Source organism: Myxocyprinus asiaticus, chromosome 23 (genome assembly GCF_019703515.2).
Source record: "Myxocyprinus asiaticus isolate MX2 ecotype Aquarium Trade chromosome 23, UBuf_Myxa_2, whole genome shotgun sequence".
In the NCBI taxonomy this organism is placed as follows: Eukaryota; Metazoa; Chordata; class Actinopteri; order Cypriniformes; family Catostomidae; genus Myxocyprinus; species Myxocyprinus asiaticus.
This window is the reverse complement of record NC_059366.1, coordinates 43,310,971-43,433,704: the sequence shown is the minus strand read 5'-3', so window position 1 is coordinate 43,433,704 and position 122,734 is coordinate 43,310,971. Positions and strand designations below refer to the sequence as shown.

The 122,734-nt window shown below is 38.8% G+C and overlaps 2 protein-coding genes across 4 annotated transcripts; both read left to right on the top strand.

Moving 5' to 3' along the window:
• Positions 1–6,825: 6,825 nt before the first annotated feature.
• On the top strand, positions 6,826–86,773 carry LOC127413528 (acyl-coenzyme A oxidase-like protein). Of its 3 annotated transcripts, XM_051650745.1 has the most exons (20): positions 6,826–6,982; positions 7,180–7,276; positions 10,098–10,184; positions 10,355–10,441; positions 10,775–10,873; positions 11,281–11,395; positions 12,022–12,108; positions 12,202–12,274; positions 14,215–14,347; positions 16,562–16,596; positions 25,535–25,651; positions 30,720–30,873; positions 33,700–33,789; positions 38,879–38,988; positions 39,614–39,725; positions 40,259–40,346; positions 43,414–43,484; positions 59,343–59,501; positions 63,801–63,902; positions 84,953–86,773. In XM_051650745.1, the coding sequence occupies exons 1-20, from the start codon at positions 6,894–6,896 to the stop codon at positions 85,127–85,129; spliced, it is 2,082 nt and encodes a 693-aa protein (XP_051506705.1). In that variant the 5' UTR covers positions 6,826–6,893; the 3' UTR covers positions 85,130–86,773. The 3 variants fall into 3 exon arrangements, with proteins under 3 accessions (XP_051506705.1, XP_051506706.1, XP_051506707.1); XM_051650746.1 differs by lacking the exon at positions 59,343–59,501; XM_051650747.1 differs by lacking the exon at positions 6,826–6,982 and having other exon boundaries at positions 7,252–7,276; positions 10,336–10,441.
• A 151-nt stretch (positions 86,774–86,924) lies between these two features.
• LOC127413563 (bcl-2-like protein 11) lies at positions 86,925–116,352 on the top strand. The gene is made up of 4 exons (XM_051650806.1): positions 86,925–88,428; positions 90,038–90,336; positions 97,170–97,306; positions 115,787–116,352. Exons 1-4 carry the CDS (start codon positions 88,412–88,414, stop codon positions 115,901–115,903), a joined length of 570 nt encoding a protein of 189 aa, XP_051506766.1. The 5' UTR covers positions 86,925–88,411; the 3' UTR covers positions 115,904–116,352.
• Positions 116,353–122,734: the final 6,382 nt, after the last annotated feature.

The following is a 122,734-nucleotide window of genomic DNA, read 5'->3' as shown; positions in this document are numbered from 1 at the left end:
ATCAGGCATGCTGTGCCCTCTTCTTCACCTGGTTCAACTTCACTGTCACCTACAGCCCGGTTCCAAGAAAACTAAGGCCAATGCTCTCTCCTGGCTCCATACCCCTGACCCACCTTCCAGCACTCCCGAGACCATTCTTCTGTCCTCCATATTTGTCCAGTAGTATTTAGACCGGGAGATCATGTCGGCTGCCACCCATCATGCCACCCATCTTGCCCTCAGGGGCGTTTATTCGATCCTGAGCACCTGTGTATTTAACTACTGGAACGGCTGCACTCCACACCCAGCATCAGTCACCCTGGGATCATGCGCACTCTGGAGCTGAGTCTACAAAAGTACTGGTGGCCCAACATGTCCGCTAAGGTGGTACGATATGTGCGGTCTTGCCCTGAGTGCACAACCACCAAAGTTCCATATTCCCTCCCTTATGGCAAGCTGCATCCTCTCCCTGTTCCTCGAAGTCCTTGGTCCCACGTTGGCATGGACTTTGTAACCAATCTCCATCCATCGGACCACAACACCTGCATCCTTGTGGCAGTAGACTGGTTCTCCAAGGCCTACCACCTAATACCCATCAGGAGGCTCCCTACAGCCCTGGAAACTGCGGAGGCCCTGTTCCACCACCTCTTCTGGAATTTCGGACTCCAAGAAGACAACGTCTCCAACCGTGGGCCTCAGTTCATCTCCAGAGTATGGCACGCCTTCTTCCGAACGTACCATCCAGGAGATCTCCCGGTTCCTGAGAACATACTGCCACAAGAACCAGGCGGAGTTGAGTTGGTTCCTCCCATGGGTGGAGTATGCCCAGAATTCTCTTTGGTACCAGTTCACCGGACTCACTGCCTTTCAATGTTTCCTGGGTTTCCAGCCACCACTCTTCCCATGGTCAGGTGAGCCCTCCGAAGTCCCCGCCATTGACCACTGGCTCAGGGAGAGGGAAAGGATGTGGAACACCACCCACGTACGGCTTCAGAGGGCAGTGAGGTGCACTAAGCTACATGCGGATGTCTGGTGGTCGGAAGCACCCAACTATCATCCAGGAGATTTGGTATGGCTGTCGACCCGGGACATCCGCCTCCACCTCCCTTCAAAAAAGTCCCCACTACATTGGCCCCTTTCCGATTACCTGACAAATAAATACTGTCACTTTTCAGCTACGGCTTCTCCCTCACTATAGAATCTCACCTTCCTTTTATGTGACATTGTTAAAACCCTCTCCCTCTTCCTTCACAGAGAATGGGGAACAGAATGCTCCTCCTCCACCGCTGCTCCTGGAGGATGGTCTGACGTACACAGTCCGGACTCTTCTGGACTCCAATCGTCATCAGGGTCGCCTCCAATATCTCGTGGATTGGGAAGGGTACAGTCCAGAGGAGCGGTCCTGGGTCTCCCGTGATGACGTCTTGGACCCAGCCCTCCTCACAGAGTTCCACCAAGCTCATCCAGATCATCCCGCACCTCGTCCATGGGATCGCCCGCGGCGTCAAGGAGTATGGGCCTCTGGAGATGTCCGTGGGAGGCTCTGTTACACTCTCCCCACCGAATTACATTAACCAGAAGCACCTCACCGGACTTCTAACTACACACACCTGTTCCCCATTCCTCTCCATCAAAGTTCTCTGTATATATAGCCCTCAGTTTTCTCAATTCTTTGTCAAGTTTTGGCATTGTTGTTTTTGATCACCTTCTTCCAAGTTAAGTGTTATCATTTATATAGTTTCTTCTAATTTTATTTGTATTGTTTCTCAGTTAATATTTTGTATCCCTGGATCATTTGTTTTTCTCTTTTAATTAAACTCCTGCATTTGGGTTCTTCACTCCTTGTCGTCAGTCACTCTGTTTCCTCCTCAACCTGAGACCTATGTTGATAATAAAAGTGAAGGTCACGCAACCTTTGAAACAACTGTAGATTCACTGTGGAAAACGTTTTAACAGGTAACCTTAAATCCGCCACCGGATGGATGGATGTAGATAGATAGATAGATAGATAGATTTTGCTTTACAAAGACAGGCAATCATGAGATTTATCACAATTTCCTCATTCTTTTGACATCTATAGTTTTTAACAGTAAATTTAATTTATAGTAAATTAACAGAAAAAATTTATTTGCATTTGTATGTGTGTGAAAGTGTTCATCCGTCCTGCAACAAAAAAACTTTTAAGAATTATTTACTTGTACTGAATCTTTGTAGTGGGTCCCTTGCAAGGGATCATCACATTTAGGGGCCCTTGGCATCAGAAAGTTTGAAAACCGCTGTTATAACTGTTATGGTTTTATGCTGAGATCATGCTGACCTGTGTTATGAGGCCAATAACTTATTTGTGTCTATTTGTGTCTGCTCAGGCGCCGGGCAGTGCCATTGATAAGCAGAGGAGGGGTAACCTTCTCATAGGTTCTCATAACCTTGATAGGAGAAAATGAAAACTTCATGCCACATCTTTAATGAACAGACACCATTATTGATTTGTAATATGAATATTATAATTTTATAGTAATAATATGACTGTCATATGATATAGTTGTATGGTCATGTAATTAATAATTTTATCATTTTTCTTTCAACACAAACCTGTACAAGTGTTATCTCTTTGAGCATTCCAATTCTTCATAACCAGACACACACAAAATATTAGAATTCAGCATTAGACAAAAAGTTGGCAACCTCTCACATGCTTTCCTGTAATTTATTGCCGTTTTTGGTGGAGATGCACAAAGCCATGGATAAATCCACAGTTACTCCATTGCATTTTGGCAAAGTTATCTGAAAATATATTCACAGATGTCTTACTTTATTTCAAACTTTAATGTTCCACACACAATCCTTTACCAAAAGTCTACATTTACTATATTTGCTTGATTTCAACAAAACTTCATTATAAATTGTTAATTTAATATTTAAAATGTACTTTAAGAGCATGTATATCTCATAAAACTTGACTTCATAATTGCAGAATCTAATTTATAAGCAAATTTTCAACTTGTTTAATATATACAAAAATGGAGGCCCACATTTTTGATAAAATGAATCTTTTCCAAACTTTTATGGTTCAAGCACGACTGGAGCTGAAGGGAAACGGATAACCAGGAACCTGGCCCCTTCAACATGGTTCCCCGAGATGGTAAGAGTGAGGGAAACAGTGATGTGAGAAATGGGAGTAAGTGTGGTACCACACAGGGTGCTGGCAGAGATAGGTTACTTAAGTGTGGTGACAGGGATGGACCATCTGGTGATGAGTTCAGAGTCTATGAAATTCCTTTCAGCCCCAGAGTCTACCAAGGTGAGAACAGAACGTAACTCACCCTTGATCTTAAGGCGAGCAGGTAATACAGTCTTGATTTCAGGGGATTTTGCCAGGGTTGACGTGCTCACCAATAACCCCTCATCTACTGGTGAGCATGGTCTTATAATGGGCAGTTGACCACTCTATGACCTGCCTCCCCACAGTACAAGCAGAGCCCATTGACCAGCCTTCTCTTTCGCTCTTGAGTGGATAGCCAAGCTCTCCCCACCTGCATGGGCTCCTCCGTGGAGCTGGATTCAGGGAAACTGGTAGGCCGAGGCAGACATGGAGGCAGAACAGTGGAAACTCTGGTGGTAACCTCAGCACAATGTCTGTGCCTCAACATCAAATGATTACCCGAAATGCCAGATCCACCAATCTGTCGAGACTCATGGGTAAATCGTGTGCATAGATCTCATCCTTGATGGAGTTGGAGAACCCACACAGGAACCGGTCCCACTGTGCCTGCCTGTTCCAATCACAGGAAACTGCCAAGGTACGGAAATCTATGGAGTAATCAGAGACAGACATCTTATCTTGACGAAGTTCAGACAGTTCTCTGGCAGCCTCCGTACCTGTGGCAGCCCAGTCAAACACCTTGCGTAGCTCCTCAGAGAAGGCCTGGAAGGAAGAGCAGCACGGTAGTTTCCTGTCCCAGACTGCCGTATCCCATTCATGAGCCCGTCTGGTGAGCAGAGAACCCACGAATGCTACCTTTGACTCTTCACTGGGAAAGGATGACGATTGAAGAGAAAATGAGAGAGAACACTGTTAGAGACTTGAGCATCAGGTCTTGGGCTCACCAGAATATGTTAAAGGTAAGTTGAGACAGGACTCGTGCAGCCTAGTAGGAGCTGTGACGGCAGGTGGTACAGCAACTGGGATGGCGGTAGTGGTAGAAGCTGTGGGTGGGGGACAGGCATTGGGAGAGATGCACAGATGTCGAAGGCGTGATGTGATCTCGGCTATCCGCTCCGCCATTTCCTCGAGAGCATGACTGGTCTGATTTAATTGAGTCTGCTGATGACCTAGGATTGCTCCCTGCTGGATAATGGCCTCCTGGAATGGAAAAACTCTCTGCTGGGTCCATTGTTGGCTGGTTTGTTAAGTCAGGAACAGATTCAGAAAGACCCAGTGATGCAGAGAGTAAAGTTCAAATGTTTAATGAAAAAAAAAAAAACACAAAAAATAATCCACAAGCAAAAAGTAGTCCAGAGGGTAGAAAAATAAAATTAAAACGCTGTCCAACAACAGAAAAAAACAAAAACAAACAAGGAATAATCCATTCGATGGATATTGCAAAGACGATTCTCAGTTCACAAAAAAAAAAAAAAAATCAAAAGAAAAGGCAAAAATCCAGGAGGCAGGAATATGGCGACTGGTAACGGGTAGTCAATCCACCAACAGGGAACAAAATCAATCGGGTAATTCACTCACTGGTATCTGCGGCGGGAATGAAAACTGGGCAGAGAACACACAAGGAACAGGGCATAACAGAGAGAACCAACAGGTGACAGAACGAGAACAACCGACTACCAAGAGAAACAAACCAGCACTGAAGACGAGACGAGCAGGGGAAGATATAGGGCAATGCCAACAAGGCACAGCTGAAACGAATTAACCCGTGAGCGGCGCAAATCAGCGTCGCCGTAGCAAAGCTAATCACCCGCTTACGAGTTAACAGGTAACACACAGGGAATACGTGAACACGCAGACACACAGAAAGAGTCAACATACCCAAACCATGACATATATATATATATATATATATATATATATATATATATATATATATATATATATATATATATATATATATACACACACACACCGATCAGCCACAACATTAAAACCACCTGCCTAATATTGTGTAGGTCCCCCTCGTGCCACCAAAACAGCGCCAACCCGCATCTCAGAACAGCATTCTGAGATGATATTCTTCTCACCATAATTATACAGAGTGGTTATCTGAGTTACCGTAGACTTTGTCAGTTCATATCAGTCTGACCATTCTCTGTTGACCTCTCTCTTCAACAAGGCATTTCCGTCACAGAACTGCCGCTCACTGGATGTTTTTTGTTTTTGTTCATCTGGCACCAACAATCATGCCACGGTCCAAATCACTGAGATCAAATGTTTTCCCCATTCTGATGGTTGATGTGAACATTAACTGAAGCTCCTGACCCATATCTGCATGATTTTATGCACTGCACTGCTGCCACATGATTGGCTGATTAGATAATCGCATGGATGATTGTTGGTGCCAGACGGGCTGGTTTGAGCATTCCTGTAACTGCTGATCTCATGGGATTTTCACACACAACAGTCTCTAGAATTTACTCAGAATGGTGCCAAAAACAAAAAACATCCAGTGAGGGGCAGTTCTGCAGACGGAAACGCCTTGTTGATGAGAGAGGTCAACAGAGAATGGCCAGACTGGTTCGAACTGACAAAGTCTACGGTAACTCAGATAACCGCTCTGTACAATTGTGGTGAGAAGAATATCATCTCAGAATGCTATTCTGAGATGCGGGTTGGTGCTGTTTTGGCAGCATGAGGGGGACCTACACAATATTAGGCAGGTGATTTTAATGATGTGGCTGATCGGCAGACCTTTGATATTAGAGCAAAAATCATATTCTTGATAATAATTTTTGTATTGTTTTCCTGTAAAAATATCTAAAAATCCTTAAAACAAGATCTATTTGACTAATCATGTTTTAGAAACAACACTGCATAAGATATTTAAGTTTTTCAGAGAATGTATTTTTGACGTGTATTTTGTCTTACTGTACAGGCAGAGTTTTTATAGTCAAAACAAGTGAAAAAATCTACCAGTGCTGAAGAAGTAATCCAGAGTATTTAGATTACGTTACTCACCTTGAGTAATCTAACAGAATACGTTACAAATTACATTTTACAGCATGTATTCTGTAATCTGTAGTGGAATACATTTCAAAAGTAACCCTCCCAACCCTGCATATATATATATATATATACTTATTTTTTTAATCTGCTTAATGAGCAAATTGTCAACTCATAATATTAATGACTTTTTTAAGTACATTTTTAATGTTTCCAATATCATAATTTTTTTAATGTACCTAATGACATCTAATTTATAATTTAAAAAAAGTATAACAAACCACAAATAAAAATCTACTTAAATCTAGTTTGAGCAAATTGTCAACTTGTTTTTTATATTTAGTTTTTTTTTTCTTCAAATGTACATTAAATATACTGTTAAATTCGTCTTTTCAAAAGTTTTGATTCACTACAAATTCATATATTAGACTTCCCACAAATAAACTACACCTTTACTGTATTATTTACATATAACCTCTTACTGTAATATATACAAATATTTTCCCTGTTATTTATTTATTTATTTATTTTATTTCGATCTTACTTCCTAGTTGATGCAATATGTTATGTAAGTTATGGCAATAAATATAAATAGTTTTTTTTTTCTTTCAAAAATACAAAAAGTTCGGAGTTGCCACGCAACACGATGACATCATCTAATCGCGGAAGTCGAATACAGTTAAGTGAACACACAGCGAAGTCATGTTGTTTTCATCCATGGATCAAATACAATCCACGAGCAGCAATGGCCAGATATCTGGATGGAGAATTCTGGGAGATTAAAGATGCCTTTCGGGAAGAGATTTCAAAGTGTGAACTGTTTCAGTCCAGCAGGTAGGAAAAACAAGAGTTTTCTTAAAACAAATGACAGGGAGACAGCTAACTTGTTAAACCGAATTAAATATATAACAGTCTCTAACCAACTAGACACTTGATGGAGGTATTGCACTGTTTGTTGCGATTTTTAAAATATTTAAATTCGTGTGACTTTTCATTTGAATCAACAAGTGTTCGTTTTTCCCCTCGAGCAGTTATGAACTGACTCTGGATCAGAATAGAGACCTGACTGCAGAAAGACTGCATTACATCATCAAACTACCACTGATGAGGAAACACCTCAAAAATCAGGTAGAAAGAAGAAAGTGCACTCTGCATGCTTCTCTTATACAAGTCTTAGTGGTACCATGGTATCAGATGGTAATTTGACGGTACTTTGTTACATACTATACTGAATGACTACCATATTCAAATACAATTGTTTTTGCATGACACTCTGAGATAGCTCAAAGCATATGATATTGCAATATCTAAAAAAATGCATGGTAGTGCCATGGTACATTTTCGTTACCTTTTGTCACTTGACATCTTATGGTATATTGTTATTATATGATATTGTAATACCATGGTTCATGTCAAAGAAGAAAAAAAGAAAAAAAAGGTATTGCCATGGAACTTGTGAAAAACAAACAAAACCAAAAACATAGTATAACTATGGTTTCATGTCCAAAAACATGGTATTACAATGGTGCTTGTAAAAAAACAAAATTTTACCATGGTACCATATCCCAAAAACATGGTATTGCCATGGTATAAACATGGTAGTACCATGGTACTACTTGTAAAAACATGGTATTGGCATGGTATAAACATAGTATTACCATGGTACTACTTGTAAAAACATGGTATTTCCATGGTACTACTTGTAAAAACATGGTATTGGTATGGTATAAACATGGTATTACCATGGTACTACTTGTAAAAACATGGTATTTCCATGATACTACTTGTAAAAACATGGTATTGGCATGGTATAAACATGGTATTACCATGGTACTACTTGTAAAAACATGGTATTTCCATGTTACTACTTGTAAAAACATGGTATTTCCATGGTACTACTTGTAAAAACATGGTATTTCCATGGTACTACTTGTAAAAACATGGTATTGCCATGGTATAAACATGGTATTACCATGGTACTACTTGTAAAAACATGGTATTGGCATGGCATAAACATGGTATTACCATGGTACTACTTGTAAAAACATGGTATTTCCATGGTACTAGTAAAAACATGGTATTGCTATGGAATAAACATGGTATTACCATGGTACTACTTGTAAAAACATGGTATTGCCATGGTACTACATGTAAAAACATGGTATTGCCATGGTATAAACATGGTATTACCATGACACTACTTGTAAAAACATGGTATTGGTATGGTATAAACATGGTATTACCATGGTACTACTTGTAAAAACATGGTATTTCCATGTTACTACTTGTATAAACATGGTATTTCCATGGTACTACTTGTAAAAACATGGTACTGGCATGGTATAAACATGGTATTACCATGGTACTACTTGTAAAAACATGGTATTTCCATGTTACTACTTGTAAAAATATGGTATTTCCATGGTACTACTTGTAAAAACATGGTATTTCCATGGTACTACTTGTAAAAACATGGTATTGCCATGGTATAAACATGGTATTACCATGGTACTACTTGTAAAAACATGGTATTGGCATGGTATAAACATGGTATTACCATGGTACTACTTGTAAAAACATGGTATTTCCATGGTACTAGTAAAAACATGGTATTGCTATGGAATAAACATGGTATTACCATGGTACTACTTGTAAAAACATGGTATTGCCATGGTACTACATGTAAAAACATGGTATTGCCATGGTATAAACATGGTATTACCATGACACTACTTGTAAAAACATGGTATTGGCATGGTATAAACATGGTATTACCATGGTACTACTTGTAAAAACATGGTATTTCCATGGTACTAGTAAAAACATGGTATTGCTATGGAATAAACATGGTATTACCATGGTACTACTTGTAAAAACATGGTATTGCCATGGTACTACATGTAAAAACATGGTATTGCCATGGTATAAACATGGTATTACCATGACACTACTTGTAAAAACATGGTATTGCCATGGTACTACTTATAAAAACATGGTACTGCCATGATATAAACATGGTATTACCATGGTACTAATTGTAAAAACATGGTATTTCCATGGTACTACTTAAAAAATCATGGTATTACCATGGTACTACATGTAAAAACATGGTATTGGCATGGTATAAAGAGGGTATTACCATGGTACTACTTGCAAAAACATGGTATTGCCATGGTATAAACAGGGTATTACCATGGTACTACTTGTAAAAACGTGGTATTTCCATGGTACTACCTGTAAAAACATGGTATTCCCATGGTATCATGTCCAAAAACATGGTACTACCATGGTACTTGAAATTGTTTTTTTATTACCATGGTGCTTAAAAAAACAAAAACCAAGGTATTACCTTGCTACCATGTCCAAAAACAATGTATTACCATGGTAACATGGGTGGCTCACAGGGTAGCACTGTCGCCTCACAGCAAGAAGTTCACAGGTCCTGGCTCAGCCTGGACCCTTTCTGTGAGGAGTTTGCATGTTCTCCCATATTCACGTGGATTTCCTTCGGGTGCTCCGGTTTCTCCCACAGTCCAAGACATGCAGGTTAAGTAAATTTGAGACTCTTAATTGCTTGTAGGTGTGAGTGAGTGTGTGAATGTGTTTGTCTGTGTGTGATATCCCTGTGATGGACTTGCCACCTGTCCAGGGTATTGCCCCGCCTTTGGCCCGAGACAACTGGGATAGGCTTCAGCACTAGGATAAGTGGCCATAGAAAATGGTTGGATGAATGGACCATGGTAACATATCCAAAAAAACATGGTATTGCCATGGTACCTGTAAAAACATGGTAGTACACTGGTACTTTTTGGAACTTATTGATAGTGTAATACCATGTAGTACTATGGTTCAGATAAAAAAAAAAAAACATGGTACCATGGTACTTATTGGTGCTTTTTAATGCAATATGCATTTAAAAGTCTCTTTTTATGCCTTTTGTTGAATTTAGCTTAAAGAAAAACAAAAAGGCTTTATAGCCAAGAGTCTGGGGATCACCGAACTCATCTGCACAGCGGACATGGCCACAGGAGTCAAGGTTATTATTTTCTACTATATTCTAGCATCTTTTCTTGCTTTTGTTTTCGATTATAACTGAATATGGAACTGTTCTGAAGTTAATTTGCATGTTGCATGCATGAGACTACACATTTGCATTTATTCCAAATGATGGTTGTTCATTTGAATAGTGCTTCCTGTAACCCTCAGCTCGGTGTTGTGTGTGGACTATATGGAGGTGCTGTTACTAATCTTGGGAGCCCGGAACAGAAGGTGAAATGGTATCAGCCGGTTTCAGTAAGTGCTTTACATGGACACACTTCAAAAGCATGCATAATGTACATCTCTATGCACAATAATGTTTGCATATCAAAGTCCTACTCATATTTGATGCTGTGTATTTGCTTATTGCAAATAAGTCTACAAATATTGATTTAAAGATGCACTGTGTAACGTTATCCACTCTAAAAAGTTTTACCCCCAAAGAAATCAGTTGAACTTTTGACAAATATCTTCAACATGAGATGAAGACTCAAAGTCGTAGACCACAGTCGCATCGGCCAGCTAAACATAAACAAAAAATTGTTGATGCCTTGATTTATCTTCTGTATGACTCCATGTCAATTGCAGGAGTTGGAGTTTACAGGCATGTTTGCAATGACTGAGAGAGGGCATGGTAGCAATGTACGGGGCATTCTTACCGAGGCTCGATACGATCAGTCCACACAGGTAATTGGTTATACTAAATATGATTCCAATACAAAAAATTAAAATTCTATCATCATTTAGTCACCGGCATGTCGTTCCAAACCCATATGCCTTTCTTTCGTTCTTCTGTGGAATGCAAAAATTTACATTTTAAAGTATGTTCTCGCTGCTCTTTTCCATGCAGTGAAAGCATATGGTGACTAGGGGCTGTCAAGCTCCAGAAAAGACAAAAAGTTCCATAAAAGAACAATAAAAGTAGTCCATTCAACAGAATTTATATTTTTGGTTGAACTGTTCCTTTGATTTAAGTACTGATTAAAATGATCTAATTTCTTGTGCTAGTCTCAAATCACTGTTCACAATATACTCTTAAAATACTTGAAATAGACACAGTTTTAAGCTGTTTTAAATGTATAATTCTTTCAAAGGAGTTTATTATCCACACACCTTCAGAAGATGCCCAGAAATTGTACATTGGGAACGCAGTGAAAGGAAACTATGCTGCTGTATTTGCTCAACTGGCTATAAATGGAGAATCTCATGGTAAGACTTGAATTATCGTGTCAGTTATCATACATTTTCATCACAACCTTAAATTTAGTTGCTCTGTTTGGCCATCATGTCTGTCATGTTCTAAACACCCCATTTGTACACAAAAAGCTATTTTTATAGATGCATACAGACTGATTTTTACATCAAATATGAAAGTGGTAATTGGTGGCAATTGTGGTATTTATGAGTTTGTCATTTGGAAAGCATAAACATATTTAATTTTGTTTGAAACATGTGCACAAATAGATGTTTAAAGAAAATGAGCGAATGAACCTGGATTTCAGTATGGATAAGAGAATGAACCTTTACCACTGTCTGAGAGCAAAAACCACTCAGATTTTTTTCAGAAAAAGAAAAATCCAGTATATTTATATTATTGCATGGAACAAGTGTGCACCGTTATTATAAGTGTGCAGAGGCTGATTCTGGTGAGATAATTTATTATGCTAATTTTGAGTGGCATATGTGTCATTCACTTTAAAATGAGATTTTTAAGTAGGCAAGCAAGAGTACACATTTCAGAAATGTACATTGAAGTACATTGACTCACTTTTATTAATTCTGTCTTTGTTACTTATGTCATCATTAACATACTTCTACATTTCCACCTATCCCAGGTCCCCACTGTTTTATTGTACCAATCCGTGATCAGAATGGAGTCATGTGGCCTGGAGTAACAGCGACTGACATGAAGCACAAGGAAGGTACTGTAACATCACAGTTTTTACAACACAGCCCATCTGAAGTTACTGATTTTCCAAATCTCACTGTTCTAATTGATATGTGTTTTTACATAGGTCTGCACGGGGTCGACAACGGCATTTTGATATTTGATAACGTACGGATACCACGAGAAAATCTGCTCAGAAAGTAAGTTAAATGTCAGAATTACTAACAATTGGGCATTATGAAAACTGCACATTTATTATTATACCATTATGCCCCACAGACTTTTGTAAGTGCTTGTGGTCTATGCTTATTTTCGGTGATCTTACAGAACAAAACAAAACAAAACAATACACAAAATAAAATAAAATAAAATAAAATTTTAGGGTTATGTTAGGGGTAACCATAAAGTTAACTCTATCCCTGACCCTAAATATTTGCATACAGAAACACAGACACTGGGGTACAGGTGACACAAGAAGATATGCTAGACTTTACTACAGAAATTAGCATTAGTTATCTCGTGAAATATACAGTATTGTGTGCTATACAGTAATGTAAGTTGAATAAAATAGAAATAAACTGTTCAACAATTGCAGTAGAAAGGGATGATAATAATATCTGCAATATGAAGTAAATAGTCAAATTAGAAAAAGCTAAGAAAAAGTGGAAATCTTTATTTATTGTGATCCGCTAGGGGTTTGTGATGGAACTGCAGGAAAATTTTTTGAGATTGCAATTAAATTGCCAATGCTAAATAAATTAAAATAATGTAATAAAAATTACATTTTATAAAAATAGAAAAACTATGAAACATATATTTCATTTAAGAAATAAATGTAAGCGGTAGCTCAGCGAGTATTGATGCTGACCACCACCCCTGGAGTCGTGAGTTCGAATCCCAGTGCGTGCTGAGTGACTCCAGCCAGGTCTCCTAAACAACCAAATTGGCCCGGTTGCTAGGGAGGGTAGAGTCACATGGGGTAACCTCCTCGTGGTCACGATCAGGGGTTCTTGCTGGTAAGTTGTGCGTGGATTGCGGAGAGTAGCATGAGCCTCCACCTGCTGTGAGTCTCCGCGGTGTCATGCTCAACGAGCCACATGATAAGATGCGCGGATTGACAGTCTCAGAAGCGGAGGCGACTGAGACTTGTCCTCCACCACCCGGATTGAGGTGAGTAAACGCGTCACCACGAGGACCTACTAAGTAGTAGGAACTGGGCATTCCAAATTGAGGAGAAAAAAGGGGATAAAAAAATAAAATAAATAAAAAAAAATGTAAGAAATGTAAAATGTAAATGCAAAAATTTATTTAAGAAATAAATGTAGGAAGTAAATTTAAATGTAAAATTCAAATGTTAAAATTATTTTAATAAGTAAATTTAAAGTGTAAATGTAAAACTTCCTTTATTAAATAAATGTATAAAGTAATTGTAAAACATACTTTAAATGTAAAATGTATATATAAATTATATATATATATATATATATATATATATATATATATATATATATATATATATATATATATATATATACACAATTAAATTTTTAAAGAAATAAATTTAATTAAATGTAAATGTAATATTTAAATGTTCAATTTATTTTTTAAGAAGTAAATGCAACATTTTAAGAAAGAAATGTAGGAAATAAATATCTTTTTTTTTTAAATAAATGTAAGAATGTAAAATTTAAAACTTAAATGTAAAAATTATTTTTTAAGAAATAAATGTAAAATGTAAATGTAAAACTTCCTTTGTTTAAGAAATAAATGTTAGTAAATTTATAATGTAAAACAACAACAATAATAATAAAAAAAACTCCAATTCTGTATTAAAAATATAGTCATCATTAATATTGATTATACTGTATATACTGAAAGTTCACCTTTACTTTCTACGGGGGGTACTTTAAGTAATTAATTTAGGTTGGGACTCCTGCACTATGTAGTAAAAACACTTTGAAGCACTTAGCACTGTAAATGACATCTAAAGTTATCAGGACACAACATGTAAAACATGCAGGATGTGTACAATGTATTTAATGTATAACTATATATAATTGTTCTAAATGAAAGTACAGTAGGAGGCTGCATGTATCTTATTAACTTACTGGTGGTCATTCTGTGTGTGTGTGTTGTGCAGGTTTGGTTCTGTATCAGCAGATGGTGTGTACTCGTCTCCTATCATCAGTAGAAGCAGTCGTTTCAATGCAATGCTCGCTGCACTGACACCCGCCCGGTTGGGTCTCGCCGTACAGGCAATGGCTGCAATGAAGGTCAGGAAACTCTTACACTCATCTGCCTCTACTCACATTCAACACACCTGTACTTGATCAATCCAGATTTATCTCAGTAATTAGTGTTATGAATCTGTAAACACAAATGGAAAGTATCAGACAGGATTAAACAATAGTGGAAGTTGTTCAGATTATGTTTATAACCTTGATCACTAAACTACTACACATTCCAGAAGTCTTAGCAGCACTTATTCAAATTACAGATTTACAAATGCAGCTAAACAATGATACACGATACACACAAGCCCTTCAGCACACAAGACAGCTGCTCTCCAGACCGACATCCGTAGTTTGCCAGTGTTTTACTTTGGATTAAACAAATAGTCAAGGTCAGAAAACCTAATGGCAACTGTCCTGATGTTAAAGGAATATTCCAGGTGCAAAACAAGTTAAGCTCAGTTGACAGCATTTGTGGAATAATGTTGATTACCACAAAAATTAATTTCGACCAGTACCTCCTTTTCTTTAATAATTGCAAAATGGAGGTGAATGGCCAATTTTTGAAGAGTTTAAAGTTAGAAATGTGAAGTTTATAATTTTATACAACTTACAAGCACTTACATAAATTCTTCTGTTAAAACTTGTGTATTATTTGAGCTGTATCATTTAAAATCTTAATTTTTGCGGTGGACTACTAAATTACAGAGATTAATGGGTTTACAGTGTTGTGATGTCATGGCAATGAAGTTGAAAAATGTGTATGTTGTTGTAAACTCTTCTTTTTCCAGCCTGATCTCATGAAATTTACGTGACCATGTCAACATTTTTGCAAACCAAAATTACATTCTGTATTACACGTTTGGCTGCAGTTTCCCAGTGAAATATCCAGCGGGGGGCGCCAAAAGCGACTGAAATGATAGGTGAACGTTAGATGGAGGTTTTAATGAGTAAAACATACCTCCCTAACCTAAAACTTTAGTCTAAACCATACCGATAGTGTCCAAAAAGCAAATGCAAAATAAAAAAGCAAATTTTCACACTTGAATAAGTGTGTAAATGTAGGTGGGTCTGTAATACAAGCGTTAAAATTGATAGTTTTTTAAATAATGCGTTAGAATAAAAGTGTTTCGATATCATAACATAGCAGTGAGTAACAGAGTGAAAAATAAGTGTTTGTAAAGTCATAATCAGCTGTTGTAATCGTGATTTGTTTGAAAGTAAATAAAATGCACAGTTGTTGCGCCTCTAGTGTTCATTTCACCAGAGAACGGCAGGAAAACTTAGAACACGGCGTGTAAAAGTCAGTTTGCAAAAATGTATATATAGTTACGTTCACTTCATTCTATGAGACTAGGTTGACATTTTTTCAGAACCTTTTACAAAGGTTAAAAAATTACATTTAGTCACATGTAGAATATTTTAATTTTTTTACATTGTATGAAATTAACCAAAGTTGTACAAGGACCTGGATTTTAAATGTCTGAAAAAATCAAATCATCAAACTAATGTATTGTTCTGACATTTTATTCAGTGTATAAAAGGTAGTGGACAATTACTTATTTAAAACCTCTAAATATGAACAACTGATGAGCGATAACAGACAATTTCACTGCTTTTAACATTATCTGCTGAGCTAACCTTCCCTCAGATTCATCCTTTGGGGTTGAAGCAATGTGCAATGGGACATGCATACTCTATAAAATATGAATTATTTAGAATAGACCTATCAATAGTAAATGTCAAGATTTTTGAGTAGAGTCGATTTCTTCAAAACCAGGAATCGGAATTGGAGTAGATTTAAAATTTTCTGGAATCAAACAGACCTAATGCTTCATCATGACCACAAGAGGGAGGCATGCACTTATTACTCAAGCACAGAAGGATTCTCATAGTTCAGACCTCTATCAGGAGTTCAGTTTGCATTCATCTCAACGGCAGTTGGAGCCACTGGAAGTGCACGGCATGCATGCTGCTATAATTGCTTATTGGCAATCCACAAAGAGTTTAACTACTTAAACATGAACAGTAGGTGAGCCCTGTGAGGCAGTGTGTACTATTTGACCATTTAAATTATTTTTCAAAATATCTTACCACGACAACTTAGGAGACTTTAGCAATGAATATACTACTTGAGAGTCCCCATAGAATTTCAGCATGCTATGTTATTTTATGTACCGGTAGTTAAAATATTGGTATTGCCGTAACTCCCATTGCCCAGTTTGGTAAATGTGTGTGTTTTTTCTCTACTTACAGTTGGGGCTCATCATAGCAGTACGCTACAGTCACAGGTATGAAAAGAAAAACTGGATGTTTTGCTCAGATTTTACCTTTTGATTGTTAAAACAGAAATCCTGTAAGATGTGGGGACCAGTCAATGAACCTTAAAGCAATATTCTGGGTTTAACACAAGTTAAGCTCAATTGACAGTATTTGTGACATAATGCTGATTACCAAAAAAAAAAAAAGAAAAAAGATTTTGATTCATCCCTCATTAATAATAATAAAAAAAAGGAAAAACAAAACAAAAAAAAAAACAAAAAACGAGGTTACAGTGAGGCACTTACATTTGTGCTCATAAGTTTGCATACCCTTGGAGAATTGGTAATATATGTACCATTTTTAAAGAAAACATTTATTTCTTATGGGATTCATATTCAACTGTAGGTTATAACAGAATGGCACAATCATAAAACAAACATGGCAACAAACGAAAAAATGAAATGACCCCTGTTCAAAAGTCTGCATACCCTTAGTTCTTAATACTGTGTATTGCCCCCTTTAGCATCAATGACAGCGTGCAGTCTTTTGTAATAGTTGTCTATGAGGCCCCAAATTCTTGCAGGTGGTATAGCTGCCCATTCGTCTTGGCAAAATGCCTCCAGGTCATGCAAAGTCTTTGGTCGTCTTGCATGAACCGCACGTTTGAGATCTCCCCAGAGTGGCTCGATGATATTAAGGTCAGGAGACTGTGATGGCCACTCCAGAACCTTCACCTTTTTCTGCTGTAACCACTGGAGGGTCAACTTGGCCTTGTGCTTAGGGTCATTGTCATGCTGGAAAGTCCAAGAGCATCCCATGCGCAGCTTTCGTGCAGACGAATGCAAATTGTCTGCCAGTATTTTCTGATAACATGCTGCATTCATCTTACCATCAGTTTTCACAAGATTCCCTGTGCCTTTAGAGCTCACACACCCCCAAAACATCAGTGAGCCACCATCATGCTTCACAGTGGGGATGGTATTCTTTTCACTATAGGCCTTGTTGACCCCTCTCCAAACATAGCGCTTATGGTTGTGACCATAAAGCTCTATTTTGGTCTCGTCACTCCAAATGACAGTGTGCCAGAAGCTGTGAGGCATGTCAAGGTGTTGTCGGGCATATTGTAACCGGGCTTTTTTGTGGCATTGGCGCAGTAAAGGCTTCTTTCTGGCAACTCGACCATGCAGCTCATTTTTGTTCAAGTATCTTCGTATTGTGCTCCTTGAAACAACCACACTGTCTTTTTCCAGAGCAGCCTGTATTTCTCCTGAGGTTACCTGTGGGTTTTTCTTTGTATCCTGAACAATTCTTCTGGCAGTTGTGGCTGAAATCTTTCTGGGTCTACCTGACCTTGGCTTGGTATCAGAGATCCCCGAATTTTCCACTTCTTAATAAGTGATTGAACAGTACTGACTGGCATTTTCAAGGCTTTGGATATCTTTTTATATCCTTTTCCATCTTTATAAAGTTTCATTACCTTGTTACGCAGGTCTTTTGACAGTTCTTTTCTGCTCCCCATGGCTCAGTATCTAGTCTGCTCAGTGCATCCACGTGAGAGCTAACAAACTCATTGACTATTTATACACAGACACTAATTGCAATTTAAAAAGCCACAGGTGTGTGAAATTAACCTTTAATTGCCATTTAAACCTGTGTGTGTCACCTTGTGTGTCTGTAACAAGGCCAAACATTCAAGGGTATGTAAACTTTTGATCAGGGCCATTTGGGTGATTTCTGTTATCATTATGATTTAAAAAGGAGCCAAACAACTATGTGATAATAAATGGCTTCATATGATCACTATCCTTAAATAAAAGACAGTTTCTTTGCATGATCAGTCATATTTTCAAAATCAATGCCAAAACTTCACAATTTCTGTAGGGTATACAGACTTTTGAGCACAACTGTACAATGGAAGTGAATGGGGCTGATTTTTGGAGGTTTTAAAGGTAGAAATGTGCTTATAATTTCAATAAATTAAAATGTATTTAAATATATACATTTACATGTATTAATAAAGCTTACTATTTTATATAAGGACCTGGATTAAATATTCTTTTAAAACTTGTGTATTATTTGAGCTGTGAAGTTGTATAAATGATTGTTTTAATGGTCAATTTAGGGTTACAGCATTATGTCGTCATCGCCCCATCACACTATAATCATGTTAACACACATATTGTTTACGTCTTGTGTCTATACTTTTGAAATGGCAAGTATTGTAACGTTTACAGATTGGCCTCATTCACTTCCATTTTAAGTGCCTCACTGTAATAGAGTTTTGCCTCTTTTTTTTTTTTTTTTTTTTTAAACAAAATAAGGGATGAGTCAACATTAATGTTTATGCTAATCAACATTATGCCACAAATGCTGACAGTTGAGCTTAACTTGTATTGAACCTGCATGGAATATTAGTTTAATAAACATACTAAATGATGATTTTATGAAAATCTAAAATTCGGAAAGGTCAGGGTTAGATTTATGGGATTGAAAATATCAATAGGTAACCATTACTTGGTCATAGTTTGGGGACAAAATGTTTTTATTTTATTTTTGTATAAAGCATTAATAATCTATGTTAACTTATCATTTAGATCGCAAAGTAAACATGGGTATGTGCGTTCGTGACAGATTCAAAATATTATGTGCCGCCACATTCAAACCCTTCTCTGTAATCATTTATCAGTATTTTATAGCCGCGCTTCTTCAACACAAAAATTTATATCAAAACTGTGTACAGAAGTTGCAAAAGCTATTTATGTGGTCATGGGGGAGACTGAATAAACAACAAACTTTAGAAATGAGAGAAAACAATCTGAGAGCGTGGTGACGTGTGGAGTGACTCCTCACCGCAGAGAACATCCCGTTCAGAGGGAGACTCGCAGCCACTCCTCCTCTGCTGCTCTCTGTCTTCCTCACATGTGGCTTTCTGTGTGTGTGTGTGTGTGTGTGTGTGTGTGTGTGTGTGTGTGTGTGCGTGCGTGTATGCATGTGTGCTATGCGTATGCGTGGGTGGCTGCAGGGTTGTTTCTGAAGATGGCATCCCCAAAGTGCAGAAAATAAAGGTAGAAAGGAAATGTTTGCTTTCTATAGTTGCAGGTTTTCCATTTGCAAAACACCTCTGTATGCCCACACACACTTTTCTGAGAAACAAAGAGCCATGACTTTGGTCCCAAAACATGTATGAGCATTCAGGCCCCAGCAGGTGTGATGTGTGATGGAGAAACCACACTTACTCATGCAGTTATCAGGTTATAAGCATTCACCACCACCACACCTCCTCTGGGGTTGAGTTTATTTTGTTACAAAAACACCACAAAACCCTTTTAATTGAGACTTTCTGAAAGGAAGGGTTTTAGATAAAATAGAAGACTTGACAATCAAACAGTCAGTAGTCAAACGTTGCTCCTAGATTTGTTTGCATGTGTTTATTGGTCAGTTGTAATGTTGGTGAAAAGTTGACTGTTATATTATATATATATATATATATATATATATATATATATATATATATATATATATATATATATATCATATATATACGTATATATACATATATATATATACATATATATACGTATATATATATATATATATATATATACATATATATACGTATATATATATATATATATATATATATATATATATATATATATATATGTATATATATATATATATATATATGTATATACGTATATACATATATATATATATATATATATATGTATATATATATATATATGTATATACGTGTATATATATATATATATATATATATATATATATATATATATATATACGTATATACATATATTATATATATATATATATATATATATATATATATATATATATATATATATATATATACGTATATACATATATATGTATATGTATATATACATATATATATGTATATGTATATATACATACATATATATATGTATATGTATATATACATATACAGGTGCATCTCAATAAATTAGAATGTCGTGGAAAAGTTCATTTATTTCAGTAATTCAACTCAAATTGTGAAACTCGTGTATTAAATAAATTCAATGCACACAGACTGAAGTAGTTTAAGTCTTTGGTTCTTTTAATTGTGATGATTTTGGCTCACATTTAACAAAAACCCACCAATTCACTATCTCAAAAAATTAGAATATGGTGACATGCCAATCAGCTAATCAACTCAAAACACCTGCAAAGTTTTCCTGAGCCTTCAAAATGGTCTCTCAGTTTGGTTCACTAGGCTACACAATCACCGGGAAGACTGCTGATCTGACAGTTGTCCAGAAGACAATCATTGACACCCTTCACAAGGAGCGTAAGCCACAAACATTCATTGCCAAAGAAGCTGGCTGTTCACAGAGTGCTGTATCCAAGCATGGTAACAGAAAGTTGAGTGGAAGGAAAAAGAGTGGAAGAAAAAGATGCACAACCAACCGAGAGAACCGCAGCCTTATGATTGTCAAGCAAAATCGATTCAAGAATTTGGGTGAACTTCACAAGGAATGGACTGAGGCTGGGGTCAAGGCATGTCAAGGAATTTGGCTACAGTTGTCGTATTCCTCTTGTTAAGCCACTCCTGAACCACAGACAATGTCAGAGGTGTCTTACCTGGGCTAAGGAGAAGAAGAACTGGACTGTTGCCCAGTGGTCCAAAGTCCTCTTTTCAGATGAGAGCAAGTTTTGTATTTCATTTGGAAACCAAGGTCCTAGAGTCTGGAGGAAGGGTGGAGAAGCTCATAGCCCAAGTTGCTCGAAGTCCAGTGTTAAGTTTCCACAGTCTGTGATGATTTGGGGTGCAATGTCATCTGCTGGTGTTGGTCCATCGTGTTTTTGAAAACCAAAGTCACTGCACCCGTTTACCAAGAAATTTTGGAGCACTTCAGGCTTCCTTCTGCTGACCAGCTTTTTAAAGATGCTGATTTCATTTTCCAGCAGGATTTGGCACCTGCCCACACTGCCAAAAGCACCAAAAGTTGGTTAAATGACCATGGTGTTGGTGTGCTTGACTGGCCAGCAAACTCCCCAGACCTGAACCCCATAGAGAATCTATGGGGTATTGTCAAGAGGAAAATGAGAAACAAGAGACCAAAAAATGCAGATGAGCTGAAGGCCACTGTCAAAGAAACCTGGGCTTCCATACCACCTCAGCAGTGCCACAAACTGATCACCTCCATGCCACACCGAATTGAGGCAGTAATTAAAGCAAAAGGAGCCCCTACCAAGTATTGAGTACATATACAGTAAATGAACATACTTTCCAGAAGCCCAACAATTCACTAAAAATGTTTTTTTTATTGGTCTTATGATGTATTCTAATTTTTTGAGATAGTGAATTGGTGGGTTTTTGTTAAATGTGAGCCAAAATCATCACAATTAAAAGAACCAAAGACTTAAACTACTTCAGTCTGTGTGCATTGAATTTATTTAATACATGAGTTTCACAATTTGAGTTGAATTACTGAAATAAATGAACTTTTCCACGACATTCTAATTTATTGAGATGCACCTGTACATATATATATATATATATATATATACATATATATCTATACACATATATATATATATATATATATATATATATATATATATATATATATATATATATATATAGATAGATAGATAGATATACATATACATATATACATATATATATATGTATATGTAGGTCAATGTACACATCTCCAAAAGCTACCTAAAATCAAAGAAATCAAAACTGACCTTGGATACTTTTCATAATGCACATTTCTGGTCTTATAGAGTGCAACAGTCTGGTTCCGGAAGTAAAAATCCCATAAATATTTTCCATAGAGGAATTAATTATTAATAGTGGAATCCACTATTAAACACAATTTTAAAAAAAGTGAAGAACTACACTACCCACGATCCTGAAGAGAAAGATCTACCAATCAGAGAATCGCAGCGAACAAAGTGCACTAAAAGAGCTCTGCAGTGACCGCCCACTCCCATTACGCACTGCGAATGATGTAATCAAGTCGGCCTCCCTACACTCAAACTACTTATATATTTGTATTAATCTGAATATTTTGCAATATACTTAAAAAATGTTATTTTTATACTTAAATTCAACAACCTTAAATAAATAGTTTTATCTTTTTTTATTAAAGGGGTTTGGAACATAACTAGGATAGTTCAACCAAAAATGAAGTTTCTGTAATCATTTATTCACTCTCATGTTGTTGTGTCTATGGGTTTATTTCTTCTGTGGAAAATAAAAGGATATGTTAGCCAGAATGCTAGGGACTGACAGCCTCATTCACCATTATGGAAGGGAATTTGAAGTCATTTAAATATTCTGGTTTCTAAACAGTTAAATGAACAATTCCTTAATAAATCTTTTTTTTTTTCTTCAATAGTAGTTAAGATGTTTTATTGATTTATTTGTTCTTAATGCCACTAAGTACAGCAAAATTCAATTCAATGAAAGGAATGATTTGTAGTTCAGTAAGTTTTTGATTCACTAAAAAGAGCTGGCTCATAAGATTCTTTCATTTGGTTGGAAGAGCTGTATGTTTTGCAGTGTGTAGATTCAAAAGAACCTGCTCATAAGAGTCATTCGTTCGGGGATCAGACTACACTGGTAGCGCTGTATGTTTTGCACTGTAGATTGAAAATAATTGATTCATGAGAGTCATTCGTTCAGAAATCAGACTACACTGGTAGTGCTGTATGTTTCGTGCTGTAATTTCAAAAGAACAGACTCATGAAAGAGTTATTCGCGCGGGAATCACACTACACTGACTGGTAGCATTGAATGTTTCACGCTGTAGATTTATAACAACCAATTCATGAGTCATTTGTTCAGGAATCAGAGTACACTGGTTGCACTGTATGTTTTGTAGTATAGATTCAAAAGAACCAACTCATAAGAGTAATTTGTTCATGAATCAGACTGCACTGGTTAAGCTGTAGATTTTGCGCTGTAGATTCAAAAGAACCAGTTCATTAGAGTCATTTGTTAGAGAATCAGAATTCTCTGGTCGTACTGTACGGAAATATTGCAGAATAGATTCAAAAGAACCGACTTATAGGAGTCATTTGTTCAGGAATCGGACTACCCTAGTAGCACTGTATGTTTTGCGCTGTAGATAGAAAAGGATTGATTCATGAGGGTCATTCGTTTGGGAATCTTACTACACTGGTCGTATGTTGGCGCTGTAGATTTAAAAGAACCGATTCATAAAAGAGTCATTCGTTCAGGAATCAAACTTCACTGGACGTGCTGTATGTTTCGTGCTGTAGATTCAAAAGAAGCGGCTCATATAAGTCATTCATTCAGGAATCAATCTACACTTGACGCTGTATGTTTTGAGCTGTAAATTCAAAAGAACCGACTCGTAAGAGTAATTTGTTCGGGAATCAGACTACACTAGACTCGCTGTATGTTGGTGCTGTAGATTTAATAGAATTGATTTGTTTAAAAGTAATTAGTTCAGGAATCAAACTACACTGGACGTGCTGGATGTTTCGTGCTGTTGATTCAAAAGAGCTGGCTCATAAGAGTCATTCGTTCGGGAATCAAACTACACTTGACGTTGTATGTTTTGAGCTGCAGATAAAAAAAAAAACGACTCATAAGAGTAATTCGTTCGGGAATCAGACTTTACTGGTAGTACTGTATTTTTTGCGCTGTAGATAAAATATTATTTTTTCAGAAGGGTCATTTGTTCGGGAATCAGACTGCAATGGTCACACTGGATGTTTTGCGTTGTAGATTCAAAAGATCCAGCTCATAAGAGTCATTTGTTCAGGAATCGGACTTCCCTGGTAGCGTTGTATGTTTTGTGCTTTAGATTGAAAATAATTGATTAATGAGAGTCATTAATTCTGGAATCTGACTACACTGGTCCACTGTATGTTTTGCGCTGTAGATTCAAAACAACCGGCTCATAAGAGTCATTTGATTATTTGTTTGGGAGTCGGACTGCAACGGTCACACTGTATGTTTTGCGCTGTAGATTCAAAACAGCCGACTCATAAGAGTCATTTGTTCGGGAATCAGACTGCACTGTTTTGCGCTGTAGATTAAAATACATGAAGGTGTCTGTTTTATTTTAAACAACCAGAAACAAACAATATATCTGCCTTCAAGAGGAGACACTCAGACTATAGATGATGTAAGTTGTGATAGGATTTCTGTGTGGGCTTCTCACCTTTAAAACCACACATACACACACAGTCATATACACACACACACACACACACACACACACAGTCACACACACACAGTCACACACACTCCCCTCGTCTGTTTTGTGGGGAAGCCACCTGCAGCATGTCAGATGTAGAGATACAGTTTGTGGTACTTCAAGGGTAACAGGTGTACACAGCTCAAGTGTAGTACCACAAGCCTGACTTCAGCAGAAACATGCAAACACACACAAGCAACAGACGGCCACCACAGATAGTCTTCTCTCTACACACTTGCAAAAACACACATACACACACACTTATTCATGCATACAAATACACACCGTTGCTGTGTGGTTAGTAAAGTGTCGTCGTCTGCTACAATCCAGGTGTGCTGTCGGATGTCTGACCCTTTGCTTTGAACCCTCTGTGTGTCTTTTTATATCTGATTATTTGTGACAATGATCAAGGTAAAAAGTATTTGAACACTTAAAATGAATGTTGCGTGTACAAGTTAAGCTCATCTGACAGCATTTGTTGATTTCCACAAATAATCATTTTAACTCGACCCTCATTTATTTAAAAAAAAAAAAAAAAAAAAGCAACAGTTGTTGTTACAGTGAGGTGCTTACAATGGAAGTGAATGGGGCCAGTGAATAAACATTAATATACACATGAGACGTGAACATCATACATGTTAACATGATTTTTTGTGTGATAATATCGCTTACTAACTTTATTTGTGTAAAGTTATAAGTACTAAAATCTCTCTACTCTACGCATCCGCTTTAACTTTCACAGTCGCAGACAGTTTGGTCCAAAGGACCATGATGAGGTGAAGATCATTGAGCACCAAACACAGCACCTGAGACTGATGCCACACCTGGCTGCTGCCCTCGCTCTCACCTTCACCACCAGGTAAAAACACTTCCTGTCCTCACCCAGATCATGTCCCCTCCCTCGTTAATCTTTTGGAGTGTAGGGGAGAATGGTGCTCATTGTCACTCTTTTTACTCCAGGGAATATTTCTCAAGGTTGGTTTTATTTTCAAAAGTAATTTTTTGCATAGCCACATACCTTAAAATCTCGACTACAAAAAAGTCATTGAACATTTCCACTGATACTGCCCAGGAAAAATACAGTTCACTGAACAAACACTGGCCTTTAGTGACAACTTGCCCCTATAGTGAGGCTGTTGAACTCTTCTGCTCTACAAAGCCAATCCGCAGTTGCTACACCATCACTGAAAGTTTCTTGATTGTCTAACCAAATGTGAATTAGCATATTTTCACACTCCATTGTCTCTCAATCTGAGTAAAGTTGGGACAAACCTGTCTGTCACTGGACAGATCATAGTCTAAGTGAGTGGTTCTTAACTGGTTTTGCTTGTTTTATGTTGGACGTCAAGTGGCGACCCAACATAGGAAAAAACTTAACCTGTATTTAATGTACCCAGGATTGGATTTTCTTTTATCTTGTATGGTTTTGTTCATGGTTTTCTTTTTTTTTTCAATGGATTTTCTCCCCAATTTTGGCATGCCCAATTCCCAATGCACTCTAAGTCCACGTGGTGGCGTAGTGACTCGCCTCAATCCGGGTGGTGGAGGATGAATCTCAGTTGCCTCCGTGTCTGAGACTGTCAATCCACGCATCTTATCACATGGCTTGTTGAGTGCGTTAGCGCAGAGACCTAGCGCGTGTGGAGGCTTCACGCTATTCTCCGCGGCATCCATGCACAACTCACCATGTGCCCCACCGAGAGCGAGATCCACATTATGGTGACCATGAGGAGGTTAACCCAACGTGACTCTAACCACCCTAGCAACCGGGCCAATTGGATGCTTAGAAAGCCTGACTGGAGTCGCTCAGCACGCCCTGGATTTGAACTTGTGACTCCAGGTGTGGTAGTCAGCGTCTTTACTTGCTGAGCTACCCAGGCCCCCTCATGATGGTTTTCAAGTATAAGGGCATGTGTCAAGTCACATTATTTTTACTGTTGATGTCATAAGTCTTGGAGGTCCAGACTTTAAAGCCCTTTTTGTACGTGGACTTATATTTACAGTGCAATGCCATACAAGCACAGGTTAAACCACGGATGGCTCCTCATTACGCTAGTGTTTCTAAAAATAATAAGAAAAAAATAATAAATAGTATTTGTTATGAAAAATATAGTAGCCTAAACACATTTAGAAACTTTTAACTACAACTGCCACAAGTCTAATAGATTCTACCCATTTTTGTCAAAATATCAGTTAAGGGTACTATTGTAAAATCATGATAAATTTTAGTAAGAAAACCCTTTATATTGGTGCACGGCACAGTGTTGCTCTTTTCCTCCTCAGTGCTTTTTAACATGTCGTGGCTGTCTACTCATCTTAAGAGGTCTGACTTCCTCCATAGCGCACTTGAAAATTCTTACTAGAATTCAAATGGGTCGCATCAGTTTTGAAGTCTGTGGCACGAACATACATGTACTTAGAAATCAAGTCTGCATAAAGTGCTGTACATGAGATTATCATTAAATTTGCCTCGACAGTATGAAATTTTGCTTGGTCGGCCACCAAAAAACTTTGAATGGAGGGAGAACCATGGCATTGTTCTTCCCCTGCTGTCCGTGACCCAATCCAAACAGACCTGTTACCCACCAGTTGAGAAACACTGGTCTAAGAGACTTGATTTCTGTTATATCTCTGTTTAATGAAATGTTTAGCTACTGTGTTTTGCCTTTGAATGAGTTGGCACATTTCTCTCTACACTGTTATCCAACACTTTAAAAAATGAAGGTTCCAATTTGAAACCAAAAGGATTTAAAGCCTTTTCCTTTGACATAATTTTATATTCTGTAGTTCTTTAGAATAACTTGGCCCTTGTCTTTGTACTTTAAAGAACCAAATTTGACAGAACCCAAGATGCTGATCTGAGGTCTTTATAAATGTAACATCAATAACTTTTTTAATCTCCAAAAGAAGGGTTATTTTCTGAATCTCATGAACTTTTTTAATCTCCAAGAAAAAGAAAAAAAAAAGTTATTTTCTGAACCTAAGGTGCTGCAAAGAACAATTAAAGAACCTTTATTTCTAAGAGTGCCAACGCAAGAAGTAGTTCTACTGGTGTCCACTTGAGGTCTCTATGTAATTCAGGTCAGTAGAACTTCTGAGTTTTTCAAAAACATTCTGAGAAATACCACAGGGGAAGAGGCGAAGGCAAAAAGGAGCTCAGATGCATCCTTCTGAGAAACCACTTCAGTCTTCACAAATATTTATTTAACACATCAGCACTCACATCTCAGGATTGTGTGTTTTAATTTGGAAAAAAAATCTGTACTCTTTTTAGTTGTTATAAGTAATTTTTACCTGATTTAACAGTCAGGTTGATTCAGTAATAATAAATAATATAGTAAAAATTATAATAAATATATATTAAATATTAAAAAAATATATAAAAATAAATATATTACATAAATAAATACATTTGACTTGACTTGCACATTTTTACAGTAGGTTACCTGACAAAGCATTATGTACAGTAAAAGTCCATGCAGAGAGAATTATTTTTTTTTTATTCAGATTTTTATTTACTGATACATACTGTAAATATGCCCTTTTTTAAATTGTATTAAATTAATTTAAAGTAAATAAAATCAGATTTTATCAGTAGCTAATAAAGAGCATGTTATTCTTTTTTTTCTTTTTCTCCCCCTTTCTCCCCAATTTGGAATGCCCAATTCCCAATGCGCTCTAGGGCCTCGTGGTGGCGTAGTGACTCACCTCAATCTGGGTGGCGGAAGACGAATCTCAACTGCCTCCGTGTCTGAGACCGTCAATCCACGCATCTTATCACGTGGCTTGTTGAGAGCGTTACCGCGGAGACGTAGCATGTGTGGAGGCTTCACGCTATTCTCCGCGGCATCCATGCACAACTCACCACGCGCCCCACCGAGAGCGTCAACCACATTACAGTGCATCCGGAAAGTATTCACAGCGCTTCACTTTTTCCACATTTTGTTATGTTACAGTCTTATTCCAAAATGGATTAAATTCATTATTTTCCTCAAAATTCTACAAACAATACCCCATAATGACAACATGAAAGAAGTTTGTTTGAAATCTTTGCAAATTTATTAAAAATAAAAAACAAAAAAAATCACATGTACATAAGTATTCACAGCCTTTGCTCAATACTTTGTTGAAGCACCTTTGGCACCAATGACAGCCTCAAGTGTTTTTGAGTATGATGCTACAAGCTTGGCACACCTATTTTTGGGCAGTTTCTCCCATTCTTCTTTGCAGGACCTCTCAAGCTCCATCAGGTTGGATGGGGAGCGTCGGTGCACAGCCATTTTCAGATCTCTCCAGAGATGTTCAATCGGGTTCAAGTCTGGGCTCTGGCTGGGCCACTCAAGGACATTCACGGAGTTGTCCTGGAGCCACTCCTTTGTTATCTTGGCTGTGTGCTTAGGGTCGTTGTCCTGTTGGAAGATGAACCTTCGCCACAGTCTGAGGTCCAGAGTGCTCTGGAGCAGGTTTTCATCAAGGATGTCTCTGTACATTGCTGCATTCATCTTTCCCTTGATCCTGACTAGTCTCCCAGTTCCTGCTGCTGAAAAACATCCCCACAGCATGATGCTGCCACCACCATACTTTGCTGTAGGGATGGTATTGGCCAGGTGATGAGTGGTGCCTGGTTTCCTCCAGACATGACGCTTGCCATTCAGGCCAAAGAGTTCAATCTTTGTTTCTCATGGTCTGACAGTCCTTCAGGTGCCTTTTGGCAAACTCCAAGCAGGCTGTCGTGTGCCTTTTACTGAGGAGTGGCTTTCGTCTGGCCACTCTACCATACAGGCCTGATTGGTGGAGTGCTGCAGAGATGGTTGTTCTTCTGGAAAGTTCTCCTCTCTCCACAGAGAAATGCTGGAGCTCTGTCAGAGTGACCATCGGGTTCTTGGTCACCTCCCTGACTAAGGCCCTTCTGCCCCGATCGCTCAGTTTGGCCAGGCGGCCAGCTCTAGGAAGAGTCCTAGTGGTTCCAAACTTCTTCCATTTACGGCTGATGGAGGCCACTGTGCTCATTGGGACCTTCGATGCTGTAGAAATTTTTCTGTACCCTTCCCCAGATCTGTGCCTCGATACAATCCTGTCTCGGAGGTCTACAGACAATTCCTTGGACTTCATGGCTTGGTTTGTGCTCTGACATGCACTGTTAACTGTGGGACCTTATGTAGACAGGTGTGTGCCTTCCAAATCATGTCCAATCAACTGAATTTACCACAGGTGGACTCCAATCAAGTTGTAGAAACATCTCAAGGATGATCAGTGGAAACAGGATGCACCTGAGCTCAATTTTGAGTGTCATGGCAAAGGCTGTGAATACTTATGTACATGTGATTTTTTTTCGTTTTTTATTTTTAATAAATTTGCAAAGATTTCAAACAAACTTCTTTCATGTTGTCATTATGGGGTATTGTTTGTAGAATTTTGAGGAAAATAATGAATTTAATCCATGTTGGAATAAGGCCGTAACATAACAAAATGTGGAAAAAGTGAAGCGCTGTGAATACTTTCCGGATGCACTGTATAGTGACCACGAGGAGGTTATCCCATATGACTCTACTCTCCCTAGCATCCGGGACAATTTGGTTGCTTAGGAGACCTGGCTGGAGTCACTCAGCACGCCCTGGATTTGAACCCAAGTGTGTAGGTGGTTGCCTGGGTGTTACTTAGGGTTTATGAGGGAGTTTTGAGTAGTTGCTTAGGCATTGCTAAATGGTTGCCAGGGTGTTCAGGGTGGTTGCTAGTTATTTACTTACTGGCCCAAGTCAAACATGAAATTTCGTCTCTAGATATGGTTCAGGTTTCCTCCTTCAGTTTTAGTCTATGGGATTTTTTCGCCCATTTGTCATCCACCAAGTGAAAATCATAACCTTTTAGAAGTCTTTTAGAGTGTACATTGTACATACAATATGTGTCTGTGTTTGTTCACTGTGTAGATACGCATCAGTTTTGATGGATGATGCGTTGTGTCAGGGTCAGGACCTTCAAAGCAACCGTGCTTTGCAAGCGCTTGTCGCTGGACTGAAAGCCTACAGCACGTGGGAGAACCTCGCTTGTCTGCAAGACTGTCGTGAGTGTACCGGCGGGATGGTGAGTGTGTGTCCCTTTACATGTTTACACAGACCTACACTGATAAATGACTAAGTTCAGGCATGAAACTCTGAATGAACTTGTTTTGTTAGCCAATCAGCTCACTTACATGCGTTATATTAAGCCAATCGGCTGGCACGTTGTAAGCTGAATAATCCTTTGATGTGTAATCGGGTAGCCAATCAACTTGCGTACTCTCGCTTTGCTTAACATTTAAATTTGCTCAGTTTGCAAGTGAGCCGGTTTCACTGCAGCGCGCTGCAAGAATTTGCTCTGAAACCATCCTCCTCCTCCCCAAATCGACTGGTAGAAGTGTCGTGCGTGCCGATACAATCAATGTTAATACTAGCCAAGATTTGTGTGTCAGTAGATGATTAATAATACTTACATTCTCCATAATTTAACGGCGCGTACATCCAAATACTGACAGGAACCATATTTTCCATGCGTATAAAAAGAGCACGTCACTGTCATAGAAATATGCCTGTCATTCAACAAGGATGCAATTAATGCACAAAAGAATATTAAGTTCATATTTCTATTCTTCAGATTCACTGCATACAGTCCATTTACACTGCTAACTTCTTATGAATGTGCTGTCTTTGTTTATATCACTGGTGCTTGACAGGGAATGGACTATATAGGACGCTGATGGTGCAATAACCGGAGAAGAACCTCAGAATTCAGTTGGACTTAAACCAGCCCATTAGCGCTTTGCTCATGCAATGTCGCCAAACCTACTTGCACCTAGATTTAGGGCATGCTTGCATGGAAATACCAAAACTTCATGGCCATTCCCAGTGACTTGCACTAGTGCTCTTTTTTTTAATTTTTTTTAAATGTAAATGTTTTATTTTGATATTTTTTTTGTTTTTTTTGCGATTAAAATTTTTTTATTGATTCAACCATTAAATATAAATAGCAGAACACACATATACAGAATCAGTATCCAACCACCACTATCCCCCCCCCCAATCCCCCACCCAACCCCCAACAAAACCCCAGTGGTCACACAACCATTGACACACAACAAAAATAAATAAATAAAATTAATTAAAATAAAATAAAATAAAATAAATAAAACTAAATCACACACATAAAACCCCTACACCTCTCTCTCCACTGTCCCTCCCCGAGAGCCCTCCAAAAAAGACAGATATCTGCCCCAATTCTTCACAAACATGTCTAGACTCACCAGTCTTCTGGATACCCCCTCCTCAAGAGCTGCCACTCTGGCCATCTCTGAACACCACTCCTGAAACGGGGGCGCTCCAGCTGACTTCCAACTCCTCAAAGTGATCTGTCTGGCGATCATAATACTAGTTAGGACCCAGTTTTTCATGTGCTTATTCTCCAAATTAATGACTGCCCCATCTCCTAAGATACAGAGTCTGGGGCAAAATAATATTTTGGAGGCCAAAACCTCGCACATAAAACTCTGAATCCTCATCCAAAATTCTTGCATCTTAACACATCCCCAAAAGACATGGGTTGTGTCTCCATCTTCTGATTGACATCGCCAGCAGGTGGGTGTGTCTTTAAGACCAAGCCTATGCAATCTAGAGGGGGTCCAATAGACTCTATGTAAAATCTTAAATTGCATGAGATGAACCCTTGCGTCTCTAGATGCAGATTTGACGTTTTTTAGAATCCCAGCCCACTCTCCCTCCTCCAATACCAAATTTAGATCTTTCTCCCATAATCTCTTAAGAGAAGTTGAAGTTCTGTCCCCCAGACTCAGAATTAGTAGGGAGTAATACACCAATGCCTCATGACCTTTTCTAAAAGCAGTAATCACCACTCCCAGAGTATCTGCCGCTTTAGGAGGGTGTAAACCACTCCCAAAAACAGTACAGAGCAGGTGGCGCAGCTGTAAATACTTATAGAACTGAGATCTAGGAATGATCTCAACACTCCATTCTCATATAGGTCACCGAGTGTAGTAACTCCCCTCCCAATACACTCTGACCAGCAAAAAGGTGACTTGTTGATGCATAATTTGGGGTTCAGCCATATGCTCGAGGCAACATTTAAAAAAATGTCCGAATTAAACAGTCTGGACACTTTTGTCCATACTGAGTTCAAGTGCGAGATAACGGGATGTAACTTAACTTCTCTGATTAATTTGATAGAAAGGCTCTGCAGTGGTGAAATAGGGGTAAGAACTTTCTATTCTATACAGAACCAGGGAGGGGCTCTCTCAGGTGGAAGCGACCAATGAGCCAAATGTCTGAGACCGAATGCATAATAATAAAATAAAATCTTGGGTAGGCCTAGCCCACCTTTGTCAATTGGCCTATGTAACTTATTGAAATGTAATTTGGGACGCTTACCATTCCAAATGAAGGACAAGAATCACATTGCTTGAAATAAGAGCGGGGGACATCTACAGGGAGAGACTGCAGCAAGTAATTGAATTTTGGAATACAATTCATTTTAATAACATTAACCTTCCCAATCATAGATAAATGTAATGAAGCCCACCTGCTCACATCGCTCGAAAACCGCTGTATTAAGGGGTCAAAATGAACTCTAACTAAATCACACAAATTTGCTGGAAATAAAATACCCAAATACTTAATGCCCTGTTTGGGCCACTGGAAAGCGCCCAGCTGGAAAGCCGCTCTAGTGCTCTTAAATTACAGCACCCTCTCTTAACCAGGTGCAAAGTTTCCAGCAACAATTAATTTGTCTGTCCACACTTATGTGATGAGGCACAATCACAGCCAATCCGAAGATATTTAATATTTAATAGACAGTTATGTGCAGTATGATTTCCTGATTGTCCGCAGCATTTACAAATGCACTGTGCTTGATTTTTCCCAGGGCTTCATGATGGAAAACCGAATCCCTTCTCTGAAGTGTGATTCTGATGTCTTTGTCACATTTGAGGGCGACAACATGGTCATGCTGCAGGTATTCATAAATATAACTAGAAGGGTATTTACACTTGGTCACTTCATGCTTTTTTACTGATCAGATAGCAATCTGATCACTTCAAGGAGGTGGTTTGAGACTCGTATTACTGATTCAGTAGTGTTTAAATGCATCAAAACGACTCCATTATTAATCCACTTTATTCAGTTTAATTTGTGAGGCACAGTTTATAATATTAAAAGACGAAACTCTGACAAATGTAAATGCATTTGGTTGTTCTGGCCACAAATGTAAAATTTACTCAGAAGTTTGAGAGCCCCAGATTGCCCGTGAACGAGCAGTCAAACGCAAACACGTATTGCCATATGGGGAATAAATGGCAAAATGTTGCTGCTCGGCATTAGCAGTATCACAGAAGTGAACTAATTACAGTACATATGCATACAGCGTGTGAATAGTAGATTGGATTTATGTCAGTTTTTAGGAGACACATTTAAGTGGTCAAGTGTATATGGATTGTGCATACCAAATCGGATAGCAATCTGACCGATCAAGTCCTCTAAATAGCCCCTAGATGACACCATCACAACAAATGCACTTACAGAACTGGGCAGCAAGTCTTGAGGAAAAGACAATCCCTTGATCACAAGGTTGTGACTTGTCCTACTTATTTTAGAGTTATTTTCTTGAAATAGTCCAATATCACATTTAAATACCCATGTTCAGACAAACAAGAGTGCATAAACAAAAAACACAGAATATTTACAAGATCATTGCTTGGAGGGGAAAATAGACAAGTGGCGATTCTTTTAATAATATAAACTGTGCCTCACAAACTAAATTAATGAAGGGAGTCATTTCGATGCATTTGCACACTATTTTATAAGCAATAATGTGTTTCAAGCATGGTTGCTGGTTATTAGACAACTGTTTTGGTAATTAGGACTTAATTTTATGCTGGTTGTGATAGTACTGTTTTGATAAGCATTGGATGCCAGTGAAAACAACATAAGACGACACACATGCAGACATAACACGCACACAGAGTCTAACAAAAGATCTGCATTCACAGCTGGCCGAAGCCTAAAGACATGTACTTTCTGCTGAAATTCAATTAGTTCCTTTATACCAAAATAAAGTCATGCAGTTGAATCCTGAGAAAGAGGCCTATGCTGTTGTCATTTTAGCACCAGAGAGTCTAAACCCCAATATTCAGATTAGCAGTTAATAAAAAAAGATTTCCTTAACTTTTACATTTGCTCAACTCTTGTCCAACTTGAATATTTGGTTACATTCTTGGTCTAAACTTTTAAACAATTTAATATGTACCTGATCTAACAGTCAGGGGTACGTTTCCCAAAAGCATCGTGTGCCAGCTATGGTTGCAAGTTCTGTCGTTACCAACATAGTTCAACGGTTTGGTGTTTCTCGAAACCGTAGTTCCAGCGAACATTCGCAAACAGCATCGCACAGTTGTGTGGTTGGAACTACAGCTCTGGACATCATTTGACTTCGCTGAGGCTCCTATATCTTTTATTTCATAGATATCTTTCATTCTGTCAACACTTTGACCATGTTTACATGCATTTAAGAAAGCAATTTATAGGGGGGCCGGGGTAGCTCAGCGAGTAAAGACGCTGACTATCACCCCTGGAGTTCATGAGTTCAAATCCAGGGTGTGCTGAGTGACTCCAGCCAGGTCTCCTAAGCAACCAAATTGGCCCGGTTGCTAGGGAGGGTAGAGTCACATGGGGTAACCTCCTCGTGGTCTCTATAATGTGGTTTGCTCTCAGTGGGGCGTGTGGTGAGTTGTGCGTGGATGCCGCAGAGAATAGCGTGAAGCCTCCACACATGCTATGTCTCCACAGTAACGAATATTTCTTCATCCTGTGTTGGTGCACTGAAACAAGCGTACATACCGTCTTCTGTATCAACAACACCAGGTAGCCCCGTGATGGCCGTGAATGCTGCCTTTTTTCTCTGAAGCGTGTGCACATTCACAGGAAAACATACACTGAATTATCAGACGATGTGGGGTTGGAGAGGGCATATACTGAATAGTTTGATAGATAATTCTGCTGACAAATGACAGAAATTCCCAATTCATCCGCGCTACACAGTTTCATTTTGCCTGTGGCTAGAGAGTGCAGAATTGTCAAAGCCTGTAACTGGGTTGTTTCGGTTCGTTGGAGAGTTAATCAACTTTGCAATAATGAAAACACTCTCGCGATTCAGATGATACCATTTTAAAAGGTCAATGTCAATATTAGATTGTTTATAAAATTATAATGTTATATTATTTAAATACATCCAACTCAATTGCGTTTCAAGCGATACCTTTTTAAAAGGTTTTTGTCATAATAATATTTAAAAAACATTGTTTTTAATGTGGATTGATGACAGAAGGCATACTTCGGATCATTTGTGAGTCACTCTTAGGGATTTAGAAGTCCTCAAGAAAACTTCTAAGCTGTCGTGGGTTTAGGAGCTACTTTTAGCGTTAAAGTGTTTCATAAATTACACTTAGATGAAAATTTTACGAGTCCTAAAATTAGAAGAGACACGCCCCTAACTTTTAAGAGTTGCTCCCAAATTTCCACGTTAGGAGCTACTTTTAGCCTTAAGATTTTTTTGGTGAATACAGGCCCAGATCAGAGTCAGCAAGTTGAAATCGAGAACTGGATCAGTCTGATTCGTGAACGAATCGTTCAAACTAGTTTTGTGTACGGGATCAATGGATTCAATTGGATTCATTAAAAAGATCATCCTTAAAAGAACGATTCGTTCATGAAGCGAACATTGTTGCTACTCACACAGATGTGCCATGGAGAGCTAGGGCAGATGTCGAGATTTATAGAGAATAAAGACTTAAATTTCAGTCCTTTCCTCATACAAAGCTATCGTTTGGCTTTAGAAGATTTAGATGTAATGCATGGGCAGCTTTATGATACTTTTATGGTGCTTTTATGCCTTGTTTGAAACTTGAAAGCTAAAGCCCCAAAAGACCAATACATTCTTTGTCATACAAGTTTGGAACAACATGAGGGTGAGTAAATGATGACCGAATTTTCCTTTTTGGGTAAACTATCCCTTTAATATCACAATGCTGGCCATTTCAAAGCATAATTTAATTATTATTATTTTTATTATTTTTTTGCTATCATAGTGAAAACTTTTATTTAATTACATAGGTGTGCTTCAAGCTAACCCAAAAAAAAAAAAAACAAAAAAAACATATGAAGGCATGTGATTGACTTTATTTTTGCTGTTAATGAGGGTTCAAACTCATTCTTGTGAGTAAAGTCACAAGAATGGTGAAAGGCTTTGCCAAGCAGCTACACTTTCTTGTCTCTCAGATTGGATCAACACCAGTCTTATGAAGGGTTTTCTTTTTTTTTTTTTTCTTTGTCTCCCAATTTGGAATGCCCAATTCCCAGTGCGCTTTTAAATCCTCGTGGTCGCGTGGTGATTCGCCTCAATCCGGGTGGTGGAGGACGAATCCCTGTTGCCTCCGCGTCTGAGACCATCAACCCGTGCATCTTATCATGTTGCTTGTTGAGCGCGTTGCCACGGAGACATAGCGCGTGTGGAGGCTTCACGCCATCCGCATCCGCGCTCAACTCACCACATGCCCCACCGAGAACGAACCACATTATAGCGATCACGAGGAGGTTACCCCATGTGACACTACCCTCCCTTGCAACCGGGCCAATCTGGTTGCTTAGGAGACCTGGCTGGAGTCACTCAGCACACCCTGGGATTCGAACTAGCGAACTCCAGGGGTGGTAGCCAGCATCTTTTACCACTGAGCTACCCAGGCCCCCAGTCTTATGAAGTTATTAAGAGATTTCAGCATCACCTCTCATGAGGATATTCAGCTCTAAATGTCATACAGATGACTCTTTCCTAAAAGGGTGTGTCCAATGTGGTTACTTGTTTAATAGGATGCAGAAGTGGTCTGTGCAGATGTGAAGACAGGAGTAAAAGGGGTTATTTGAAGTTGTGGCATAGTTAGGGTGAGATGTAGGGCAGAAACATACACAATGTTCATTTCACAAGTCATTTACTCTCTTTCTGCTGTTTAAAGTGTGATGTGCAGATTGTGTGATCCCAGGAGACATGCTAATGACTAAAGGGAGGTTCTTCTTACAATTAGAAAACTCCTTTACAGTAAAGACAGGGTGGAGTAGCTCAGTGTCTTAAAGTGGCCTGTACATGTTACTATAAGTGTGTCCCAAATCACACACTTCTGCACTAATCTATTCTATGCCATATTGTAGTGTAAGTAGTGCAAGTAGTGCCTATGTTTACACTGAAAATGCAACAAAAAGAAGTGTACTACGAGTACCCAGATGATGTACTTTTGTCATCTAAAAATGGAGTTTGGAATGACGCTTCATGCACTCAGCGGTCAGCTTTATTTAATCAACTTCTCAGCTCAAATAATACACGAGTTATAACAGAAGAATTAATGTAAGTGCTTTTATAAAATTATAAGCTTCACATTTCTGCATTTAAACCCTCCAAAAACTGGCCCCATTCACTTCCATTGTAAGTGCCTCACTGTAACATTAATTTTTGCTTTTTCTAAAGAAAGGGAGGGATGAGTCAAAATTAATTTCTGTGATAATCAACATTATGTCACAAATGCTGTCGATTGAGCTTAACTTGTATTGAACCTGTGATGTAAATGTGGTGTAAAAGTTATTTTTGACTTGAACAAAATGTGCCTTGTCATAAAAATGTCAAAATATCAGATACGTTTTGAAAACTTCACACATAGTCATGAGTGTCTAAAGGCGTCCTCTCTGTTTTATGGTTTTTGTGAACATAAACAGCAAAATGGCAACCTACATGTTGGTTACCCCACATGAGGGTGAGTAAATGATGAGAGAATTTTCATTTTTTGGAACTATCCCTTTTATTACTTTATACCCCAAATTTCAAGTCACTCTAGTAGGCTTTTTCTACAATCAGTATATTTTAAGTCACGTAAATGGACTAAAAGCATTTCAGTAACTGCAGGATTAGGCAAGATATTTTCACCTTATGGTGTAACTGAGCAGTTCAATTTAATGTTCATTTTGTCATTGAAACACCAAAGTCTTATGTTGTTGTATGTGTGCAGGTGGTGGTACGAGAGCTGCTGACCCAGCACACCAAACAGATGGGGAACAACTTGGTGATGGGACTGATCCAAAACTGGGCCACCTCAGCCACAGACAGCCTCAGAACCAGGTAAAACTGGAGCAGATAGACCGATTTTAAATAACTTAGCAAAACGAAAGAGAGAGGCTTGAATGGCCTTATTAAATCTCTAAATCATTTTTAGCACTGGATCGCTTAGGAGATTTGTATGTCAAAAAACAATATCATAAATCTAAGTGAAGCATGCACATCCAAAATACAGTTAGTACAGGTGCATTTAGCAATTTACCAGAGAAAACACAAAAATGTTGTCTAAAATTGACTTTTTTCTCTCACCACAATCTTCCAAAAGTCCAAACCTAAAACTCTATACAAAGTTTCCCATATCTTCTCTCTGTTTAGCCCTTCAGAACTGCCACAAACCAAACATTCAACCTTTAGAGATCTGCCTACCCTCAGTTGTTTACACCACAATTTGGTCACCAATTTAGCAATTTCACCTAAGAGGAAAATTTGCGAGGTGTACTTGTTTTCTGGCTTGCTGTTCACAGTATATTAACCAAAACTGATGATGATGATTTGCTGCGAGCTTGAATAGAATCAGTTTTTATTTTTCTAGATGTGATTTTGATAGTGGGTCTGTGACTGTATACAGTATGTCTTTGTCTGAGTGAGTTAATCTGTATTTATTTTGGCTATGTCTGTGTTGTTTCAGCTTTCTTGGCTTCAGCGTGGACAAAGTGGGAGACATGTCGTTCTTGCTGAAGGCTGTGAGCTACAGGGAAAGGGTGTTACAACGCAGTCTAGCTAGTCGACTTTACACTAAGGTCAGTGGATCTATGGGCCCCTCGAAAAACAACTGAAAACAAACACTATTTCCTCTCTGGGTTTTACTGCTGTTTATTTTAAACTTGTGGCAGATTGCGTGACATGTCGAAGTTGAAGATGCTGAAGTGTGACTTTAACTGCAAAATGCCTTAATTCAACTTTTATTGACTACAACAACCTGGTCTTACAGAATCACATTAATATACCTATACGTACTCTATGTATCACTGCAGTTTCCTTGTGAAATGAACACTAGAGGTGCTACAACAACAATGACTTTTATTCCCTTTCACACAAATCCAGAGTAAAACGGCAGATTATCAGTTAATAAACACATATTTCTACTGCAATCAAAAGTCATATGAACTCTCTTGAGCATATTATCTGAGTTATGTTATGCATATAAATGTTATAGCTCTTTCTGTGTCAGCTGTATTTCTCTTTATTTCTTCTTATTTATACAAGGCATTGCATTCCAACACTTATGTACACCCATATAGACCATTCAACTCTATTTTGTTCAATTGGGCAGGTAGAAAAAAACAAAGAAGAGTTTTTCAAGGCCTGGAACTCTTGTCTACATCATGTGACCACTTTGGCGATGGCACACATACATAGAGGTGAGAGATTGAGGAAATAAGTCTTCAACCTTTATATATGTTATTTGCAGTCAATGTTGTTACTTAGGTTTGCATGAATGTACATGTGCATATGTACAGTACATATAACACTCAATACATTTGCCAATACAAGTTAAGCTCAATTGACATCAGTTTGTCAATTGACTCGTCCCTCATTTGTTTAAAAAAAAAAAAAAAAAATCACAGTGACAGCAAGACATTTACAATGGAAGTGAATGGGGCCAGTCCAAAAAGGTTAATTTTATGCTAACTGTTTAAAAGTGTAGACACAAGATGTAAATCAGCATTAACATTATACATGTTAACATGATTTTAGTTTGAAAAAAATCCGGGAATTACTGGCGTTACAGCATTTACCAGATTACATGTTTTACTGGCGTTACATCGTCATGACAACAAAGCTTTAATATTGGATATAACTTTTCACAGAAAAGGCTAGTAAGTGATTTTATGACACTAAAATCATGTTAACATGTACAATGTTTATGTTTTGCGCCTAAACTTTTGAAACAGTGTGTATTTTAATGTTTACGGATTGGCTTCATTCAGCTCCACTGTAAGTGCCTCACTGTAACCCAGATTTTTGCCTTCTTTTTAATAAACAAGGGTCGAGTCAAAATATGTTTATACCTCAAATGCTTGTATAGAAGGGGGAACATTCCTTTAAACACCATGAACAAAACTATGTGGGGTAAAAGAAAATCTGAGTCAGTGCAACCCTCTATGGACACATTGGTGAAAGAATTGCTATTGGCTAGTAAATGTTTGTTTTTACTTTTTTCAAATTTGTCAGCATGCGAGCGTAATGCAACTGAATATGAAAAAAGATATCAAGAAAACCAAGAAGGGGGCATCTTCACATATTTGTACATAGTTTTCATATATATGATTTCACGCAATATAGTATGCAAGAGTGTATATTTTATTTCATATTTCACATTTTAGCTTTTTTTTAAATGACAAATGTCACATTCTATCAATTTGTATGATGTCATAAAATTGCTTTGATAATAATGATAGAAGCTGTTGTCACTGTTTGAAATTCATACATATTTTTAACACAAAATATTCTCTAGGTTGGAACCTAATAATGAAAACAGAATTCCACAGATAACAATAATTTAATAATTGTGTTATAAAAAAACAATTTAAGTGCTATTACTTTATATCAGAAGTACCATTTAAAAACATTAGGTTTATGGGGCAGGGCTTTGCATAAGTTGTTACCCCTGCATATATGCGGCATGAGCATATTTGTCAAATTCTTCAATATTAACAGTATTTGCTGAATTTATAATATTTCAGAATGTATGATTGTCCCTTTAAATATTTATATTTACACATTTATTACACTTAATACATTAATACGTTTTGTTGCATGTTTGTTTATATGCACTTGCACGATTTACATTGAGTTTACATTGATATGTATAGCAAGCGCTAAATTGGTACTTTCTCTTTAAGAGAACCGACAGCTCTGCAAGCAAGTGTTTGCGGTTGAAGGAGCACAGCACACATTAACAAGGGAGAACTTAAACAGTGTTTTTTAACCTTTTCTGTATGATTATGATCAATGTATGATTTTATGATCAATGTTGATTGTTATACATTTTGATAACCAACAGAGTGTAAATAACAGAAAGGATTTTAAAAGAGACATCAAATGAAAATGGGGTGTGTGGAACTCGTCTTTGGACTTAAATACTCAGAATGAGTCAAAGCAAACTTTTACTTTCATAATGTGTATGACCTACGTGTACAAATATTTATTGTACAATTTCTCAAATTCAAATCTATGAGCTCTTGTGTTTTGCAACAGTTACGTTTGAACAGACAGGGTTCCCACTCTTTTTAAGGCACTCGCAATGAGGACATGTTTTTGTGCAGTGAGTTATTGGCTACTGAGATTTTCTTTGAGTTTAAGAACATTTTTGTTTACTATAGTGCAATAATCAATTTCGGTATTGTATCGGGTTGCCACTTGATGTTCAATGTTAAATCTCTCTTCACTTTCTAATTCACTTTTGCACTCTGTAAGCAACAAAAACATATTGTGCATGCACAACCTCTGATGTGCAAGTGCATTTCCACGTGCTCAATGTTTGTCTGTATGTGTGCATGGTTTTGTGTCTAGATATTTTTTCCTCCCCTGATAGCAAATTTCCATTCTCTCACCCTCCTCCCACACTCTTTATATATATATATATATATATATATATGTACACACACACACACAGACAGAGAGCATGCACTAATTTTCTGTCAGATCGTGCTGATAACATTACGATGTGGGCTTCTTTTTTTTTTACACCTCACACAAGAGCCTTAGTCTAGTCTTTAAATTATTACATTCATACTTACTGTAATATTTATTATAAAACATGACAGCAGTCACAGAATATACAGTTCATTGTTCAATACCTCAAAACCTTTCTTTCAAAACAAAAAACACTTGGTTTGATATTGTTATGTTTTAGTTTGATATCTTTTTGTGTTTTAGTGAATTGAAATTAACTAATAAGTACATTGTTTTCACATTTTTGGATTCTCAGTCAGTCAAAGTAAATTCAAACACATTTTTTTATTATTCAGAGTATGGCATTAAATCAGGACAAATATGTAGATCTCTTTCCATCGGAAACTCCATCGGAAAACATTAAAATATTCCATACTAAAGCACTAATGCAAATAATTTGTTGTCCCTGTGTTTTGCATAAAGATCTTGCACCAACAAAACCCACTGTTAAGAGTTGTTATATGAACTTTCCTTCACAGAGGTCATGAAAAACGTTTTTTTTTTTTTTTTTTTTGGTGCAAGAAAACTTTACTAAAATTATAAGTGGACCTTAGGGGATATAATAAATAAATAAATAATACATGTTTGGTAGGAGAATGTTAGTCTCAGTCACCATTCACTTTAATTATATCTTTTTTTCCATACAACGAGACTAACATTCAGCCTGTCAGCATCTCATTTTTGGTGAACTCACTTTAATGCAGAACCCCATTCTAACTTCACTATCATATTCTGAATTTTTTTTAATAGTGACATTAGAGCAGTTCTCTCGGGCCATTCAAGAATGCCAAGTCAAAGGCGACCGTGCCCTGCTAGCCAAGGTATGTATGAAGCTATGTTTGTACTTTCTCTGGTACATGACACACTTTTAGTCTTTTGACTCATCAGTCGGTTCCAATGGAAATTTCTCAGATACTGCAGTTGCATCTTTGTGCCCACTTAAAGACAATAAGCTGATCTTTCATCATCACAGGGAGATTTCAGAGGATGCCATTCTTGACCACGTGTCTGGAAAAAGTTTGAACTGCAGAAAAATGCATCCCTTATGTTTGTGTCACTGTTTCTGTGGCCTCTGAGACAGGGGTCCAAAGTAACTCTTTCTCAACAGAGTGGGGGGCCAACACTAAATAACAGGTAAACAATCAAGAAAAGTAGATTTTTAAACTGTATTTTCTAAAGAAAATCTGAGTGGTGCTTGCCTGTGTAAAAGTCTCCAACATGTTGCTAAAGTGTTCTAGGTGGTTGCTTACTACACCAGGTCAAAAGAGCCCATCTCCAAATATGTAGGATATTCTGGTCTCTAGATATGGCTCAAGTCCCTCTTTTAATGCAAGTCTATGGGATGTTTTTATCTGTTTTATTGTCATTTAGAAATGTAATAGCATACTGTCCTCAACAAGTCGCATAATTTCATGGCTAATATTTTATGTACAATTTTGGGCCAAACTCAAGCTTTAATGGTCTTAAACACAAATCATTGGCCAGGAAATTAGCAAGAACTGAACAAATAGATAAAGTAACTTCGTATGGGATAGTTTTTCCCTTTGATTTCTTTAAATGTTTAAGCCTTGTGGGTAAACTTGCAGACAGCTTTTTACAGAAAGAAGAGTCAGTGTAGTTCCACTCAATGTTGATGGCTTCAAACAGTTGATGAGACCAAATATTCTCTATAGTGTTCAAATCTGGACTCTGACCAGGCCAAAACATGAGCCTGATGGACTTGTTCTCAAGCCACTGGTTGGTGGTCTTTGCAGTGTGGGCATGAGCATTGTCTTGTTAAAAAATAACATCTGATCGTTCCTCTTGAGGGAAGCAAGCCTTTTGCAATATTCTCCTGTACTCTTCCTCCATGCTTTACTGTGGTAAAGATGCATTCACTATTGTATTTCTCACCAGATCTTCGAAGACACCTCTCTGAAGCATCACCATGCAACTCAAATCGTGATTCACAGCTCTGCTGAACCACTTTGAATCAAACTTTCCATATTCTGTCAAAAACTTCATTCTGTCTTTGATGTTTTTCGAAGACAGCAATGGCTTTTTAACACAACAAAACCTGCATTAGATAACCTTCTGGTTACTGTTCTTCTCGAAAGAGTCTTGTTTTCTGAGGTCTTGAATTCTGCTGATCCTTCCTTCCTGGCAACATCACCTATTGTTTCAAAGCGTTGACCTATTCTCTTAATAGCTGATAGAGAAATAGGGCTTTTCTCTGTCTTTAGGGTCTTGTAAACTTCAGAATAGCTACAGTTGGTCTGATGCAGACCAGCTGTGCGGGTTCTGACAGCAACCCCTGCATGATATTCAGCTTTTTTTTGGAGCAGATTTTCTCACTAATTTACTTTGGGACACACAACACTGCATATTGTAGATCTCTACCTACTCTGTCACTCCTGGTCCATTTATGAGCTTGTTATCAGGCCTTTGATGGGCTGCATCAGGTGTGGCAGATCACCAACTAACGACTAATCTTTTGTTAAATTTTGTACACCCAGACGTGTTATTTTAATCTTTATCATGATTTTACCTTTGCGTACAAGAAGACTATATAATTGAATTTCCCTGTTTCCAGCTTTTTCCCCGAACAGTTCACTGCAGCAAAAGTTAATGAGCAAATGGTGGCACAGAAGAGCACCAGGAGTGCATTTGTTTAATTCTTGCCAATAATTAATGACCAGTGATTTGTTGTGGAGACCATTAAAAGCTTAATATTTTCCCATTTTGGGCTTGATCCAAATTGTTTATTTTTTGCCAAAGATTGTAGTCTTAAACATACAATTAAATAATATTTACACACTTTTTGCATAATTTGGCAAAATTACAGCTTAATTGGAAATAAAATAATTCTGCTCACAAGTGATAATTAACTTGCATGCTCTTCATTGACATGTACACTAACTTTTGAAAAAGGGGCAAAATTGTTTGGTGTGGTGGAAATGACGCCACAACTGTGGGACAGTTGTATTTTTTTTCTTTTTTAAATCAATAGAAATTATTTTCACACAATAAATATTGAAATGGTTTATGTTTGTTTCACTCTTTGTTTAGATTTTCATAATTTAAAATTGAAGGTCTGGGTCTGGGACAACACTAAAACATAAAAATTTATACAAAAGTATTTTTTAAAAGTCAATTTAAATGTGTCAAAGTTGACTGGTAATTTTCTAGTAACCATGACTGTGGTAGCCATGTTTTTTTTTGGCCAAAACCACGATTTTACTATAGTAATAATTTAGTAACCATGACTGTTGTAGCCATTTTTTTTGGCTAAAACCACGATTTTACTATAGTAATATTGCAGACTCTGGTAGCCATGTTTTTTTTGGACAAAACCACAATTTTACTATAGAAATATTGTAGTAACCATGACTGTAGTAGTCATGTTTTTTTGGCCAAAACCACGATTTTACTATAGTAATATTGCAGACTGTGGTAGCCATGTTTTTTTTGGCCAAAACCACGATTTTACTATAGTAATATTGTAGTAACCATGACTGTTGTAGCCATGTTTTTTTGGACAAAACCACAATTTTACTATAGTAATATTGCAGACTGTGGTAGCCATGTTTTTTTTTTGTGGCCAAAACCACAATTTTACTATAGAAATATTGTAGTAACCATGACTGTAGTAGACATGTTTATTTGGCCAAAACCATGATTTTACTATAGTAATACTGTGGGAACCATGACTGAAGTACCATGTCTTTTTTTCAGAAACGTCATGGTTACTTGTGTAACCTCCGTTCCCTGATGGAGGGAACGAGACGTTGTGTCAATGTAGTGACACTAGGGGTCACTCTTGGGAGCCCGAGACACCTCTGGTCTTTGATAAAAGGCCAATGAAAATTGGCGAGTGGTATTTGCATGCCACTCCCCCGGACATACGGGTATAAAAGGAGCTGGTATGCAACCACTCATTCAGGTTTTATGCTGAGGAGCCGATATAAGGTCCGGCCATTTCAGCGGATAGTTCAGCGTTGTGGCAGGAGGGACACAACGTCTCGTTCCCTCCATCAGGTAACCATGACGTTCCCTATCTGTCACTCTCTCGACGTTGTGTCGATGTAGTGACACTAGGGGTCCCTATACGAAATGCCACAATTGGCTGTAACTGTGTTACGTGAACTGGCGGTGTGTGGTGGGCAGACTACTGTGTGCCTCATAGCCAGCACACCAGGTCGACACGTAACCTCCCCCAACATAGTTATAAGTGTCGAATGGCCCTTTTTGGGGACAAGTCGACTACCCAAGAAATAGAGACAGGCTTAACCCAGTCATGGTCTCTTTTCCCCTTCTCTTTTTTCCACTCCCTAAAAAAGAAGGGGGATTATCCGACTGGGCCGCCAGGTCTAGTTGGGGGGTGTCCCTCCCAAGGGGAAGACACAGTGGAGACCACACCTCACCCAAAGAGAGGGGGGGATACGTCACATGGTCTTTCCAACCATGTGGAGAGTCTTCAAGGTAGATCCTGCCCAATGGGGGAGGAGTTACTACAAACATGGAGACTGGGGCAGAGGGGCTCTGCCAAAGGAAGACGCAGTTTGCCAGCAGGGAAACAAATTAGCAGAAGATATATATCGCATGGGGTTAGCCTTACAGGGAACCGCCACATGCGGAGCACCTACCCCAGAACAGGACTCTTAGTTAGCATGTGTACTGGGCCGGCAGCGAACCTCTCTGAAAACTCGACTGCCACAGGGCTCGGAGGAAGTCAACCAGGGAACAAACTTGTGAACACTACTGGGAATTAATGGCGCACGTCTTCAGCTCAAAAGGAAGTGGAAGGCGCTATGTGCAAGCGATACACCCGGCTGGCTATCCCGGGCTTATCCGCTTGTGTTGCATGCCACTGCCTGGGACGAAACCAGTTCCACCCGGAGGTTTTAGAACCTTGCAAAGGTGTTGGGTGTTGCCCAGCCCGCTGCTCTGCAAATGTCTGTTAGAGAGGCACCTCTGGCCAGGGCCCAGGAAGCCGCTACACCCCTGGTAGAATGGGGGGCGGCATGTCCTGGGCGAGATATGCCATAGTTATGGCGTCAATGAGCCAGTGGGCGATCCTCTGCTTGGAGAGCTGCTCAGAGATTCTAAAGCTCTGCGTGCGATCCAAATAGATGCGTAAAGCACTCACCGGAAACAGCAACGACAGGGCTGGGTCTGCCTCCTCCTGGGGCAGCACTTGCAGGTTCAACACCTGGTCCCTAAAAGGGGTGGTGGGAACTTTGGGCACATAGCCAGGTCGGGGTCTCAGGATCACATGAGAGTAACCTGGACCGAACTCCAGGCACGTTTCGCTGACAGAGAACGCTTGCAGGTCTCCTACCCTCTTGATGGAAGTGAGTGCAGTCAGGAGGGCAGTCTTCAAGGAGAGCCTTAAGCTCGGCTGACTGCAAAGGCTCAAAGGGGGCTCTCTGTAGACCCTGAAGAACTACAGAGAGGTCCCATGAGGGAACGAGGTGCGGTCGTCCTGGTAGCACCCTACTGGCCCACCCAGGCGTGGTTCTCGGACCTCACACTCCTCGCGACAGCTCCCCCCTGGCGAATTCCCCTGAGGAAGGACCTCAGTGCTAGCCCCAGTGCTAGCCGCGCTGGCCTCATATCCGTAGGTAGAAGGACCGAGGCGGGGAGCCTCTGGGGTGGCTTGCTTTCTTACGAAAGCAAGCCACGACTGCAACGTTGCCATGGTCATGTTCTCGCAATGAGAACATGAACCATCCACAAACGCTGCCTCCGTGTGGGTCGTGCCCAGACACGAAAGACAGCGATCATGACCACCAAGTTGAGCGATAACGACCGCAACCAGGAATCACACAATCGGAAAGGCATCTTTAAAAACACGTGTCTTTATAAAGACGTTCCGAGTGTGCCGCTCTTTTAGAGAAATATATACCCTTTTAGAGGAGAAAAAAGCTCTTTCAGAAAATATATTCTCTTGTTTTTCTGCCGAAGCGCCCAGGGGCGTTCTCTGCAGTGCACCAGTGCAGAGGAGGGAGAAGCCGCTGAAATGCACCGTCAGATCCAGCAGAGGTGAATGAACAGTAGGATTCAGCTCAATGAGCATGACCGTTCGGCTCCGAAGAGAAAATCTGAACGAGTGGTTGCATACCAGCTCCTTTTATACCCGTATGTCCGGTGGAGTGGCATGCAAATACCACTCGCCAATTTTCATTGGCCTTTTATCAAAGACCAGAGGTGTCTCAGGCTCCCAAGAGTGACCCCTAGTGTCACTACATCGACACAACGTCGAGTGAGTGACAGATAGGGAACTATGGTTTTACTATTGTGATACTGTGGTAACCATACAGTAAAAATGGTTTTACTATAGTAAAATAATTATAACCATGACTGTAGTACCCATGTCTTTTTTCAGAAACTATGGTTTTACTATAGTAATACTGTGGTAACCATTAATATAATTGTAACCATGACTGTAGTACCCATGGTAAATTTGGTGGTTACTAAATGGAATGGTAAAACTATGGTTATTGTAATAAAACTGTTGTTAATTTTCATAAGGGTTAACCATTTCTACAGTAGCCATAGTTGGACTGTGGTTTTTGTAGTAAAAACATAGTAAGCCCATAATTATTATTTTTATTACTATAGTTTTTGTTTTCCTGTGTTATTATTATAATTGAACTATGAATATAGTTAAAATATGGTTACTGTAGTAAAAACATGGTACATTTTGTGGTTGTTTTACTACAAATACCATATTTAAACTATAATTACTATAGTTAAACCAAGCTTTTGTGGTTACTATGGTTTTACTAAAATTACCCAGTGGTGGAAAAAGTACTAAATTTCCATCCTTAAGTAAAAGTACATGTACAGATGCCACACCAATTTATTACTTAAGTAAAAGTCATCCATTAAAATACTACCCAAATAAAAGTAAAAAAGTGCCTGGTTTTAAAAATTCTTAAGTATCAAAAAGGAAAAAGTAAATACTGCAAATTCAAGTCCATTAATCTTCTAAAATGCAACCCCATTCATGTAGTTATTTTTGAAGCCATATAATTGAGTCTCGCATGGGTAATATTGGATGCAGTAAGTCATAGTTCAGTGCAATAAGGAAAGCTGAGTGGCAGATGGATAAGGACAGGTTTTGAGCAGGACAGGCAGGAGACGATGTGAGGAACCCAAGTGCAGTTTGTTTACAAGTGAATATATTCCAGAACGTGAAATCCAAACGTGAAAACAAAACAAAACATAAACATGAATTTAACTAGACTAGACTTGACGAAGACTGAGGGTGCTTCTCATATATGAAATTGTGCATCCTTGTTTCCTTTACCTTGCTTCATTTCCTTGTTTCCTAACTCCACCCTCTTAGAAAATTAGTAAAGGATGGAAGGAAAGGAAATGAGGAGAGAGGAATCAAAGCAAGATGGATTTGTAAAATGAAATGTCCTTGCTCACTCGTGTGTCACTTCAGAGCGCGTTTTTGCGTAGCTGCAGTACCTCGGCATGCTTGCCTTTATGTTTTTGAAACTTTATTTAAATATTTTCATAATACATCTACGTAATTCAAGATGCACTGTTTTAGTAAATGACACTTAAGGCTTATTTAAATCGCAAAGGTGAAACATTAATTAAAACTGTTATGTGAGATGTGAAGGGGGAGGAGAATTTATGCGTGCGTCAGGTGCTTCAACCAAAAAGTGTTCGACATAAGATCCTCGCTCAAACGTCTTCGATAAGTGTCCTCGATCCTCGCCTCCTCGCGGTGCATTTAGAGAACTGGTACGTCCTTAATGATGGTGGACTTCAATAGTAAAAAACCGTTAAGTGTTCCATTTGGGATGTTACTACACTTTTTCATTTGGGACACAGCTCAGGAGACCAGGGTGGACCAGGCGAGTGGCCAGGAGCCTAGGGCGCTTCCGGCGGGAGGCCAGGAGACCAGGGCGGGCCCAGCGGGAGGCCAGGAGACTAGGGCGGACCAGGCGGACAGCTAGCTGACCAGGATGGATTCGGCAGATGGTCAGGAGACCAGGGCGGATCCGGAAAAAACGGCTTGGAGTGTGGCCTGACGAGGAGGACCTGGGCTATGGAACGTGGTCTGTGGAGCAGTTGCTGAGGAGACAGCGTGGCATGGCGAGGCTGACAAGCAAAGTCAATATACTCAGCCAAAGTCCGAATGAATTCTGAATGAATGTTAAATTTATATAGCACTTTTCTGACACTACACACAAAGCACTTTACACAGTGAACAGGGGACTCTCCTCAACCACCACCAGTGTGCAGCATCCACCTGGATGATGCAACAGAAGCCATAGTGCCCCAGTACACTCACCACACACCAGCTATTGGTGGAGAGGAGAGAGTAGAGATATAGAGCCAATTAATGGATGGGGATTATTAGGAGGCCATGATTTATAAGGGCCAATGGGGGGAATTTGGCCAGGACACCAGAGTTACACCCCTACTCTTTTCAAGAAGTGTCCTGGGATATTTTTAATGACCATAGAGAGTCAGGACCTCAGTTTAACATCTCATCTGAAGGACTGTGCCTTTTTACAGTATAGTGTCCCCATCACCATACTGGGGCATAATGACCCACACAGACCGGAGGGTGAGCACCCCCTGCTGGCCTTCCTAATACCTCTTCCAGCAGCAACCTTAGTTTTCCCCAGGAGGTCTCCCATCCAGGTATTGACCAAGCTCAACCCTGCTTAGCTTCAGTGGGCAACCAGTCTTGAGCTACAGGGTGTTATGGCTGCTGTTATATTCTGCCCCCAGGCATCAGAGAATAAAGGGGCTTGTTTATGCCTGCACGAAAAAAGTATTTGAGAGCCACCTCATTAAAATTGACCTTGCTGGCCAATGCGCAAAAGTACTCCACATAATCCTCTATGGGAAAATTTCCCCGACAAAGACAAATTAGAATAATTTATTTTGAACCAATGCTTCGGTGTGCTTATCAAACTGGCCAAGTCACGTGATTTCAGCAAATGAGGCTTCGTTACATCATACTGTTTCGGAACAGTTTCGAAATGTTTGCCATAACGCTTCGTTTTCAAATGTTTATTTCACAATCTGTCAAAGTATAAATATTTTTTAAATCTGTTTATACAAAACAAAGTGTTGTTTTAGAATAAAAAATAAAGAAATATATGGTTTGGTATTCAAAATAATTTTTAAAATAGTAATTTACAAAAAAATAAAAAATAAATAAATAAATAAAAAAAAAAGAGGCCAACTTAAGTATGAAGGTCTACATATTCTCCAAATATTCAGATTTGTTTATTTCAGGATATTGTAGACAACCATGAAAAATATATTACAAGTACAGGGGAGTAAATAATTTCCAATGCATTGTATTATTGCAGCTGCATATGACTCGTGTCTTCTCATTGCATTTACATGCCTGTGACCAGCAGATGTCCTTAGCCTACAGTGTTTTGAATACTTCGAAACAATGAATCATTTTACAAAGCAATTGGTTTCAATTGACTCAAAGTTTCGGAAAGCTTAGTTTCTGCCATCACTGACTAAGACTTAGACCTTGACTAAGACATGGACTTGACGGCCCCAAAATAAAAAATGACTTAGGAGCCATTAGCTCCTTTACTAAAACATTAGTTTTTAGTAACCAAATCATATAATTGCTCAATTTAGATTGTTGTTCAGAAACAAGTTAGAAAGCAGAAGGAAGACAGCTGATAACCCATTAATCGGAGGTTTAATAAACAGTATATATATGGTTGAGAAGATACGCAAGTTTGAATTCCCCTTTTGTCTCATCAATGTTCACACCCCTTTCATAATTTATACAAATATAAGTGATAAATTTAGCACTGCCCTTCAGAATATACATAAGCAGATATTTACATAAAGCATAGTATGCATATAGTAGTGTGTTGCCTTCTTGAGCATCAATGAATGTTTGCACCTTGTGTAATAGTTGTGTATGAGTCCCTCAATTGTCCTAAGTGTCAAAAGCTGGATCTCATATATATATATATATATATATATATATATATATACACACACACACACACACACACACACACAGTACTCTGCAAACGTTTTAGGCACTTGTGAAAAATTTTGCATAGTGTTTATGTCTTCAAAAATAATGACATAAATAGTTTTCATTTATCACTTAATGTCATACAAAGTCCAGTAAACTTTAAAAAAATAAAAAAAGCTACATCAATATTTGGTGTGACCACCTTTGCCTTTAAAACAGCACCAATTCTCCTAGGTACACCTGGACACAGTTTTTCTTGGTTGTTAGCAGATAGGATGTTCCAAGCTTCTTGGAGAATTCGCCTCAGTTCTTTTATCTGTTTAGGCTGTCTCAACTGCTCCTGTCTCTTTATGTAATCTCAGACTGACACGATGTTCAGTGGGGGGTTTTGTGGGGGCCATGACATCTGTAGCAGGGCTCCCTGTTCTTCTATTCTAATCTTTTCTATTTGCAAAAGTAATGTTTGGGAGTCTAACATTTATATTTCCTATTGACACACTAAAGCTGAAGATATAAATAACCATCTTAAGACAAATGCTTTTATGAAACAACTTATGTGCCCAAGACTTTTGCACAGTACTGTATATATATATATATATACACACTGTATAGTGGTGCGGGATTTAATTTAATTATAAAGAAGCCCGAAATACACATGGGACTCCTATTTTGAAATGGCTGTGCTCCCAGTTGTGAACACACTAACAGATGTTTAGCTGAGAAAGTGACTCTGATTCAAACTGCTAACCTGAGCCCCTGAGTTCAAATCCTCAGTTCTTTTCAGGTGATTCATGAAAAAGACCTGGTCCAAAAGAGTCATTTGGTCATGACTCTCACACGCTGGGTTTGTTGTTGTTGCATGCGGTGCAGCGAGCTCATCACAACAGAATAGGTGAAAAGAGGCTCGAGACACACTGGTGGTGTGCACTCACAAAGCTCACATAACTCACAAGACGATATCTGAAGAAACCACATATGAACACACACAACCCTACTGTCGCCAATGGCAGCTAGATTCTAAATTATTGTCAATTATTTTTGGACGCATATGCGACCATTTTAGTCACAGTCTGGAGCCTTGGACTTGACTTGACTTGGACTTAGACTTGACAACATTACAAACAATACCTGATGAAGGATAAAGGCAAACATGAGGGTTTAAATATACAGACACGGGGTAACAAGATTAAAAGACAACCAATAACAAAACTGAACTAATTACAGAAGAACCAGTGACAGAACTGATAACAAGACAAATGAAAAATTGAACCAATAACAAGACAAGACTAATAAACTATGGAACCAATAAGAACAAAACTTATAAAACATGGCGGAAACAGGTAATCACATGACAAGACACATGACCAGACCAGAAAGTAAACTAATTTCAAAATAAAAGACATGAAAACAAAACATGAAAAAAAAACACACAAAGACGTGACAACAGGGCATTTTATTCAGAAAATAAGCTATAGTTCATGGAAATGAACATGAACAGCATCAAATTAATTCAAACAATTATATAAATCATTTTACTTTGTACATGTTTACTTATTCTGTCCCCGAGCAATTTTGAGTTGAAGCTACCATTTCACAAATGGTTAGCTACACTACAAGCTATTAAACATAGGGCCTAACTACAATACAATTTTATATATATATAAAAATTTTTTATATATATACACTATATTGCCAAAAGTATTCGCTCATCTGCCTTTAGACGCATATGAACTTAAGTGACATCCCATTCTTAATCCATAGGGTTTAATATGACGTTGGCCCACCCTTTGCAGCTATAACAGTTTCAACTCTTCTGGAAGGCTTTCCACAAGGTATAGGAGTGTGTTTATGGGAATTTTTGACCATTCTTCCAGAAGCGCATTTGTGAGGTCAGACATTGATGTTGGACGAGAAGGCCTGGCTCGCAGTCTTCGCTCTAATTCATCCCAAAGGTGCTCTATCGGGTTGAGGTCAGGACTCTGTGCAGGCCAGTCAAGTTCTTCCACACCAAACTCGCTCATCCATGTCTTCATGGACCTTGCTTTGTGCACTGGTGCGCAGTCATGTTGGAACAGGAAGGGGCCATCCCCAAACTGTTCCCACAAAGTTGGGAGCATGGAATTGTCCAAAATCTCTTGGTATGCTGAAGCATTCAGAGTTCCTTTCACTGGAACTAAGGGGCCAAGCCCAGCTCCTGAAAAACAACCCCACACCATAATCCCCCCTCCACCAAACTTCACAGTTGGCACAATGCAGTCAGACAAGTACCGTTCTCCTGGCAACCACCAAACCCAGACTCGTCCATCAGATTGCCAGATGGAGAAGCGTGATTCGTCACTCCAGAGAACGCGTCTCCACTGCTCTAGAGTCCAGTGGCGGCGTGCTTAACACCACTGCATCCGACGCTTTGCATTGCACTTGGTGATGTATGGCTTGGATGCAGCTGCTCGGCCATGGAAACCCATTCCATGAAGCTCTCTACGCACTGTTCTTGAGCTAATCTGAAGGCCACATGAACTTTGGAGGTCTGTAGCGATTGACTCTGCAGAAAGTTGGCGACCTCAGCACACTATGCGCCTCAGCATCCGCTGACCCCGCTCTGTCATTTTACGTGGCCTACCACTTCGTGGCTGAGTTGCTGTCATTCCCAATCGCTTCCACTTTGCCATAGTACCACTGTCAGTTGACTGTGAAATATTTAGTAGCGAGGAAATTTCACGACTGGACTTGTTGCACAGGTGGCATCCTATCACAGTACCACGCTGGAATCACTGAGCTCCTGAGAGCGGCCCATTCTTTCACAAATGTTTGTAGAAGCAGTCTGCATGCCTAGGTGCTTCATTTTATACACCTGTGGCCATGGAAATGATTGGAACATCTGAATTCAATTATTTGGATGGGTGAGCGAATACTTTTGGCAATATAGTGTATATATATAATTTTTATATATATATATATATATATATATATATATATATATATATATATATATATATATATATACACTATCTGGTCTGACACACATTTGTCTGTGCTTGAGCTGCTGTCAAACACTGTGCTCTGTTCATAAGAAGCTCTCTGCTCTCTTTTCGCAAATAATGAAAGAAACTTTTTTAAATCAGGGTAACGAGTAACAAGAGGGTCTGTTTCAGAGTAAAAACTATTTATTTGGCTAAAACATGTAGCCAAGTAAAAGTTGCAAGAAAGAACCAATTTTGAAAAAAGCTTCTTAAGTACATCAAAGTATTTGTACTTAGTTACTTTACACCAATGCAAATACCATAGTTTAACTATGATTACTGGGGGAAAAAAATCATAGTTAATTTATTGCGAGGGAACGCAACACCGTTTCAGAAAAAACATTTCCTCCCTGTCCTCAAAGGGACTCCTTTGTCATATAGAAAACAAAGTCACATTTTCATTCTGCCTAAGATCTCATTTTGTGTTCCACAGAAGAAATCATACAGGTTTGGAACAAAACGAGGGTGAGGAAATGATGACAGGACCCTTAAAAGGTCTTTGTGGTATATCATTACGGTAAAGGACTGTAGCAGTCAGTCACTGTGGCTTATGACTGGTAATACACTAACTTTTAGTTGCCCAGCTATGACACAGCCTCAAACACGTTTCTGTGCAGTATCAGGATGAGCGCAGGAGTCATGAGTGTCAGATTAGTGGAGCAGAACCAAACAGATCTGAGATCTGCTGACAGATCCTCTGGAGAGCAGCTACCATGAATATATCTCAGATATTGAGCTTGTTCCGGGCAGGTCATGAGCTGTGCTGTCACACGGGTCCTGTGATCGAGAGGCAAAGCACACCGGTGAGGAACAGGAAAACCTCACTTCCACCTGTTTCTTGAAACTACTGTTGCTGTTTTTGGTGTTGAGGAGCATGATTATGACATGCACATTTTGACATCAGACTGTGTAGATAGCCTCTATACTGCAAAAAATTTAATCAGTATTTTTATCGTGGTTTCCAGTGAAAATCTTTAAAGTAAGAAAAATGGCCTGAGAAGCAAAATTGCACTAGATATTAAAACTTGTTTTTGAATATATCTTGAATAAAGTTTATTTTTTTTACCCCACTGGCCAATAGTTTTTTCTTTATTTAAACATTATTTATATTTAGTGAGGATCATGCTCAAAAACAAAAAAATTGAGACTTGGAGGTGGGTTCTTTTGACTTGGGTCTCTTTACTGCAAAAGTAATTTTATTACGTAAATTGATCTTGTTTTCCAGTAAAAGAATCTATAACATCCTTAAAACAAGATACATTTAGAAAAGCAAAATTGCATACAGTATTTAGACTTGTTTTCAGGGAATTAATAAATCAAGTTTTTCTTATGCAATTGGGCATTTTTTTGTGTGTTTTAAAATTAATCTAACAAAATCTTGTGATGATTATTAGGCCGGGCTCCACAGGGGAGCCTGGTTGGGCCTGGCCCACCCAATCATGAACTTGGCCCACCTTGAGAACTACACCTACACCCACCCCTCCAACTGTTCGGCCCACCTTACATCTTAGAGCTGGAGCCAGGCCTGATGATTATGCTTAAAAACAAGAAAGTGGAGACTAAATAAATAAATTGAGAATTGGAGATGGGCTCTTTTGACTTAGGCCACAAAAATAATCTTCTTAATCCCTAAATTTGTCTTGTTTTCCAGTAAAAGTATTTTAAACAACTTTAAACCAAGATACAGTTAGAAAAGCAAAATTGCGTACAGTATTTAGACTGGTTTTCAGAGAATGCCTAATTTTCTTGTTTTAAACATTAACTAAATTTTGTGAGGATTATATCTAAATCAAGAAACAGGCAACATGATCACACAGGAAATCGACATATAGCTTCCGAAAGTTCATGTATTCAGAAATCAACTCCAAACTACCGAATTACTGAAAAACGCCATCGCCCATCAGACATTTTTTCACCAATTTAAATGTGCTCGCATATCCCTCTAGCACTATTAAAACGGTTTCTGGTCCCGTGGAAACCAGGAAGTAATTACGTTCACATAAATAATGGTGAGTGATTTGGAGATTAGATTTTTACTCCACTGATGGTTAGGTTCAAGGTTAAGGTTTGGGTTACGGAGTAAATACATTTTGCATTCCTGTTGACTGTAGACATAATTGTACATAATTTACAACTAAAAATACAACTCGCTCATATTTGGCAGCGATTCGACTTTCGGTATGCACAGGCCGATTTCAGCAGAAAAACTTTCGACCTGCTTTCTCCGAATTCATCGTGTGATCAGTCTGAAACTGGAGACTTAATTAAAAAGAAACTTCAACTTAAAGTTTTTAACAAATACTATTGAATCCTCCTCAAGATTGAGCATGATAGGCAAAGTTTCAGTTCCCAAGGCTGTCACTCAAGCAATGCCACATCCATCTAAAGCAAACATGTTTGCTGTGGACTGATAAGAAACTTATTGGCTCCATGATAAGCCATCGATTCTCTTGTTTGCATATGAGGAAGAGAGCAGAACACAATAAAGAAGAAAGAATGACTGTACGCCACAACTGCTTCTGTATGTTTATACTGCCTTGATCCACCATAAATCAAATTCAAAAGGACACAGCTCATAAAAAATTATCTAATGAACACCTTGGTGTGCAGTTAGTTACACTTGGAGGTCAAAGGCCATATTATTTCTCTTAGTGTCCATGCTTTTGAGCTGATTGCTCTGCACGCTCTGTTTTTTCCTGTCCAGCTCTTTGATGTAGCTGGGTGGTTTGGTTGCTGCCTCACCTCTGAGGAGCAGAGATATTAGCTTGTACCGCTGCTGTTTTTCCATCCCCTTCATCTTCTCTATGACATCCTGTGCTCACTGAAGATGCTTACATGTGAATAACCCTTGAGCTTCTGTAGCATCTTTCAGATATGGAAAATATTTAACATACGTGCCCTGAAGGGTCAGCAAGTATCTTTCCATTTACATTTTGAGACACAAATGCTTTTTTGTAATACACTGATGCATTGTGCTGAATTGTCTCAGCTTCAAATGGAATGCCCATGGACCGTCTAAAAGCACATTACGATGGCAAGAATTGTCTCAAAGCGAGAAGCCCCTATCTGATTGACTTTAAAAGTTTTTACCAGTCTGTCAAAGAAAACAAAGTCATGTTTCCAGGCTACTACAATGAGCACTTTGATGAAGAACTAGTTTCTGGCACTTAGTATCAAGTAAACAATATATCTTTGATCACACCTCTGTATTTGAGATTTAACCAACCCTAAATAACGTACATTTAATGTGTCTTTTGTAGGTCAAATCGACCAAAATGGGTTTCTCAGTAGTCAGTATGAAGAGATCAGAAAGACTGATGGCTGACATTAAGCCTATAAGTAGACCAATATTTTGGTTTTACCAATGAATCTGAGCCGATAGTTTTTTTTTTTGAGGAATAGTAAAAAAAAAAAAAAAGATATTAGATATTGGCGATAACCAATAAATAATTGCCAATATATACGTATATATTTTTAACTATTCCTCTGTGTTCCTCTGTGGCCAACGCTGGAGGATTCTACAGTTAGAACGGCTTTATTCTACACTATAACAGTGGCCTCTAGAAGTGAAATAAATACAACCACTCACACCACGTGGAGATTTGCTATATCTAAACCTGTCATCGTTGACCATATTTATCCATATTTTTATCCTCACTTCAATATTTTGTTATTTTGATTAGATAATGAAGTGTTCTAGATATACAGTATATAGAGGCGGACTGGCCATCTGGAGAACTGGGACTTTTCCCGATGGGCCGGCCTCAAAACGGGGCTGCGATATGCCGAAGGAGACAGCAACACACATTGCCACAACTCTTGGATTTACAGTTGATCTGCAAGTAAGTTTTAATTACCCACAACCACACAAATTCTCTGGTAATGATTGCACTATAATACAAACCGATTGATTTTCTGACATTCGGGTTCGTTAACGGTTCTTGAACGTGTATTATTCCGGTGATGCGGACAGAAAACCTGGCCAAAATACTCAGACAGTTGCTGTGTCCAAAATCGCCCCCATCCACTATATGGTGCACTATATTTGGGTATCGGACATTTTGTAGTAGTGTCCAAATTCGTTCCCTACGTTTGTTCACTCATTCTTACCCACAATGCAATCTGATTTCAAGTGTACAGCCGATGTACACTCGCCGACGCTATTTTGCCCATAATCCAACGTAAGGAGGACTGACGTGCAGGGAGAGAGATAGAACGAGTGGGTGAGCAAGAGAATGAGGGAGCGCGAGAGACGCCAGTTCACAGCTTCATTTCATTCTTGCAATGTTTTATTTCATGCTGGCTGTAGTGTTTTACTTTCTGCCACATAAAAACCTGATTAAAAAAATAACATGATAAAATATAGCAATCCAAAATCATACAGATAAATTGAACAATGTATTATTTATTTATATAGATGAAAAGTTAAACATGTTTTTTTTTTATTTTGCTATTAAAATGCTAAGTGACTTCTTTCTTCACTAAATTACTGAGGTGATATTATTGTTAACTCAGAAGACTGCGCACAGTGGAAATTATTCAGATATCCGGTTATCACATGTACGTATTCGTCTAATAATCAATGGATGTTATTAATAACTTTAGTACTGTATTACAGTCGCATGAAGGCGCTATGCGCACGTCATGTCTTCCCAGCGCTCAGAAATGCTACAGAGTTTGGATGAGTGTCAAGATAGTAAAATAATAAAAAATAAATACAATAAATGTATGCTTGTATAAATGTTTTTATTCTTGTTGGTAGTTTTTAGCAGCATTAATATTAGAATAATTATGAAAATATATATTAACAGGTTAAACCATTTTATAAGAATAACAAGTATTATTATTGTTATTATTATTATTATCCTAAAATTTCATACGTTGTTGTTTCTGCATCATCTCCAGCGCTCTCTCCGACGCTCCATGTATATGTCAGTGTCCGAATTCACTCTCTCATTTCGTTCAATCCTTGCCTGATATAGGGCACTCACAGACATCCACGATATAGGAAATAGTGAATGAGTGAACAAGTGAGTGATTTTGGATGCAGCAAGTGTTTCCTGTATTATTAAGTACCACAGCAACACTGCTACTGAATCTAAAAGACTTATGAATCTGATGGAGCTGACTGAATTAATTGACTCACTCCAAGAAAACCAAGAATTGCTACTGTGTTGTGTGTACTTTAAGCTCATGAGAGTTACTTACTGGTCGTTCATAGACAACGTGTACTTTAAGAACAAATTTTGTTTTGTTGTAGTAAGTGAATAATCTGAAAAATTATTCTAAATGGACTATCTGGCAAATAAATATTTGATCAATAATAAAACAATACAATTCTTTAAAAATGCAGTTCACTTTTAAACATGCATGCAGTATTTTTTATTTTTCTCATGTGTCTGTAAAATCCACTTGTAAAATGAAAAAACAAAAAACAAAAAATGGCCGGTACGAAATCTGACTGGCTGGTACATTTTTTCATATACCAGCCACCTTGGCTGTTGGGCTAAAAAGTTAATAGGGTCCGAAATTAACTTTTTAGTCCAACAGCCAAGGTGGCTGGTAGATGAAAAAAATTTACCAGGCAGTCAAATTTCTTACCAGCCATTTATATATATATATAAAACGATCATGCCACGGTTGAAATCACTGAGATCACATTTTCTCCCCATTCTGATGGTTGATGTGAACATTAACTGAAATTCCTGACCCGTATCTGCATGATTTTATGTCCTGCACTGCTGCCACATGATTGGCTGATTAGATAATTGCATGGATGATTGTTGGTGCCATATGGGCTGGTTTGAGTATTTCTGAAACTTCTGATCTCCTGGGATTTTCACACACAACAGTCTCTAGAATTTACTCAGAATGGTGCCAAAAACAAAAAACATCCAGTGAGGGGCAGTTCTGTGGACGGAAATGCCTTGTTGATGAGAGAGGTCAGCAGAGAATGGCCAGACTGGTTCGAACTGACAAAGTCTACAGTAACTCAGATAACCACTCTGTACAATTGTGGTGAGAAAAATATAATCTCAGAATGTTATTCTGAGATGCGGGTTGGCGCTGTTTTGCCGGCACGAGGGGGACCTACACAATATTAGGCAGGTGGTTTTAATGTTGTGGCTGATTGGTGTGTGTGTGTGTATATATATATATATATTATACTATATGCCCCATTTGCAGCAACCATCACTGCAACACCTTATCCTTGAGTAATCATGCTAAATTGCTAATTTGGTACTAGAAAATCACTTGCCATTATATCAAACACAGTTGAAAGCTATTTGGTTCATTAAAATAAGCTTAACATTGTCTTTGTTTTTGAGTTGCCACAGTATGCAATAGACTGGCATGTCTTAAGGTCAATATTAGGTCAAAAATGGCAAAAAAAGGAACAGATTTCTCTAGAAACTCATCAGTCAATCATTGTTTTGAGGAATGAAGGCTATACAATGCTTGAAATTGCCAAAAAAAAATGAAGATTTCATACAAAGGTGTACACTACAGTCTTCAAAGACAAAGGACAACTGACTCTAACAAGGACAGAAAGAGATGTGGAAGGCCAGATGTACAACTAAACAAGAGGATATGTACATCAGAGTCTCTAGTTTGAGAAATAGACGCCTCACATGTCCTCAGCTGACAGCTTCATTGAATTCTACCCGCTCAACACCAGTTTCATGTACAACAGTAAAGAGAAGACTCAGGGGTGCAGGCCTTATGGGAAGAATTGCAAAGAAAAAGCCACTTTTGAAACAGAAAAACAAAAAGAAAAGGTTTGAGTGGGCAAAGAAACACAGACATTGGACAACAGATAATTGGAAAAGAGTGTTATGGATCTTAACCCCATTGAGCTTTTGTGGGATCAGCTAGACTGTAAGGTGTGTGAGAAGTGCCCGACAAGACAGCCACATCTATGGCAAGTGCTACAGGAAGTGTGGGGTGAAATATCACCTGAGTATCTGGACAAACTGACAGCTGGAATAACAAGGATCTGCAAAGCTGTCATTGCTGTACGTGGAGGATTTTTTGATGAGAACTCTTTGAAGTAGTATAAGTCATTTTTTTTCAAATTGTAATAGTAATTTTTCACGTTATTAATGTCCTGACTATACATTGTGATCAGTTGAATGCCACTTTGGTGAATAAAAGAACCAATTTCTTTCCACGAGAGCAAAATCTGTACATTATTCCAAACTTTTGGCCACCAGTGTATACATACACACACACACACACACACACACACACACAGCCCTTTATCTGGTGAATATATAGGCCATAAATAGCTTTAGTAAATAGCGGAGTATCCAGTGTGTATTGAACTTGTTTATAGTTAAAAATCCTGCATTATGCATCACATCTTCATTCTTTCTGGTTATTATTGGGATTTTGGTTGAACAATAAACTGCATCTGGGATTGTGTTGGTTTTGGACTCTTGCAGTCTCTATGTCTGTGCCAATCGTAGTAAGGAAAGACTAAGGAAGTTTTTAAACATTCTATAAACTGATTTTAAAAACTATTGCACGATTAATCAGTTATCTGCCTTTTCCACCACCTTAGTTATCGTATCAGCAAAATCCACTATTGGTCAACCTCTAATATACATAATTATACACAATTTCATATACTCAGTAATGACAGTAAAGAGGTGTACATAAAATTGAACACTCTTTTACACATTGACTCACTCACAGAATTCAGTGGTTTATGATGTTGGAACACTTTTGTTAAATCACCCAAGCAAACAAGTGTTCAAATGGCCAAATATCAGCCGAATTATCAGTCTGTCTTATATAGCTGTCGGTCACTAGCAGGGGTGTTGCTATTGGGCAAAACACTCAGGGTTTGATTATTAAAACACTAACAGTGCACAAATTCATAAAGTACCAAAAAGTACTGTCATTACCACTCATGTGTGTGGAAAATAAAATGTAAAGGTGTACATAGTTCATTAGAAAATCTTTGTACTTGTTTTGGTTTTCATGTTTATTTCTTTGCATTCATAGCTTAATAATAACAACACCAATTAACCGAGGGGTGTAGTGGGTTGACATCCTTAGCCCCTGACATTTTCAAATCATTGAGATGTCCCTGGTCATTATTCCTTTAATAGGTTTTCTTCTCATCACTCTTTCAGTTCTGCCTTCTTCATGGCACTAGTCTGGTGTACCAGGAGAGAGCGTGGTATCTGGAGCACAATTACCTGACGCCCAACACCAGCAGACAGATCCGCAGCCAGGTACTCATTAATCTAACCAACTAATCAATGTCAATATAAACAGTGTGCCAAAAACCGCATTAGACTTCATCAACAGGGTTATCAGTAGACTGTCAGTAAGTCTCTGGATGAATCTTATGAAAACATGTCATATTTCACCTTAAAATCAAATGAAAAAAGTATGAAATGATATTTTACATAAAGAAAGAGAAGAATGTAGGACCATTATGAATGTTTGCACTGTGACATTATTTTCAGGACAATTAAGAACTTTTTCTCCTCAAATTCTAATTAGCGTAATCTGTTTGGATGTTTTACTTTCATTACGGTAATGCAATGTTTTTATATATGTAAACAGTGTTGGGTGTAATCTAATTACGAATTAATTCATTACTGTGATAAAATTACTTTTTAGGACAAAAAGTAGTGTAGCGCATTAGATTTAAAATTCTTGGAATAAGATTAGTTTCTGACTTTCAAATAAGATAATTAATTCTAATTACTTTATTTGCATTACACATACTTCTAAAATAGTATTATGTAGAATACGTTTAAAACATGAATTATATTAATATGTAGTACATCTGTTTGCGTTTCTGTGACCGCTGAAGGGCGTGCACTTCTTAACAAGTCAATTAACGAGGAAAGTAGATTTTTTTTTCTCTCCAATTTGGAATGCCCAATTCCCAGTGCGCTGGTGGCGTAGTGACTCACCTCAATCTGGGTGCCGGAGGATGAATCGCAGTTGCCTCCGCGTCTGAGACCGTCAATCCACGCATCTTATCACATGGCTTGTTGAGTGTGTTACCACGGAGACCTAGCGTGTGTGGAGGCTTCACGCTATTCTCCACGGCATCCATGCACAACTCGCCACGCGCCCCACCGAGAGCGAACCACATTATAGCGACCATGAGGAGGTTACGCCATGTGACTCTACCCTCCCTAGCAACCGGGCCAATTTGGTTGCTTAGGAGACCTGGCTGGAGTCACTCAGCATGCCCTGGATTCACACTCACGACCCCAGGGGTGGTAGCTCAGCGAGTATTGACTACCACCCCTGGAGTAGATTTTTAATTGTTGTATGGAAGAACAAAACCTTTACTGTGAAAAGTGTTTTAGAAAGTAACGCGATTACTTCAACAAAAATGTAACTTCAGTAATCTGATTACAATTTAAGAGTAGTAATTAGTTATTTACCATTAGTTTATTAGTTAACAACTACTATTACCATAATGTCTGAACACTGTCCAATTTCCTCTTTTTCGCATTAAAGGTATTGACAATTTTGGGGGAAATGTGTTTAATTCTCTTTAAATAAAAGGCAATGTTGGACAAAATGTCAGTGTCAGTTGCACGATAAAAAGTAGCAATGAAAGTAATAGTGACTAAAGGGGCAATCACACTAGGCTTTGAGCATGTTAATTTTTTTCGGACAACACAACGGACCATAATATGATGTCACACGGGAGGGCTTCTGGTGTACAGTAAGCAAATAATACTTCACAAATAATATTATATTAAAAATGTTCAAATATACTGTCTTCACACTTTCCTGCAACAACAAAAGACGCAGCTTTAAAATATGTACAGTATTCTTTGTATTGAGCCAAGAGGTCAGTGTGTGGCGTTTCGATCCTCTATTGGTCGTGCGTCCTCTCATCATACAAATTCACGGTTCAGAGTTCACAAAGCTTGAACTTTGGTATGCAGCATAGTATGAAATTTCTTCGCATGAGCTTGCATTTCCGATCTCTGATGCGTTTGAATGGGAGTAAAAAAAGCACGAAGTGTAGTGTGACCGCCCTTTAAAGTTAAAGTTCACCCAAAAATGAAAATTCTCTCATCATCTACTCACCCTTATGCCATCCCTGATGTGTATGACTTTCTTCTGCAAAACACAAACTAAGAATTTTAAAAGAATATTTCAGCTCTGTTGGTGCTCAAAATGCAAGTAAATGGTAACCAGAACTCAGAAGGTCCAAAAAGTACCTAAAGGCAGTATAGAAATTAATCCATATTACTTCAGTGATTAAATCCATGTCTTCAGAAGTGATATGGTAGGTGTAGGTAAGAAACAGATTTACTGAAAATCTCTTTCACGTCCATATTTTTGCATAAGTGACTTTCACTTTCTCAGCCACCTACTGGCTAAGGCTGGTCAAAGATTATTAGTGTAGATTAACAGTAAATAAGGACTCTCACCATCACCTGTTATATCACTTTTGAAGATATGGATTAAACCAGTGGAGTCATTAGCTGAAGTTTACATATATGTGCACACACACACACAAACTGTCCAGTTGTTCACAATTAGCTATGAGGCAGGCAGCCACAGTATGGTTCTCCCACACATAGGAGCATGCAGGAGACGAACGGACAGTGGAGTTGACACCACTCTGTCATTATGCGGTCAGCAGGTGCTTTACTGCATGTTTACCACTCGGAGAAACCCAACACAGCCATTGTCTCTATGCAAACAACCCCCTCTGTTCTGCTGTCAGACCCAGACCACACGACAGCGCCGCCGCACGTGACTGAAGGCATGTGCTTATGGTTCCTTTCAACTGACTCATATGAACTATTGTTAAATGTTTTCAGTAGCTTATTGAAGGTGATTTATCACATGACAAGCTACAAAACATGCAGCAAAAATAACCTCATGACTTATGTTTATAATTAGCTGCTGTGCTAGAGTTGTTTTAAGGACACCCATATGCAAAATCTCTTTAATATCTTGATTTTTGTTTCCCTAGACAGCAATGAGTCAATAACAGCAATTAAATGGAGAGAAAATGTAATCTCCAGCATCTCAGATTGTTTTCCTGGTCAAAAGACCCCAGTAAACTCACATGTGTCTCCTCTAGAGTTTCAGAAGAGATCTCAAGTTATAGAATGTGCTCAGATTTGCCAAGAACCCAAAGTCTGTGATCCAAAGGTGTTAGTATGAACTTAAAACATTTCTTATCAATTACTTCCAAAGATCAAATGATCTGAGCTATGCCATTCACATTAAAAGAATAGTCCAGGTTCAATACAAGTTAAGCTCAGTCGACAGCATTTGTGGCATAATGCTGATTACCACAAAAATGGATTTCGTCTCATCACTCCTTTTCTTTAAAAAAAGCAAATATCGAGGTTACAGTGAGGCACTTACAATTGGAGGGTTTAAAAAGGCAGAAATGTGAAGCTTGTAATTTTATAAAGTACTTGCATTATTACTTCTGTTAAAACTTGTGTATCATTTGGGCTGTAAAGTTGTTTAAATCAGCGTTTTTGCGGTCGTTTTAGGGTTTACAGCATTACATAGTCATGGCAACAAAGTTGTAAAATTGGACATAACTTTACACAGAAAAGGTTAGTTAGTGGTTTTATCACACTAAAATCATGTTACTCTTACTGTATGTCAACAGTTTTCTCATATGTGTCTTTTCTCCTTTTACTTACTGTATCTGGGTAGAACATTCAGAATTCAATTCATAATGTAAGGAGAAACATCTGAGACACAGTTGATACTTTAACTCGATTACATTTTCTGTGCTAAGAAAGAACAACCTTTGAGCAATTAAATGGAGTTTGAGTCTGAATTTATGTGGGGAGTCACTAGATTTTTATCACAGTGTTTTTGCATTGTTGGGAGTTGTTGAGGAAAAAATGTCTCTCAAGTCAATATGAAAACATGTTTTTGAAAGATAAGGCTGACCATCTTTGCCTATCGATGCTTTTCCATGCAATGGAACAAGCCATGCAAATAACATCAGGCTTAGCGAGCTTTGATTGGCATGAAGTTGTGTTGTCGATCTGAGAGTAAATGACTGCCAAAACGAGAGCAGGATACCTATTAGCAGTACAAACAGTGTGGAAAACCTGAGTATATCTGTCAAGACCTGCAATGAGAGCTTATTATGACAAAAGAGTTATAAGTGTTGTGAAGACAGAGTGACTGCAGGCTGCTCTGTTTTACAGGAAAATTACAAATGAACTGTATCATGCACAAATAACAATTACTAGATTTTTACATTTTACTGAAGAAAACATGAGTGGTATTTATGGTGATTGTTAGGACATTGCTTTGCAGTTTCTAAGGTCTACTAGGTAGTTGTCAGGGTTTTACTATGCAGTTTCTAAGGTGTTCTGAGTGGTTTTACCATGTTGCTATTCAGCTAGGGTGGTGTGGGTAGTTGTTTGGGTGTTGCTAGGTGGTTACTAGAGTGTTGTAGGTGTTGGTTAGGGCATTGCTGTGTGGTTGCTAAGGTTTTCTGAGTGTGCTAAGTGGTTGCTAACTGGCCCAAAAAAACAGAACCCACAAGTCCCTAAAAAATTTCGGTTTCTAAGTATGACACGTTCCCCCTTCAATGCAAGTCTTTGGGATTTTTTCACTTGTGTTTTCATCTGCCAGGTGAAAATCATAAGTCTAATAAGTTAAAAAAAGTAATAGCACATCTCTCCTCAATAAGCCGCATGATTTGAGGTATCATTGGCCATTTTTCCACCATCAGCCCAAACAGTTCTAGTCACAAAACCATGCTGTTCCGCGCCAATCCGGGTTAGTTCACGGAAAAAAAATGTTTTGGCTCAACAACCATAACTTATAAAAATAAAATAGCTTCTACTGAAAAATATACATATTTATAACATTTTTAGCTTTACAGATTTTCTATTAATATGTACAACACAAAATTTCAATTTTAAGGTGAACTTAGAAAGCTACATAAATTAAATGAATAATCGTGAGTTCCTTGAACTTCTTTAGCTTGTATCAAGTATAGAACTGAGGTTGTAGGGAATACCGTTAAGCTCTTGCGCTTGAATAATTTAAGCATGTTTGTTTGGTCAAAAGGAACTTAATGGGGCATTTAATTGGTTGTTATTATTAATTCATAGAGAATTTAGCTCTTTATTTGTATTGATGTTGTTTTACTGTAAATAGCTGTTTCTTTACCATTAGTGTGATTAATGTTCCCTCTAGTGGAGTTGGATCCTGTTCAATCCATGTCATTTTTCCTGTGTATGTGAATGTGAATTGCTGAAGTGCAGCTTTATGTGCATTTCTTTGGGGAATAAAGTTTAATAACTGACCTCAATCATCATTTTCTTTAGAGTCCATTAAATTTGGGGCCTGGGTAGCTCAGCGAGTAAAGACGCTGACTACCACCCATGGAGTCGTGAGTTCTAATCCAGGGTGTGCTGAGTGACTCCAGCCAGGTCTCCTAAGCAACCAAATTGGCCCAGTTGCTAGGGAGGGTAGAGTCACATGAGGTAACCTCCTCGTGGTCACTATAATGTGGTTTGTTCTCGGTGGGGCGCGTGGTGAGTTGTGCGTGGATGCCGCGGAGAATAGCGTGAAGCCTCCACACGTGCTATGTCTCCAAGGTAACGTGCTCAACAAGCCACATGATAAGATGCGTGGATTGACGGTCTCAGACGTGGAGGCAACTGAGATTCGTCCTCTGCCACCCGGATTGAGGCGAGTCACTACGCCACCACGAGGACTTAGAGCACATTGGGAATTGAGCATTCCAAATTGGGGAGAAAAGGGAAGAAAAAAAGAAGAAAAAAGAAAGAAAAAAAAAAGCGTCCATTAAATTAAGTAGAAACCATGATATACTGTAAATTTAATTTGAAACAACAGGCTATTAGTTGTTAAATATTTTTCATGTGACATACCTTTTTTAGTAAATAAAGCTGGATGAACTGATATGTTTATATCTAACAAAAGTTTTCTAGTTGTGCTGTATTAAAATGACCATAAGTTGAATTTACTTAAAAACGTGTTGCAGGAATGCTACGTAAATATTTTAAGTAAATCGAACACGTAATTTTTGTCTTGGTGCAGTTATGTTTTTTCCCCCACTGTGTTGTGATGTGAAATCAGGAGAATTTACGTAACAGACCCATCTGTTGGCAATGGCGTGAGAGATAAACACTGGAGCAATTGTACTATTGAGGATGACCACATATTCATTTTAGGACTGCTTATTTCCCCTGGTTTTATACTGCTAATACACAGAAAAAGACACGGCCCATGTCACTGAAAAGGAAAGCATAGAGAAAAAGGCGAGAGTTCACCATCATGAGGGGTTGTGCATGCCACAAGTTCCCAGACTACCTAAAAGGGATATTTATTGACTAAATATTATAGAATAATTATCTGAAAATAGTACCGTATAAGAATATTTTGAGATTTTGACTTCCCTGATGAAAAAGGCGTGTAGAAAAATAAATGTAGCTATACTAAACTAGTTAAACCATCATCATAAAATCATGAAGATACACTAAACATACACTGTTTTTATTAACTTCACCCAAATATTAGCAAACTTGGCAAGCTAGGAATAACTAAAAGCGCTTAAAGGTGGAGTGTGTAATTTCTGCGCTACTAGTGACACCAAATGGAATTAAAAAATAAAGTATGTTTTCAAACAACCTTTGCCAACACCCCTCAGACTCATCACTACATGTCAAATTCATGTGGGAAACAAAATACGGAAGAAGCCAAACTTAACTACACAATGAACGATGGCAAAAGCCCTTTTTCTGTTGTACTGGTGAATAAACATTAGTGAATAAACCTGCATCACTTATAAATGACAAATATATGTTTATCAATGCATAGTATCTAACATATTATTAATTAATTTGCTTAAAATAATGTCATATATAATAAATTAATATTATCGAAATAAATTACAGACGTTGAAATAATTTAGCAAAATCATTGCTTTTCATCATCTTTCATGTCGACACGCCCCTTCCAACATCCAAACTCGGAAACCCGTGTATCATCTAGAATTCAGAGTTTCCCACTCGTTAATACGACTTTGCAGGGTCATTCATGTGCTCGGAACTCGTATTTATGATATTTCCAACTCCACTTGTAGGCCACATGTGTACTTAACGTCTTTAATGAGGAAATGAACAACAATTACATGAAGCATTGTGAATGCTGTAATTGGATTAAAAACGATGGAACTATAAAACTACTGATGTGAAATTGGTGATTATAAGTATTGAAGCAATAAATTTAATTTTATTGCAAAATATTCAGATATATTCAAATAAGTTGTCTGAGAGTGTATGGAGACTCGATTGCATCATTCATAGTGCGTCAGTCCAGTGGGCGGTCGCTGCAAAGCTCTTTTGGCAGCTCTGGCTGCGATTCTCTGATTTCATAGATATTTCTCTTTATGATTAACAGAAGTGTAGTTCTTTACCAGGAATTCTGCTAATAAACAAATATTTGAAATAACACTTACTGATGGCTTCAACAGAAGCATATATCATGTAGCATATATAGCTCACAGTAGATCTGTCATTACAGGTTTATAAGTTAGCATTAAAAATCCAGCCTAACCTAAAACTTTAACCTAAACCCAACCAATAGTGATCTAAAAGCAAATGAGAGGTAGACACAAAACAGACATTTGTTACCCTAAACCAACGCCTAAACCTAAGTGTCTAAAAATAATAATAATAATAATTTCTGAAGCAACCACGTCATTTCATGTTGTCTCTATGACACTCTTCTCACGTGTCAGCTTGCGTGTTTTGCTGGACTTGAACCGCGGACTTCCGAGTCCAAAGTCCAACACTCTCAAGTGAGCTACCACGGAAACTAATCACATTGGAATAAGTGTGTAAATATACAGTAGGTGAGTCTGTAATACAAGCGTTAAAATTTGTAATTTTTCATATGATGCTGTAACAGGTAAAGGTCAGGCAAGGAGGAGGTGGGAACCGGCTGAACAGTAAACGTAAGGTTTAATGTAACTCTCAACTTAAAACAACATAAAACAGAAGACAAACAGACACACACAACGCGGCCATGTGCGTCTCTCTCCCCAAACGGCATCTCCGGCTGTCCTTTATCTTGCTCTCCTGCTGATCAGCAGATTCAGCGTCGGCCGATTCAGACTGGTGGCACCCCGGCCTGACTAAATCCCCCACCCCATCTCTGGAGGGGAGACGCTGCCCTTCCGGCCGTTCTGTCAGCCGGTGGTCCACCCCACCTCCTGCGAACCTGGGGGAGAGACAAGGGGAGGCGTGGGGAGAGGGAAAGGCCAAACGGAGGCACAGAGAGAGAGAGAGAGAGAGGAGAGAGAGAGAAGAACTTGCTCGCTGGCTCCCGGACGCGCTGTTGCCCACTCCTCCATCCTCTGGCGGATGCCAGCTCACTCCTCCCCCGGCGGATAGCAGGGAGTCCTCTGGTGGATGGAACCGCTCCTCCCCTTCATCGGCGGATGGCAGCAATTCCTCCGGCTTTCAGCAGCCGGCAGCGACCCCTCCATCCACATGCAGACCACCGCGGCTGCTCCCCTGGCGGATGGCAGCGGCGAGGACTCCGCGACAGCGCATCCCTCATCCCTCCTGGGTTTCGGCATCATTATAACAGGTAAAGGTCGGGCAAGGAGGAGGTGGGAACCAGCTGAACAATAAACATAAGATTTAATGTAAAACTCAACTTAAAACAACATAAAACATAAGACAAACAGACACACACAATGCAGCCACGTGCGTCTCTCTCCCCAACCGGCGTCTCCGGGTGCCCTTTGTCTCGCTCTCCCGTTGATCAGCTGATTCAGCGCCGGCCGTGCTCCATCACGGCCCGGCCACACCCTCCTCCATCACAGATGCGTTTGAGTAAAAGTGTTTCAAAATCATAGCAGTGTTGTGAGCAATTGTGCAAAAAATAAGTGTTTATAGTCATAATCAGCCGTTGTACCCGTGATTTGTGTGACACTGAATAAAATGCACAGCTGTTGTAGCGCCTCTAGTGTTCATTTCACCAGGAAACTGCAGCTAAATGTAGAACGCAGCACGTAAAACTCTAGCTATAGTGACGTTCATTCTATGATCAGTTGGCCTATGGAGAAAATGACTATTTGACGATTTTTACTTCCGGAACCAGACTGTTATGCTGTATAGCATCTGAGCGAGCCAAGGCAATAATCATACACATTCTCCTGGAAAATTCCTCTCTTTTAAGTAGCGTTGGGAAGTCAGATTAATTTGACCAAATCTGTTTGTTCTGATTTTTGCAAAAAAGTATCAACAATTTTAATAAAAAATAAATAGTAGGGTTTGCAAAGGTCCCTTTTCATACTCTTAAATATGTAAGTAAATGCTTCAGGTTCCCCTTCTGTCACTCCCCATACAATACATCTTGCCCCGGCATGGCTCAAGATCCACAGGCGGCTCCGACTCAGCCCAAGCCCAGTTCTCGGCCCCAGCGTAGAGCCCCCCGCAAGAAGCTGACGCCCCCCGCCTCAAGGGCCGGCGCGAGGACCCGGAAGGCTCTTAAGCGCCCCTGAGATGGACGACCCAGGGAGCGAGATGTCTGCTGCAAACCCAGAGCTGGTATCCAGACCACTCCATCCCCCAGTGGAGGGCCGGGAGGTAAATCCTTAGTTTCCTTTTCTTTTATGTTGGCCGCACGCCGAACGGGCTGCGGTACCCACATTCTCAAAAGAGCAGTTTCCTCACTCCCTGGGTCACATAGCCAGTGTTTACGACTGCCGCTATCATGGCAACTGGGCACTGAGCACCTGCGACTTAGACGCTGTGAACACGGGCCCACGCCTTCGTGTGTCCGGTCGCACCACACTCACACCCACAGCCAGGTGGTTGTGACGGACTTAGAGGATGGTCGAAAAGTCCCTCCTCCCCCGCCGCCGGGTACATGGAGCAAGGTAAGTGCTTCAAGGGCCCCCTCAGTGCAGTGATCGTCCCCTTAGTGCCCCTCGCCCGGAGCTTGGACACGTGGTCAGTGCTTTCCAACCCGTCGCGGTGGTTGGCCAGGACCATCTGACTCAGCTACGCGATTCAGTTCGCCAGGTGCCCGCCCCGGTTCAGCAGCATCCGCTTCACTTCGGTGAGGGGCGAGAACGCTGCCACCTTGCGTGCGGAGATCGTGACCCTTCTGTGCAAGAGCGCGAAAGAGCCTGTACCTCCAGCCAAGATGAAGAAAGGGTTTTACAGCGCTTACTTCATCGTTCCGAACAAAGGTGGTGGGTTGCGGCCAATCTTGGACCTGCGAGTTCTGAACCGGGCCTTGCACAGACTCCCGTTCAAGATGCTGATGCCAAAGCACATTTTGGCGTGTGTCCGGCATCAAAATTGGTTTGTGGCAGTAAACCTAAAAGACGCGTACTTTCACGTCTCGGTTCTACCTCGACACAGACCCTTCCTACGGTTTGCTTTTGACGGCCGGGCATATCAGTACAAGGTCCTCCCCTTTGGCCTGTCCCTGTCCCCTCGAGTCTTCACGAAAGTCGCAGAGGCAGCATATGGCATCCTCGGCGCCGGTCACGCCACTAGGGTTGATGCATATGAGACCACTTCAGCACTGGCTTCAGACTCGAGTCCCGAGATGGGCATGGCGCCGCGGCACACATCGCGTGGCCATCACGCCGATCTGCTGGCACTTGTTCAGCCCTTGGACAGACCTTGCATTTCTATGGGCAGGAGTTCCTCTACAGCAAGTGTCCAGGTGCGTCATCATTACGACAGATACCTCCAAGTGAGGCTGGGGCACCGTGTGCAACGAGCACGCAGCCGCTGGCTCCTGGACAGGTCCGCGACTGTGTTGGCACATCAACTGCCTCGAGTTGCTGGCAGTATTGCTCACCCTGCGGAGGCTTTTGCCATTGATCCGGGGCAAGCATGTGTTGGTATGGATGGACAAAACAGTGACAGTAGCTTATATAAATCGCCAAGGCGGCTTACGCTCACGTCGAATGTTGCAACTCGTCCACCACCTACTCCTATAGAGTCAGTGGCGACTGGGGAGAGGGGAGACTCCACCCCCAGGTGGTCCAACTGATTTGGAGTCGGTTCGGCAAAGCACAAGTAGACCTATTTGCCTCCCGAGAAACCTCTCACTGCCCGCTCTGGTATTCTCCGACGGGGACCCCCCTCGGCCCAGACGCGCTGGCACACAGCTGGCCCCGGGGGCTGCGCAAATAGGCGTTCCCCCCAGTGAGCCTACTTGCACAGACCCTGTGCAAGGTCAGGGAGGACGAGGAGCAGGTCACCCTCGTGGCCCCCGTATTGGCCCACCCAGACTTGGGTCTCAGACCTCACGCGACAGCTCGCTCACTCCTTGCGACAGCCCCTCCCTGGCGAATTCCCCTAAGGAAGGACCTTCTTTCTCAGGGAAGGGGCACCATCAGGCACCCACGCCCAGACCTCTGGAACCTCCACGTCTGGCCCTTGGACGGGACACGGAAGACCTAAGTGGCCTACCACCAGCAGTGGTAAACACGATCACTCAGGCCAGAGCTCCCTCCACGAGGCAGCTTTATACCTTGAAGTGGCGTTGGTTCGTGAATTGGTGTTCTTCCCGAGCTGAAGACCCTCAGAGATGTGCAGTCGGGTCAGTGCTTTCCATCCTGCGGGAGAGGCTGGAGGAACGGCTGTCCCCCTCCACCTTGAAGTTGTATGTGGACGCCATAGTGGCACACCAAGATACAGTGGATGGTAAGTCCTTAGGGAAGCACGACCTGATCATCAGGTTCCTGAGAGGTACCTGGAAACTGAATCATCCTAGGCCACGCCTGTTCCCCTCATGGGATCTCTCCGTGGTCCTCCTGGGCCTTCGCGGAGCCCCCTTTGAGCCACTAGAGTCAGTCAAGTTGAAAGCCCTCTCCTTGAAGACAGCCCTCCTGATTGCACTTACCTCCATCAAGAGGGTCGGGGACCTGCAAGCGTTCTCTGTCTGCGATACCTGCCTGGAGTTTGGTCCGGGTGACTCTCACGTAATCCTGAGACCCCGGCCGGGCTATGTGCCCAAGGTTCCCACAACCCCCTTCAGGAATCAGGTGGTGAACCTGCCAGTGCTGCCCCTGGAGGAGGCAGACCCAGCCCTGTCGTTGCTGTGTCCGGTGTGTACTTTGCGCATCTACCTGGATCGCACACAGAGCTTTAGAAGCTCTGAGCAGCTCTTTGTCTGCTTTGGTGGACAGCGGAAAGAGAACACTGTCTCCAAACAGAGGCTTGCCCACTGGATCGTGGATGCCATCGCTATGGCATACCAGGCCCAGGCCGTGCCCGCCCCTTTGGGAATATAAGCACACTCCACAAGGAGTCTGGCATCCTCGTAGACACTGGCCCATGGCACCTCTCTAGCAGACATCTGCAGGGCAGCGGGCTGGGCGACACCCAATACCTTCGCGAGATTGTACAGTATCCAGGTTGAGCCGGTTTCGTCCTGTGTTCTGTCAGGTACGAACAGGTAAGTTCGGGAATACGGACAGCTGGCCGGGTGTGTTGCTTGTGTATAGCGCATTTCCCCTCCAAAGAGGCGAATATGTGCGCTGCTTTTCCCATGTGAGTTCACGAACCCGTGAACCCTGGATGTCCTTCCTCCCTAGCCCTGTGGCTTGCGAATTAAGCGGAGGAATTCACAGCCAGAAGTACGTGTGCTAATATGCCCTTACTGAGGTAGGTGCTCTACAGGTGCCGTTTACTCTGGTAACCCCCGGTGATGTATTTTCCACAGTGCGTTCTCCCTGTCGGCAGACCTGCGTCTCCCTTTGACAGAGCCCTCTCTGTCCCGGTCGCCGTGTTTGCAGAGCTCCTCCCCTTTCAGGAAGGACCTACCACCGCGCCTCTTCCATGTGCGGCTCTGAGCCCACATGACGTGCTTGCCACATGTTACCTCCCCTCTGGGCAGGATGTGGTCTCCGCAGGGTCTTTTCCCCCTGAAAGAATAGAATAGGAAAATAACACCTTCCCCAGTGCATATATTGAGCGTTAAAATGGCCCCAGCCGAATAACTGAATACTCTGTGGAGAGATAACAGAGAGAAAAGGCCGCGGCATGACCTGCTTCCATACTAGATACATCTCTTCCCCCCCTAGGGATGTGGGGAACTATACAACGTTTTTTTGGGGCATTGGGGGAGGCTACGTGCAGACTGGTGCACCTGCTACTACGCATGCAGCAGCTTGCTTGCACCTGCACCGGCAGTCCACGTAACATGGTTCAGCTAGTTGAACCGTGAAAACATAGAGAGAAATAGGGACCCCTAGTGTCACTACATCGACACAACGTCGAGTGAGTGACAGAAGGGGAACATCTCGGTTACTGTCGTAACCTCCGTTCCCTGATGGAGGGAATGAGACGTTGTGTCCCCAATACCACAACGCTGTACTACCCGCTGAAATGGCTGGGACCCTGTCTTGGCTCCTCAGCACAAAACCTGAATGAGTGGTTGCGAGCCAGCTCCGTTTATACCCGTATGTCCGGGGGAGTGACATGCAAATTCCACTCGCCAATTCTCATTGGCCTTTTCTCAAAAATCTGAGGTGTTCGGGGCTCTCGAGTGACCCCTAGTGTCACTACATCGACACAACGTCTCGTTCCGTCCATCAGGGAACGGAGGTTACGACAGTAACTGAGACGTTATCACTATTTTCGTGTTCTTAGTTGTATTTACTGTAAATTAAGTGCTGAAGTGCGTGGATACTCAACGGTACGCAGTATCTGCACTTCTCTAATTTATTCTACGGAGTACCGGCAGTTTTTCTTGAGTACCACCACTTCTCAGAGTCTCCCGGTATGATTTAATGTCTTAAAGTTAGTGATTTGATGAGGTTCGCCAATCACTTTTATCTGACCCTCTAAATGATTTTGATAAAACCGTGGTTAACATCGGAGTGCTTTCTACGCTAAACTCAGCGGTGAGTTTAACAACACTCATCACGTGCAACAGCATCGGCGGTCGTCAAGTGATCCATGGTTCAGTTCTGGACCGGAGCGTGCATGTTTAACCCTGTATGTCCATAGTTCAGTTACACTGCTCTTTAAAACATGAAACGGCAACTTTTAGATGAGCACATTTGATCATGTATTATTCAATCAAATGTATTTATGCAAATTGTTTAGCTGGTGGGTGCAGTCAAAACTACAGACTTAAAAAAAAATGTCAAAGCTATTACAGAAGTGATGTCAGCTCATATGCACAACCTTTTTCAACAAAAGCTAAATCGATGATGAAAATCAAATCTTCAATTAAAATACACAGGAAATGTGCTTTTTATTCTCCATTTTTTTCTGTAGTGCTCATAAAAAGATTATGTTGCATTCTAAATTGTTTATTGTGTAAAATGCTTAACGTGGCCTAATGTACTAAAACAGTGAAATTTTAAGGCCAAATTCAATATGCACCTTATTGGTGACTCATACTACATACAGGCAAGCAGACGAGCCCAGAATCTGAATGAAATCTTCATACATTAAGCCACAATAAGCGTTTTCTTCTTAACAGTTTTCTATGCGGGGAAAATGCTTAAAGTGCAACTTTGTGCATTGCGTTCAGATTCTGGGCTCGTCTGCTTGCCTGTATGTAGTATTATATAGTATATATATATATATATATATATATATATATATATATATACGCTTATCTGATGCACGTGCCGTCAGCAGAGACTCGTGCCAAACTCATGCAAAAATTTACACGACAAATATAAACTTTGATAGTGAATGCAAAGCACTCCGGGTTTACTTTAAACGATCGTGTAATGGCAAATGTTTCTGGTCATTGTGATTTCATATACGCAGACAGTGTTAATAACATGCAGTGACGCAGAGGAGGAGACAAACGCTTACTCCATTTCTGAGGAGTGATACAATTATGAAACAATTTATGAGAAATAAGGGCTAGTGGTTTTAGTCAAAGAGCCTTAAAATAATGTGTAAAAGTGAAGAAATAAGGACAGAAATATTTTACTACTGCATAGTATGTGTGTGTGTGTATATATATAAAATATTAGTTCTAAAAACAACAGTGTAAATGTAAAATTAACGAAAACTAAAGTTGACCAAAAGAGACATATTTTAAGTGTTTAGAAACATTTTGATCTTAAAAACATTATTTGTCATGTCATTCACACTTTTTTGAAGCCTTAAAAGGAAATCATATACCAGTTGTCACAGGCTAAGACTGTCGACGTTTTGAACTCTTACATGGACTTGACACCCACACACATACACCGATCAGCCACAACATTAAAACAATCTGCCTAATATCATGTAGGTCCCCCTCGTGCTGACAAAACAGCTCTGATCCGTCGAGGCATGGACTCCACAAGACCTCTGAAGGTGGCACCAAGACATTAGCAGCAGATCCTTTAAGTCCTGTAAATTGTGAGGTGGGGCCTCCATGGATCAGACTTGTTGGTCCAGCACATCCCATAGATGCTCAATCAGATTGAGATCTGGGGAATTTGGATTCAACACCTTGAACTCTTTGTCATGTTCCTCAAACCATTCCTGCACACTTTTTGCAGTGTGGCAGGGCACATTATCCTTCTGAAAGAGGCCACTGCCATCAGAGAATACCGTTACCATGAAGGGGCGTACGTGGTCTGCAACAATCTTTAGGTAGGTGGTACATGTCAAAGTAACATCCACATGAATGCCAGGACTCAAGGTTTCCCAGCAGAACATTGCCCAGAGTATCACACTGCCTCTGCCGGCCTGCCTTCTTCCCATGGTGCATCCTGCTGTCATCTCTTCACTGGGTAAACGACGCACATGCATCCGGCCGTCCACATGATCTATAAGAAAATGTGATTCATCAGAGCAGGCCTCCTTCTTCCATTGCTCCATGGTCCAGTTCTGACGCTCACGTGACCATTGTAGGCACTTTCGGCGGTGGACAGGAGTCAGTCGGCACTCTGACCAATCTGTGGCTACACAGCCCCATACGCAGCAAGCTACAATGCACTGTGTGTTCTGACACCTTTCTATCATGGCCAGCATTAAGTTTTTCAGCAATTTGTGCTACAGTTGCTCTTCTGTGGGATTGGACCAGAGGGGCTAGCCTTTGTTACCCACGTGCATCAGTGAGCCTTGAGCTCCCATGACCTTGTCATTCCTTGGACCACTTTTGGTAGGTACTAACCACTGCATACCAGGAACACCCCACAAGACCTGCTGTTTTGGAGATGCTCTGACCCAGTGGTCTAGCCATCACAATTTGGCCCTTGTCAGAGTCTCTCAGATCCTTACACTTGCCCATTTTTCATGCTTCCAACACATGAAATTCAAGAACTGACTGTTCACTTGCTGCCTAATATATCCCACCCCTTGACAGGTGCCTTTGTAATGAGATAATAAATGTTATTCACTTCACCTGTCAGTGGTTTTAATGTTGTGGCTGATCAGTGTAAACTGATTTATGCCAGCACTCAACATCTTAGTATATCAAAAATGTGTTGTGTTCGTTTGTGGTGTTTTTGTCCAAAGTAAGAGGTCATTGTGTTTCTTGTTTATTTGTTTTCTTGTATGTAATTTTCTTTTTAACATGTCTGTTTAATATTATCTTACATTTTCAAGTAATGTCACAACACATCGTCATTTTGTCAAATTACCTTTAGTTCTTGAACATGCCACCAAACCATCCATTTTGCCGTTACATTTAGCGGTTCACATGCTGCACAATCAAACAAGGCATCTGGTCTCAACAGGTTCTTAAAGCAACAGCCACACCCCTCAAATTGGACCGTACCATTTGTTAATGCTGTCAGAGGGGGGAAGTTAATAACAGCAGGTTTTTGTCTTTAATTTTGCTGTTAAATACTCTTTCTGTTAACAAATCTTGTATTGTCTGTGTGCATACTGGTTGTTTTGTCATACTTTGTACTTTATTGTGTATATTTTATTGTTTTGTTTGTTTTCATTCCTCCTTGTGGGAAATGGTTCATTAGGGGGATGAGCTAGACCCTTTAAAAGAGTGAGTTTTAGAGTGTCAGATCAATCAAATTGACTCAAGGAGTGAACTTGTATGTTAGCAGTGTTGTAAATTTGGGCCATTTGCTGGTTTAGCCATTTTTGCATATTGTTGCATTTTTATTTTATTTTTGTACTGTTTTTTTTTTTGTTTCTACTTTATATTTTCACAGTAAATCATTTTTGGCACCTTAATAAACACCACTTTGGGATCCTCTTCATCACTGTCTGGCACATCATTTTTGCCTCTGACCATTGGGCCACTCTACGCCCCTATTTTCTGAAGCACACATGCACCTTAAGAAATGACAATTAATTGTGAAAGCCCTAAAAGAGACAATTAATCGTCAGCCAAATTTCATAATCATGACAGCCCTAATGTTAAGCATTATAGAATGTCCCAGATTTTGTGAAGAGTTACAGAACCTGCCGCATATGTCCAGACAGTGTTTAGTTCAACATACTGTACAGATGTGTGTCAGCGTGTTACAATCCTGAACATCAAATCAGTTTGGGATGATTATCTGCACATAAACAATATACTTGTTAAAATTATTTTAGTGTAATTACATCTCCATTCTACATGATTTTAGTGCTATAAAAATAACTTGCAGGGTTTAAAAATATTGCGTCGTCATGGCAACAAAGTTGTAATATTGCATATAACTTAAGACATAAAAGGTTAGTGATTTTATCACACTAAAATCATGTTAACTTGTATAGTGTTTACGTCTTTTGGCTATAATTTTGAAACAGTGTATTTTAATGTTTAGGACTGTCCTCACTCTTCCATTGTAAGTAGCTCAGTGTAACCCTGATTTTTGCTCTATGTTTTTAACGAGGGACGAGTTAAAATTTATTTTTGTGGTAGTCAGTATCATGCCACAAATGCTGTAGATTGAGCTTAACTTATATTGAACCCAAAACATTCCTTTAATTTATTCTCTCTTTCAGTTATTTAATATGAATCAACTGTAGTACAAGCTTTGCAGTGTTTACTTGTATTTCTGACCACACAAACCAACCAGACCACAAACCTGACCAAATCAGATTATTTGAAGCAAATTCAAAGCGCTTCTCACAGGTAACAAAACCAAGGGCGTAGCCAGGAAATTACTTTTGGGTGGGCCTCAATAAAAATGGATGGGCCAAGATTTCGCCCACATTTATTTAATCAAATTTTCCTTCACAACAGAGAAGCGGCACATTCGACCAAATTAACCTAACTTTCAGAAATCAGAATTTATGCATTTTTAAACTGTTTTATACATATATATTTGAAATCAAAAAACAGCCTCTAATATTCTGGGTCTAATTTGGATGGGCCTAGGCCCACCCTTGGCTACGCCACTGAACAAAAAACTCTGCTAGAAATTTCCACTTTGACTACCTCTCCCACTTTCCTTTTTCTTCTCTCTTTATACACTTTCCTTATCTCTGCTTTTGTTGAGATCGGCTGCTCAGAGAGGCAGACAGAGAAAGCGAGAGATCAGACATACCTCAAGCTCTTGCTTGGACAGAAGGTTATTGAGCAAGACGTGTCCAAACATATTTCAAGCATTAATGCCACACAGATAAGCGAGTGTTTCTCAAACAGAACAATGAGGGGTTTCACACTACAGGGTTATAAAAGTCAGAATACACAAGCAGAGCTTTGCTGAAAAATGACAGCCTATGATCATCTGTCTTTCATCTGCGATGCGAAGCACTTGAGCTGGATCCTAAGTGTCAGGACGATAAATTAACTCTTTGTCAGATGATGTGGGAGAAAATAGCAGCTTCGGTGACTCACACAGGATGTCTATGGTATTGGTGTGACACCTTATGAATGAAGAAATCGCAGGAGACAAATGATTCTCACAGTCAGTCTAATGTGTAATAACTCAGCTAATAACTCAAATGCGAACCTTTATTCAACAGCAAGGTTTTAGGTTAAAATACTTATGAATAAGGGAAAGTGTATGTTCGTAACGTTACCGGGTAACAATTTCTTTATCATTAATCACCTTTATGCAGTTCATTAAAGCACAGTTCTGTGGTGTGAGAAGTGATTTTTTTAAGTAAATATTCCTCTCAGTTAAATGAATATTCCAGGTTCAATACAAGTTGGAAGTGAATGGGGCCAATCTGTAAATGTTAAAAATACTCACCGTTTCAAACATATAGCCATGAGCTGGAAAAATATATTTGTGTTAACATGATTTAGAGTGATAAAATCGCTTGCTAATCTTATGTGTAAAGTTATATCCAATCTTACAACTTTGGTGCCATGACTACGCAACGATATAAATCCTATAAGCGATTTTATCACAATAAAATCATGCTTATATTTACGTCTTGTGGCTATACTTTTGAAACAGTGAGTATTTCAATGTATATAGACTGGCCCCATTCACTTCCATTGTAAGTGCCTCACTGCATCTGCGATTTTTAAATAAACAAGGGACGAGTTGAAATAATTTTCTGTGGTAATCAATATTATGCCACAAATGCTGTCAATTGAGCTTAACTTGTATTGCACCTGGAATATTCCTTTAAAATGAGATCGTAAAATCTGCATTTATAATTAATTTACATATTTTCATGGCATGCCAACGGCCCACAATGATTGAAAAAAATAATGAATAATAATGAAAACACTGTAGACTTTATTCAGAGTGGCTTGCATTGTTATAAAGCTGTGCACATGCATTTTGCATGTGTTTTCTGGATTTTATATATATATAATATATATATATATATATATATATATATATATTATTATTATTATTTTATTTATTTATTTTTATTTACTGAAAATTTTCTGGAAAGATGTCTTTTTCAGTGTTTCCTCAGCTGAACAACCAACACAAATTTGAACAGCAGTACAACCCATCGATTTCATCAAGCTAAATATAGTGCTAATATAGTGACCAAAGTCACTAGATGAACGGACAGTAAGTACAGTAATAAGTCTTCTGAGTTTTGTTTAGTCAGTTTGTTAGCTGATCCACCATGCTGTGGTCCTGGTTTAACTTTTGGTTGTGGTGAACGCTTTTCTAGAATATGTTCTCTCACACCTGAATGACAACAAGTCACATTTAATCTCATACCATAGGTAACTTCCAATTTCTTTTTATTTTTGCTTTTTTTACAAAAAGTGTTATTAAATGTTGCTTTATGTCCACCAGAGGGTGCTGTGCTAGGCAAGGTACTGTAATCCTAAAGTTCAGGGTTCTATGTTTCCCTGTGCTACACCATGCATTCAAATGTTTTGGTTAGATTTGAGAATACTGTAGTAAAGGATGTGTATTTCTTCTGGCCAGCACTGCAGCTAGCAAACCATTTTTATTGATGGACCACAAATAATTAAACAGCAGGCCATATTGTGTCTTAAATTTCAGTTATGCAATATTAACTTTTTGTTGATAGAACGGTTAAGAGTTGGGTATATACAGATTTCCCAGTTTCATTAAAAGTTCTCGATTTCATTCGATTCTGATTCATTTGGGTATATTTCCGTTATAATTTCTATTTTGCCTACACATGAATGAAATTTTCTCTCAGCTAATGCTGTAAATTATACATGAGACCAACTAACTTGGTACATTATGAAAATAATTTCTTTGAATATTAATTTTAAAAATGAACAACAGGGCCCAAACTATGCAGTGTAATTGCTATTTATTTAACAGATATAGTAATCAGATCTAATAAACACAACCAAATCTGGAGTAAACTTTAAAGTAAAAAAATGGGATTTTAAGAAGAATCAGTTTCAATTTTTTTCTTTTTATGTTCAATTTATGTATTTATTTATTTGTATAGGGACAGTAAATAAATACTATAAAAACATAATTTCAGCACACTAAAAAAAAATAGAAAAAAAAAATAGCTACATTTAGATTTTAGCACATGCTAATTTGCATCTCAGGTCCGTAGATAGGCTTTTTTCCCTACCCAAATAAATAAATAAATATTAAAGTAATAATGGTGCTCCCAACCCTGGGAACATATAATAAAAAGTATTAGACCAAAAGTTTATTAATAATTAAATATGAGTGCAGCTCTGGTTTCTTTTAAGCCAGTGCTTAGCCATTGTTGTAAAATACTTTATATCTTGCATTAACAATCAATTAAAGCTTTCTGATCTAACCCTTAAAAATTTGTTTCATTGGTGCAACCTAATTTATTCCGATTGATTTAGTCACATTAAATAATGTTTTTGTCTTGAATAAAACCAGTTCATTCAGATCAAAGGCCATGCTAATTTTCAGTCAAACAGCACTTGTGTGGTATTTCTTGTATTGTAATTGCTGCATTAACCCTCAAGTGATTGCGGTCTGCTTGTTTTGAAGCTTTTGGAGCTGTGCAGATCGGTGAAGGACGATGCATTGAAGGTGGTCGCTGACTTCAACGTCCCATTCTGTTGTATCCAAGCCCCCATCGCGGGGGTAACCAACCCCAGGGCGGAGTGGGCCTTCTACGCCCAGCCACAGTATCCCAGTAGTGGCCTGCCTCTGTCTAAGCTCTGAGTAAATGAACCTGGAGCAATGTGCAAGAGGCCAACCCACTGTCTTACGAGGATACAGAAACACAATCGAGTGATTTCAGGTAGCTGGCCTCAATAGTTTGGAACAGCTTTGCATTTTTTTTTTTTTTTTTACAATGGTTGAGACAGAGACATTATAAGTGCATGAAAACGGACCACTCGATGAAAATTAATGGGAGAAATCTGTAGGAATGGAAAACCTTTCGGTTAAAAGAGCCAGTCACATTTTTGATAGATGCATGACCTATTTGTTTACTCTTGAACCCGCGTTTGCTGGACCAGCCTGAAAAATAATTGATTTAACATGATTTGAGTCAAAGAAGCACAATTTATGAGGCCTTTGGTTTTATTTCTGATTTAAGATATATTATAGAAACAGACTCTTGACTAACAGTTTTGGAAATTTATCTTTTCCCAAGTATATAGGAGCTGCACCATCACCAAAATGGCCACATGAACTGTCTTGCCTTAAAGGGATTGAATTATTGGAGTCGGTCAATGCAATAGTTCTTATTTCCCTAATGTTTTATTATAAAGTGTCATGCTTTGTGCCAAAAAGAATTTTAATGTCATGAGAAGGTATGACACTACTTTTCTGTACCTTTAAAAGAATGTTCCATGTCCAATGCAAGTTAAGCTTAATCAACAGCATTTATAGAATAATGTTGGTTACCACCAAAAAATTATTTCGACTCACCCCTCGTTTCTATATATACATAAATGTGTGTGTGTGTGTATGTGTGTGTGTGTGTGTGTGTGTGTGTGTGAGATAACAGTGCGGCACTTACAATGAAAGTGAATGGGCCAGTGCATACACAATGTTTCAAAAAGATACCCAAAGATGTAAACATTATACGTTGACAATTTTAATGTGAAAAAAATGAATCACTTACTAACCTTTTCTGTGTAAAGTTATATACAGTAATACAACTTTGTTGCATCACCGGTAAACCCTAGACACAATTTTAGTACACTAAAATCATGTAGAACAGACATTTTAACACTAAGTCATGTTGACCCAGATAATGTTTATGTCTTTTGGCTATAGTTTTGAATCAATGTGTATTTAACTTGTATTGAACACGGAATATTACTTATAATAATGTTTCTTTTTCTGTGTATGAAGAAGGGAAATACATTTATGCACATTGTGTCTTTATGGGTTCTAAAAATGTTTAATGCTTTTGAAAAGCTGAATAGTGTCCAAATGGGAAAAAAACCTGAAACTTATTTGCATTGTACTCCATCCAATGTACTGAACATCTTGCACTTAAAGAGGACCTCTGATAGGATGTTTACAAGGACATAATGAATAATTGTGGTTTTATCTAATATAAATGTCCATTCTGGTTACAAATTTAATGAGTCTTACATTTCATAATCTCTCAGTAATTTCAGCAACTTCTGATTGCCCTCAAAGGAGTTAGTATACAAGACAGTTGTTACATAGATATAAAGTAGTTATGTAATTTCTTATGATCTCATCGCTTTTTTTTTTTTTTTGACAACAAAGTGGTTGTTTTAAAATGCAATGGATGTTTGTGGCATAGATTTTAAGGTGAGTTCTGCCAAGATGGAGTTTTGTAGATATAGTGCCAACAGAGCCTGAAAGAGTTGAAATGTAAGTCATCACACATATGCACAGTTATTAAATTATTTATGCCTACAGTAATCGGTACCTACATTGAGTAACAGTACACATTTGGGTTTGATACTAAAAATGTAATGCTACTCTCATTCTGTATGTGTAGTTTGGACCAAACTTCTTATTAATTTATCATAATGTATGCATGACTTGGTAATGAGTTTACTTTGATTTAACTAAATATTGCAATACATTTTAATAATTGCATTAATAAAGTCCTCTCTCTGTTACTAATGTTATTTGATTATGCTGTAGTTAACCTTCAAAACAAGCCAGACTTTGTGGTTTGCAACAGTATGGTTTGTATACATCAATCTAGTGAGCATATTTCATTTATCTAATCACAAATTACCTAATAAGCTCAGAGCAAACATCACTGTCTAGTGTGATCAATATGGCTGTTTATTGAATTATAGTTACTAATTATAGTTCTAATGCAAAGCCAACTTATAACCCGTCCCAAAATCAATGTGATCAATGTAATTTGTAAATGAAAGTTTTATGAAGATTAAATTACAACACTGGAACTTTGGTGTTTGTTAAACTGTTTGGCTCTCTCTACATTTACATTATTCATAAAGGTGGATCTTATCTTTTGTTTAGTGTTCAAATTAGAAAGTTACCTATATGCAGATTGTTTCATTAATAAGATAAAATACCCAGAAAGCACATATGTCTCCAAGATGTCTGTTCAAGAATATTTCATCTGTAAAGCGGTGCATTCTTATCTGCTAAACATCTTAAAAGATCAGATTTACAAACATTCTTAGTCATAAACATCTCAAAAGACAAAGGCTGTATGTCTTATTAACTTCCAAAGGAAACGTCTTACAGATGTATTACAGATCTAAAAAAAAATATGTCTTCCAGATGTAAACACAAACATCCAATAGACGTCTGGGTACATGTGCTGTGCTATTAATGTACATACAGAATGCTTAGAATGTTAATAAAACGGTCTGTATTACATATTGCATTGTTACATAATTACCACAGTGCACTTTTGATATGTCGCTTGTGATTCAAACATTATTTGACCAGACTGTACATGAAATATACCACAAAAGAGGCTAGCCCTTGCAAAACAAAAAATATTGTGCAAAATAAATACAGTGTGATGTTTAATCTTTGTGTACATGTGGAGCGTGACTGTGGTTTGAGAAGTTCCCAGCCCAATGGGCGGAGCACGTGACAGATCACGCCCCATTGTGGGCGTGGTTTTGCGCAGCTGCTGCTCTTAGCGTTCGCTTCAGTAAATAGACTTTAGAACAACTTGCTCTCTCTGCGGTGCGGTCGCAGGGGAGCGAGCCTCGGCGAGGAAGTACACTTAAAATCCAACCGAGACAAAAGAGACACTCCAAAAACAATCTTGTGGACGTTTCTCAAACAGGAACTTCTTTTGTGGCAGCTCCTCAAAAGGGAATAAATTCGTCGAGATTTTAAAGTCATCGATTGTCTGAAATTGGAATAGTTTTTTTTTTTTGTTCACAACAGAGCTTTTTTTTTTTTTATTGTGTTTTTTTATTTATTTATTTTTTATATCTCTTGGATATTTCTATTTTCCCCCCTTTGTTATTTTTATCGCTATTATGATGCGCTAAAGCGTATGCCTCAGCGGATATGTCGGACACGTCCAGGTGAGTTCATTCGGGAGTATCGTGCATTATGCCGGCTGTCTCTAAGTCTACGTTTTCTTTTGTGTTAAATTCAACAGCACCATCTCTAAATTACAACATTGTCTCTCAAAAAAGAATTATACGCAATTAAAGTAGGCTACGCGTTTTATTTGGACACATGATCGCTGTGATTTAAAACCCAAGAAAGGCCATTTGGTTTAGTAAATGTAGTTACACGTTTATTTATTAGTCAAGTTCACCATGCGTTGTAGTCAGCGTTAGTATTTAATTTTAGCGACGCGCAATTACGCGCAAAGACAATGTTGCGCGCGCGGCGGAAAAAAGCGAAAACTTACGATGCGCGTTTTGTCTCTGATCGGCTTCGCGTTGCGTCGTGTCCAGCCAAACAATGTGGCAAAGAAAACAAAAGTTAAGATGCACTAGATTTGAGTCCACTCCCCTTAATGGACTAATAGCATTGACATTTCCGCAGACTGAATAACTTAACCGTGTTTTGAGACGGATAAAGTCAGGCACCTGTTTGCTTTGTTTTCCGTTACCCACACCGCTGGATTAGTCAAAATAGAGAATTGCGATGAAACTTGCGGTTGTTATTGTTGTTGTCAAAGTTCTGTATGTGCACACCGGGCGATATTCTATACGACGAGTCACATTGAGAGTTGCATTTATTCGCGCTTTACTTTCAAATTGGACACGAAAAGTTTGCAACCAAGATTTCGGCTAGACTGACACTCGCGTTACTTTGCTCTATTGTCTTGTTGTCCGTTTGCCTGAACACTTGGAGGCGTCAACGCGCTCCTATTAAAAGGAAACTTTGTTTTTGGTGCGAACGAAAGTGTTTGCCGTCGCTCTCGCGGTGAAAAGAAATCGCGTCAAATTCGATTGTTAAGCTTGAACATTACTTACAGTAAAGTATAGAGTACTGACTTTACCCGTCGCTGTCAAATGCAATCAAATTGTAATAAAAATAAAACGCGAATTCGCAGCGCGAATGTTTCTATGTCGCGCGCACCTACAGTATTGTGCATTGACAGTGCGGTACTTAGTATTTAGTGGGCAGCTGACAAGTGCATGCGCAACAAATATATCAAAGATCATACTACGATAGCATGACGAACAGTTGTTTTGTTGTGTTTATATTGTGCGTTATATTCATCGTTTGGGGTATCATTTAGGCTATATATTTGTGGCTATGCTTTGTCATCGTAGCGACGCGGTTTAGCCCATATTTATATAGTTACTGGCAGAGTTTCAAGTGTTACAGATAACTATACGTTTTCATTTTAAACAAACGACCATAACACACCCTCTCGAGACCACTGCGATTGACGCATACATACAACGCGATCTCGACGCTACATGGGACACGCTCGTTTCGTGAATTCAAGAGTTTTATTCCAAAACTGTAGATTTGACTCCAGTGTTTTGCTCTAAGGAAGAAAAGGGAAGTTGAAGTGGAGATCGACTGTGACGCACTTCACCGGGTCTACTCGTAGCGTTCGCTGCCAACTGAGCAAAATAAATAAATAAATAAATAAATAAAGAAGCACACAGTTCCTCTTCGAAACGCTTGAAAAAGACAGTAATGAGTGTTTCATTTGTTCCGCAGAGAGCAAACGCTGGCTAATGGCCCGGCTTCTTTAGAAGAGACGCGGGGAAGCGGAGAGAGCACCGGCGGCGGAGAGGTCTTGCGCTCCGAGCAGTTTGCCTTCCCTCAGCCGAGCGATGGGGACCCGTTAAGGGGAGGGATTTCCATGTCGAGTGGTCCTCATGGTTACCAGTCGAGGTCACCGCTGTCCCGAAACTTCTCCAGGTCCTCTAGTGGCTATTTTTCCGGCGACAGCGAGTCTGTGCCAAGTTCCCCTCTAATGCCTAATATTTCCGAAGCGCAAGACGGCCAAAATGACGGTAAGAGCCCCCCCCCTGGAGTTAGCACAACATGACGGATTATAGTCCTTTAGGAATTTGATTATTTCAAATTGAAAGATCAAAAGCTGCCGACTGCTTTCCCGCCCCGGTGTGCCTGAGCTTTGAGATTATCCTATGCATCATATTTCACTTCATTTAAACATTGCATGACCCATGAACTATTTAACACGACCGTTTACAGTTACACTTTATTATAAAGTGCCTTAAAATTAGACTTATTACGTGCATGACAATATCAATATAATTGCAACTTAATTTTGATGCATGCGGGTGCCTGTTTGGACATTTGGCCACTCTTGAAGGGATAGTTCACTGAAAAATAAATATTCTTTAGTCTCTTCATTTACTCATGCCATCATCTGTGTATGACTTTCTGTCTTCTGCGTAACACAGTAAGAGTTTTAGATGAGTTTCTCAGCTCTTTTGGTCCTCATAATGCAAGTGAATGGTTATCAGAACTTTGAAGCTCCAAAAAGCACATAAAGGCAGCATAAAAGTAATCCATAAGACTCCAGATCTTCTGAAGCGATATGATAGGTATGGATGAGAAACGGTTCATCAATATTTAAGTCCTTTTTTACTATAAATTCTCCTCCCTGCCCCAAAGGTGGCAATATGCATGAAAAATTTGACTCACCAAAAAGCAAAAGAAGAAGAATGTGAAAGTGGAGATTGATAGTAAAAAGGACTTAAATATTGATCTGTTTCTCACCCACACTTATCATATCACTTCTGAAGACTTGGATTTAACCACTGGAGTCGTATGGATTACTTTTATGCTGCCTTTATGTGCTTTTTGGAGCCTTAAAGTTCTGGTCACCATTTACTTGCATTGTATGGACCTACAGAGCTGAGATATTCTTCAAAAAATCTTCATTTGTGTTCAGCAGAAGAAATAAAGTCATACACATCTGGGATGGCATGAGGGTGAGTAAATGAGAGAATTTTCATTTTATGTGAACTATCCCTTTAAAAAATTGTCTTTGCATTTATATTAAAGGCATATAGCACATGCACACTTTTAAAGCAAATCATTTATCAAAAAGAAGTTCTCTGGTTTAAAATAATGATAAAACATTACTGTTCAAAATAAAGACAAAAAGGTATTTGAACACTTCCTGGTTGTCACACATTAGTGAAACATGTCCATAGTGTGCTGACCTCCTGTGTGAACTTGAGGGGAACTGACTTAGCACCAGTTGGTTAAAAGTCATAAAAAAAGGCTCAAAACGTTGAAGTTATTTCTAAAAATAGCTCTAGGATCATTTGTTTGCAGATACCACTTGCTTCAATATTTTGTATTTAAAACAATGAACTTCAGAAATGTTTAAGTGTGGCTTAAAGGAATATTCCGGGTTCAATACAGGTTAAGCTCAGTTAACAGCATTTGTGACCATATTGATTACCACAAAAATGTATTTAAACTTTCCCCTAATTTTTAAAAAAATATATATAAAATTAATCTGAATGAGGCCAATCTGTAAACATTAAAACACTCACTGTTTCAAAAGTATAGCCACAAGATGTACCTGTATATATTATATATATTGTCCTATTGTGTATTTCTATGTACGTATATTTTATTTTCTCTTCACTTTTCATTTTTATTCTATTTTTATTTATTTTTTAATTATTTTTTATTATTATCTCTGTCTTGTTGCTGTATTGTTTGTGCACTGGAAGCTCCTTTCACCAAGACAAATTCCTTGTATGTGTAAGCATACTTGGCAATAAAGCTCATTCTGATTCTTCTGATTCTGATTCTGAAAACAAAAAAATGTACTGCTCAAATAATACACTTGTTTGAACAGAGGAATTAATGCAAGTATTTTATAAATTATAAGCTTTACATTTTTGCCTTTACACCCTCTAAAAATTGGCCCCATTCACTTCCATTGTAAGTGCCTCACTGTAACTTCTATTTTTGTTATTTTTTTCCCCTCCCCTTTTTCTCCTTGTGCTCTAAGTCCTTGTGGTGGTATAGTGACTCGCCTCAATCCGGATGGTGGAGGACGAATCTCAGTTGCCTCTGCGTCTGAGACCGTCAATCTGCGCATCTTAACACGTGGCTTGTTGAGCACGTTACCGTGGAGACGTACCGCATGTAGAGGCTTCACGCTATTCTCCACAGCATCCACACACAACTCACCACGTGCCCCAACGAGAGCGACCCACATTATAACGACCACAAGGAGGTTACCCCATGTGACTCTACCCTCCCTAGCAACCGGGCCAATTTGGTTGCTTAGGAGACCTGGCTGGAGTCACTCAGCACACCCTGGGATCGAGCTCGCGACACCAGGGGTGGTAGTCAGCGTCTTTACTCGCTGAGCTACCCAGGCCCCCAATTTTTGCTTTTTTTAAAGAAAAGGAGGGACGAGTCAAAATATTTTTGTGGTAATTAACATTATGCCACAAATGTTGTCAATTGAGCTGTAATATTCCTTAAAGTATCCAAATACTTCTTGGGGCCACTGTAAGTGCCTTGGTTATCCTTGGCCCTCAGTACATTAGCACAGTGGTGAGTGTTTTAAAGCTTTGCAGTTTTGCACTTATCCTGGCTGACTAAAAGAATTCTAGCATTTTCTTTGTCAATGTCAAAGTGTTTACTGCGCTTCAAGTGCGTGTTATTGCAGCTAGTGCACATGAGTTCTGAAGTCTATACGGCGCATGCGCTTGCATGTGTTTGTTTGTTCGCTCTGGTTTTGTATTTTGTGAGAAGTCTGTTTGGTTTGGTCCATTCACAACATCTTGCAAACCCATCATCATGGAGTCTGATGGAGTAGGCTGATTTGCTTGTTGTATCCTTGTTTACCTGTGCCGTCATCGAGGCCTCGTAAGAAGCAGCCATAGTGCACGCAGTCAAAATAGACTTGACCGTCTTTTGTGAAGGCTAGACACGAGATCCATCCATCTCTGTTTTCCCTATTGAGAGGCAGGAGATATGAGATGGCGATAATTGTCTTCCTGTAGCGGCTCACAATCGCACAGTCTCTGAAAAGCCACTCTTAATGGCGAAGAGAAACAAGTTATCAAGGCTCTGATCTGTGGCTCGCTCGACATGAGAGCTCCTCCACCAGTGGCCGCTTGTTTATACCTTTAGCTGCTGCATTGTGTGTTGGCATGAGGTCTTGAATTTACACTTATGAACTTTGTACCCTTATTGGTGCACAACAGTTTGCTACTATCTGCCCAGGTACACTGTTATAAAATAGTTGTTTTAAACCCGTGTGAATTTGTTTCTTATGTGTAACACAAAAGGAGATGTTTTAATGAAGATCGCCCTGTGTCTTTGCAACACAGTGGCAGTTTATAGTGACTCACTTACACAAAAGTATCATGGAAGCTATCCATGTGACTCGTGCGTCATATCTTTAGAAGGCATATGATACGGTTTTGCTGAGAAACAAACCGGAATGTTTCAGAAAAAAATGACGTCTGTTGCGCATATATGCAGCCTGATCTTATAAACATTACGTGACGGTGGCAACATCTAAATTACATGGCTTATTGCACGCTAGTTTTCCAGTGAAATGTCCAGTGGGGGCGCCAAAAGCGAGTGAAATGGTTTCATAATAAGACAAGATTTTTAAGGTGAATATTAGATGGAGGTTTTAATGTGTAAAATGTACCTCCCTAACCTAAAACTTTAACCTAAACCTAACCAATAGTGATCTAAAAGCAGATGAGAGGTGAACAAAACAGACATACCCTAAACCAACACCTTAACCTAACCAATAGTGATCTAAAAGCAAATAAGAGGTAGATAAAACAGACATCCTTACCTTAAACCAACACCTAAACCTAACCGATAGTGTCCTAAAAGTAAATGCAACATGAAAAACAAATTTTGTGAAGCAACCACATCATTTTTTGTCGCTTCTATGACACTTTGATTTCACGTGTCAGCCTGTGTGCTTGGCTAAGCTTGAACCATGGAGTCCAAAGTCCAACACAATCAGGTGAGCTACCGCGGACACAAGTCACATAGGAATAAGTGTGTAAATGTAGGTGGGCCTGCAATTCAAGCGTTAAAATGTGTGGTTTTTCAAATTCTGCATTAGAGTTAAAGTATCTGTTATCATAACAAAGCAGTGTGTAATAGAGCAAAAAATAAGTGTTTATAAAGTCATAATCAGCCGTTGTACTCGTGATTTGTATGAAAGTGAATAAAGCACACAGTTGTTGTAGCGCCTCTAGTGTTAAGTTCACCAGTAAACTGTGGCGAAATGTAGATCGTGGCACGTAAAAGTAAGTTTGCACAAATTATGTTATAGTAATGTTCATTCTATGAGACTAGGTTGCATAAATGAGTGCTTTAAGAAAAGCTAGCTCACAGTCATTCACATGTTCATTTAAGAATTTGCTTTGTTTTTAACCTGAATGTGCAAACCACAGGGAACGAGCTTTAAACAACATAGTCTCACGATGACTCTTATTAAGTCGTACGCAATGGCAAAATCATATGATATGACTTTTATTCCCATAGAGACCAACCAATCAACAAACAGAATTACAAACCGAAGAATACAGGCATCAAATTTTAGCCCGCCTCCTATCCAACATTTTATTTTGAGAAAGGGAATGTCTTTGAACATATATAGGCAATACAAATGATCTATGTATGTCAATAACCTTTAAAACGCTTCCCTCGTCTCATTCTAAACCCTAATGTTTTCTTTCTTCCTATTAAAATCATGGTTTAGGTTTAGGGTTTGGGTAAGGGGTTAGACTTAATGGTTAGGTTTTGGTTTGGGGTTAAACTAAGGGAAAATCTATGGGTGAACTATTCCTTTAACCCGTTAACCATTTTGCTGAAAGAAATATTAGTGACTGGAGCAACTATGGCATAGAGAGACAATATCAAAATTTGAGTCAAGGCAGGAGAGTTGCCTGAAACATGTGTTTCTGTAATTCTGAAAAAGCTGTCCTTGTCCATAAGAGTGTTGTGTCACTACAACTAGTTGTTCATTTTGGATCTGTACAAACTATGCAGATTTAATGTAAATATGGTTGATGCAACCTGAATTTTTACTGAGAGAGCTTAATATAAAATGTGGTTGCCACTTCGGTAAATAACCAAACTGTTTAGCCAGCGTAAGTCAGATATGTTATTCAAAAGATGCATTGCTAAACAAAATCAGGCCAGAATACAAGCTCTTCTGATCACTGCATTATGATTTAGATCAGCAAAACTCAGCATCGCCCTTGTTTGAGACTTTGTTGTGATTGTATCACTGATGCTGGGTTGTAAAGGCACGAGAGAGCCGAGGTGAAAGTGTTGACTAAAACGTAGAGTGATATTTATGATATTGTCTGGTTTAAATTGAACTGGTTTAGCAGGGTTGTGAAAGGAAATGAGTATCCATGGTCCTAATATGATCGAGCATGAGAAACATCAGTAAACCAACTTCTCACTTGAGTCATAGCGTAAGATCAATATGAGTTCAGACAGAATTTGGCTGATATTAGAAGCGTTTTGTCTCAAAATAACCTCAGTGTTTCACCTACTGTTGCACCATGGACAAAGAGAGTAATTTAAGCGCTGTTGACAAATGTTTTCTCATGCTAATGTCCGTGGAAAAACCAAACCAGAGGTTTACAGAGGTGGTTGTTTGCATCACTGAAATAACCCCGAGACTGTTTAGTTAAGTGATAGCAAAGAGAAATTCCAATACTAAAGCCTTCTAAAGACACTTCCATACTGATTTTCATTTGAAAACTCATGTCATAGTCAAAATGCTAAAAAAAAAATCATTGTGGATGAGGGTCATTTTTAGACGGAAACATATTAGTGTGGACGTGGCCTAAGCGTGGGCTAAATACCGGTTGAAGCGATCAATTATTTAATTTGAGTATTGTTTCTATTGCGATTTATGCATGTTCCATATACACTAAACTGTCACCACATGTTAGACAAACGTCCTACACTAAGTAGCCAATATGAATTAAAAATGACTGTTACCCTTATTTAAAACAAATGAATGGTCTTAGACGATTCGCGCATTCACATTCATCAAAATAAAAATAAAAAAGGTTTTCTTCGTAATCTTTTATCAAAATGTAATAACTTGTTCTGCCTCTGCAACGACTTTTCCTTTTTGAAAAGACTTTCCAAAATTCTGCAACGGTGAAATAGGCTCATATCTTTACTTTGGACATAGTTTTAAATCAAAACCACCTTTCATTTCCATTGTAGCTTTGGAATCACTTTAGCATTATAATGTGTTTACTGTGTTTATTATATATTGTTATCAACCAGAATGTTGTTTACGAATATTGTGATATAAATTTTTTGCATATATTCCCTACCCCTAGTTAAAGGGAGAGTTCACCCATTATTTACTCACCCTTATACAGTCTCAAATTCATATGGCTTTCTTTCTTCTGTGGAACACAAACGAAGATATTTTCATGGAGAGATGATGTGTTTTTGTCCATACAGTGTAATTTAATAGGTTCCTTTCATGCTCCAAAAAGAAAAAAGTAATCATCAAAGTAATCCATGCGACAAAACTATTCATGATAAAATCATGATTACGACTAAACGACTCGAGTCGTATGGATTACATTTATGCTGCATTAATGTTCTTTTTGGAGCTTGAAAGTTTTGGACCCCATTGACAAAAACACACCATAAATCCTTCAAAATATCTTTGTTTGTGTTACTTGTGTTAGTTTGAGACGGCATGAGTGTGAGTGAATAAGGGAATATAATATTTGGGTGAACTTTCCCTTTAAGACTTTATATTTTTAATGTACAAGAGTTCTGGCTGTTGTAGTCATCTTAAACTTGTCATTGTCTTTCACAGAAGTATGGTTTGCTGACCGAAGCAACCAGCACGTGCAGATGGCAGCTCCTGTTGGAGCCATGCGACCAGAGGAAGTGTTGGTCGCTTGGGAGCTGCGCCGCATTGGAGATGAGTTCAACTGCCTGTACTTTCAGGGAGTGAGTATCAGTCAGATGATTGCGTGCATATGTGCGAGTGTGCTGGTGACACCAAAGGTTCAAGCGCAGGAGATCTACTGTGATGATGAAATATTTCACTCTGTAGAGCAACGGCTGTCTTTGTCTGTCCGGGGTAATTGGGTTGAGTATGTCTTTGGAAGTCGCCGCCTCTCATATCATAGTTTTTTATCAGGTGTTGCAGAGTAGAGCGTGCTTATATGAGAGTGGTTTTGTGAGTCTCTGCAGATCGAGGCTTTAATGAGGGAAGTGTTTACCACAGTAAAGGGAGCTTTATTTTCATATCTTGTATTTCTTAATGTTGCATCACACTAGTGGCAGTCAAGAAATCAAGGTTATTCATAAGGGATCAGGGTTGATATGATGTTCAGACTGGAAAGACCTACTTTTAACCCTTTTCAGGGCTCAACAATAAGGATTGTTTTCTGCTTGCCCAGTTGTGCAAGTTCCATTTTGTTCGATTTTGTTCCAATTTTTACTTGGCACACCAGCATTTTCTTGGCTCCACCACAAATTGTTTTTAAGTGTCAGAAAAATATAGATACTGTATAAAATATATTGATAATTTTCAACCCATTCTTGCCTCCAGGCCTAATCACGAGTAGATCTATCAGGAAGACTCGCAGACTTGAGTAAATTTTTAGATGAAATTTATTTGATGAATATAAAACAGGAATGTAATGTCTCTCTTTGGCGTAAGACCCGTCTGGCGGTCCGAAGAAGTTGTACTCGGACAATCAGATCCTGCCGGAGATAGGAGGCAGGGGTGAGGAGCCTACCCCCGTGCAGGACGGGACTCAACTGGTGGCGGTGGGGTGGTGGAGGTTGCTGTGTTAGCACACTGAAACAGCAATGTGATAGACTGTGAGCAGACATGTGATTGGCTAGGAGTTACCTAGCTAATGGTGCGATGATGTACAGCTGCTAGTCTTCCCGCTAGAACTACGCTGCGCTTACATTTCTTTCAATTTCGACGAAACCCAGTCTACGTTTGCCAGCTAGATAACGTTACCTTATTGCCTTTTACATCAACAAAATTCACAAAGCAACAATGTTCACACTAAACATCACTAAAAACGCGTAAAAACACATGCACATGGTGAAAATCCTAACCTAACGAATGTAAGATCATTGGAACGCATGAGGGTGTTTCTTCAAATTAGCTTGAAGGCATTTTTAGCATGGTGGTCTTGTCTCATTCAAACATTTTTCACACTCTCAAAGATTTTGAAATGCATCTACTAGCAGTGTTCAACAGTGTATGTACACGCATTACAGGAGATTTATTCCATTTTTGTAAAAAAAAAAAATTTGATGAAAACAATTTTCATGAAAAAGTCATGAAATTTCCCACCACAGTGTCATTTCCAGCACATATTGAATTCTGAATTGTGTTTAATAGAATTCGGTGCTGGAAATGACATTAATGACAAACTCCTTTGTCATTTCATAGCTAACATTTTATGTATCCTAAATACACACAATGGAACAATATTTGTCAAAATTACATCATAATTGGAAATTATTCTCTCGAACAATCTGCTCACAAGTGATATTTACTTTTTCTTTGTTTTCTTCAAACATCACTTGTCTCATATTTCATCTCAAGCATGCTCTTCACTGACACTTTTGTCCGCTTGGTTACCAAGTACACTAACTTTTGAAAAATCTTTATTAGGGGTGAAAATGTTTGCTGTGGTGGAAATGACGCCACAGCTGTGGGACAATCGTCATTTTTTAAAAATGTATATAAACCATATCAATATTTATTGTGTAAAAATGCTATTATTGAATGTTTATTTCACTCTGTGTTTAGATTATCATTGAGTTTAACATGTAATAATTAAAACATTTTATAATGGTTTTTCATATTTAAAAATGGAAAGTCACTGTCTGGTTCCAATAAATGATGAAGGCCTTGTAAAAAGTTTCCAAGTCGGTTTTAATGTGACCCTCATATAAAAATAAATAAATAAATAAATAAATAAATCTGTTCATTTTAATAAAAATCAGCCCTTGGGACATGAAATTGCTCAAAGTTGAAGAAACACCCATGGCCTGGTGGGGCAAGTGATGTTTCGTCAACAGGCCAATATATTTTCTATATGTAGCAAAGATACATTGCAGTGTGTAATAAAGATATGATCTGTCTAGATATGACATAAACAGTGTACAATGTCTACATCATTTACAGGCTATACTGTATGACTCATGTTACCATATTTATCAGTTGCGTTATGTATTTTTATAGTAGCCGTGCATGCACAGTATGTCCACCGTTGATTATGTATATGCACAAACAAATGTTCCAGCTATTCAGTGACTATGCGCTCTGATAAGATTTAGTTACTTTATTGGTTAAATCAAGTGTAATTAATACCTTGTTTAAGAATCGCTTAAGGGTTATTGCCTTTCACTTCTTTGACTCCAATACAGAGTTGTGCTTCCTGTTTGGGCATCCGTCCAGTTGGACAAGGTTCTCTCTAGTAGTATTTGTGTTGTGTCAACTTAAAGGAATAGTTCACCCAAAAATACAAATTCTGCCATAATTTTTTCACCCTCATCTCATCCTACATCCATTAGACTTATTTTCTTTCATGAAACCCAAAAGGAGATGTTAGCCAGTATGTTAGCCTCAGTCACCATTCGCAGTCACAACATGACTGATGCTAACATACTGCCTAAAATCTCCTTTCGTGTTCCTCAGAAGCAGGAAAGTCATACAGGTTTGGAACAACATGTTTTGGTGAACTGTTCTTTTAAGCTCTCGGTATAATTGGTTTGTTATATAGAAACTGTCGGTTTGAAGCCTCTTTGTGGATTTTCAGTTTGTTCCGAATAATATTTTCTTTTAGTTCTCTGTGTCCGAGTTTAAAAATATGTGGTTTTAATTGAGGCTTTCTCTGTGGAATCAGTATGCAAATAACCTCTTATCTATCCCGACTATCATTGTTTGATTTTATTGCTGTGTACAATTACCTTTTAAGTGAGCATGGCCTGAAAACCTCTTGAACTATATACGTATATCTGCAGGTAAGACTACAGACGGGCTCGTAAACACCTCAACAGCACAACATTTATTAGGATGTTCTTGCCTTAACAAGCATCACGAATACTGTTGCTCATAATTAACGTTAGGGATTTATACAAACCCTTAACCCTAAGTATTAACCTTTGGCACATAACTCGTCCAGCACTGTTTGTGCAAAGAAAATGAATGATTCCCCAAATCAGTGTTTCTCAACCAGGGGGACGGGACCCACTAGGGGCCTCAGCACACTTCCAAGTGGGCCTCAAGATGACTTAAATTTAATCTAAAATAAGAAATATTAAAATAATTCAATAATCCAACTTAATTAAAATGCTAAAAAATACTTTAAGATGTATGCCTACAGGGGATCACGTGACGCCATGCGAGAAGCAGACGTGTGAATCACGAGCTCTGCGCACTTCCATGTTATAATCCGGTGAGATTCGATACACCCAGTTACATATTTGTTCTTTGAGGTAAACATGGCAAAGAAGTCAAAATCCTCTGGTTCTGGAGACATTTAAAGACACTTACGTGCTCAAGATGAAACCTCTGGCGGCCCTGCAGACCGGGGACTCGATGTGGAAGGCGCGACGGGAGAGGAGGTTCAACGTCAACTGTCCAACATCTCGGTGATGCTGACGAAGTTTGTTGCTGACTTGGGGGATCTCGCTGTAATACGTCGATCAATTACGGCGATGGAAGCAAAGTTCTCTGAGTTGGTTTCAAGAGTGTCGGATGTTGAGAAACGGATCGATTATCTGGAGTCATCCGAAAGGGAATTATCCGTTAATCCGCCCGTGACCAAAATAGTCGTGGAGAAAATCTAAGATGTATGCCTACAAATTATAAACAGACTCTTACTGAAACTTCTAGAATAAAAAAATATCCATGATTAATTATTTTAATCAGACACTTCTAGTTTCGGGCAAGGGGGCCTTCAAATATTGTCTTGGGACAGTGAGGGGCCTTGGAGTCAAAAAGATTGAGAGCCACTGCCCCAAGTCATGCAGCTTGAGGAGAGATGTGATTTTACTTTTCCAAGTGATCGCCTGGTGAAAAAACAAAACATAGACTTATATTAAATGAGAGTCAATTCTGCAGTTTCCATCCTTGTACATAACATCTACATTGTTTTATTTTGTTGCTTTACTCTCTTTGTTATTCGTCGTATTGTCAAGCTGTGAATAATACTTAACCTGTGATACAAATAAAAGCTGATTCTTGATTCAACAGCATTGGAGTGATTCATCGTTGCTGGATGTGTCATGTTTGCCTGGTTTACCCGCTTGTGGTCAGACCCAAAGTTGGCATTTAGGACCCCAGAAGTCCCTTTTGCACTGACAGACTGTCAGTTGTGGTGTCAAAGCCAGTAACCTTTGCACCAAGTAAAGTTTTCAGAACGACAACACAATAGTGTATCAATATTCTAACACCAAGAATAAACATCATTTACATTTTTCACCTTAATATCTTTGGAGAAAGGATTGAGCACCACTCAGAGCAAGTGTGTGAAAAGACAAAACATACTGCCACATTAGATCAATGAACACTCGATTGGTTCTGTTCGACCAAAATGCAAACTCAGATGAGCTAAGAAAATGTACAGTATATCCTGTAAGTCTTTAACTTCTTTAATTTGTATGATGTCATACAGATCCTCCATACTGCCACAAGGGTTTTTGTGTAATGCTAAATATTCTAAAACCGAAATGTCGAAATGTCACAGTTTTGAAGTCATAATATACGAAACCAAGTTTTTTTTTATTTTCTCACACAATTTCTGTGTTCAATTCCCCCTGCCTCTTTTTGGTGTTAGAATATCAGTACGGTATTTTCAGGTAAAATAACGCAAACTGAAATATTGTTTTTTCCATCACCTCTAATTTGAATATGCTTAATGCAACCTGGTCTCATAGGATCACGTTACTATACATACAGCTTTGCAAAATAATTTTTATGTGGCTCGTTGTATGCATACGGCAGTTTCTAGGTGAAATGAACACTAGAGGTTTTAAAGACTTTCAAACAAATCACAAATAAAACGGCAGATTATCGGTTCATAAACACTTACTTTTCACCCTGTTTCTCACACAATGCTATCTTATGACATCTAAACATTTTTGCTACAGCGCATGACTTGTAAGTCGATACATTAGCCTTTGCATTACATAACCAGCTACATTTACAAGTTTGTTCATTCGTGATCAAATCGCGCAGTAACTGATTGAGCATTACACTTGCAATACAAATTACCGGGGAATGAGTCCTGAAGAACACGAGTCGACACGTGACCTGAAAGTGTCATAGAAGCACCACAAAATTACGTGGTTGCTTCGGAATTGCGTTTTTCATCTAACATTTGCTTTTTGACACTATGGGTTAGGTTTAAGGTTTATGGTGAGGAGGAAGGTTTGGTTGAGCAAGAGCATAGAGCATTAATCTTAAAAACCTAATATATTTGGGAGAACATTTAACTTTCATTTAGTGCCACACAGTGAACATTTTGCCTGTGATCCATGTAATGAACTGAGTAAAATAATTTTGCTAAAATTTCACCACCGTCACTGAACATTTAATGAGATCATGCTGGCTGAAAGCATTGCTAACATTACGGGAACATTACGGGAGAGTGTGCGTGAGACTGGGCTAGCCGTGTTTATATGTCACAACTGTGTTGTACAGAGTCTGCAGTGTTTAAGAAGACTTATGAAGAACAGAATTTATCCACGTCCCCTTAAACCGCCTACTTCTGTTTAAGAGCCTGTAATAGCCCTACTGGAATTGCTAATAGGCTGAGGGGTCATCTGAAAAGAGACACAGCGATGTTTGCATGGCAGAGCTGAGTTTCTGGGACAGCTCGACTTCATTGTTTACCTTGTGGTTAGACTCTGGGCTGTAATTATGCACCGGGTCATTCTCCTGAGCGCCATGGAGACACACTCGGCCCCTGCGAGAGCCGCTCTCAGTCAGGGTCAGAGAGGGACTGGCCTGATAGCACTCCAAATGAAGGGGTTGGACTCCTCGCCTTTGTTTATTTCTCTTCTCACGTATCTGTGATGTAATTTCAGCAGTTTGTTTTGCATAGTAAACGCTCTTGTGTTTTTATTTGGTTAGACTGTGAGTTTTTGGCCTTTATACTGTGCAATGAATTTGCACCTTAAATGTATATTCCAGGATCAATACAAGTAGGCATAATATTGATTACTACAAAAAATAATTTGACTCATCTCTCTTTAATTTAAAAGAATGTGTCCAGCAGTCGATAAACATTAAAATACATAGCTTCTTTTTTGGGGGGGATTTTTCCCCTTTTTCACCCAATTTGGAATGCCCAATTCCCAGTGTGCTTTTAAGTCCTCGTGGTCAATCCGGGTGGCGGAGGACGAATCCCAGTTGCCTCTGCATTTGAGACCATCAACCCGCGCATCTTATCACGTGGCTTATTGAGCGCGTTGCCATGGAGAACACGCCATCCACCGCGGCATCTGTGCTCAACTCACCACGCGCCCCACTGAGAACGAACCACATTATAGCGACCACGAGGAGGTTACCCCATGTGAATCTACCCTCCCTAGCAAACGGGCCAGTTTGGTTGCTTAGTAGACCTGGCTGGAGTCACTCAGCATGCCCTGGGATTCGAACTAGTGAACTCCAGGGGTGGTAGCCAGCATATTTTATCACTGAGCTACCCAGGCCCCCCTAAAATACACAGTTTCAAAAATATAGCCACAAGACATAAACATTTGACATGTTAACATGATTTTAACGTGAAATTTAATATGTGTAAAGTTATACTTTAAGTTGTATAACTTATAGTGCCTTACTGTAACAGTTTTTTTTTTATTAATGAGTGGCAAGTTAAAATAAATTATTGTGGTAATCAATAATACGCCGCAAATGCTGTTGATTGAGCTTTACATGTATTGAACCCCGAATATTTCTTTAAGGAGCCATTTTTACCCCGGTTGCATAAAGCACCTTAAGTGTAATTTTCACATAAGATCATCCTAAAGTTTCCCTTAAACCTAAGGTGTTGCAGGAAATAACCCTTAAGTGTTACTAAAAGGGTTAGTTCACCCAAAAATTATAATTCTCTCATCATTTACTCACCCTCATGCCATCCCAGATGTGTGACTTTCTTTCATCTGCTGAACACAAACAAATATTTTTAGAAGAATATCTCAGTTCTGTAGGTCCAAACAATGCAAGTGAATGGGTGCCAAAATTTTGAAGCTCAAAAATCCTCATAAGAGCAACATAAAAGTACTCCAGACAATTCTGGTGGTTAAATCCATGTCTTCTGAAGAAATATGATAGGTGTGGGTGAGAAACAGATCAATATTTATGTCCTTTTCCCTTCGCCTTTCACTTTCTCCTTCTGTTTTTGGTGATTCACATTCTTCGTGCATATCGCCTACTGGGAAGGGAGGAGAATTTATGACAAAAAATTACATATATATGACCTGTTTCTCACCCACACCTATTATATCATGTCTGAACACATGGATTTAACCACTGGAGTCTTATGGATGACTTTTATGGTCTCTTTATGTGGATTTTGGAGCTTCGAACTTTTGGCACCCATTCACTTGCATTGTGAGGACCTACAGAGCAAATGAAGATTTTCTTCTAAAAATCTTCATTTTTGTTCTGCAGAAGAAAGAAAGTCATACACACCTAGAATGGCATGAGGGTGAGTAAACCATGAGAGAATTTTCATTTGTGGGTGAACTATCCCTTTAAGGGTTTTTATAGGTAAAACATCACAATCCTTTACGATTTCCCTCAAGTATTTATGTTTTCCTTAAGTTCGCCCTTAAAAACTGTTAAGTGTTGCATAAAGCCCCTTAACTGCCATTTTCCTAAGTATTTCTTAAGGTTAGGAAAATTTCACCTTAATTATAGTTTATGAGTTTCAAGGTTTCTAAAAATGAATACAACCAATTGAAGAGTATAGTGTGCCAAAGCAAATTTTTGTTTGCAGGAGGACAGATTTGACGGTCATGCAATATGAGAAATCGCTAACAAGCTGGAGGGCGATCTAATAGGAACACACACAAACCAGAAGTGTGCCCAGTATTATCTGCTCTCTGCATCTTAATAAACTGTATGAATGGATTAATTAAAATTATACCACAAGTTAATTTGCGATATATCGCACATGTTTTATATATATATCCTACACCCCTACTGACCACCACTAATATTCTCAATTTGGGATGGCAGTCAGTTCTTTGCACAGTTATAAAAGCATAACATCTTGCACCTCTAGTCTACCTCTACTTGGCATAATTTTTCAAAGGTGTCTTTCTCAAAAGGGCACTTGCCGGCTGGCTGAAAACGCAGAATCCTCCATTAATTGGTCTGCATGCGAAACTCAGGATGTTTACACAGGAAAAATATGTACACACACAAAATAGTGTTTGAATCTATTAAATTCGAGGATTGTACCTCAGATACAAATGGAAATCCACCCATCCTCCAGAAAATGAGTTTGAAAAGGCAGAGACATCTGCTCACTTTAGTAAATCTCTTAACGGTTTCCCTTACCTAAGAGAATCTAAGGGATTATATGCAACACCCTCAAGTCATTCCCTCAGGTAAGGGGAAATCACGCATTAAGTGTTATACTTAAGGAGAAAAACTTAAGGTGTTTTATGCAACCGGTCACTGACCCTTAAAAATTACTTTCATTGATTTAACCCAATGTAGTCAAGTGTAATTAGTAATTGGAAACTAGATTTTTAACATTTTTAAAGACAATCTGAGTGGTGCTTGCTCATGCAGAACTCGCCATCACAATGTTTGAGTGTAGTGGGTAGTTGTCAGGGTGTTTCTAAGTGGTTGCTAGGGTATTCTTGGTGGTTGCTAGGTAATTATTCTGGGCCCTAGATATGGCTCATGTTCCTTTTTCAGGAACAGTTTTGAAGATTTTTTCTCCTGTTTCATTGTCTCTCAGGCAGAAATTCAAGTTAGATCACTTGGAATAAAGTGCAGAAGTTTAATACTTTGGGTAAGCTAAGTACAGTATGATTAATAATAATACAGTAGTGATGCTTGTCTTGGAAAACACCTCATAAATAATAAATGAAGAAAGACTTGTGCAGTTTAATCTTCTTTGGCAATCCTGTTTTTTGAAGGCAGCCTTAGCACAAGAACTCTGTGTGGGCTTTCTGTATGGGTTCACAAATAGAAAGATACTCAAATGACATTTGGTTGAAACCATACAGAGAAATTGTCCTAGATGTGAAGCGTTATGAAGTCTGTTTCCAAATCATTTGCTCTCCTCAGCATTCTGTCGTTGGCTCTGGTACACCAGCAGCATTTGAGGAGTGCTGGTGTGACATGCTAGCACTCGGTTAGTAAGCAGTTCGCTAATGCAGAGCAGATGTCTGGCCACAGAGCGTGCTTGTTGTTCCAGCCTGCATCTCACCCCGCAAAATCGCCCATGACGGACCTTTGTCAGCGCCGTGCATCAATACGAGCCTCTTCCCTGGAGAAATTGAACGGTCTCTGCCATTGTAGCTCCTGAAGTTTCTATCGAGTCATGAGGCTACCTCTCAGGAAACCACTGCATGCGTTTGTGTCCACGCAATGTTGTTCGCCTGCATGCTGCAAATTGAATGGCTCCCTGAGGGTTCTGGCTGTATGATTGACTACCATAGAGTCTATGATGATCTCTGATGGTTCCTCTTAGCACAGCTTAATCAATTTGTTAGACACCTTTTCAACTACAACAGATGCGCTAATGGGTCACTATAGATGATTAGTCAGATATTCAATTCTAGATCTAGATTTTTTCTTGTAAATTTTTTATTTTCATGTTTTTAACAGACATGCTTTACTTAGCATGCTAACAACATGCTGTGCTTTAGCTGCTAGACAGTTTGAACGGTAAAAAATAAGTAAATTCAACCACTTTAATGCAATGCAACTACAGCCATACACATGCAGATGGACAACACGGTTGTGCTGAGACTCACAATGGTTTTAAGGCCCTTTAACATTAAAGGCAATGCAAAAAAGCTAGATAAATTGACAAATAGCCCCTTAACACCAGAAGTGGCGCAAATACATGCCATTAGCACATTCACGCCTTTACAATAAATGCCGCTGATCAACAAAACTCAGCAATATGCAATGCATGTTGAAGACAATCCACTTAAGATCATAAAGTTTCTTTTTAAAGGTGGTGCAAGACAGAGATGTAACAATCTCATTTACATATTAAAAGAACCCATATGAGAAAATATGTTTTTGTTTTTGAGACATTTGATGCAATTAAAATTGCCACTGCCAGTTTAAGATTACTTCCTTAAGTTACTACAGCGTTTAATGTCAGTGGGCACTGGTTTTTGGTAACTGCAGCGGCTCCCGACACGTATAGCTCCCATTTTATTGGTCGGAGTGTATAATTCCCGGGCGATGAGAAAAAAAAAAGACATGCATTGTTGGCACATATATGTTTGCTCCTGGTGTGAAATGCTCCATTGATTTCCATTGTTTCCATTCAAAGTCTTTATCGTGGCGAGAAATCGCAGCAAAATTTGCACTTGGTGTGAAGAGTCCTTCAGAGTGTCCCACCAAAAAAATTCCAGTGGACAAAAAAAAATCTTGGGTTGTAAAAGGTAGATGACATTAAAGGGATAGTTCATCCAAAAATGAAAATTCTCTCATCATTTACACCCTCATGCCAACCCAGATGTGTATGGCTTTCTTGCATCTGCTGAACACAAACGAAGATTTTTAGAAGAAAATCTCAGCTCTGTAGGTTCATACAATGCAAGTGAATGGTGACCAACATTTTTAACTTCCAAAAGCACATAAAGGCAGCATAAAAGTAATCCATACAACTCCAGTGGTTAAATCAGATGGGTGAGAAACAGATCAATATTTAAGTGTTTTTTTACTATAAATTCCCCTCCCTGCCCAGGAGGTGGCTATATGCACGAAGAATGTGAAAGGAAAAGTGGAGATTGGTTGTATAAAAAAATAAAAAATAAAAAAAATAAAAAAAAGATTTAAATATTGATCTGTTTCTCACCCACACTTATCACATCACTTCTGAAGACATGGATTTAATAACTGGAGTCTTATGGATTACTTTTTTGCTGCCTTGATGTGCTTTTTGGAGCTTCAAAATTTTGGTCACCATTCACTTACATTGTGAGGACCTACAGAGCTGAAACATTCTTCTAAAAATCTTAATTTGTGTTCAGCAGTAGAAAGAAAGTCATACACATCTGGGATGGCACGAGAGTGCGTAAATGATGAGAGAATTTTCATTTTTGGGTGAACTGTACCTTTAAGACCTTAAAAAGTAAATATGAAATGCCATGCGTGATTTACATTCATAATGTGACGTATTTCTGAGTGAATAGGATATTCAGAGAGTTAAAAATGTACAGAAAGGGAGAGTACTAGAGACTTTAATAATGTATCATGAAAATTAGGTATTCCATACCAGAATTGAGCCAGACTTGAAGTTAGCAAAAACAGTGACTAAATAGCTAATTAGCTATGTATAAGAACCATTTCATTTATTTATTTGGATAATGTGCACAATGAATTATGCATAATGGTAAAAAGGGTAAAAAGAAAGTAAATAGGGCCAATTTTGATTTCATGCTAACTTTAAGATAGAACAACCCATTGAACTGTACGTTTATGCCTCACAGCCTCATTTATTTGCGTCAAGTTATTATATAAGATGTCAATTCTGACTTCATAATAGTAAGAAACTTGTGATTGGCTGTGATCATTGGTATAATTGAAGCTCTGAGTTTTCTATAAGGATTGCTTATTCTGCATCTGTTTGCACTTTTTCCTAATGTTTTTATTGCATTCATTATTTCTCTGAGTGATATATATATCCCATGAATCTACTTTGCAGCGTAAGTGCAAGTGCAGCTAATATGCTTTATTTTCTTTGTTTGCTCCATGCGTAGAGCGTGTTTTTCTATTTCGTGTGGTTGCATGCGTGCATGCGATTTTGTCACATGCTATTCTTTCACGTAAACTCAAAGCACATGTGCCTGTGTTGTATTACACTACTTTTTACCAGTTTTGGCAATAGAGAACCAGCCATCTGCGAATGTATTAGCAGCTCGGTAAGAGCGCGGTCTGAGTGGATTGTTTTGTTGCGTTCTAGCTTTGTTCGGTTGTGGCAACACTGTTTTTCTTGCATGTGGTCTTACGCGCTTTTCTGCCACGCCAGACCCCATTGTCCCCGCAAGATGAGTCAGGATGCCACTCTATTTTGGCTTATCTCATTCTCTCACTCGGTCTGTCTGAATTCCCGAATCCCGTCTCTGTCTACATATGGCACTAGATAAACACCACCTTTTGTGTCAAGATTGTTTTTTAAAGCTAACAGTGAAGAATTGGTCCCAGATGGAGGAGATGAGCAGATTTTTGTCGACCCAAAATATGCAGTATAGAAGTCAGCCAGTGTTTTTCCTCGGCAGCGCCGAGCTACAGTAATTGTGCTTGATTAGAGGGATGCACCTCTGTCAATTTACTGCAATCTACAGTTTCATACTGCTTTTGAAGACGCACTCACCACATCACAACAATGTACCTTTTAATGACCCGTCTATGTCACGAAGGCAACACACAAGCACTTTTTCGGTAGTAAACAGTTATGTACACAAGTGACAGAACGATATTTCGGCCATGCTGATAAATCACCCGATATTTGGCCATTTTAAGATTATCTAGTATCAAATTCTCAAACAAGTCATTCTGAACTCTGAATTCTGATTGGATGAGACATGTTCAAAGCTCACATCTGTGACCGTGCACATTCTGTATTAATGCATCAAGTTTTTTCATTGCTTGGCATCTGTAAATAGTCTATAATCATTCAGATTTTTAATAGTAATAAAAATGTAACTATTCATTGAGAATTGGTGTCATTTATCATGTTGCTGTAGCCACTATAGACCTGCATTACAGTGATTTTACCAAAGTAAAAACACCCTTTAACCATGGTAAAATCACTGTTATCAACTAGTGTATTACTTTAATCTACTGTAGTCAATTGATAATGAACAATTTCTGGATTTAGTGAATTTTGAGTAAATATTGTATAAAATTAAATATTTATTGTTTTCAGTGTTCGATGTACGTACCGTGTTATATATGGGTGATTCTCTCAAAACCTGTCAAGAACAATTTCCTGGTCTTATTTTACTACAAAATCAAAAGAAACAAAGAAATGACATTTTGCATATAGAAAATTTAGCCTGTTTTAAGAGCCATTAAGATTTTTTACATTGTGACATTATTGTCATGACAGTTATGCACATTTTACCCCCCAGTTTCTATTACTGCAATGTGAAAGAATTATATAATTTAAACTATAAAGTACTTTACATAATTTATGTATTTTTTTTACAGTAATACAGTATAACATGACGTGTTACTGTAATGAAAATTGTGGGGTAAAAGCTTAAGTGTCCTGAAAATAATGACACCATGCAAAAAAATAAAAAAATAAAAAGCCTTCATTTTCTTTATGCAAAGTCAAATAAAAATATTTCTATTTGTATTGATTTGGGGTTAAATATGCTGATGGATTTCATGACAATCACCTATATGTGTGATTACCATAAAAGCATATATCACACGGCTATCCTCTAAAACTGATTCAGGCCGAGCTTTGTTAAAAATCTTTTTATAAGTATCAGCTGAATAAAAAAATTTACTCAAGGGGTTAAACCCGGCACAGTCCAATAAACCATGCTTCAAAGACAATGGATTCTGGCATTAGGCACATAATGGTGGAACTTCTCCTGATATTAAAAACGTATGTGTTAGCCTGGAGTGTCCAATTCAGCAGCGGGTGTAAATTATCTGATCCCAACGATTAGTGAAGTGGAAAAAATCAACATATTTTTCCAACTACAAAATCTAAATCGGATGTAAACGTAGTATTTCAGATAAAGCTCTTCCTTCAAAATTAACATTTGGTACAGCTTCCCTGTGAAATGCCCCCTGAATTAAGTTCACCTAAACTCAGTGACCTTGTGTTGTTTTGTCAAGAGTTGAGAGTCATTGACTCACAGGGATGCGTAGTTCAGTACTGACTCATGCTCCAAGTTTAAGCAAATGAACGTCATCTGAAAGCATGCAGCATTTGAAATCAGTAGCTCATTCTGTTTGAACGCTGCAGTCCCACTGACTCACAATTCTCGCGCTCATAACCGCACACACACACACACGGTGAAATCTCCCTCCATTTCACTCCACTTCCTGCTCACCTGTTTCCTCTGCTTGAAAACACAATCCCTCCTCAGGCACGTTGTGATTTCTGGCAGCGTTTTTACTGAATCCAAAGTCGTTTTTTTCACCATCTGTGTTTGTTTGTAAAGAAAGTGGTTTATAGTGAAGGCTAATTTAGTCCGTGTGCGGAACCTTGTCTTTCATCACATTTTCTATTTTATTCAAAAACGCTCACCTGTCTTAATTCAGAGGCGATTTATTTAATTACCGCAGTGCATCTCATGAAACCTCTCAAGAACAAGTCCAGGTCAGATTTCACACAAAGAATAAATAAAACATATATAATTTCTCTTTTGATTTTAACAGAGCCCTTAGAGGACTTTTTTCTGCAATAGTTTGAATTACCTCTCAATACGTTTTGCGTTCCCATGCAATAAATTAATCATGTTTTTACTACAGTAACCATAGTTGAACGATGGTATTTGTAGTAAAACCAGAGCAACCACAAAAGTGACCATGGTTTTACTACAGTAGCCATATTTTAACCATGATATTCATAGTGAAACCATAGCAGTAGTACAGGAAAACCAAAACTATGGTAATATATATAGAGTGTGGAATGTTGGACACTTCGTGCACTCAGTGCACGCGGCTTGCCGTACATAGCGGAAGGGGCGGAGTTACCGGCAGCAATGGTGATCTGGCAAAGCAATGTAAATAATGGAGAATATGACAGCTAGCGAAACTTCTGTGAAGACAGCACCTTACAAACTTGAGTTAAACACTTTACCATCATACCTTGCTGTGTGAATATGTATATTATTGAGATATAAGTGTTGAACTGAGGGTGCATAGCACACTAAAGCTTGCAGCAACACAACGACTTGGGTTTAAAATGTCACATCCGTCAGCCGTTAAAAAGGCGAATGCTTCCGTATAGTAAAAAAAAAATGTTAAGTGTTCAATTTGGGACAGTATGTCTTTGAATTAGCCACGCCCCCTCATTACAAAACCCCACCTTCCAAAGATCATTTTGAGACGAAAACTGAGCAAGCATAAAAGTGCAATTTTTTGTCACATTCAACAGTTGCACAATAGCGCCCTCAACTGACATTATGAATCATAGCCTCAATGATCCACTTCAAATACAACACTATGAGAACGAGCAAAATGATGTCAGTGTCCGCGGACACATTTTTGTTTGCTGTGTACAAAGTGAGATACAGCACTTTTAAGTCTACTTTATGTTCTGTTTAAACAACTTTCCCTCTTAAGTTCACAAATAAGTAAGTGTTCGTGCTGCCTTAAAATTAAGTTGTAAAAACAAGATTTTCTTTAGTGTACATTCTACAATATTACTATAGTAAAACCATGGTTTCTGCCAAAAATCATGGTTATTAGAATATTACCATAGTTAAGTTAAAAAAAACATGGTTAAAACAGTCTACAATATTTCTATAGAAAAAAGTATTAATTTGTTAAATTAATTTGCAAAACTATTGTGAGGTAATGCAGATTCCAAGGGGAAGCAAAATGAATTGCGATGCAACACACACACAAAAAATCTGCACATTAGTCATCATAACTGTAATGAAAAAAGTATTTATGCATCATCATGGTAGTATTTGTACTTGTAAAAAACAAAAACAAAATTGCCTGCTTACAAAAAAAACTATGCATTACTGCATTGAAAATCTGTATTCTTGTTTTTTTATTTGCGGGTAAAATATGACCTGGTCAAGCTGCTTTGAAATAATAAGTATTGTAAAATGCAAATAGCAAATTAAGCTGACTTGACATGTTTTGGTGAGATTCACCCACCCGCTCGATTGTTGCCATCTCAGAGCAGCGGGCTACAGATTCTTATCCTGAAAATGAGATGAGGAGACGCCCAGGCCTGCAGTTTTATCATCCTTCTTTCATTCTCAACAGGAAAGGCTTTTCTCTTGTCTTTTTTTTTTCTTTTCTTTTTTCTGGCTCTAAAGTGTGTTTCCTCACGAGTTCCTGTCAGTCTCCAGGGGGAAACGTGCCCGCTGCTTATCATAGTTGTTCGGCGTGTCGAGTGAATGCGGAGCTGCAGGCCAAAGAGAGGCCACCTGGTTCAGGTCTACTCCTGCCAAGTCTCGCAGGTTTACAGTATGCCGGATAACCTGGCAGCTGCTACTTCCTCTATTGCATTCGGTGTAATTCTGACTGGCGTAAAAATACTGTTAATCCCTTAAAGCGCCAAGGTCTCAAGTTGTATTTCATGTGTCAACTTGGTGCACAGTGTCACAGTGTAAGCTAAAGGACTTTGTTGGATTACATGGGCGGCTCTTTACTGTAAAGTTTTGCAGCAATGAGTCATAAATGATTTCAACATTTGTGTTTATGTGTAAATATGCATTTGAATGCATATGTCTGTATCTATATGTTAAAGATGGGTAAGGATGGTTCTCAACCAGGGGGCCCACTACTTTTTTTAAATACTGTAAAATAAGTTTAATTAAAATAATCTTAAACAGAATGTTAATCATTCAATAAAGTTATAGGCCTACATATAAACATATAAACTGACAGTTCCTGAAACTTCTGGTATCACAAAATTGATTGTAATTAAGTATTTATATATTATTGGCATAGTTTCGGGTGGGGGATAGACCTTCGAAAATTGTCTTGGACGATGAGGGGCCTTGGAGTTAACATTGAACCATTGGACAGGTCCACTATTTGTCCAATAATAGACTAGTTTTAGTTTTCGTATTGTTGTTCTTTAATATGAAATATTTCCATCTTGGAAAGTGAAACACACCATGTTTAAGAGGGTTTTAGAGTGCTAAAAGCATGCATTTAGAAGTTACATCTCTAAATCATCCGCTACATCTATCAAACAACACTTTTGTAACAAATTGATTGCCTTTAATAATCAAATTTCATAAAAATTAGTCAGACTCCATCTATCCATCCATCCATCTTCAACTGCTTATCAGGGAACGAGTCACGCTGGCAGCAGACTAAGCAAAGCAGCCCATATGTCCTTTTCCCTGGCCACATCCTGCAGCTCATCCTGGTGAATCCCAAAGTTTTCCCAGTCCAGCCGAGAGATATAATCCCTCCAGCGTGTTCTGGGTTTTCCCTGGGGCCTCGTCCCAGTTGGACACCTTCGCAGGAAGGCTTCCAGGAGGCTTCCTAATCAGATGCCCGTATCACCTCAGCTGGCTCCTTTCAACAATGAGGAGCAGCGGCTTTGCCAGAGCTTTGCACCATTAACATCACCTGAGGGTGAGCTCTGCCACCCTGCAAAGAAAGCTCATTTCAGCCACTTGTATCCACGATTATATTATTTCGGTCACTACCAAAAATCTCATGACCATAGGTGCGGGTTGGAACACAGACGTCCTCCTAAATTGAGAACTTTCAGGTTCAGCTCCTTCTTCACCACCATGTCCGGTTCAGCAGCTGCAGCACCGATCCACCTGTTGATCCACCTGTCTACAGCAGGAAGTAAAGTGACCTTGCCCAGAACAGAGAAACAGGGGCACCCTCCTTGAGCCAGGCCTGGCAGAGGAGCTCAAAGGCGAGTGTCTGGTGGCCGGGCTTTGACCCATGGGGCCCAGCCACCTGCAAGGAGAGTAACAGGGGACCTGTGCGATGCCCAACGGGTGGCAGGCGAAAGCGAGGACCTGTGCGAACTGAGCAACAATTAAAAAAATATTTGGAATCCAACAATGTACACATACAACTGGACATTTGTAACCATTCTGGCCATTTCTTGTGCCTTGAGTATTGCTTTTTAAGTCGGTGTGAAGTGTTAAAAATAGTTGCAATATAAATAGTTCCATCCAGCTGTTTTTTTTAATGCATGTAACACAACTTTTGTAAACAACCCTTAAGAAATGCATCTGAAAAGAGTCTCGATCACCCTGTGTTTTATTATGCTCACTGCCCCCTGCTGACTGCTACTCGCAAAAGCATAAAAGTGGTACTTAAAGCTTGTATTGCCTTTGTGTAGCGATGATAAATATAGTTGCTATAAAATACTTCCATCCAGCAGTTTTTTAATGCATCTGATCTGTCTGGTTGACATGACCCTAACCAGTGTATTTAAGTCTTCCTTAAAACTACTCGACTTGTCATTTTAGAAGATATATGTGGTTTTGCTCAACCCCTTTATACGTCTTTAATTATCATTCAAACAACTTGTTTCTTTTTCATCCTAACAGGTTGTTGCAGGTGGGAACAACGCAGGCCAGCTACGTGCTCCAAACGAGCACGCCATCATCGTGTGGATGAATGACCTTATCGGTCGCATAGTACAGATATTCCTGCGAAGAAGATGATTTAAAGAAACAATGCCCAGCAGACATGTAGCAGCAAGTCTTCTGACTGTATATATGTAAATAATAAGGGCAGTGCTGCTCTTCCGCGACCTCTCTGGGATTCGGCGTATAGCGGTTTTGGACCTGTCGGGGTGTGTGCTCACCTGAATTGATATCGAGCGGGAACCCTCAGCCATCCATAGACTGTTTCCTGCGTTGACATGGAAAGCTGAGCCATTGGATGCTGTGCTGATGTGACTGTTGGGAGGTTTTTTGGAACCTAATGTGGAGTGTGGAAAACGTGCATTCATTGCCTGTTTGCCCTTGTCACGTCTTTTGTTTGTTTGTTTTTGTCGTCATTTTTTTATTCTGTCGTTTTCTTCTCTCAATTTTTATATTTATTATTCACTATATTTAATTTGTAAGTTTTGTGTATATTTCATGAACGTGGATGTAAATGGTGACTGATGCTGACATTCTGCCTAGCATCTCCTTTTGTGTTCCACAGAAGAAAGTCATATAAGTTTGAAAAAACATGAGGATGAGGAAACAATGAGAGAATTTTAATTTTTGGGTGAACTATCCCTTTAATAATGCTTAAAGAAACAGTATATGTACTCACTGTGAAATCGTTAATGTTGATGAATACCAGTCAGTTAAAAAAATTAAATGGGACAGGCAATGTTACTAAGAACATGTAATTAATGTGGAAATATTTGTTATTTTGGACATCGTGACCATTCCAGATTGGACATTTGGTTTGTCAGACTTTATTTGTACATTTCTTTGGTAGGGAATGGAAAATGACAACGAAGTGAAATTTTGGGAATATTATTATAATTCCATTACTTTTCCACCAGCATGTCCTTCTGCCTAGTTTTGTGTAAGCAGATTTAGATTTAGGCCAATACCAGGTTTCAAGAGGGTTTTGAGTGGATTTTATGATTTGGTTGGTTGCAGTTGCAGATAGCTTTCATCCAAAGTGACTATCAGAGTCAAAGGGATTGTCCACATGAAGTAACCCTAGTTAAAGTGCCTTCTGCCAGGGCACAGTGGTGGTAAAGAAAAATGTGATTCCCAGAAACTCTACGGCCAATCTTGGGAATTAATTTGCAACCCTTGTAGTTAGTTACCCATATCTACATACTACCATCTGCACAAATTACAACCACTGTTTAATACCAGCCTTACCCCTTAAAACTGGCCTGAAGAAACCTTTACCAAGCCTCAGGGACTAAGGGAGATTTACCTGTGGAGATTTCTTGAACAAACCAGTCTTCCATCTTCAGCTTTTCTTTTTTAAGCCCATTTATTACCGTTGTCCCAGTATTCCATTAATCAATGCACAAGGCTCAGGACGAGTCATCAAGTATGATGGTGATAAAAATGTGTTAGTAAGTAGCACAGACGCAAGTAAAGCCAAGCACAAACTACAAGACAGAAGTTCATTTGCCCTTTCATGTTTTTACCTTGCGAGAAGCAGCATCAGATCGCAGCAAGTGCCCGTCATGTCGTTCTTTTAGTGTGCACTTGTGAGATTCTGCAATTAGCAGATAATAAGACAAATAAATGTACACAGGTTTGAGATCTAGTGATTGAATCTTCAGATGTGCACACTTTCGGGACTAGCAAAAAAGCAAGAAGAGGGCAAGGCATTGGGGGGAAAAAATAGAATGAAGCATCGGACTGCTTACGTCTTTCCAACCATTGTATCATCCATATTTCTTCCGGCATGTTTTTGTCTTTTTCCTGTTCTGTACAAATCATTGCAAAAATGAACTTCAGTCTTCCTACATGTTGTTTGTTGACATGTCAGGAATCAACTCACACACACCTTGTTTGCGATTAGTTGTGTAAAGTCTTTAAGTGTGTGCTTGGCTTAAGTAGAGAATGAGGTATTGACCGTCTACCTTGAAAGGTATTGCTGAAAAATTAGAGACAATATAGATAATACAGTACATGTAAAGACTGTAAGTTAGACATTCCACAGAGTGGAAGACGAATGGCCATGTGTTATAATATGCATTTTTGTTTGTATATCAGTTCATATTTGTCACTTTGCCAAAATGACAATGTAATTATCTTTTCTTCTGTTCCATGTTTACTACTCAAACCAAAGACCTCGTTTTCCAAATACTGTTGGTAACATACAGTGTATAATGTCTCTGCTGTGTCATGTTTTCATTATCTGCCCTTGCTGAAGTATTCTAGCAGTTTTCCCGTTCTTTAGTCCTGTGATTACAGAACAAACCTTGTCCAAGAAACCCATGAATTTCAGGCCAACCTGTGTAAGTCAGACCTGACCTCGACTGAGTCGATTCAGTCCTGTTGCACTGAGCACCCGCATCACCCGATCTAACGCCACCCGGGACCCAGTACAATTGTAGCACAAAATGAAATTTTTCGTTTGTTTGTTTTGTTAAATGTGCCTTTTTGTATTTTGCACTGAATCAGTTCTGTGCTAATTTGTGCAATACTGCTGTAAATAAATGCTTTTTTCAACTTTCTAAATTCAGACTCGGTCATCTTTTTTTATTATTAAACATGGACTTGTTGAAACAAGATATTGTAAGAACTTACTTGGGGTAAATGTAGAGAGCAATAAACATAAATTACATGGAAAACACATGGTTCATAGAAAATAACATGGAAAATAAATAAAAATAAATAATAGAATTTAAATATATTTAGAAAAACTGTGTGCAGAACACCAGATTTTGCCAAAATAAAATATGTACATATTCTGTGAATGCTAAGAAAGATAAGCTCAGAGTAGTGTTATGAATAATCAAAGTACACAAATGAAATAGATTAAAACAGATCTATGTTAATGAATAGAGCTACACTGTTTAATAATAAATAAAAAAAAGACATTTCAAAGTCATTTCTTCAGGAAAACTAGCAGCTGTGGTTGCCGGAATTTAACTGTAAAAAATACATTGACACTGGCTTTTTACATAAGCATTGTACTTCTTTTTTCAGTTATGTATTTTTATTTATTTTTTTACAGTTTGTCAATAAAAACATTTGCACATGCTTAATTGTTATCTTATTGCACCCTGTAAAAAAAAGTGCTTAAATTAACAAGTTTTATTTAGATAATTTTTTTTATATTATTTATAAAACCTGATCACGGTGTTACACCAATTTAATTTATTTTAAGGGTTAGATCAGGTAATGGCACCTAAAGAATGAATAGAACTACACTGTAAAAATACTCAAATGTGCAGTAAAAACTGGCAGCTGTGGTTGACAGAACTTTACTATAAAAAAATTTCAATGTCAAAAAGGCGATTCATCCTTTTTTTTTTAAAGAACTTTCTAATTCTGTAGCATATTTGCATTCTTTTTTCCTTAATGTAATATTTTGATAGTGTATCAATAAAAGCATATGCAAATGCTTAATTGTTATCTTATTGCATACTTTAAACATCTTTCTAAATTAACAGTTTTTATTCAGAAAATTATTAAATATTACTGAGAAATACCTGAGTGCACAGGGTTACACCAGTGAAAATCATTATTAGGGTCAGGTCAAGATAAATAGCTTTTGAAGGCAACTGCATTTGTGCACTTTTTACACAACCTGCATATAAACCTCTTGGTCAATGTTGAGACACAAGGTACAGTACTACAAAGACAGCATTTGTTTGTTCACCCGAAACTCTCTCTTCCTTCTAATGACCGGCCTATCAGATCTGATCAGCAGGACACGGAAAGTACGGTACCTTCCACAACTTGGCATGAACTGTGACATAATTCCAAAGCTTTGCATTCAGCCACTCACCTCTCAGCATATGCTCATGTGACTTCATGTACACTGGGGAGGAAGGATTCTTGAGTATTTAACAGTTATGTCTTTAAACTCATTATGACTCAGTTCAACCATGCTGTGACATGATCTATTGGTATGGTGAATTTTAAAGAATTAAATCTAATAACACTTGAACCAAATAACTAAATTACATCGTCTCACACTAGGATATATTTTAAAGTCATAAATCTATAATCTTCCATTTGAATACAAAAATAACAAGTTTTTTTTTTGTATTTGCTACATTAAGAAACCCATTTGCAATACATTTGTTATATAAATGCACATTTTTGATTCCTAAAGTGTAATTTCTATCTAAATGGCACTAAAAGGCAATTCATACTTTTTTTTTAAGGCCTTTTTATATTTAGCATTTTTACATTCTTTTTTGAACATTTAATTTGAATCACAATGTGAAGAGTATTTATGAATCACTAACCCTCCAACCATAAGTGTTTTTGTGACTTCATATTTTTTGTATAAAATAATACTCTGTGATTAGTGGCCCTCAAATCTCCAAATCCACCACAGACCTCTACAGTAGCGTTGAAGTTCAGTTCATATTTAGCGAATCGGTTTGTTCAGTGACACTCAAAAGTGTTGTCAGATGTCTCCGCACGACATTATTCGTTTCATATTTATCGTAAAAAATGCTTTATCACAGTATTTTCTCAATTAGGTTATATATTGTAGTGTGTGTCGTTATTGTTCCAACACTGTAGTTAACATGTTAACATTAGTGGTCGACCGATATATCAGCGAGACCGATAAATCGGCCGATATTCAGACTTTTTTCATTATCGCGTCAGACGATACATTTTCCCATTTGGCCGATTTTATTCTTGAGAGCGCCGAAAATCACCTGCTTACATGTGAAGTGACTGAGACGTGTAAACAAGCAGTCACGGTTTGTTTTGTTGTTACGTGCTATCGTGTTACTACAATAATAGACCGGTGTGCAACACGGTGTCATTTAAATGATCCACATCAGAGCCGCGGTAGACGCGTTTGAGTCCGTTTCATTCTCCCTCTCTCTCCTCAACAGTTCTCTGTAACTTTAACTGTCTTGTCTAATGATAAAAAGGCAAATAACAATAAAACTGCTATCATATACCGTCTGCAAATATGCGCATATCTCATTTAAACAGATGAAATAAACAAACCTCACAAAACTTCAGCAGATCCAGCATCCTGTGTAACGCTCATAAATCTTCCTCTGAAGCACGTATTCTTTCAGCCTGTCCTCAGCAGTTCACTGTAACTTTTCTAATGATAAAAGGCAAATATCAATAAAACTTGTATTAATTTTTTTTTATTAATCACACATTTGCACATATAAAGTGAAATTCTTTTTTCACATATCCCAGCTAAGCTGGGGTCAGAGTGCTGGGACAGCCATGATACAGCACCCCTGGAGTAGATAAGGTCAAGGGCCTTGCTCAAGGGCCCAACAGTGGCATCTTGGTGGTGCTGGGGCTTGAACCCCTGACCTTCTGATCAGAAACCCAGAGCCTTAACTACTGAGCCACCACTGCCCCATGACTCATTGTTATCCCGTCGAGCACTCATCTAATATCTTCCTCTGAAGCTCGTATTCCATCAGCCAGAATCGGGATCAAAAGTTCCTCTCATTCACAAATCATAACAGTCACTCAATAGCAATTGAAGCAGGTGATCCATACCGTTTAAACTATCAGGAAATTGAGACTTGTGCTGGATCCGCACGAACGCAACTTCAAGGCTGCATTCAAAACGGAGGTAAGATGATGTATACGGAGGTAAGATGAAAATAAGGTGCTTTTCAAACTGTTTGGAGAACAGTTTCCTTAAGAGATCCATTCATTCAGAACAGCGGTCAGTTAAGCCTTTAACTGATTAGGCATTAAGTCAGCTGCCTACGTTTTCAGATGCAGCTCAAGGTAAAAGCGCTTCACGGGTGCTATAAGTAAATGTCTTATTCACTATGCATTGTATGTACAATTGGTCTGATTTGGTATTTTTTACGAAAATGCGATTGCTAACGTTGACATGCCATCCATGGTTTCTGGACTACTGTGTGTACTGTTATTTCCTTCTTCCTAATATATTAACAATTTCTTCATGTGCAAATAAATTACTAAAATTTAATGACTAAACAGAAATCTGAAGAAACTGCTATCTACCATTTAAAATACATATTTTTTAGTTTTGTGTGAAATTGAGTAAATATAGTGCCAAATAATTATTATTATATTTAGCAATTTTATGTTTGTTATTTGCTATATTAAATTGTGTGATATATCGGCATTGTATCGCCCTGCTCTCTGGATATCCCATATCAGTCGACCACTAGTTAACATCACTACAAGTTTGCTCAAATTATATTATAAACGGGATAGTTCACCCAAAAATGAATATTCTCTCATCATTTACTCACCCTCATGCCATCCCAGATGTGTATGACTTTCTTTCATCTGCAGAACACAAATGAAGATTTTTAGAAGAATATCGCAGCTCTGTAGGTCCATACAAAGCAAGTCAAAATTTAAGTCCTTTTTTTTTTACTCTAAATCTCCACTTTCACTTTTACATCTGAAAGTCACATGTGGTGCCTGTTTAGTTTCACTTTCATATCTGAAAGTGAAAGTTAAAGTGGAGATTTAGATTTAGAGTAAAGAAGGACTTAAATATCGATCTGTTTCTCACCCACATCTATTGGCTCAATATATATTGATATGGATTTAAACACTGGAGTCATATGGATTACTTTTATGTTTCCTTTATGTGATTTTTGGAGCTACAAAAGTCTAATCACCAATCACTTGCATTATATGGACCTATAGAGCTGAGATATTCTTCTAAAAATCTTCATTTGTGTTGAAGAAAGAAAGTCATACACATCTGGGATGGCATGAGGGTGAGTAAATGATGAGAGATTTTTGGATGAACTATCCCTTTAAGCAAATACCCAGATAGCACACTAAGCCTACATCTCCGAGATGTCTGTTTAAGAGCATTTCATCTGGAAAACATTGCATTGTAATTAACATCTGCTAAAC

What these genes read in the sequence shown, in the direction of transcription:
- LOC127413528 (XM_051650745.1), top strand. Translation starts at nt 6,894, where the DNA reads ATGGCCAGATATCTGGATGGAGAATTCTGGGAGATTAAAGATGCCTTT. An exon ending in GCTCTCACCTTCACCACCAG is followed by an intron (nt 25,652 to 30,719) that starts GTAAAAACACTT and finishes TTCACTGTGTAG; the next exon opens with ATACGCATCAGTTTTGATGG. An exon ending in ACCGTGCCCTGCTAGCCAAG is followed by an intron (nt 43,485 to 59,342) that starts GTATGTATGAAG and finishes TATTTTGATTAG; the next exon opens with ATAATGAAGTGTTCTAGATA.
- LOC127413563 (XM_051650806.1), top strand. An exon ending in GCAAGACGGCCAAAATGACG is followed by an intron (nt 90,337 to 97,169) that starts GTAAGAGCCCCC and finishes TGTCTTTCACAG; the next exon opens with AAGTATGGTTTGCTGACCGA. An exon ending in ACTGCCTGTACTTTCAGGGA is followed by an intron (nt 97,307 to 115,786) that starts GTGAGTATCAGT and finishes TCATCCTAACAG; the next exon opens with GTTGTTGCAGGTGGGAACAA.